This window comes from Taudactylus pleione, unplaced genomic scaffold (assembly GCF_031769625.1).
Source record: "Taudactylus pleione unplaced genomic scaffold, aTauple2 ptg000086l, whole genome shotgun sequence".
NCBI lineage: Eukaryota > Metazoa > Chordata > Amphibia > Anura > Myobatrachidae > Taudactylus > Taudactylus pleione.
The window spans coordinates 1,876,051-2,007,438 of NW_028284488.1; the positions used below are offsets into that span (position 1 = coordinate 1,876,051).

Below are 131,388 nucleotides of genomic sequence, written 5' to 3' on the forward strand. Positions count from 1 at the left end.
CACTTCCCCTTCCTTTTGGCTTTTTATGTTGATATGGCTTTTTCAGTGTATTTTAGGTGGATCCGGCTTTTTCAACGTTGCTTTCCCTATATTATAGATTCTTTGAGAATTTTTAAACTGGTTTATAAAACAATTGATGTCCCTCCCCTGGTGTAGCTTCGCCCACCTCTGCCCCATTACCCCCGGGGGTCCTGCCTAATTTGACAGTGCCAGGCCCCACACTTTCTGATAGAAGCCCTGCATGCGCACAGCATCTGTTCACAGTGCAGAAAGAGCCTGGGGGCAGCCCAGCATCTCTGGGAGTGTTGGGCAAGCCCCAGAATGTTGAAAATGGGTGCATGCCGCAAAGCCATGCCTGCTTTTTCACGGGGCCACACCTTTTTTCGGGAGGTATGCAAGGATGTGGCCAATACCTGAGAAGGGTATTGGCCACATCCCTTACAGGCTTTATAACAGTCACACATATACAGATGTGTCCTCAAACATCTAGCCCCTTGCACGTTAAACAGCCCTTCTAGTCGCGCCATGCTGTGGTGTGACTCCGTAGCGCAGAGCGTCTTTTTGTTTTTTTACTTTTTACCTTCAAATGCATATTATTCACACAGTTGTGTGAATAGAACGCACAAGCAGCTTCTGCTGATTAAAATGATATGTTCTGTGTGCAACTGCAAGTGTATCTGCATGCAAAATGCTACTTTAGAGTGTCACTGCTGCTGACACTGTAACATAGCATTTTGCATGCAGATACACCCGCAGTCGCACACAGGACATAGGCATGCAGCATATCATTCTAATCAGCAGAAGCTGATTGTGCACTCTGGGCCTGATTCAAACCCGCTCGCGAGCGCTGAGCGCTCGCAAGCGGGTCGATGTTGGCCCAGTGCGCATGCGCACGACGGAGGCGGCTCCGTCGTTCGCATGCGCAAGACCCGGATAGCGACAGCCAAGCCGTCGCTCGTCTTTTCGAAAAAGAAACATTTGAAGGTAAAAAGTTGCACATAAAGGCGCTCTGCGCTACCAAGTCACACAGCACTCACTCGTTATGTGTAACGCGACTTGTAGCACACAGAGGATAGATGTATGTGGACACATCTGTAGATACAGGTATAAACATATGCAGCAACAGTTCTTGTTGAATAATTTGGGCGCCAGACCCTCTCTTATAAAAATATACCTCTTTATTTACAGTATTTCCTCCTGCACATGACTTTAAAGGACACGAATATGGTTACAGCAAGCTTCTCCTCTCCATCCTGTTCAAATACTTGGCATGTCAGATGGTATATGACAATTTTATGGATATGGTTGCATTACCCCACATTCTTCTTCGTCTTAAAGCACAGTTACAAATTACAATAGATGCTTTGTACCTTACACATGTAGGCCCATCTGGCCCTTCACTGGCTGGTGCCTGTATTTCTCCCACCTCATACTTGCAGGTCCACCTGACCCTTCGCTGGCTGGTGCTTGTAGTTCTACAGCTTTGCACACATCTCTCCAGCAGCTCTCATTTCTGCTGCCTTAATGAAGGACACATCCTACACAAATGCATTATTCATCCCTTGTGTGCTGCTACACTCTGCCTCTCTTTGCTTCTGTTCAGACAATGTACAAAATGCCTCACACCCAGTCTGCCTCTCTCTGCTCCCTAAGGGCCTGCAAAATACATTGAGGCCTGGCAACAGGGGGGTGCAAAGGGGACACTTGTACCGGGTCTCGAGATTCTGAGCCCAGTTCACGTGTCCCCCTTGCCTTTGCCACCTGCTGTGTCAGCAGGGCTAGAGCCGCTAGAACAGCTCTTCCCGAGTCCCGGCAGTGACAGGGAGGCCGGGCCGGCGCAGCGCGCGCAACATCATGGCGTTCCGCTAAATCAGAGAGGAGCCGCCGGGTCTGCCGTCCGCCAGGGAAGACTGAGGAACACAGGCAGTGCAGCAGGTAAGTTTTGGCTGGGGCCTGGCTGGGGGCTAAAGAGTCACGGGGTGAGTGGCGGGGAGCTGCAGATGAAGAGGGTGGCAGGGACGGGCTGGAGAAGAGATGAGTGTGACAGACCGGCTGGGGAAGAGGGGGAGAGTGAGAGTGTGCCATACACGGGATGGGGAAGAGGGGGGGTGACAGACACAGGGGCTGGGGAAGAGGAGGGGTGACAGACACGGGCTGAAGAAGAGGAAGAGAGTGTGACAGACATGGGCTGGGGAAGAGGGGTGTGTGACAGATAGGGGCTGGGGAAGAGGGGGAGAGTGTGACAGACACGGGCTGGGAAAGAGGGGGAGAGTGTGACAGACACGGGCTGTGGAAGAGGGGGAGAGTGTGACAGACACGGGCTGGGGAAGAGGGGGAGAGTCTGACAGACACGGGCTGGTGAAGAGGGGGAGAGTGTGACAGACACGGGCTGGGGAAGAGGGGGAGAGTGTGACAGACAGAGGGGCTGGGGAAGAGGGGTGTGTGTGTGTGATGGGCTAGGATAAGGGCCAGAAGAAGGAAAAGGGGACCCCAAAAATATGAGTGTACCAGGCCCCAAGATTTCTGTTGCCGGCCCTGTATGCAGATGGTAACACATACAGGACCTCATTCAGAGTCGGTCGAAGCGGCTGCACGGTCGTACGGGAAAAGGGGCCGGATATTCAAATGATTCCCTCGCAAGTTGCGTCCCTAAGTTCGGATCGGTAGCTGGCCGACCAAGGGGAGGAAGCGGCCGGAATTCAAAAAAATATGCCCCCTTCTCGTACGAATTGCACGTCATCTCCGGGCATATAAGGATTAATCGAGACCATCGGGAACCATCGGAACTGGTCGTAGAGCTTAAGGTTGACCATACCCTCTCTTAAGCTCTACGATCATGTCAGTGTAAAAACCTCCCATGTCACATGTGCCATGACGCTACTTTGTTAATTATGCACTCCCATAAACCGTATGCACTCCCATAAAACGCTGTTCGCATAATTAGGCACGCCTGCGTTCGGATCTCCACTCCCCCGTTTTCAAGCACCTTCCCCTGTTACCACCCACAAACGCCTCAATCTGTCACTCAAACTACCGACCTGGCTGTGTTCAAGGAGAGAGAAATTTCTGATCGTAGCGGCTAGTTTGCGCACGCGCATTGCGAACTTTACGCATGTGCAGTATAGCGAACATCGGTGGCGTACGACCGTGCGGCCGCTTCGACTGACTCTGAATGAGGTCCACAGTATCTACAGACTTCTCCAATGCAGCTATGACATGCAAAACCATTTTTATGTCAACCTTCTGACCATGTAGACCATTTGTACATGTCGTCCTTCCATGTCGACCTTTACTGTGTCTACCCTTTGTCCCTGTCGACCTATTGACTGTCTAACATCTGGTGTCTATCTAGACACTGTCCACCTTTCTACTGTCTATCTAAAGTCCGGATATCTCTCCGTCGGTTTCCCATGAGGCCTAGTACCTCATCTCTCTTGCAGAATTTTCCTGCAACAGCAGTCACAACCAGAGGGCATGGCCTAATGCCAGAGGGTGTGGCTTATGCAAAATGCTGCAGAGGGGGCCTTACATCTTGTTCTGTTTAAGTAGTTTCCCTGCTGTGAGCACCAAATGCTTGTAACGACAAATTCATGTCAAAAGTGTTTGCAAAGATACATTTTAATTTGCACACTTTAGTGTTAAAAACACTAATGCAATGACATTAGGGGCCTGATTCAGACCCGAACGCTATTTGCGGACGGTCGTTCCAAAAAAGGGGCCGGCTATTTAAATTGAGCGCTCGCTCTTTGTGGTTTGTTGACACCTCTATGTCTGAAAAATGCGCTTGCTATTTTGTAAAGACGCCCCTTTTCCGTTCGCATCACACGTTATCTACGATATTTATTAGATTAATCGGGTACATCGAAAGGCATCTGAACTGCTCGCAGTGCTTGCGGTAGCTCTTTCTTACCGCTATCACTGCGAGCAGTTCAGGCTAAGACAACCAAGTGACGTGGTCGATGACGCTCCTTTACTAATTATACACTCCTATTAAACGCCCTTTTTAACGTTAGGCACGCCTGCTTTCAGATCTCCACTCCCCCGTTTTCAAGCACCTTCCCCTGTTACCACCCACAAACAGTACATTCTGTCAATCAAATTATCAGCCCCTCACTGTTTTGCGAGCGCACAATTTCCGACCGCAATGACTGGTTTGTGCATGCGCATTACGACCCATACGCATGCGCAGTTGTGCGAACATCGCTCAGAGTGAACGACCGGCCGCTTACGAGCGGCTCTTAATCAGGCCCTAAGTACCTGGCCTTTAGAAATTAAGAAATTATGCTCAGTATTTATATACAGCGGTGTAGCATGCCTCCAGAGCACCCTGTGCCATCTTGATGTCATTGGAAACGGGAAGAGCAGCACTGCCTGGAGCATTCTGATAAGGCACCGAGTGGCTGCAGGGTGCCTGCCTGGAGCATCCAGAGGACCCTCCGGGCAACGCTGCAGGGGGCCGGAAGTCCTCATCACCTGACTGTTGATCACTGGAAATATCACTGGGGATGCCGAACCTGCCAGACCAGGTAAGTCACCACTAGATCACCAGGGATGTTTTGTCGACGTTCGGATGTCGACATTTCACCATTGTTGACATTATGAATTTTGTCCTGGTTAATGTCGACATGCTGCCTGTTGACATGAGCATGTTGACATTCTCATGTTGACATTATGAATGTGGACAAAATACAGCACACCCACATGTTTATTTCTTGCTCTATTCTCCATTTATATATGTACTGTACATTATTTGCCCTTTTTATCGGATTGGAATGGAATTCCACTCTTTATACTGTACATTACCAAATATGAATAGAAATATAAATGACAAAGAACATAGGGCTTGATTCAGAGATGGATACAATGCTGATTTTTTCGCAGTGGAGTGTTATCCGTGATCTGCACAAGCATCTGAGTCGCACTGCGCAAGAGTCAAGTTTCATTACCGTTGTTGGTTGTGGGCGGCAACAGGGAGGTGCAGGGTCAAACGCAGGATTTTTACAGGGGGGTTGCTATATACGTATAAACGTGTGTGTATATTATATATATATATATATATGCACACGCGAGCACACACATATATATGTATATTATATACTGTACATAAACATGCATATAGATATACACACACATATATCACACATACATTACACACAAACACCTGACAGCAGCTGTGGGTTGTAGATGGGGGCGGGACTCTTGGCACTGCCATTAGGCCCCTCCCTTAGAGACAAAATGTGATTCGCAGGTCAATCGGGAGGGGGCAGGGCCGAATTACGTGATTCTAATGGAATTGCATCATATTGGCTCTGCCTCCGATTGACCAGCGAATCGTAGCACTTTTCCACAAGGGGGGTGGGGCTTAATAATATGGTGCTCACTCTCGTCTGTCAGGGGGGAGTTATGGGTACTCAGAAACCCCCCTGCGTTCGCTACTGGGGTGGCGGTATAGAGGCTAATTGAATCTGGGCCAAAATGTGCCTCCAGACTCTTATATATGAATAATACACAATGAAGAGACTGCCTAGAGTTGAAAAGCACGTGCTCATAATTTCCAATTTTTTTTTATATGCTGTATAATTGGAAAAATACAATGTAATATTAGATTAGTTATTTTTATTCAAATGTTTTATTGAAGTATTTTAAGAATAATACAGGAATTCATAATAAAGCACAGGGTAGTAAAGAACACCATTACAATAAAACAGTGACATCAACTAAATACAAACACTGGCCTTGAGTCTAACTACAGGATATGCCCAACGGCAAACTCCAAATGATTGAAAAGCTTAAAGTTAAGAACCCTATATAACTCTTTATTGCTCCGCATAAGATCGGTAATAGAGTAATGTAATTGGATAAAATGCCATTACGAAGGACTAAAACTCCTTTACCATACACAGGGATGCCAGAGGCGGGGGGGAATGGGTACTAATTACCCGGGCTTGTTGGAGGGGCCCAGCGGGGGCCCGGGTCCAACGCTGCCCCCCTTTCCTCTTAGCTTTCAGCAGCCCAGTACACGTTGCTGAGTGCTGGGCTGCAGTGGGTGTCTGCTCGCTGCAGCAGCAGCAGTCTCCACGACTCTCCCTGTGTGGAGTAGCGATCACACTGTGCTGGGCTGAGGGGCTCACAGCTTTGCAGCAGTGCAAATAGGGTTTTCTTTTTTTTTCTAAGGGGGCGTGGCCACGCCTCCCGTGATTAGGCCACGTCCCCTCCCCAGGCTCTCTACGGCCCTGCCCATTCATTAGGGCATATAGACACTTTTACAGTAGCATATATGGGGCACTTTATCCCTCTTGTGATTGTTTTAGCTATTTTTAAATGTTCCCATTGTACTGACAATAAGGGGTGGAAGCTGAGGATTACCTACACTATCGTGGAACATGATAGTGGAACATGTGTTAGATTGATTATTACAGAAGCCAGAAAGAGAATAAAAAGGAAAATTATAGCGGTTCCTTAGTGATCATGTCTGTATGCCATCACCACTAAGGGGTATGTATTTATCCTTCTAAAGAGGACAAGTGGAGAAGTTACCCATAGCAGCCATTCAGCTTTTAGCTATCATTTATTTAGCACATACCATAAAATAAAGTAGAATCTGATTGGTTGTTATGGGCAAAGGAGGGGAAATCATTTTATATATAATTATGTATATTTAGGGGTGGTGTTCCACATTATAAAGGAACCCCTTACCTGGAAACCTAAACATACGTGTGTTTTATTTCATAATGAATTTAAGTAAAATTGCAAACGCAAAGTAGATATTTGATCATCTATGCAAGATAGAACAATCCTTCTATATAAAGAGAGCCAGTAAAGATAAAGTATGATATATTCCCTTAATAGTTGCAGAAAAAGACACTCACTGTTATGTGAACATGGACAATTCTAACTTATATTGTACTAGGATCTAGAAATGTTGCAGCACATAGCATAAATACTTTAAAAAGGCAACTTTGTACAAAGCACATGAAACGCTGCATATCAGCATCTGATATTGGTAGTCTGATAAACCATTATTATTGCATGTATATACAACCAGATGACCTTACCTAGATATTGATGATAGTCCCATAATAATATGTAGTCACAATATAATAGCAGGTAGCCGATAAGTTATATTTGGCCAAAAGACTATCCCTTTACATGCAGGCATTAGTAAATGGAATCTCACGTAGTGTGCAGGCACAATTATATAGTATAGCTGAAGAAGCATAAAGAAAATATTTCCCACCAAATGCTGTCTGGTATTCCTTACAACTTGCCAGGATCCTGTGTCACCGCTATTAAGGCAGTTGAAAATGAATTATGGTGGCCATCTCACAAGGCCTTTCTTTCTCTACAGACTGCTGGTGACAGGTACATTCACCATTACCATTGGGAATTTAACAGCTAAGGCCAGTGCTATCTTTATGAGAACCAGTTGTCCAGTCGCCTAGGGGGACACCTAAAACATAGCATAATGTCACTAGTGTTCTAATTAGAGATGTGCAGGTCCAGATTTCCGAAATCTGAATTTAGGGGTTCTGAGTAGAACCGGATCAAGGTTCGGATTCACTTTTGTGATCCTATTCAAACTGAATCCTGGTTTGTTCTGTTGCTGGTTCGGAACTCGGATTTAAAACACGAACTCGGGATTTGGATTCTGACATTTCAGCTGTTTATATTGCTTTTTATAATTTTTTTATAGATTATTATTGAGTTTTAATAGATTCGTAACGACATATTGCCTACATCACTCAGTGTGTACGCATGATTGCGCACTCCCGTGTTCGCCAGGTTTGATGTCCTGCACATCAAACCTAGCGATATCGCTGTCAGCCAGTGCAGTGTTCATGACTGACGTAACTGTGATCGTTACGTCGTTCATTAAAGTCGTCCAGTGTGGACGTACAATCACTGTCGGAACGAATTCCAGTCGCTCTAGTGTGTACTTAGCTTAACTAAAACCACTTGAGGGTGGTTTTGCATAACCAAAACATGAAGATTAATCCAGATCCAAAACCAAAACACGAGGGTCCGCGCACATCTCTAGTTCTAATTGTCCCCACATGTAACTGACATGTATAAAAAAAACAGCCAGCTGCTTCTCCTCCATGTCTGTGATAGGCTGAGAGTGTGGCGACATACTGTGATGTCAAAGTCACCCGCCATACTCCTAATGAGGAGTAGAGGCTGCCTCCTCCGCCTGAAGGACAGGACAGTTGTGAGGTATGCATTTAGGGTCTGATTCTGAGTCGCACGCAGCTCTGTATGTGGCGGCATCTAGCAAATTTTATGCACAGTAGCAAATGAATGCATATTTGTGTATCTCCATGTGATTCTGAGTATTATGGATCTCATCCATATCTCTCAATAAGTGAAATGGGCATTTCTGGGTGGCAACTGGGCGACTACTTTGCAGATACATGCAAGAAAACTTTAGCCCCGCCCATTTCCTATGGAACCACGATTCCCAATATTATTTTTTCGTCCTGCCCCCTTCACTAGGAAGGAGATCTGCCCACTCTTCCGAGACTGTGGGGGACTACCCAACAAATTGTAAGTCTCCTGCACATTCCAGGAGATTAGGTAAGTATGGTGTATGGCGAAGGGATGCTTGTTTCAGACCAATGTCTTGTACCCAGAATGGGGTAGGTGTAAGTGCTGATACATATGGTGATGCTTGAACTGCAGATGGAAAAACAGTGGACGGTGCGGCTATACTCATCAAGCCATGCAGATATCCACATTAGCAAATGGTACTAAATATGGGTGCCGCAGCCATCCGGACTTGTGGCCACTTTGTATGTAGCTCGGAATAAGTCCCTTACTGAGTATTGCAATCTAGTTAGTGTGGTTTGCTAACAGGGCTTCTCAGTGACGCCTTCCACAGCCAGGACAGCGCGGCTGTTGATCTTGGCCCTAGTTCTTGCTGTCTTTTGTTTAATTTTTACTGATGCTACTACTGTAGGTTGTTCTGCCAAATCATTAGTGCCCTCAGTCATGTCTAAGCAGACAACAGTTACAATGCTGTACATACTGCAGCTCTACTGTATACTTTTTGCATCATTTGGAAATAGAGTCTTCTATGATTGCCATCTAGTGTTTGGTATTTGTTTTGATTTTGATTAAATTTTTTACATCATGGATGGGCAGGGTTTTATTATTAATGAAAGACCAAATGCTTGAAAGTGTCTAAATAAATGTTATATGGTTAACCCTAAAATTATTTAATGTTACAGTATGTGTCTGTACTAATTGAGAGTAAAAAAAAGTGATCACTGATCCCTGTGTATTAATAAGTATGTATGTACACACTGATTGTATTCAGGAAGAATGATGGATCATGGATGCAATAAACTGTTTCTATTCCCCGTTTGTATTCCAGTTATCATGTGTAAGAGAAACACGATGGGACAAATTGGATGGAGCTTATGTAACGCAGGAGAATCACACAAGCATTGGCTTTGCAAGGGTGTTATCCAAAATATGTTAGTTAGTTCTAATTTCTTTACTTTGTGAAGAGAATTGCAGTGGAAAACACTAACAAATATGCTTTATCTAAAATTGACAGATTTAGTATTTAGTGTTATTTTTGCACTGAGTAAAATCATACAAGTCATTTTAAGAAGACTTCGTAAAAAAAATTTGACTTAGGACTCTTAATTTAAAACAGAAGGAAAAAAAGTTCTGAAGTACACAAATACATATTCAACAATAAACATTTACCATAAAAATTCCCAGAGACATATATTTGTTGTTATAGCCTCTGGGACCTTAAACAAAAAAAAAAAAAAAGGGACACTTTTCTCTATAAACAACAGAATTACCTGTGTGAATAGTCTATCATTAATTAAAAAATTGCAGATGTAAATAACTTGGGTACAAAAGTATTTAACGTATTACTACTGTAACACAATTTTAAGGTGATAGTGTAGTGCTGGATAAAAATTAAATACACATCCATTGTAAAATAAAGGTGCCTTTGGTTATATGGGACAAGAGACTATTACATAGCAGATACTGGGCCTGATTCAGAGTCGCATGCAAAACGGCCGCAATGCACGCTTGACTATAGATGCAGATTTCCCCCTGCATACACACCCATGGGAACCATGCTTGCTGACATTCTGGCTGCCCCTTCCGGGACGGATATGCCAGATCGGCATATCAGGGGGGCGTGGCCAGCATAGGGGGCGCTCCAGACATCTTACCCGGCATTTGTGGGCGGAGCGTGGCAAAACGATCGCGTAATTTTAGCTCCGCCCCTGCTAAACAATGCAGAGATTACCGGCATTGTGAAGCAGGGGGCGGGGCCAAAATTATGTGATTCAGCTAGAACCTACCCCGCTGTGGGGGTTTCTCTTGGAACCGTGGGGTGGGGAGGGCGGAGGGGTTGGCGGGAGACTTGCCTGTCTTTCTGGAGGACCGGGAGCGGAACACGATTTTCAGGAGGCTCCCAGCCGAATCAGGAGGGTAGGTAAGTATGGTGTGAATGGTATGCAGTCGGGAAGCCGGCGGACCTAATCCCGACAGCCGGCTTCCCGACTGCTTAATCCCGGCGAGGGTTAAATGACAGGCATCTAAATCTAGATGCCTGTCATTTTACCGGCGCCGGGAGACCGGCGCCCGGCATCCCGATCGAAGTGATGCCGGGCGCCGCTGCGGACAGCCGTGTGGGGGGGGGGCTAGGTTTAGGGCTCCCGGGGGGAGTTAGGGTTAGGCACCCCCCCCGGGAGGTTAGGGTTAGGCTCCCCCTGGGGGGACTTAGGTTTAGGCGGCGGGGAAGGGGGGTTAGGTTTAGGCACTTAGAGGGGGGATTAGGGTTAGGCAACCCAAAGGGAGGGTTAGGGTTAGGGGATTAGAAATGGGTTAGTGAATACTTACCTTCGACGATCGGGATTTCCTCCTCTGCCGGGATGCCGCTGTCAGGATTCCAACCACCGGGCAGGGGTCCGTCGGTAAATCGTACCGATTCCAGTGTGAACGCCTTATGCTGCCCAGTTACATCTATTGATACACAAGAGAATGTCCGTCTGACTTCCATACAATTCCAAATAACCTGAAAATCCGCTTAGATGCATATGTCCACCACACCATACTGTAAAACCAAATTGTAAAGCAAAATAATGAAAATACACCAACCAACTGTTCCACATTTGTAATCAAACTCACTTGACAATCTTTTTACAAATCGCTGCTTAGCCTGCTTGCATGGTAAAATTCATCGATAAGCCCTTAAAATTGTCTATCTACTCCTTAATTCAATATAACAGCATTCATGTGTTTATTTATGTAACTGTTGGTTCTTTTGTTTTATTTTTTGCTATGTTTTGGAGGCTGTGGCCTATATTATTTTTCTTACTCAAATGATTGCCACATGCTTTATCTCTAATCAACATTTTATTCTTAGAAAGTTTGAGTCCCTCTTGGACTACAGATATGTCCCCACTAAATTTTGCTAAATTTGTGTTAAAAAACCCCCTATGTCTAGCGCCACAGTATTGGACATAGTGGTACTACATGTCAGTATAAACCGCTCGTAAAGTGCGAGTTCTCTCAAAACATGCCTGTTCATCGATATGAAATATGCAAGAAAATAGCATTTTCGATTGCGCAAAATTTGCACGAATATTTATGTAAAAGCAGCATAATATTAAGGGAAAAGTAGCATCATATTAGCGAAAAAGAAGAGATTTAAGACTAACCACCATTGCTGTCAATTCAGAAGACTGACAATGGGGCTAAATGTGGGAAATCATGTTGTCATACTGTACATTGTTGTTTGTCATATATGTCATAGATCACTGAATTATATTCCTGACATGATTTTTCCAATTAGTCACAGTATCAGTCTTCTGTATCTCTGTGTCTCTCTGCTACTTTTCCTCTAATATTATGTTACTTTTTGTTAATATTATGCTACTATTCTGCAGCTTTGTGTGAATTTTGTGTAATTTAAAGTACAACTGTATGTTTTGTTTAGTACAATAATGATGGCAGTGCAAACATACTGTACACTTGTGAAACCTTAGTGCGAGATCTGGCACCACTGTAGTGAATCTGTCATTCTGAGAGCAAAGCTCAGTAACGACCCCACTGTATATGAAAATATTGCATAATAAGCCATAAAGCAATACTTGCCATCACCCCATAAAGGTACAGCTGATCAGATTACATTATTTATAGTTTAGGACAGTGTTTCCCAAACTCCCTTCTCTAGGTACCCTAATGGTCCAGGTTTTAAGGATATCAATGCTCGAGAACAGAAGGTTAAATCAAAATGACTCAGTCACCTGTGCTCAAGTATGCATATCCTTATTATTATGATTAACATTATTATTATGATCTTATTTACTTAAACAACAGAATTCTACATCAGTACATGGGATAACATAATGATACAACCAAAGGCAGATTACAGTCTGGATAAATGGAATGAAGGGTATGGTAGGGTTGAGTGACTCACTACGGCTAGTAAAAGCAATGCCATACTAAACTCCCTCTTTGCCCGTTAATCTTCTTGCTAAGTCCCACCTTCCCCTCCACCACCTCATCCCAAACCTCTCCCTACCTCCCTGCTCCAGCAACCCTAACAATCTTATTCACATTTCTCTCCTTCGCTTTGTCTCTTTCTCCTTCACGCTCTGGAATGATACGTATGTTATTAACAAAATGAACCTTACTTCTCATCGGACAGCATTTGTTCCGTTGGCCTCTCCTCTGGTGGCAGTGGCGTAACTAGGGTGGGGCAAGCAGGGCAAGTGCCCTAGGTGACGTGGCAGACACAGCAAAGGGGGGCACCACCGGCAAGGGCAGCATACCCTGCCGCCTGCCACAGACTCGCCATTGCGCTGCAGAGCAAGGCCCATGGTGCTCGGCGGCATGACTGCACCTCCCACTTTGCTGCCGGGAGTGAGACACCAGTGTCACGTGATGTCACGTTCCTTGTCCTGCTGGGAAGACGAGCCCCAGCCCCTGCCTGTCCTCACCGTCTGCAGCTCATCCAGACAGAAGGCAGAAGTGAGAGTGGCTGGCAGTTACCGGGGGAGGGAAGGAAAAGATAGAGAAAGAGAAGGGAGGGGGGACATTGAGAGACACAGAATGAAGGGTGGGGCACAGAGAAAGACAGAATGAAGAGGGGGCACATAAAGACAGAATGAGGGGGGCACAGAGTCACAGAATGAGGGGGGGCACAGAGAGACACAGAATGAGAGGGGGGCACAGAGACACAAAATGAAGGGGGGGCTGTTTGACACAGAGTGAAAGGAGGGGGAGACAGAGATACAGAGTGAAGGGGAGGCTGATACAGAGTGAAGGAGGATGATGAGAGACGTAGGCAGAACATGATAGTGTGACAGAGAGATGCAGGGGGGAGATGATGGTGTGCTGAGAGACAAAGCATGGGTTAACAACTTTCCTCCTGGCTTTCCCACTTTCTCTCTTTTGACCTTCCATCCATCATCTTAGGTGGCTTCAATATCCCTATTAATATCCCCACTGGCCCCTCAGCCTTTTAAACTCCTTTCACTCTCATCATCATATATCACTTTCTTATCACTTTTCACTCTGTCTCCTAACACTGCTTAGTAAATTGACCCCTTGGTCTTTCTCAATCGATGTCCTCTGACTTCCTTCTCATCAGTTTTTATCCGGTACTCCCTTCTTTCCACTTCCCCCTTTGATTTTATTACCTCCCACCTCCACTCCCTGTCTCCCACTGCCTGTTTCCCAGGCAGGCGCATATCTTAAACTTTTCTCTATTATCGGACACTGGCCCTGATTCAGACCCTCTTGCTGCCGGAGGCAGCTCGCAAGTCTGAAGGGCATTTTTTTTTTTTTTGGTGTCCGGCCTTCTGGCCGCTCACTAAGCTGTGGGTGACCACCCACAGCCTTCGCGAGCGGCCAGGTGATGGTCGCGACCATCAGGCTTGCGACGAGACCCTTGTGGTCTAATAGAGCCGGAAGCTCACTACTGACATCACGTGTAATGTCAGTAGGGCCGCCCTCAGACGGCAGGCGTTCCTTCAGGAACGGCTCCGTTTGGCCAGCCACCCCCCCTCCTCGCCTACAAAACAGGGCGAGCTGTCAATCAACATCGACAGACGTCCCATTTTGTTGCGAGCCCCGGAGTGAGTGATTTCTTACTCGCTCCGGGGCTCACGCGGCGCATGTGCACTGCCCGGCCATCAACCCGCTTGCAAGCAGGTCTGAATCAGGCCCACTGTTCCCTCTGCATTGTCTCATGTCTCACATTCTTAAAAACCCACCCTTGACCCTGACACAATTTCTAATTACCACCTCATCTTTCTTCTCCTCATTGCCTCCAATATCCTAAAGTGAATATTCTACAAATGCCTTATCACCTTTCTTTACTCACAAAATATGTTTAATCCACTTTATTCTGTCTTTCATCCTTAACACTCTACAGAAACTGTCATTGATGACTTTATTGCTGCCATATTCAATTGCCAGTATTATCTGTTCATTCTCCTTTTCTTCTCCACCATTTTTGACACCATCAACCAGCCTCTCCCCTTTCAAATCCTCACTGCCTTGGTCTGCATGACACTGCCCTCTCCTGACTTTCATCCTACCTCTTCTCTTTGGTTGCTCTTTCCCAGTTTCTTCTCTTCTCCATCTCTTCCACTACTAGTAAGTGTCCCCCAAGGTTCTGTTCTTGGTCCTATTCTATTTTCCTTTTATGCTTCCTACTGTTCTTAGGTGCGCTTATCAGCTCTTTTGGAATCTAATATAATCGCATGCTGATGATACTCAGATCAGCCTCTCCTTCCCTAACCTCTCTCTCTCTACTCCTTCCCTAACCTCTCTCCCTACTGTCTCTCTGCTCTTTCCTCCTGGATATCCCAAGGCTTTCTTACACTTAAAATGTCTAAGACTGAGCTGATCATCTTCTCACCCTCCTAACTTCCACCTCCCTCGATTTAAGTATCCATTGACAACCTCACCACTTCTTCTATCCTGAATATCTGCTGCCTTAGAGTTATCCCTGACTCCGCTCTCACCTACAAATCTCACATTCAGTCCCTCTCCCAGTCTTGCCACTTCCACCTTCAAAATATCTCGGGGATCACACCCTTTCTCATCCTGGATGCAAAAAGATGCTCATCCACTAACTGGTGATCTCTAGACTGGACTACTGTAACCACCTCTTATCTGGGCTCCCTAACTCCCATAGTAATAAATAACCTACAGCGTATACATCCTAAAACCTAAAACGTATACATCATTGACTGACAAACATAGGACCGAATCAACTCATAAGAAGTCCCAACAACGATATCAGAGCATTAAATTATGCTATGGATTATTGATTATTGTCAACAGAAGAAGGCAACAGTATAAGGTGTATTATGTTTTTAAACACATGATGCCCAGGATATCTTTTCGTTTTATATCGAACAGTAACCTTGGAAGGGGGATTTGTTATATATATTTAGCATGTCTGCATCACAGCTGTTCCATCTATCTATGCTTACACCATCTGTTATTATGTCATTATTTCTTCACGTTTTTAATACCATTTTTAGTATGTTTAAGCATTCATTCACTTTTCATTGTTTCACTTTGTCCCCCAGCGCTTCCCTCCGTGTGCAGCGTGAGCCGCTCACATTGTGGCACTGTATTTGTCAGTTTCCATGGAGACAGCTTTGGCACTGCCTCCCTTTCTTCTCTACACGACGCCGCTTGATGACGTCACATAACAAGCGACTCCTGCCGCACGGAGGCGCGCTGCTGGACCAGAGACCTCATTTGGTGATCACTAGATTTAAGCTAAGCACGCACTTATCTCTTGTTATTCACACCTTGATAAAAAGGCCGTTGGGGCCTTGAAACGTCGGTTCATGTTGGATTAAAACCACTCATTTGTTTTACCAAGTCCGGACTAGTGCCGCCTATTTTTGTTCCACGGAGCAGGAGACATGCCATATATCAATCTTTAGGCAGGCACCCCGGCGATTCACCTATATATTGAGTGCCCGTCTACATGCTACTATATATATATATATATATATATATTGTAATGAAGGTTTGAAATGGCACATATAATGACCTCGTACATATCCCCCAAAAAGAGTGGAGTGTGTATAGAGGATAAAGCCTATTTCTGCAGGAAAAACATGGTACTGTCACAAGCCGTGGCAGCGGCTTGTTTCCCACCAGCTCGGGACCTACACTGACTCAGAATCTGGTTCCGCTGATTACCAAGCACCGGGGATGCTGCAGAGAGTGACTCATACTCCATATGCTGCTGATTGGCTGCTCCTCCTATTTGTAGCTTCCAGATTCATTCCCCCTCGCCGGTTATAGAGTTTCCTCCTACAGCTCGGTCTGGTTGTTCCAGCTATCCTCCGTGATTGTCTATACTTCAGCCGCTGCTTCTATTTACCACTCTCCATCTCCCTCCACGCTGCCTTCCAGGCTTTAGCAGGTAGCTCAATTATTCAAGACTGTTGTTCCACTCTGCTCTGAATGCTGTTAGCTTGCTGTCTGTTTTCACCATCCACAGGCTGTGCTCAGTGTATGCAGGCCCAAGCCTTTGGGTCTGTGCTTTCTCTGTATAATCAGCAGCTACAGCTTTCTCAGCCCTACTGTGTGTAATCACACTGTACATTTACACCTGAACTATTCACCATCCATATGCTGTGCTCAGTGTATGCAGGCACAAGCCTTTGGGTCCGTGCTTTCTCTGTATAATCAGCAACTACAGTTTTCTCAGCCCTACTGTGTGTAATCAAACTGTACATTTACACCTGAACTAGTTTCAGCCTGTGTTATCCTGCCCTCCTGGCAGGCAACTCATCTAGCCAAGAAATCCTGCCCTCCTGGCAGGCAACTCATCTAGTCAAGAAATCCTGCCCTCCTGGCAGGCAACTCATCTAGTCAAGAAATCCTGCCCTCCTGGCAGGCAACTCATCTAGCCAAGAAATCCTGCCCTCCTGGCAGGCAACTCATCTAGCCAAGAAATCCTGCCCTCCCGGCAGGCAACTCATCTAGCCAAGAAATACTGCCCTCCTGGCAGGCAACTCACCTAGCCAAGAAATCCTGCCCTCCTGGCAGGCAACTCATCTAGCACAGAAATCCTGCCCTTCGGCCAACTTTGTATTTAAGTCTGTGAGTTCCGTGTCCTTCATTATGGAGCAGGCTCAAAACCCTGCACAAATCCTTGCCGCACAGATCCAACTGCTTACCCAAAAAGTTCAGGAGCTCTCTATAAGATTTGAGGATGTTCAGGCATCCACTTCTGGAGCCGTTCCCAAGGAACCTAAAATGAATTTCCCTGATAGGTTTTCTGGAGACCGTACTCAATTCCTGAACTTCCGTGAGAGTTGTAAACTCTATTTTCATCTCCGACCTTTATCTTCTTGATCCGAGACTCAGCGGGTAGGATTAGTGATCTCGCTCTTACAAGGAGATCCACAGACTTGGGTATTTGGTCTTGCTTCAACACATTCTGCGTTTTTATCAGTAGATGCCTTTATTAATGCTCTTGGATTATTATATGCAGATCCTGACCGTAGTTCTTTTGCCGAATCCAAGCTGCGTGCTCTTCGACAAGGAAAGAATCCCGCAGAGGATTATTACTCAGAGTTTCGGAGATGGGCAGTGGATTCAGGATGGAACGACCCGGCATTGCGTAGCCAATTCCGCTTGGTTCTTTCGGATGCCATCAAGGACATTTTGGTCCAACATCCATCACCTGAGTCCCTTGACGACTTAATCTCTTCAGCCATCCATATTGACCGTCGCCTCCGAGAACGCAAACGAGAACGCAGTCTTTCTGTACAGTCGCCTCAGTCACCTTCCTGGCTGCTGGCGGAGGACTCTGAGGAACCCATGCAACTGGGAGCTTTCCGGCTATCGCCCAGGGAGAGACAAAGACGACAATCTCAAGGCCTCTGCCTATATTGTGGAGCTAGAGGTCATCCGCTGAAATCTTGCCCACATAGGCCAGTAAAAGATAGGGTCTGAATGTAAAAGAGGAGTTACATTTAGGCCTGGCATCTGTGTCCTCAAAAGATTTGTTGCTAGTTCCTGCGGTGGTACATCTGTCGCAATCCGTCCATTCCGTATCGGCGTTTGTGGACAGCGGTGCTGCTGGGAACTTCATGGACTTATCATTTTTTCATTCCTTAGGTTTAGCTGCAGTTCCTTTACCTCAAGAGGTTCCTATTTGTGGGTTAGATGGTGGTCTGGTGGCTAATGGTCTTATCAAATTCAAGACACCACCTCTTCGTCTCTCAGTTGGAATTTTGCATTTGGAGATGATTTCTTTTTTACTACTCCAGTGTTCTTTTGCTCCCATCATTTTGGGGTTTCCATGGTTAATGACCCATAATCCCATCATTGATTGGATTACGAGGGATATTGTCAAATGGAGTCCAGCATGTCATAATTGCAGTTTATCTACACCCATCCGGACGGATATCTCTGCTGTCTCAGAGTCTCTTGTAGGACTTCCTGCTCAATACCATCTTTTTGCAGATGTTTTTTCTAAATCAAAGGCCAATTCTCTACTACCTCATCGTCCGTATGATTGCGCCATACAGCTGTTACCAGGAGCCAAGTTATCCAAGGATCGTCTCTATTCTCTTTCTATACCTGAGAATAAGACCATGGAGGAGTATATTGCGGATGCCTTGGCTAAAGGATTCATCCGTCCTTCTAAATCTCCGGTTGGGGCTGGTTTCTTCTTCGTCCAGAAGAAGGATGGGTCATTACGTCCTTGCATTGACTTTAGGGCATTGAACGAAATCACCATCAAAAACTCTCAGTAGAGCTTATAATTTGATCTGGATCAAGACCGGAGATGAATGGAAAATGGCGTTCAATACGTATATGGGACACAATTTGTTTCACGGTTTTGGAGATGTTTCTGCACTGCACTGGGTATCAGTCTCAGCTTGTCTTCAGGATGTCACCCACAGTCTAATGGGCAGACAGAACGTGCTAATCAAACCCTGGAGCAATATTTACGGTGTTACGTCTCAAAATTCCAGAATGATTGGGTGTCTCATCTTCCCATGGCTGAATTTGCTTTTAACAATTCCTGTCACACTGCATCTTCAGTTTCACCCTTCTATTATGTGATGGGCCAACATCCTCGGGCCAATTCATTTGATTTATCATTCTCCAGATCCTCTGATGCAGGGACTGTTTCCAGACTCTGTGGTATTTGGGCCAAGGTGCATCATAATCTCCTCAAGGCATTTCTCCATTCTAAGAAATTGGCAGATAGACATCGGAGGCCTTGTACGTTCAAAAGGGGGGACTTAGGGCTTCATTCAGAGGCAGCCGTACGGTCTACGACCACACGGCCACCTCGTTGTTTGTCCAGTGCGCATGCGGACGAGGGAGCCGGCTCCTTCGTGCGCATGCGTGAGACCCGCTACGACCGACAGAGCCGGTCGTAGCGGGTCTCTTTCCAAAGGGGGCGAGCTGTCGATGTTGATTGACAGCTCGCCCCGTTTGGAAGGCGGGCTGGGGGGGTGGCAGCCCAAATGGAGGCATTCCCATGGGAATGCCTGCCGTTTGGGGGAGGCCCCACTGACATCACTAGTGATGTCAGTGGAGAGCTTCCGCTCTGACAGAGCCAGAAGCTCTCCGGGGCTTACGACAAGTGAGACCCTACCCTAGGGTCTCGTCGTAACCCCTGATGGTCGCGATGGTCTGTGACCATCGCGACCATCACCCTAGCGGTCGTTAGAGCTGTGGGTGTAAACCCACAGCCTAACGACCGCAATAGAGGCGGGCGGTCAGGATGCAAGTGGCCGCCCAGTTTCTGAGCGACCGCTTGCATCCTCCGACAGCCTCTGAATGAGGCCCTTAGTGTGGCTGTCCACTAGAAATATCAAACTCCGGCAACCCTCTCACAAATTGGGTCCTCGGTTTATTGGTCCTTTCCGGATCATTTCTCAAGTTAACCCAGTTGCTTTCAAACTCCAACTACCAAATTCATTAAAGATTAACAACACTTTTCATGCCTCTTTATTAAAGCCAGTCCATAAGTCAGATAGATTTGGGAACTGGAGTTCTTTCAGGCCTGCTCCGGTGGTGGTCCACGATCAACAGGAGTTTTGTGGTTGAGAAAGTGCTGGATTCTAGAGTATCTAGAGGTCGGTTGCAGTTTCTGGTCCATTGGAAGGGCTATGGTCCGGAAGAACGTTCCTGGATTCCAGAAGATGCCATACATGCTCCCAGGTTGAAGAGGATGTTTTTTCAGGAATTTCCCTTTAAACCAGGCTCTGGGGGTTCTTCAACCCCGCGTCAAGGGGGGGGCACTGTCACAAGCCGTGGCAGCGGCTTGTTTCCCACCGGCTCGGGACCTACACTGACTCCGGTTCCGCTGATTACCAAGCACCGGGGATGCTGCAGAGATTGACTCATACTCCATATGCTGCTGATTGGCTGCTCCTCCTATTTGTAGCTTCCAGATTCATTCCTCCTCGCCGGTTATACATTCCTCCTACAGCTCGGTCTGGTTGTTCCAGCTATCCTCCGTGATTGTCTACACTTCAGCCGCTGCTTCTATTTACCACTCTCCGTCTCCCTCCACGCTGCCTTCCAGGCTTCAGCAGGTAGCTCAATTATTCAAGACTGTTGTTCCACTCTGCTCTGAATGCTGTTAGCTTGCTGTCTGTTTTCACCATCCACATGCTGTGCTCAGTGTATGCAGGCCCAAGCCTTTGGGTCCATGCTTCCTCTGTATAATCAGCAGCTACAGCTTTCTCAGCCCTACTGTGTGTAATCAAACTGTGCATTTACATCTGAACTATTCACCATCCACATGCTGTGCTCAGTGTATGCAGGCCCAAGCCTTTGGTTCCGTGCTTTCTCTGTATAATCAGCAGCTACAGTTTTCTCAGCCCTGCTGAGTGTAATCAAACTGTACATTTACACCTGAACTATTTTCAGCCTGTGTTATCCTGCCCTCCTGGCAGGCAACTCATCTAGCCAAGAAATCCTGCCCTCCTGGCAGGCAACTCATCTAGCCAAGAAATCCTGCCCTCCTGGCAGGCAACTCATCTAGCCAAGAAATCCTGCCCTCCTGGCAGGCAACTCATCTAGCCAAAAAATCCTGCCCTACTGGCAGGCAACTCATCTAGCCAAGAAATCCTGCCCTCCTGGCAGGCAACTCATCTAACCAAGTTATCCTGCCCTCCTCGCAGGCTACTCTACAAACCAAGTTTTCCTGCCTTATCTGGTGAGACACTTTTCCATAACAGGTACATGGCTTGTGATATGTGATATACTGGTTATTCTGCGTTATTTATGAGTGCGATTATAAGAAATACTGCCATTATTTATTTTCTTACGAAATTTCACTATATAAGTACTTATTCTTTTTTATATACAGTATATTGGAATTCTTATTGTTTATGTGTAGGTTTTATTTATGTTGTTTAACATCTTACACTGCATGGTGGTGAGTCTGACGTGTGTTCAACCTCTGTATACACTTCACTTGTGGTTACGTATGAGGTCATTTATATTAATTATAAATATTAATATATATTTTTTAGTTTTTCTCTTTCATGACCATATTTATTTCAGAAGTTTGTTAATTGATATACATATTACCAGTATATTAGGATTCTCTGTATTTTTGTGTTTCTCTTCTCCCTAACTGCTGTCTCACTCTACTCCAACCTGTCGTCAATACTGCTGCTCAGCTCCTGTTCCTCTCCAAATGAACTTCTTCCTCCCCTCTCCACCAGTCCCTATTGCCATTTCCTTTCATAATTCAATTTGAACTCCTCACACTCCCCTATAAAACCCTTACTCGGTCCTCACATCCCCTCCCTCCTACATCTCTCTTCAAAAGAAAATAAGGGAAGAGAACCCTGCACATGAGAGTTTATGGTCTAAGAGGGAGGGGTATGAGCAGGAAGGTGAATTGGGGTAGGGAATAGGTGGGTGGAAGCATTGACTGAGTAATGAGTTTAGTAGAGGGCTTACAAACTTTTATGAAAAGGTTTTATCCTTGATTATAACTTTAGTATGTTCTCAGGAAGAAACATTACATTTCATCTTTTTTTTCTTGTTTTAATCTCATCAATTTTCCTCATTGGACTGGCAATGTTATCAGTTACACAATGCACAACAGGTGCTTATTCCCAAAGTAAAGTATATATTAATTATCTGACACACATTGCTAATACAGACATCACTCACAGAAACCCAGGGGTAATGAACAGAGTGGTACAGTAAGAGTGTTTATGTTATTTACCATTGCAGTGTGCGTGGAATAGAGTTAGTCTTGCAGCAGATTAGTAACACACATGTATAGAGACATATTGGCTGATATTAATTATGTAGAGGGTGCTCCTCATTGCTGTCTGATAAGTAACATTGGCTTGAATGGATGCAAGAAGGTGGTCACCAATTCCTGCTATATTCCACACAACAATAATAGCTGTGAAACACTGACGGGGGACAGTACAAGGCAAAAAGGATTTAACATTCAATAGAGTCTTCTAGCAACTGCATAAGTGAACCCGGAGTGATGATCTCGCTGCTCATTGGTGGATGAGGAACATTCATTTCCCCATCATGTTCCACCACTTCTTCATTCACTTCCACAACAATAGGCAACCTGGAGAGTGGAGGGGGTTCAGGCCACAACCCTGAGCTATCTGGCAATTCTGTTACCTCACTGCTGGTATCACAGGATGGATCAGTAGCAGGTTGAAGACCACAGCTGTTGCTTTCCACTGGTGGAGGCTTCAATTGACTATTGTCCAGTACTTCCTTGGCCACCATGGCCTGGGTGATCCCCACTTTTTTTGATTGGAGTTCCATGGGTGCTGCCTTTTCCTGGTGGGTACATTGCATTCTATTCAAAGGCTCAGCTACAGGAAAGGAGAGGGTGGGGATTTATAGGGTACATATAATTACAAATAATGCTACATCCTCAGACTATCCTTCATTAGTTAAATTAATGTATTCCTTTCACTGCAGGTGAATATAGCAATGCATATTGCACTGACCTGAAGCACGCCTGTTTATTAGGGAACATTGGGACAGAGAAATTGTCCTTCCAACATAATATATTGTAGCAATGACGGATGGAAATAATGATACATTAAATACAGAACTAAAAGACCTAATACACATGGGAGCTAAAATCAGGCCTTGTTCAAATATCCTTTAAGTGTTCATTGTGCTTTAAGTTCATTTCAATATTGCTTAAGCGATCACATTTGGAACAATATAATGTATAACAATATAATGTATTTCTATGGGAACTCATAAAGTTCATGGGATACTATACTTTAAGGGAGGCTTTAGAACTTTCTGTCAATGCTCAGTAAAAAGCAAAGTCAAAGTATAAGATCCTTTGTTTGCTTTTAACTGCTGTTGTTTTTCAATGACTATGTACCAGCCCTCACATTGTTACTTTTTTATTAGTAGAAGCTAAAAACAATAATAATAAATAGGTCCATATTCAATTAGAAGCGAAAAGCCGAGATCCACAAAAAAGTTTCACCGTTTGGCGACTTTTCGCCAGGCGGAAACTAATCACCGTATTCAATTCCATCTGCTTTTCGCATACGCGGAAACGCAATGCAATGTAATGGGCGAAAAAGATTTGCCTCTGAATAGCAGGAGAAAAGAAGTACAACATTTTTATCTTGGGGTGAAAAGGTGGGGAAACCACTCAGAACCTTTGGAACAGGCCCCAAAGGACAACTACGTCAAAAAATCCCTAAAAAAAAGTTAGGAACACCCCTAAAACGTAGTTTAAATTTTGGGGCAAAAAAGTACAAAGTGGGAGTACAAACATAAAAAGTAGCTAAATAGACTTTTTGGGGGTCTACAAGTATGGGTGAGGTGGTTTTTTGATCACAGGTGTTTGCTTAAGGTGCGTTTTTTATAACTTCACTTTAGCGACTTTTAAATATGCTAGCACCCATTTTCAAGTACCCCAAATTTGACAGGACTACTTATTTCTCCAAAAAATACTGCTCAATGCTATTCTTCACCACTTGTGCAAAGACACTAATTAGAAGTAATTGTACCAACTTAAGTACCCCAAACAGTTTTATTAGGGCTAATCGTGCACTACTACATTGATCCCCAAAATTTCTGCATCTTTTTGGGGGTTCAGGCTGATTTCCCCGATTCTGACACCACTTTTCACCTGTTCTGACTTCGCATGTCTCCGTTTTCCCGTCTTTTGTTATTGAATAGGGCGAATTGCGGGTACGTGCACGACAAGTTTCTGCGGCTAAAATACGCGATATAGGGGAAAAGTCCAGCAGGCGAAACTGTATCACGTATGCAAAACTAATTGAATACGGCCCATAGTCTGATGCTCTGCTAATCAGGTACAGGGCTTACCTGACATTTCTTGTATATTTCTGCATGGAGAGTTTCCTATACACTGGTTCCCCGGTGAGATAACTGCTACTGCTGGCATCTTTTTCTGCTGCTTCCCTGATTGTCCATCCATCTTGCTTGATTCCCTGGTTTTGCTTTGCCTGTTGGCTGACAACCCCTTATCTTCCTCGAGGTAAGTGCTCTCTTCACCAGGACTCTCAATGTAAGCTGCATTTTGGTAACCTTGCTCCTCTGGCTGTGGTGACGATTTGCTTGGATTAACCTGTCAAGATTGACATGGTAATCAGACATTTCATTTTATTTTCATACATATGATAAAGACTTGTAATAAAACTCACAGAATTATGACCATTTATAAATGCTAATTTAGCAGTTGAAGTAATTTATTAATGTGACTAAAAACTCAGTGTCCAGTACCGCCTTTTTGGAGGCTCAGATGCTGCCCTTTTATAGCACAGTGCATAAAGGGGTTTTCGACTCATTACATATTTTAATGATCAAGTTGAGAAGATGATTCCACATTTAGTGGGTTTCTTTGGTTTGCAATTGTAATCTGCATGATTTCAAAAATGCAAATGTCATTATATTATATCTGATTCACATACTTTATTTATTTTGATGGGGTTTTTTTTAACATCTAGATATTTCTTCAATGACTCTAGACAGTAATGCAACATCCAGAATGATTTTTGTTTTAATTTACACTTGTTTGAGTGGCTCTTCTTCTTGCACGTCCTCAACAAAAATGCATCTCATTGAAAGCAGTGGTTTCTGCCACCTCAAAAATGCTGTAAAATTCTAGTTATTGTTAGCAACTATACCGCCATGCTCCATTGTGCTGCTAGGGTGTACTGGTTCTCACTACCAATGGCATATTCACCCATTTACCCATGAGGAGGTTCAATTCATTTGTAGATAGATTGGGATTTCCTTTGTTACCAAGGGCTCTATTTACTACAATCCACATTGGTAATGCAGATTGTAGTGTGATATTACCGAGTGAATTCGCATTGCGAATTCAGGCAATATCACAGGGATTTACTACAAATCCCTTGCAGGGACAGAGCTTGCGATAAAGCTCTGTCCCTGCGAATCCCCTTCGGAGCCTTATCACGGTATTTTCGCAAAAAAAAATGTGATTAAGTGCCCGCGCATGCGCCGACTGGTCGCCACTGCTAACCCCCTCCGGCGCTAAGCCCCGCCCCCCGGTGCTAAGCCCCGCCCCCACGATCACGAACCCCCTGCGACCCCCCCTCCCCCCCGTGACCCCCCTCTCCCTTACTTACACTTACCTGCATGCTCCAGGCCTCCGGTGATGTTCTCCATTCCTCCGGTCTGGTGATCTCCCATACTGCACTGGGGCCCGATCACCTGATGACCGGGCCGCAGTGCACTGTGGAAGACCAGCTGACTGGAGGGGAGTCATCACCGGAGGCCAGATCACCGGTCCCTGGAGTCAGGTAAGTAATTTTTTTTTTACTATTTTTTTTTTTCTTTTGTTTACAGTAATCAGCTTGCGGTCTGTTTAGACCACACAGCTGATTACTGGGATCGACTCCCGGCGCTGCTCTCCCAATTAGAGCAGGGCAGGAGGCCGGTACCCGGGGAGACCCTGGATAACGCCACCTCCAGGTGGCGTTATTATCACAGGGCTTTCCCAGATATTTTTTTCACATTTATTTTAGTAACTCTGGTCGGATCACATTTCCCATTACAGTTATGGGAAATGCGATCTCCTTTACTAAAAATAAGTGATACTTAGGGGTTGGAGTAGAATTTTATGAATTCTACTCCAATTGCCCTATATTAACTATAGGTGATACTAAAATAATGTGAAAAGGGTGTGAAAGCACCCTTTTTCACTTTATTTTAGTAAAAATAATGTTAATGAATAGAGCCCCAATAGATTAATAATAACTATTAAAACTATTTAGTACTAATAAAAGGCATAAAGAAAAAGGAAAAATATATATGTATTCACTGATCAGCCATAACATAAAACCACTGACAAGTGAAGTTTATAGCATTGATTATCTAATTACATTGGCACCTGTCATGGGGTGGGATATATACGCAGCAAGTGAGCACTCAGCTCTTGAAGTTGTTGTGTTGGAAGCAGAAAAATGGGTAAGCCTAACAATCTGAGCAACTTTGAGGGTCAGAGCATCTCCAAAACGGCAGGTCTTGTGGGGTGTTCTCGGTATGCAGTGGTCAGTACCTACCAAAAGTGGTCCAAGGAAGGTCAACCAGTGAACCGGCGACATGGTCATGGGTGCTGAAGGCTCATGATGCAAGGGGAGTGAAGGCTAGCTAGTCTGGTCCTACCCCACAGAATAGCTACTGTAGCACAAATTGCTGAAAAGGTTAATGATTTCTATGATAGAATGGTGTCAGAACACCACAGATGTCAGGACACCACAGTTTGCTGTGTATGGGGCTGCATCCCTCTGAAAAAAACCGCCGGCCTTGTGGGCAGAGAAACGCATGAGGTGGTCAGGTGTCAGTGACACGCAGGTGGAATGCGGAAACAGGAAGCCAACACAGCAAACTTCCGGTGGATAGCAGCACGAGGTAGCGGTGGATTATACCCGTATCACCCACATCCAAAGCCTGTGGAGGGGCCGTGTAACGAGAGCGGAGGTCCCTTTGCGCTGGAACTCGGCGCCACTAGTAGCCGGGTGAGCAGCCGGAAGCTGTACCAGCATTATACAATCAGGTACAAACTTATAAATAGCACGGACTTGGGTTCCTGAGTGCCATGAGATCATTATATCGGCACAATTAAAACAGACGAGACACGGACTGTTTGGAGACATCCTCCCTCAATACAGGTAGAGGAATATATTAAGTGCATGCATAATCTTTGTCTCCACTAATTGCTGATTTATTAATCCTTCGGTTTATGAAAAAAAACTGCTGAACTGTACCTTTTGAAATTAACCTACATAATTAATAATTCCATTGCTGCTACCACTAATTCATTGATTGCTGGTCTATTAACCCTTTGGCTTACTAACAAACTGCTGAACTGCACCGTCTGAAATTAACTTGCGCAATTAACTTCATTGCTGCTACTACTAATTCTGAATGAACTGGATTAATTTTACTGTTCTAACAAAGTCTGTAAATGTAATGACTAGACATCAATGTTATTTTAGTAAGTGTATATTTTAATTGTTGTTATTATTGTTATCCAAAGTAACAATTTCCACCTGCTTCTTATATATTTTGTATATTTTATGATATTGATTGAAGTAAAACATATTTTTAAATCAGCAGCTAGTCACAGGCACCTTTATTATAATTTTTTCTGTAGTTTACCCATTTTTGTGGAGGATCCAGACGCACATTGTAGGGGCTGCCTAGACTAGCCCTTAATATATACACACATTATTATTGTGTTATTTGGAAGCGCTTACTTTTTTCTTTTTTGATTTTTACTTGCTGCGTAGCAGCAGACTGGTCAGAGTGTCCATGCTGACCATTGTTCACTGCCGACAGCGCCTACAATGGCTATGTGAGCATCAGAACTGGACCATGGAGCAATGGAAAAAGATGGCTTGGTCTAATGAATCACGTTTCTTTTACATCATGTGTGTGGTCGGGTCCGTGTGCATCGTTTACCTGGGGAAGAGGTGGCATATTGATGCACTGTGGGAAGTAGGCAATCCAGCGGAGGCAGCAAAATGCTCTGTGTAATGTTCTGCTGGGAAACCTTGGGTCCTGGCATTCATGTGGATGTTATTTTGAAGTGTACCACCTAAACATTGTTCTAGACCCCTTCACGGCAATGGTATTCCATGATGGCAGTGCTCCCTGCCACACTTCAAAAGTGTTCAGGAATGTTTTGAGGAACATGACAAAGAGTTCAAGGTGTTGACGTGGCCTTCAAATTCCCCAGATCTCAAGCTGATCGAGCATCTGTGGGATGTGCTGAATAAACAAGTCCGATCCATGGAGGCCCCACCTCGCAACTTACAGGACTTAAAGTATCTGCCGCTAACGTCTTGGTGCCAAATACCATAGGACACATTCAGGGGTCTTGTGGAGTCCATGCCTTGATAGGTCAGAGCTGTTTTGGATAGCCAATAAGAGAATTCTGAACTTGGCGATAAGATCCGAATACAACTGAACCCGCACATCTCTAATATATATAATATATACGGCGCCAGATATAAGTATATAAGTCCTCTAGCAAATGTATGAAATAAAGAAACTTTGAACCGAGATTATTAAATAACAACCTTCTTACAGTCCTCTTTAAAAAAGGGTGTCTGCTCTATCAACAATATGGTGTCATTTGGGTTCTGCCACCAAAGCAAATTTCATTAAGTGGAATTGATATAGAGCGCCTGAAAGTGCTAAGTGCTGTGTAACATTGGATATATAAATAAACAAATATATAGTACAAAGGTGCATACACAGGCAGCGATATTTTGGACGACTGAACGATAACAATATAGTTATCGTTAAGTCGTCCAAAAAATCTTTCAGTTTCTGCCCAAAACGATGAACGATAACTACCAATGCGAGCTCCCGTTTGTAGTTGGTAGTTATTGTTCTTCGCCCAAACCTCACGATAATGTCAGGTTGAACATGTTCGGGGATGAGGGAGGGTGGCCAGCACTGAACAAAATCGTTCTTGATTTTGTTCACTGTTTCTGCTCCGTGTCATTAACGATACTGAGCACACCCCTGCCGGGAACACACGGGACAATTTCGTTCATGGAGCGAATCATCCCGTGTGTATGCAGCTTTAGAATATATATTTAAAAAAAAATCACTCTTTAAATAAATAAAGTGCAGCTATGTAGAAAAAAATTTAAATTTCATTAAAATAAATATGCTGACAAGATCTGTATAAATTGTTTCTAGTGCAAATAAAGCGTTATCCGTTCAAATAAGCAAATATGTGTGTATATATAAAACCACCAATGTTCACTACATAAAAAATACGCAATTTATTTAGTAAGTAAGAAAGTGACTGTGCAATAATGGTTTGCACAGTAAAAAGCACATATACAATACATAAAGGAATATATAAAATATATATGAAAAAATGGATAGACATGTAAAATTCAAGCAGCAAAAAATGAGCTTATCTCAGTTTTGATTTTGGAAGGTCCAGGAAGGCAGAATAGCATAGTCCCAATGTGTTTCGTCTGGTATCTAGACTTCTTAAAGGGGATGTCTATTCATGTGCAATGTACCTGTATTTATACCCCTCTGCCACATCTACACTAAAACCGGGCGGGGTTTTGGTGTGATGTCACTTCCGGGTGGCCAATTTACTATATATGTACACTATGAGGTGAGGATGATTCCCCACATAACAGAGCGATCCATATGAAGAATAGATTCTCTACTCTCCAGAGATTGGACTCCAACAGTGATACAGATATTTTTTTAGCCCCAGCAGCAGACCCCACACCGCACAATTCAAAAATAATGTTTTTCAAGGAAACCGCAAAGATAGCGTCACCCATGAATAGAAGGATGGTATAAGAAGATGGGGGGGAGGGCAGTGAAAGAAGCTAAAAAAAAAAAAAGAAACCTCCTTTAATGGACCCAGCAGCACATGGCATCTTCAACCTATCCCAGCACCAACTCACTCAACCAGAAATTTAACTTCTGAGTGGACTGAATTCCGCACCTACTTGCAACATGAATAAGTTTGAAACATTCATCGATCTAAACAAGTTTGTCAGGAACCTAACACTAAAAAGACATTTCCTGAGAAAAGATAATGCTATCATCAACAACTATGAAGCAAGCCAGTCTAAATCCGCCCTCAAGGGAAAATCTAAATACTACCCTCTAGAATCTAAAGGTAGTCATATGAACATCTTCTATGAAACATTGAAGAAGGATCTATGTGATATGGAGATTGAACCACCTCAGAAGCAGAATCTAACAAATAAAGAAAAAGAGTCTCTTAAAAACTTACAGAAAAATAAAAAAAATTGTTTTAAAACAAGCTGGCAAAGGGGGGGGAGGACTAGTTATAATGGACTGGTCATACTACTTGAAAGAAGTGGATAGACTTCTAGGGGACATGAACTCATACGTACAATTACAACATGATCCCCTCGAAGAATTCATCAAGGATCTAAGAATGCTACTTGTGCACGGACTTTGCAATGGGATCCTGAACAAGGATGAATTCCAGTACTTGATGAAAACTAGTCCCACTGCACCCATATTCTACTTTCTCCTGAAGATCCAGAAATCCCTTATTGAACCACCAGGGAGAACCATCGTAGCCGGGATTGAATCACTTACATCTCACCTTTCTGAATTTGTGGATGTTTTACTAAGGAAATATGTAGAAAGTCTTCAATCATATTTAAAGGACACGACTAATGTACTACAAGCAATAGAAAATCTACAATAGAAAGAAACATACCTCTGGGTGACCATTGATGTGCAGTCATTATACACATGCTTCGAACATACAAAAAGAATCAACGCCTGCAGACTGTTTTTAGATAGGGATCAGTCTCTTAATAGATTTTAGGTTTTAGATACATTTTATAGACAGATATGAGGAACAGCAATTGGGACAACCTTTGCGTCCAGCTGTGATGAAAACTATGTATATAACCATAATCTATATAAAGAGCATATTATACTATATAGGAGGTACATTGACAATATTTTAATTATCTGGGAAGGCTCCAAGGAGATTTTTATATCCTTTTTATCTCACATCTCGGAAAATAACTAGAGATGAGCGGGTTCGGATTTACTCTGTTATTATCGCCACATTACCGCAAGTTCGGATTAGTTCTGATTTATTTTATTGGCTATCCAAAACACGTGATAGTCGATAGCCATAAAATGCCGTTTTGAGAACCGAGTAAATCCGAACCCGCTCATCTCTAAAAATAACATGAACTTGAAATTTACATCAACTATAAATGCCCAGTCAAGTGAATTTCTATATCTGATACTAATGGGAGAAAGTGGTAGCATTACAACAAAATAAATGTATTAAAAAGGTGGATACCAATAGCTACCTCCACTATAAATGTAACCACTTGAGAAGATGGAAGGACAACATACCATACTCCCAGTTCCATCGGATCAAATGCAACTGCAGTGATAAAGATGTGTGTGATCAACAAATTAAAGTAGATCAACAAAGATTCAGAGACAAAAATTACACAAATGATGTTTTGAAGAAAGCAACTCAGAAAACTTGGTGAGATCAGAACTGCTGACATACAAGGCAAAAGAAGAAAAAGGAAATAAGCTGGTTCCATTTATCACTACTTACAGTGCACAAGAACAAAGAATAAAGGGAGCGTTGAATAAACAATGGAAGATTTTACTTATGGACCCGGTGTTAAAAGATACACTTCCTTCTAAACTCCCCATCGTATTCAGAAAAACCAAGAATTTAAAGGATACCCAGCCCTCCGCATGCTAATCGTTGAAACAAAATGAGATGTTACCCAAATGTTTCGGATGTTATAAATGTGGCAGGTGTAATGTTTGCAAATATCTGAACCCACAAAAGAATGTTTTTAAAAATGTTAATAATACAAAGGAATACAAAATCAACATTTCATGAATTGTAATTCAACATCTGTAATTTATTTATTGGAATGCACATGCAGTATTAAATACGTGGGCAAAGCCAAGAGACCTTTGAAGCTCAGAGTGCAGGAGAACATTAGAAACATCAAAAATAAAGTTGAAAGCCGTATGGTCTCAAGACATTTTATTTCACATCATGGATCAAGCTCAGAAGAACTCTCATTTAAGGCTATCAACCATGTCACACTGGGAGAAAGGTGAGGGGACCTGACCAACAAGTTAACGAAACGGGAGATGTTTTGGATTTTTGAGTTACAAACCCTGACTCCAATGGGTTTCAATGACAATTATTAAATAGCTCCATTTATATAATTAAATAAGACTCAATAACCTCATTTTACTTAGTAACCCCTCCTTAAGTTGTACAAGATACAAAAATTCTGTTAACTATCTACAGTCATATCAATATGCAAATGCCCAATCTCTTCTGATCTTGAAAGCTAAGCATAATTGGGCCTGGCCAGTACTGAGATGGGAGACCTCCTAGGAATACTAGGTGCTGTAGTTAACAGATATATAATAAAATTGCCTTTCACAGTAATTGGGCCCTGAGTATTGTTTGGCTTTTATTGTTCCTTGCTAATTGTATAATCAGTTATAGGGCATTTTCACGAATGTGATGAGTTTTATATATACATAAAAAATATTTGCGGGATATATATCTCCTATATATGTGGTCCAATCTGGAGGTTTATGAAAATGTTATTGGTATATATATTCCCATGTGGTATGTGTTTTCTATGTACATGTTTTTCTAATTCATGTTTTGAACACCTGGGAATCATCTAGTAAGATCGTTAATGGTTAATAAAGAATCTTTGAAAAAATGGCCGCCAACACTACCAAGCCATAGTTTTCCCTAAAGACTCCTCTGTACATTACCCCAACATGAATAGAAGCTTCTACACATATGCTGATGTAACCATTTGGTCTGGAAATAGAAGATATACAGTATATACACAGTGTTATTGAGATACAACAAAATGGCCACCGCTAAGATCTACTTCCAAGTGAAGACAAGTGATCTGGGAATATGGCGGCCGCAACAGTACTATGGCCGCGCATGCGCAATGGACACAGCAAGATGAGCGGAAGTGGCGCTCAGCCCGCCCAAACAGACTATGGGTATAAGGATTCACCGCAAGTTACGAAGCACGAAGTGACATCCCTTCCACCGTACGAGTTTTTGCTACCGTTTACACTTATTCAAGCTTTGGTTATACCACCAATAGCATCTTTGGTTGTTAGCACCCTTGTAGAAATAGTATTATACTATTCATAGTCCAGTTATAAGGCTCATTTCAAATTCCATGTGCATATATAGTAAATTGGCCACCCGGAAGTGACGTCACACCAAAACCCCGCCCGGTTTTAGAGTAAATGTGGCAGAGGGGTATAAATACAGGTACATTGCACATGAATAGACATCCCCTTTAAGAAGTCTAGATATCAGACGAAACACATTGGGACTATGCTATTCTGCCTTCCTGGACCTTAGAAATAAACACTGAGATAGGCCCAATTTTTGCTGCTTCATTTTACTTGTCTATCCATTTTTCACATATATTTTATATATACCTTTATGTATTGTATATATGCTTTTTACTATGCAAAGCATTATTGCACAGTCACTTTCTTACTTACTAAATAAATTGTGTATTTTATATATAGTGAATATTGGTGGTTTTATATATACACACATATTTGCTTATTTGCATAGATAACACTTTATTTGCAGTAGAAACACTTTATACAGATATTGTCACCATATTTATTTTAATGAAATGTAAAATTTTTTCTGCATAGCTGCACTTTGTTTATTTAAAGAGTGATTTTTTAAATATATTATACTATATATTTGTTTATTTATATATCCAATATTACACGGCACTTAGCACTTTCAGGCGCTCTATATCAATTCCATTTACTGATTAATTATATATATATATATAATTATGCTTAGATGTCATTAGCAATGTAAACACACAATCTCCCACTAGGGGTCATCTTTGCTTTAGAAGACCCAGCAATGCCAGTCCATCCGCTCAAAATGCCCCTGCTCTTTTCAGCATACAAAGGAATGGCACAAAGTGAAGTACCATTTAGTCATTCTGTTTAGGTATAGACATGAATTGCCCGGGTGAATTTTGCTATGGGGCCCTGCAATTGCGTGATACTCCACTAGACACCTAATAGCTTTTAGCCTGTTCCCGTTGTAAGATTTATGGTGATGGCTAAATAAGTTTGGGTCAACCTTCTCATGAAGTCCTACAATGCTGGAAATGAAGTGTATAATGCAGATGTCATATTCTTCTCCACAATATCATAATTACAAATAAGGTTATGTGCACACCAAATACTGATACATTTAAGTGAATATGGACAAAATACATTACTATCAGTTCTGTATTATGTGTTCCCTCTCCCCCTGAGACTCACCGGTTGAAACCACTTTAAGCTCTTTTTTTGCAGCAGTAGGGGAAACAAAAATCATCAGTCAAATCATTAAAGTAATGAAACAGGTTACCGAGTCAGAACTAGGGGCCTGATTTATTACGGATCGCAACTGCGATTATGCACTCAGACGGCTGATTGTTGCGTACTGCGCATGCATCGCAGTGCGCAGGCACGAAGGGTCCACTGCGATGTCCATGCAGACCCATCGCAGAGTGATTGACAGGAAGTGACCGTTTGGGGGAGGTGACGGGGGGTTGTCAGCGAAACGCAGGCGTGTCAGTTCGTTTGAACGCCGTTACAAGGGCGTGCATAAATTAGTCACTGTGATGGCATACGCAGCTTGAGTTTTCACTGCGTGCGATGAGGTTAGCAAAATCTGAGTAAGGTCAGACCTGTTGTAATTGTACGTGAGGCTCCGATGGAACTCGATGTTAACGATGGTTACGCAAACTTGCAATGTATTACGGATGTGAGTAAGGGGAGGTGGGCGTCCTTATGTTAGGCTGCTACTGCATTGCGATTGCAAACATTAGCATATTTTTGCAGTGGGTCTGCGTGCGTAATCGCAGCTGCGATCGCAATTGCGATCCATAATGAATCACGCCCTAGGTACAGTACTTGGACGATTATATTAAAGTCTTTGATGTTAGTTTTACATATTTTAAACTTTATCTGTTGCTCCGAATTACACAAAGACAATTGCTTTAAGTGCACAATTTTATATCAACTTAGTGATTCAACCGCAATGAGCATAGAGCAGCATGGTGTTTCATTGGTTAGAATTTCTGACTCATAACTCTGAGGTCATGAGTTCAATTACTGTTGCTTCGACATGCTCCCTGCATTTGACCTCCTCAACTCTGATTTTGTCACAATCCCATGGTGGGTTTGTAATACTGCACTTCTAACCAATCAGAACGCTCCCATTCATTGGTAAATTATGATTGACTGCAACCTGTCATACGTCAAAGGACTATAGAAAAGAAATTGTGGAGAGGGTCCTGCACAAGTTATATGAATCTATTATAATAACCAATTATGATATAGCACATTTGCACAGTCACACTTTAGGGAAGGCAATCCTGACTGGCAGCTAAAAGTTACTTTTTTTTCTGTATAGTCAAAGTGGTGCTCCCCTAGAGTAGAATGTAATATTACGCACAAAAAGGAAAGAAAAGAAACTGTTGCGGGTGCACTTTTACTGAATAAAATGTAACTTTTAGTCCAAATTGTAAATCACAATAATGTCACCTGGAGAAAAACACAAATATAATCCCACAGTACCAACATAGGATCAAGATACTTTATATCTGGCGAGATATAAAGTATGTCCAACAAGTCCTCTAGCAGATGTTTCAATGGAGAAATGTAAATAAAGCTTAAATACTCAGACAGAAGCTAGTGTTTAGACCTATCCTGAAAGTTCCCAAAAACGTATCCGTAACCACTTGACTGGTGTGGTTGCATCGTTTGCGACTATGCCGGGCTGTGCATTACTTGACCGGTCAGTAACGCCCATCGGGCGGCTGCCAGAAGATAAACTTGGCAACCGCCAACGGCAGAGGGACCGGTTCTAAACATTGTGGAGCTCAGGGCGAAAGTTCCCAGTTGCCCCCCCCCCCCCCCAATAAAGAAATAACTTAGTATGTCTTACACAGTAATGCCCTTTATAACACATTATGCCACATGCAGTAATGCCCTTTATAACACATTATACCACACGCAGTAATGCCCTTTATAACACATTATGCCACATGCAGTAATGCCCTTTATAACACATTATGACACATGCAGTAATGCCCTGTATAACACATTATGCCACATGCAGTAATGCCCTTTATAACACATTATTCCATATGCAGTAATGCCCTGTAAAACACATTATGCTACACACAGTAATAACCTGTATAATACATTATGCCACATGCAGTAATTCCCTTTATAATACATTATCCCCAATTCAAATTACACCACACAGCATTCCCTTATTCACGTTATGACACACAGTGGTGCCCCTTTTACACAATGCCCAAATTAGTGCCCCTTATACACAAGCCCCACAGTAGTAGTGCGCCTTATACAATGCCCACAGCAGTGGTGCCCCTTACACAAATGCCCCAGTAGTGGTGCCCCCCATGCAGTGCCCTCAGTAGTTCCCACTGTAGTAATTCCCCCAGTAGTAGCGCCCTCATTGGTAATGTCCCCTATAGTAGTGCCCCCATTGGTAATGCCCACAGTAGTAATGCCCCATTAGAAGTGCCCCATTGGTAATGCCCACAGCAGTAATGCCCCCATTAGTAGTGCCCTGCCCACAGTATTAATGCCCCCTATAGTAGTGCCGACAGTTGTAATGCCCCCTATAGTAGTGCCCCCATTAATAATGCCCCCCTATAGTCATGCCCCCTATAGTAATGCCCCCTATATAGTCCTGCCCCCAGTGCTGGTGCTTCTGAAAAAAATACAATTAAAATATAAACACAATACTTACCTTAAGCCCCGCTCGTGCGTCCGCTGCTGTCCGGTCCGACCGCGGCTCCACGGATCTATGGGAGAGACGTCATGACGTCCCTCCCATAATGCTGTCTGCGGGAGCCGGAAGCCGGAGCTCAGCAGTGAGCTCTGGCTTTCGGCTGCTGCTGCAGGGAGGGAGCCAGGTGCGCGCTGGTAAGGGGGAACCGGCGCTAGGGGTTTTTTCCTGGGGACTCAGTGGCGCCCTCTAGGGGTCGGCGCTCCGGGCAACGGCCCTGTTAGCCCGCCCCTAGAACATCCACCGCTCCCGGCCCCTCTACATCTCTGCACCCTCCACCAGTGTCTGCCGTGCTGCTGATCAGGCAGCCAGCAGAGAGGAGCAGCTGCCAAGGAAATATAAATTAACCAGCACTCATCCCCCCCCAGTGTATACCTGGTGGCTGCAGAGAAGAGCAGCCACCGGGGAAATGTAAAGTCATGATGGTCCGATGTGTTCCGATATATTACCAGCCGATATTTAAAAAAATCAATATTAATGATTTGTGTTTGAAGCACTATGCCCTTTCCCCCCTAAGCTGCCTGGACTGGGATGTAGTGTATATCCTGGTGGACGAAATGCCGGCCGCCGATATATCGCCACTGGGCAAAATTCCGGCGCCGCACTATACTGACTGTCGGCATCTCGATCGTAAGACACCGGAGCCAGGTAAGTGTTAGCCGCGTGGTGGGGAGGTTAGGTTTATCCAACCCCTAGGGGGAATTAGGGCTAGGCACCCCCGGGGAGAGTTAGGGTAAGGGGGGTGTTTGATCTCATTAAGCCTTGTTTGTGCATATGTAACTCTGAAGGAGGACAGGGGAGAGGATTGTGAAGAGAGTTACTTTGGAATTTTCAAATGACAAGAATTAAATCTGTGATTTAAAAACATTTTTTGTGATACCACGTTAATTTTACTAAACATTAAAGTGTATTCTTACATTTTTGATACTTTAATTTGCTAAAAAAAACAATAGAATACACTTTATTTTTAGTAATGAATAGAAAAATTGTAGTTGACTTAAAAGTGTAACAGATAACGTGCATTACACTACATCTGCAAAATACTTACATTCTCAAAGAGCAATTTTGATGATTAAGGACAGCACTTTACATGAAGAATGGTTGTACAACTATATTTGAAAATGTATTTAAAATAAAGTATTACGATTCAAACATAACAAAAGTGTTTTGTTTTTTTTGCAGTGTAATAGCTTGTGGGCTGGTTTCCATAATCTTTGAATATGTAAGCCACTTATGTGAGCTAAAAGAACTTAAATGTCAGATTTATTCAGTGTTGTATCAAGGCAAGAACGATTGATGCATTCTTGCAAGTTAGCATGTACTAACATTCTATTACATACCGAGAATCTAATCTCAGCGTGCTCTCGCAGGAATCTCGCACATTTATTAAACTGGCATTCTATTACATCTACCCCAGAATGTGCTACAGATTATAGCATGTTATAGCAAAACTTAGGCAGCACAAGGAAGTGACTGAGCAATGTACAGACTGTGCATACCAATCAGTTGGATCAAGGAGTAAGTACAAGTTCTAAAAAAATACAATTTGGGATAAGGTAATGCCCAATAATAATAACCAATAATAACCAAAACCATAGTATGGGGAAGAAGAAGAAAACTCTCTTGTTGGGGGCACTCGAATGTAAAGGTTATAATAAGAATAATATATAAAAAATAACTTTTATTAGATATATTTTAAAATACCAAAAACAAGTCTGAGCCTGTTACTTATTGGCATTACTGTTGGAATAACAGCTATAAATTATCACAAGCAGAACACGAACATACATAGAACATAAGACAACATATAATACAATACTTATCACAATTATGTGAAGCTAAGTGAAATATTACAAATAGGTCTATAATTCTCTGTCTCATATTTATACTTTATTATATTTTTGCTTGACACCTATACTAGGGTTTGATATTTATAATTGTGGATTTTCATTATTCTTTTGACTAATTATATCCAATATATTATATTCTGTGCTCAAACTATATCCCCCTATTCCCCCCTTCCCTGGTCATTTATGAATAACCAAAACCAATCAGATTGATATACATTTTGCTATCGAACTGCAGGATTGATTCAGAGATTTACGGTGAATCAATATTCATGCAAATCTTCAATGTTTTCAGATCTGTGTATGCGCAGGAGCCGCACTGCCCACGCGCAGGTCTGGTTCTGCGACGCTGCAGTGCCTCAAAGCCGCAGCATGACTGACATGCTGCTGGCTTTTGGAGGGGGTGATGGGGAGCGTTACAAAAAACAGGGGCGTGTCTGCCCCATTTTTCTGGACATGCTGAATCCAGTGGCTGCGTCCTCGGATGCAGTTTTACTGGCTCTAGCAGCATAGTTTTGCCGGATATCCTGAGCAACCTGAGAGTTACTCAGATTTCCAATGGCCCAGCAATGTTCACGCAGTTGATCCGATGCTGCATCTTTGTACACAGGCATTGGATCACGTCTTTTACCAGGTGATGCCTCCGGCAACTATTGCATATTTTAACACAGCGGCAGTGCCTTTACCGTCCACCTTTGAATCAGCCCCTGTGTGTGCAGTAACATTCTGACCACACTTACAGAGCCAGGTGACACCAGGAAAAACCTGGCTGCTCAGGATAAACAATGAATAGCAGGATCTTTTCCAGTGTTGCAATATTTGTATAAGCCACTGGATTTTTCTGTGCATTTAGCAGAATTTATCAAGAAGGGCAATGTATTTGCACACTAAAATAGAAAAATATTGAAGTAAAATAGTAAGTTGGATCTCATTAGTTAGGATCAATTCATAAAAGACCCACAGTATTCTGTCAGATGCCATACCACACTAGGGTGCTTCTCTGTAACAAGTGATGTCTGGCTCATTTGCTGCTGCTGCTGTCGATGATTCTTCACTAGCCGTATTAAGAGGAACAGCAGGACCCCAAATAGTAATACAAGCGCCCCTAGTCCTCCTGCTATGATAGGAAGATCTGGCACTGTAAACACGGCTCTTGGTTCTGATGGATCCCTAGGGGCTAAGAAAACAAATAGTTGTTTAGACAAACAAAGCAGGTAATAAATGTTAAGCAGACATTTTGCAGCTGTTAGTTTGGACTTTATATTAACTTTATATCTCTGTGTATTTAAAGCAAATAAAGCAGCACCACAAGCTAGTTGGGGGGAGTTATCATTGCATATTCTAAAATAATCACAGAGATGACTCTGTGCCAAGACCTTCATATTGGTCTACGTTGGTACACCACCCCAGTGGCATAACTAAGGGGGGGTCGAGCAGGGCGTGTGCCCTGGGCGCCGTATGACCGACGGTGCAGGGTTTTGGGGGGGTTTTTTGCCGCAGGCCACGGTAGCGGCCCGCCCTAGTTAGGCAGTGTAGCGCCGACCGCAGTGTGTGAGGTCAGCGCTACACATTTACCCAGGACCGGCGCTAGGCTTCCTGCTTACAGCGCCGGTCCTGTGCTGCACAGCCGAGCCCCTTCCCCTGAGCGCTTACCCAATAGCGCCAGGAGGCGGGCTCAGGCTGTGCAGTTTAACACACTCATCACCGCCAGCGCGGTAGCGATGTGTATGTTAACCAGCAGCCAATGAGAGTCAGACAGACTCTCATTGGCTGCTGCTGCACACACATCACCACCGCGCGGCGACAATGTGTGTCCTAACCAGCAGCCAATGACAGTCAGACAGACTCCCATTGACTGATGCAGCGCCCACTGCAAGAGCCGGGTTGGAGCTCACTCATGAGCTCCGCCTTCCATCTCTTGCAGTGGGAAATGGGAGAGACGTCATGACGTCTATCCCATAATGCAGAGTGGTCCAGCGCGGGAGGACTGACGTGCGGCGGTGGGAGCAGTGGCCGGAGCGTGGATTAAGGTAAGTGTATTTTTTTATTTTTTTACTTGTGTGTCTGCACTACGGGGGAGGGGGCACCATCACTGGGGGGGACCTCTATTGGGGCACTACTGGGGACTACAACTGGGGGGGGGCTACTACTGGGGGCACTGCATCAGGAGGGGGAACCTCTACTGGGGACTACTACTGGGGGGGAGGAAACTACTACTGGGGGCACTGTATAAGGGGCTTATTGCTAGGGGCACAAGGGAAACTACTACTGGGACACTATAAAAGGGGCTTACTACTAGGGGACCACTACTGGGGGCACTAAATAGGGAGGACCACTACAGGGGGCACTGTATAAGGGCACTGGATAGGGGGGATCACTACTGAGGGCCTGCATAAGGGGGACCTCTACTGGGGGCACTGCATGGGAGGTACTACTGCTGGGGGAACTATATAAGGGGCTTACTACTAGGCACAAGGGGCACTGCACTGGGGGCACTAAATAGGGAGCACCACTACAGGGGGCACTGTATAAGGGGCACTGGATAGGGGGAACCACTGCTGGGGGCCTGCATGGGGGGGGACTACTGCTGGGGGCACTATATAAAGGGCACTGCATAGGGGGTACCACTACTGGGGGCACTGCATGGGGGGACTACTACTGGGGGCACTATATAAAGGGCACTGCATAAGGGGGTACCACTACTGGGGGCCCTGCATTCGGGGGACCACTACATGGGGCACTGCATAAGGGAGACCACTACTGGGGGAACTGAATAAGGGGAACTAATGAGGGGCTGCATAAGGGGGACCACTACTGGGGGTACTGTATAAGGGGAACTAATAAGGGGCTGCGTAAGGGGGACCACTACTGGGGGTACTGTATAAGGGGAACTAATAGGGGCCTGCATAAGGGGGACCACTACTGGGGGTACTGTCTAAGGGGAACTACTATGGGCCTGCATAAGAGGGACCACAACTGGGGACATTGCATACTGGGGGTACTGTATAAGGGGCACTACTGGGGTTAAGGTGCATATGGAAAGGAATGTTCAGAGTGGCGATAAAGGGGTGTGTGTCATGTTGACACGCCCCATTTTTAAGTGACCACGCCCATTTTTCACCGCACACACATGGGGGGGGCCTCCATATTTACATTTGCCCTGGGCTCCAAATACCCTAGTTACGCCACTGCACCACCCCCTTCAGTTTCATACAGCTCAGGCTTTCAACTGGACAGTAAAGCCCCATGAAAAATGGCTGTGCAAAACAATGCCATGGCCCCAGTGAGAGGAGCAGTAGATAGGGTCCTTTTTTCACCTTTACTTGGAAAGGAATGCAGCTTTATTCCCTCTAAAGCAAGGACCAAGTGATCTGGATTATACAATAAATTGTAGCCAAAATGTTTGTTGAAATGGCACAAAATTTCCATAAGTAACTCTGGATTGAATAAAGTCTGATAATAATAATAATTTTGATAAGAATAACAATAACAAAACCATTTCAATCATACAGGTCAATCCAAATAGGTGCGATGTGCGAGTTGCTATTTTCTCTTCGAATTCGCATAGAGAATTCATTTTGCAATCCAATTTGCAACTCGCACTGAACCAGTCAGACTGAATTCGCATTTTTTCACTCGCACCTCCCTGAGGGTGAGAGATAGAAAGGAAAATTTTTATTTTAAGGTTAAAATGTCAGGACACTGTGCTGAACCCCTTAGACCCCCCCCCCCCCCTTCAATTGGAAGTTTCCAATTAGCTTAATTAGTCCAATAATGAAAAAAAATTGTCCTCAAATTACCCCAGATTAAACAACAAAAGTTTGCTTTTTATAATTTTTTTTGCATTTTTTCAAAAAAAGCACAAATCATCCATTTGACACCATTTAAAAGTTTATAAGGATTTTTTTGTCCATCATTGTTCTTAGGAGCTCAATCAGACCCTCTCGCTATGATGCGAACACTCGTAGCTGTCCGATAGTTGCGATCTGCGCACGCATCGCATAGCGCATGTGTGAACCACAGTGAGAGATTGGGAAGCGTGCGCTCGCCCAGCATAGACAGCCCAGCTGAATGAGTGACAGTTCAAGCCATTTGTGGGTGGTGACAGGGGCAGGCCACTAGAAACGGGGGAGTGGAGGTGTGAACGCAGGCATGCCTGAGTGCAGGGCCGTAACTATGGGGGTGCGACCTGTGCCATGGCACAGGCACCGCAGGGCAGGGGGCGTTGTTTGGGCCTGTCAATTTTCCTGTTTATTATCATTCTCACTTGTAGCTTCCTCTTCTTTTATCCCCAGCATCTCCTGGCCATGGCCCTTTTTCAGGTGCACTATCTTATGTCCCTATTTAAAAAAAATGGGGAGGGGGGGCACCAATGCTCTCTCTGGCACAGGGCACCAAAAAGTCTAGTTATGGCTCTGCCTGAATGTCCCAATGCCATTACAGAGGCGTGCATAATTAACAGGCAGCATCATTGTACACGTCACCTGGTTGAAATACACACTGAAGTGATCGCAGTGCTTGCGGCATGGTATTGTCAACCTTAAGCGCTGTGATCGCATCCGATGTTGCTCGATGTAACAATGGTTTCAAGCACTTCCAGGAGATGACGTGCGCAAGTGGGCGTCTTATGAATGGCCGGTGGGTGTCTGCATGCACTAAGTGATCGCACGCCAAGGCATTGCTGGGCGTGTGCTGGATTTGCTTACGCTGGCAGCAATCGAACACATCTAGCGAGAGGGTCTGAATGAGCTCCTAAGTACCCAGCGTGTGCGCCTGCATTCTATGTCCCCGGCATTGTACTCAGTGGCGTAACTAGGGTATTTGGAGCCCAGGGCAAATTTGAAAAGGGAGCCCCCCCCCATGTGCGTGGTCACTTAAAAATGGGGCGTGGCAACATGACACGCCCCTTTATTTTCAAACTGAACATTTCTATCCATATGCACCTTAACCCCAGTATGCAGTTGTGGTCCCTCTCATGCAGGCCCATAGTAGTGCCCCTTATACAGTATCCCCAGTAGTGGTCCCTCTTATACAGCCCCCAATTAGTTGCCCTTACTCAGTACCCCCAGTAGTGGCCCCCCCAAATGCAGTGCCCCACATAGTGTTCCCCCTTATGCAGTGCCCCCAGTAGCAGTCCCCACAATGCAGTGCGCCCAGTAGCGGTATCCCCTTATGCAGTGCCCTTTTATATAGTGCCCCCAACAGTAGTCCCCCCCATGCAGTTTTCCCAGTAGTGGTCCCCTTATGCAGGCACCCTGTAGTGATCCCCCCTATCTAGTGCCCCCTGTAGTGGTCCCCGCAGTGCCCCTAGCAGTAAGCCCCTTATATAGTGCCCCCAGCAGTAGTGTCCCCCCCCTCCCATGCAGTGCCCCCAGTAGTGGTCCCCCTGATGCAGGCTCCCAGTAGTGACCCCCCCCCTATCCAGTGGTCCCTGTAGTGGCCCTTCCTATTATTGCCCCCATTAGTGGTCCCCCGAGTGCAGTGCCTCTAGTAATACTAGGCCCCTTTTAGAATGCCCCCAGTGGTAGTCCCCCCCCAAGTAGTAGTCCCCAGTAGAGTAGCCCCCCCCCAGTAGAGGTCCTCCCAATGGCACCCCCAGTAGATGTCCCCCCCAGTAGATGTCCCCCCCAGTAGTAGCCAACCCCTCCCCCGTTGTGCAGATAGGTTTAAAAATAAATAAATATATATGAAAATTAGGGGTGTGCACCGGCCACTTTTCGTGTTTTGTGTTTTGGTTTTGGATCTGGATCTTTGTTCGTGTTTTGGATCTGGATTGGTTTTGCCAAAACCACCCTTCCGTGTTTTGGGTTCTGGGTTTTGTGTTTTGGATCTGTATTTTTTTTAAAAAAAGCATAAAAACAGCTAAAATCACAGAATTTGTAGGTTTTTCTGCTCCTATGCTATTATTAACCTCAATAACCTTAATTTCCACTCATTTCCAGTCTATTCTGAACACATCACACCTCACAATAGTGTTTTTATGTCCAAAAGGTTGCACCGAGGTAGCTGGATGACTATGCTAAGCTAAGTGGGCGGCACAAACACGTGACCCATCTAGGAGTGACACTGCAGTGGCAGACAGGATGGCAGTTAGAAAAACTAGGCCCCAAACTGTACATAATGCAAAGAAAAAAAAGAAGTGCAAGATGGAATTGTCCTTGGGCCCTCCCACCCACCCTTATGTTGTATAAACAGGACATGCACACTTTAACAAATCAATCATTTCAGCGCCAGGGTCTGCCACACAACTGTGGCTGAAATGATTGGTTCGTTTGGGCCCCCACAAAACAAGCTGGCAATTAATGTGTCCCTGCACAAACTGGCTCTACGGAGGCAAGATATCATCCTCATCCTCCTCATCCACCGATTCCTCACCCTCTTCAGTGTGTACATCCTCATCCTCACAAAGTATTAACTCGTCCCCACTTGAATCCACCACCACAGGTCCCTCTGTACCTTCTGGAGGCTGGTCTCCCTGGAAGAGCTGATAATTCATTTTGATGAACATCATCTTCTCCACATTCTGTGGAAGCAACCTCCTACGCCTTTCGCTGACAAGGTTCCCGGCTGCACTAAACACTCTTTCGGAGTACACACTGGAGGGGGGGCAACTCAGGTAAAATAGAGCTAGTTTGTACAGGGGCCTCCAAATTGCCTCTTTTTCCTGCCAGTACAGGTATGGACTGTCTGACATGCCTACTTGGATGCTGTCACCGATGTAATCCTCCACCATTCTGTCAATGGTGACAGTATCATATGCAGTGACAGTAGACATGTCAGAAATTGTTGCCAGGTCCTTCAGTCCGGACCAGATGTCCAAACTTGGTCCTGCCTGCCCTGCATCACCGCCAGCGGGTTGCTTAGGATACCTAAGTTTTTTCCTGGCAGCCCCAGTTGCGGGAGAAAATGAAGAAGGAGCCGTTGACGTGTCACGTTCCGCTTCAGCTGACAGTGTGTTCACCAGCAGGTCTTTGCACCTCTGCAGACTTGTGTCAGCCGGAAAGAGAGACACCACATAGGCTTTAAACCTAGGATCAAGCACGGTGGCCAAAATGTAGTGGTCTGATTTAAACAGATTGACCACCCTGGAATCCTGGCAAAGCGAATGAAGGGCTTCATCCACAAGTCCCACATGCCGAGCGGAATCGCTCCGTCTTAGCTCCTCCTTCACTTTCTCCAGCTGCTTCTGCAAAAGCCTGATGAGGGGAATGACCTGACTCAAGCTGGCAGTGTCTGAACTGACTTCACGTGTGGCAAGTTCGAAGGGCTGGAGAACCTTGCACAACACGGAAATCATTCTCCACTGCGCTTGAGTCAGGTGCATACCCCCTCCTTTGCCTATGTCATAGGTGGATGTATAGGCTTGTATGGCCTTTTGCTGCTCCTCCATCCTCTGAAGCATATAGAGGGTTGAGTTCCACCGCGTCACAACCTCTTTCTTCAGGTGATGGCGGGGCAGGTTCAAGAGTGTTTGCTGGCGCTCCAGTCTTCGGCACGCAGTCGCTGAATGGCGAAAGTGGCCAGAAATTTTTCGGGCCACCCAAAGCGTCTCCTGCACGCCCCTGTTGCTTTTCAGAAAATTCTGCACCACCAAGTTTATTGTGTGAGCAAAACATGGGATGTGCTGGAATTTGCCCAGATGTAATGCCCGCACAATATTGGTGGCGTTGTCAGATATCACAAATCCCCAGGAGAGTCTAAGTGGGGTAAGCCACTGGGCGATGATTTCCCTCAGTTTCTCTAAGAGGTTGTCGGCGGTGTGCCTCTTACTGAAACCGGTGATACACAGCATAGCCTGCCTTGTAACGAGCTGGCGTTTCTGAGATGCTGCTACTGGTGACGCTGCTGCTGTTGCTGCATAAGGTGATACATCTACCCAGTGGGCTGTCACAGTCATATAGTCCTTAGTCTGCCCTGTTCCACTTGTCCACATGTCCGTGGTTAAGTGGACATTGTGTACAACGGCATTTTTCAGGACACTGAGGACACTTTTTCTGACGTTTCTGTACAGTCTCGGTATCGCCTGCCTAGTGAAGTGGAATCTAGACGGGATTTGGAACCGGGGACACACTACCTCCATCAATTGTCTAAATCCCACTGCACTAATGGCGGATACCGGATGCACGTCTAACACCAACATAGCAGTCAAGGCCTCAGTTATACGTTTTGCTTCAGGATGACTGCTGTCGTACTTCATCCTCCTCGCTAAGGACTGTTGGAGGGTCAATTGTTTAGTAAAAGTAGTGGTGTTCCTACTTCCTCTCTGGGATGATGAACGACTCCCAGCAGCAGCAGCGGCAGCAGTAGGCGTAGCAATGCAGGATCCTCCGGAGGAATCCCGGATAGGAGAGTCAGTCATGCCAGTGACATGGCCTGCAGGACTACTTCCGATCCTGACTAAGGAGGAAATTGACGAGGAGGGAGTTGACGGTGTGGTTTGCAGGCGCTTGGATACAACAGGACAACGGGATTTAGGTGTCCCTGGACTGCTTACGGTCTTAGCCAAAGTTTCTGGACTTGACAGTAACTTTTTATGAACGTGCTGCAGGTGCCGTATAAGGGAGGATGTTCCTAGGTGGTTGACGTCCCTACCCCTACTTATTTCACCTTTACATATGGTGCATATGGCAAGACAGTTGTTGTCCGGATTTGGATAGAAATATTTCCAGACCAAAGAGGTGGAATGTTTGGTCTTCTGCCCAGGCATGACCGTGATGGGCTTTTTCATCCCACGGACAACAACTGTCTCCCCCGGAGCCTGATTTAAACAAACCACATCACCATCAGAATCCTCCTCGCCAACTTCCTTCTCAGCGCCAGCTACACCAGTATCCTCATCCTGTTGTACTTCAACAGTGACATCTTCAATTTGCATATCAGCAAGTGGACTGTGGGTGCTCCTTTCAGCACTTGCAGGGGGCGTGCAAATGGTGGAAAGAGCCACCTCTTCCCGTCCAGTGCTGGGAAGGTCAGGCATCGCAACCACCACCACACTTGGACTCTCCTTGGGGATTTGTGATATCTTCTTAGAAAGCACAGTTCTTCACTGTACTTTTGCCAGCTTAACTCTTTTGATTTTTTTTAGTGGGAGGAGGGCTTCCATCGTCATGTGAAGCTGAACCACTAGTCATGAACATACTAGGGATCGACCTTAGCCGTTCCTTGCCACTCCGTGTCGTAAATGGCATATTGGCAAGTTTACGTTTCTCTTCAGCTGATTTAAATGTCTTTTTCAAGGTCATTTTCCTGAACTTTGCCATTTGGGATTGTATGTGCCCTCTACTATGACATTGGGCATCGGCCTTGGCAGATGACGTTGATGGCATGTTATCGTCTATGTCATGACTAGTGGCAGCAGCTTCAGCACTAGGAGGAAGTGGTTCTTGATCTTTCTCTATTTTATTTTTATCGGAGAAAGTTTGGTCCTCCATTTATGTTATATCGATTTGATATATACGTGCGGCTAAACACAGAAAATAATTTTTTTTTTGGTTTGGACTGGAGTGTACTTTGGGGGTTACAGCACCCTTTAACGGTCAAGCCAGCCAGCCCTTTACTTATGACACAGGCGCACGCTTGGCACTACTTTGTTGATGCAGGTGCGGCTACTGCGCACACAATTCACAAACACAGAAAATAATTTTTTTTTTGGTTTGGACTGGAGTGTACTTTCGGGGGTTACAGCACCCTTAACGGTCAAGCCAGCCGGCCCTTTACTTATGACACAGGCGCACGCTTTGCACTACTTTGTTGATGCACGTGCGGCTACTGCGCACACAATTCACAAACACAGAAAATAATTTTTTTTTAGGTTTGGACTGGAGTGTACTTTGGGGGTTACAGCACCCTTTAACGGTCAAGCCAGCCGGCCCTTTACTTATGACACAGGCGCACGCTTGGCACTACTTTGTTGATGCACGTGCGGCTACTGCGCACACAATTCACAAACACAGAAAATAATTTTTTTTTTGGTTTGGACTGGAGTGTACTTTCGGGGGTTACAGCACCCTTTAACGGTCAAGCCAGCCGGCCCTTTACTTATGACACAGGCGCACGCTTGGCACTACTTTGTTGATGCACGTGCGGTTACTGCGCACACAATTCACAAACACAGAAAATAATTTTTTTTTTGGTTTGGACTGGAGTGTACTTTCGGGGGTTACAGCACCCTTAACGGTCAAGCCAGCCGGCCCTTTACTTATGACACAGGCGCACGCTTGGCACTACTTTGTTGATGCACGTGCGGCTACTGCGCACACAATTCACAAACACAGAAAATAATTTTTTTTTTGGTTTGGACTGGAGTGTACTTTCGGGGGTTACAGCACCCTTTAACGGTCAAGCCAGCCGGCCCTTTACTTATGACACAGGCGCACGCTTGGCACTACTTTGTTGATGCACGTGCGGCTACTGCGCACACAATTCACAAACACAGAAAATTATTTTTTTTTTGGTTTGGACTGGAGTGTACTTTGGGGGTTACAGCACCCTTTAACGGTCAAGCCAGCCGGCCCTTTACTTATGACACAGGCGCACGCTTGGCACTACTTTGTTGATGCACGTGCGGCTACTGCGCACACAATTCACAAACAAAGAAAATATATTATTTTTTTAGCACTTGGGGGGAGCACCCCTGATGGACAGAGCACCCCCTGGACAACACTACAGCACCCCTTTAGGACTGGGACACTGCACAGGACTTTGGAGTGGACACAGCCCCTATGGAGAACTGACTGCACAACACAGTCCAGCCAGCCCCTATGGACTTTGAAGTAGTGGACACAGCCCCTATTAACAACAGCAGCACAGCACAACACAGCCAGCCCCTATGGACTTTGAAGTAGTGGACAACAGCAGCACTACACTACACTACACTACACAGCCCTAACTCCCACCCTCCCTCTTCACTGTCCACAGCCGAGTGAGAAAATGGCGCCGACGCGGGTACCTTATATAGGATCCAAAACCCGCGAGACTCGGAAGGCGGGATGATGACGTTTTGCCTCGATTTCAGATCCGAGTCAGGCGGGAAAAGTCGAGCCTGACTCGGATCGGACACGGATCGGGGGGGCTCGGGGGGGTTCGGATTTCAGAAATCCGAACCCGCTCACCCCTAATGAAAATATACTTACCTGATTCCACGCTGCTCCTGTCCGCGATGCCGATGCCGCTCCCGCCCTCCAGTCCGCCCGGGCTGGCGCGCTCAGCATTATGGGACTGACGTCATGATGTCATGACGTCAGTCCCATTACCCACTGCAGGAGCCGGACGGAAGTCCCCCCGCACTGCTGGTCTAACGGCGCCCAGGGCACGAACCCCGCTCGCCCTGCCCTAGTTACGCCACTGATTGTACTACACTTCTCAGCATGGCAGCGCCTCCTATTATGTTTAAAATTAGGGTGTGCAGTCCAAGCCCCCCTCCAGCACCCCACCCCCTTACCATTTAAAAATCTTCAGTACTTTCCTAATGCCCACAAACAGCGTTTTATACGGTCCTGCTAATAAAATTATCCGTTTTGGGGGGCCAAGATGGTCTCCCCACTTTTTTATGCACTTCTCTCACTTTGCATTTGGCAGTCAATTTGCAAACTTCCGCTGCAAGTACCACGAATAGCCATTTTAATTGGATTGGAGAATTCTCGGGTGCGCAGATTCGTGCAAAGTCTGCGAGTTTCATGAAACAAACTCGCTACTCACAATTCGCACCTAATTGGATTGACCCCTTATAGAAGATAAAATCTTTATAAACTAAAATACATTATGATCAGAAATGTGCACTTTTGCAGCCTGAACTTGTAAAAATATTTAGTAGGAAGGATATATGTGGGTGTCAGAGCTTTGGACCGTACATAACCCAGTTTGAAGCTGGCCACTATACTGTACACCCAGCAGGAACTATCAGAATAAACTATGTTGGGTAGTTGGAATATTTTAGCTGCTAAATGTGTTTTTTCAGATCTGTTTTTCCATCCAGTACCCAGAAAGCATACAGCTCATCAATTCAGAGAGTTTTCAGTAAAGCAATGAACACGTTGGAAATTGATTATTGCGAATGACCCAGCTAGGATATATTTCTTACCTGCCTGCCCGTGTGCCAAGACCTTCACAGTGACTGTGCAGTTATCAGTTTCTCCAGACTCTTCATCTCTTGCAGAGACCTATAATCAGTAAATCAGGAATTGCAGATTTATGACATCTATCAAATATCCACTTCTCAATTGGTGATCATAGTGACTTTTTAAAAAAAAATACTAAATAATGATATGCAACCACCAATATATTATACAATATGGCTAGTGAAGAGCAAAGCAAATAATTGTTCTATCTCAAGTGTTTGCATCTCATAGGACGGAATGCATGACGCATCTCACTCGGGACCTGATGCATCCCGCCATTCTTTGCATGCATGTTGGTGTTAATTACGCCGGTATGCATGATGGAAAACATAAAGGAAAGCTTTCTTGGTAAGAGCTGTCCTTTGCGTGTGAGGGACTTCCAGGTCTATAACCCAGAAGTCCCTCTGGCGTCCTTCTATGCATGCACAGAAGGATGCGCAACACAGGGGGTGCTGGGCAAGATCTCATTGGATCCCTCCCAGGGGGAGTCGTGGCTTCTATTGGGCAATGCCATCTGAAGACTAGCGTGAACACACCCTTTTTCACATTATTTTAGTAAAAAAAAGATTGATAAATAGAGCCCTTTGTCTCTGCTTGTATGTCAAGATCTAATGTTATAGCACTACAGCAAATGTCAGCTGCATATAAATGAATAATAAAAAGAAGAAAGTGTTGCCTTCTAAAAACTAACATGTAGATGCCACAAATATCTGTTTATGAAAAAGAGATTTATTTACCTACAGTAGTGGCGGCTTGCAAAAGCCACCGCCTCACAGCGTGTTTAAGTCCGAAATTCAAAAAGGTAGATTAGCTATCACCCCCAGTAGCTCCACCCACAGTTCCTGGACCTACAGTATATTTCCTGAAAAATAGCCCTGCATTTATCTAACTGTACCACAGAAATATTAGCTTGCTTTGCATACTGTATAACCCACTACTATAGCTTTGGTACTTACCTTCAGATTATATGTTTCCGTTGCCTGTAGTTGGTTGGCGCTGGCTATAAGCAAGCCACTCTGTGTGATCTGAAATAGTTGGCTGTGCTTAGGTAGAGAAGACAGACTAAGGTGGATCTGGGGATTGGTTCCCTAAAATGTGAAAGATGAGTAAGATAAAAGGACTTTAAAAGAGCAATGTTCAGAGTCTAAGACAAGAGCAATCAATCTAATGTTCTAATTATGACTGAGAGTACAAAGATAAGTAAACCTGAGTCATATTAAGTAGTGTATTTTAGTTTGACACCTCAATGTGAAGTGCTATGTAAAATTTGGAGCAGGAAACAAAGAAGAGGTAACTGCATGAGTGTGTAACTTACATTAGGGAAATCTCCATCAGATGGTGTGACTGAGAGCACACGGCCATTGTATGTGCTGACCAGAGCTGCAGGGTTGTTATCCTCCTGCACGAATGCCTGGTACTGAGAAGCTGCAAAGCGGGGTGCATGCTTGTTGGCTGCTAGCACTCGCACTTTTACCTCTGCCAAGGAGTACTTTCTGGAGTCACCGACTTGGGAGGCCTGTAGTGAATTAATGCCAATAACAAACTGCTATATAACTAAGTATATGCAAAGTAACATCATAAACATATAATAAAAGACCTCAGACTAGACTAATTATGCAATGCTTTATGTACTGAAGAATAATGTAAATTGCATTATTGTTTTGCAATAGTAGTAGCATAACACATTGTTTCATATGTTGTGAACCAGTGCTGGGCAACTTAATATACTTGGATCATTGGATGGCTGCATGTTTGGCTCCAAACTTCACATATGTTGCATATTAACATGGATTTTAAAAATATAAAAATATCCCCCAAACAGCATCACCTTTTGCAATGCACTCATCCCACTATACCCCCACATGCCATCACTTGCTGCAAAATTACGGCACATGCCACTCAGGCATCCTATTTGCACAGAAAGACCCCTATGTGGCCCCAGACCCCCAATCTTGACACAAAAATGTCACCATATGCACTTAGACACCACTTTACATAACATGTCCGCATGTGCGCCCAGACATCTGCAAGCCTTCAGATCCTAATGCTATATGTGCTCCTAAACTACCCCACATGCTACTCATGCCAACCTAGATGCCACTCACTAATACCCCTTTTACACCGGAGCTAAAACCCGGGTTATTGCAGGGTTAACTCGGGCAGCTCCCTGGTGTAAAAGGGGTGAGGGTTGGATCGCCGGGTCGAGTGACCCGGCAATCCAACCCAGGTAACTAGCAGGGTTTAACATGGGCGTAGTCCGTGAAATCCTGCTGTGAGAACAGCGCACTCCGGGTCATGATGACCTGGAGTGCGCTGCTAGCCGGCCGATTGGTCTGGCTTCAGTAGCGCTTGGAGATGACGTCATCTCCAAGCGTCCACTTTCACGCCGGGAAAGCCGGGTCTATGCAGACCCGACTCCAGTGTGAGCGGCGCCGACTCGGGAATATCCCGAGTCGACGCAGGCTAAATTCCGGGTCTGATCCGGATAGGAACTCTGTTCCAACTCCGGGTCAGACCCGGAATTTTGGTGGAAAAGGGGTATTACACTCCCAAAATGCTCTCACTCACTGACATATTTTGTGTGGCTATAACTCTATGTAGACCCTATATGTGCTCAGTCACTGAGACTACACATGCCCACCACTCACTGACAGGTTACCTTGCTGCCACAGCCCCTCGGGGGAAGGAGGGAGAGCACAAAGTGCAGAATACACTCTGATTGTGTGTGCTGCGTTTCCTCCCTGCAGTGCTGTCACATAATGTGGAAGCCAGCTGCTCTCATACAATCTTATAGCAAAGCAAAAAATAAGTAGGATTGGAAGCAGTTAGCTAGTGGCTGTAAGTGAAGGCTATCCAGGTAATGAAACTCACTCACAGTATTAGAGAATTCTTGTAATGTACCTAAAATAACAATCCAGAAATTAGAGAACTATTATTTGATAATTTGCCAAAGTGTATTCATTGGGCGGGATGTGCTAAGCATTGCATCCGTGATGCGGTACATCCTGCCTTTTATCAGGTACAAACCGGCGTAAATTACCGCGGCATGTACATAGAAATGCGATTAAAATCACAAAGGACCGCTCTCCCGATAAGAGCTGTCCTTTGCAATAGCCTCGGATAGAGGGTCTTCCAGGTTTAACACCCAGAAGTCCCTCTGGTGTACATCTGCGCAGAAGGATGCGCTCGCCGTGGGAGGAGCTGGGAGGGATCCAATTAGATCCCTCTCAGGGAGTGTCCCGAAAAGAAGCCAATAGGATTATATTGGGCAACGCCATCTAAAGATGTGTTACCCACCGGGAAGAAGCACCGGAATGCATTGCATGCAGTTGCTTAGTACATTTGCGAAATGTGGTAAAATCCCCGAAAACAGCATTTTTGGGGTGTTTTACCACAATTCTGCCCTTAGTACATCCCGCCCATAATCTGAATGAATAAATCACAAGACTGTAGGGAGTATATTTACTAAAGTGAGAGTTTTAGAAATGGAGATGTTGCCCATAGCAACCAATCAGATTCTACTTAACATTTAACTAGCACCTTCTAGAAGATAATAGCTAGAATCTGGTTGCTATGGGCAACATCTCCACTTCTAAAAACTCTCACTTTAGTAAATATACCCCTAGGTGCCAGTTTCTACCACTGTATACTGTACATACAGAAAAAAACATACATGCACCCCCAATATCTAATTCTGTCAGATAGTGAAATTGGAACAGATGAAGGGATATGGCTATAATTAGACAACCTTCAATATATTTATTTACATAATGTGTTCAAGAAGCATGACAGGCGTCCCAACTTATTCTATGTATTTCTATACTTATTGCTAGTTGACAGCTTGACTCTTACTCAGTCGTTCACACTACATTTTCAGACATGAAAATAAACTCCCTCAGAAAATAAATAAATCTCCATAATCAAATATCTGTATTAAATGCATAAATTAAATAAAGAGGATAATACTCACCATGACCCTCAGGTTAATGACAGTAGGGCTAAATTTTCTGTCCAGAGAGTGTATCAAGGCGACAGAGCCAGTCACGTTATCAATCTGGAACAAGTCACTGTCAGGACCTGAATAGATAAGAATGGAAAGTGACTTTATATAGAACTAATAACATTGCCCTCTGTAGCAAAACACATATACAATATATGGAACGTATGGACTATGCAGGTTCAGACAGCAAGTTACAAATAGAAATAGTAGGTACAGGGTTAATTTACAAAAACATGCTATATTTAAATCATCAAGCTTCCCAAACTATTATGCTATTGTGAACTTTGTGATCTCATGAAGTTTGAGGTTCAAAGATTTGGCTTTTAGCGCTAAGAGATAAATTTACTAAGATGCACTTTTTAAAGCCACCACGTCTTCGGTGGTTTTGGACACTAGATTACATGGGAATTTGTATTCAATTCAAAACCCTCTGACTTTCTATTTAAAATTGTCGCCTTTTAAATCCAGCAGCCAAAACTGCTGAAGACGTTACTTTGAAAACCACTGCTTAGTAAATTTATTCCTAATTGTTGTGTGAAATGGAGGCCAGAAATCAAACACTACTGTATGCTGATTGAAAAAAAACAGTAATCCAGTGACTAAAGTGCACATTCATGTGGCCTCACCTCTCTACTGCGCCATATTCCCAGTTACTTCTCTACTGCGCAAATATACAGGAAAATTGACTCAGACCCATATAGGTCATTGGTACGGCCTCATCTAGAATACTGTGTTCAGGTCTGGAGGCCACATCTCCAGAAGGATACATTATAGACTGTACAAAGAAGGGCAACTAAAATAGTGCATGGCCTACATCACAAAACTTACTAGGAAAGACTAAAAGATCAAAAGATCTTAATATGTATAGTTTGAAGTAGGGATGTGCGCCGGACCATTTTTGCCGGATTTGGATTTGGTTCTAATTCGTCGTCCGGCTTTGGAGGAATTGGATTTGGATTTGCCAAACTGCGGTGATTGGCTTTGGATTTGGATTTGGATTTGGATTTTTTTCTCAAAAATTGACAAAAAAAGCTAAAATCACATAAATTGGTCTTTTTTTTCTTCCTAGAGTATTATTAACCTCAATAACATTAATTTCCAGTCAATTTAGACCCTATCACAGCTTATAATATTGTTTTCAACATTATTGGCCAAAGGTTGCAGTGAGCTGACTGGTTACTAAGCGACAAAGCAGCGGCACAACGACACAGACACCACAGATTAAAGCACATCTATGACACATTGCCACACGTCAGTGGCAGAAATGAAAAGTAGTGCACCCACCCAGTGGAGTACGGCCAGCAGAATCACAGTACTTGTTTACATAGTGGGCTACGGCCCAAGGAGTCACAGTGCACATTCTTATTCACATTACACCGCACATAGGGCCTGATTCACATTACACCATAAAGTAGTGTCTCTTATTTATGTTACGACACACAGTAGTGCCCCTTTTACACAATGCCCACAGTAGTGACCCTTTTACACAATGCCCACAGTAGTGACCCTTTTACACAATGCCCACAGTAGCGGTGTCCCTTACACAATGCCCCCAGCAGTGGTGCCCCCTATGCAGTCCCCTTAGTAGTAGGGTCCCCTATGCAGTGCCCCCAGTAGAATGCCCCCCGGTAGTATGCCCCCCATTAGCAGGCCCCCCCAGTAGTATGCCCCCCATTAGCATGCCACCCAGTAGTATGCCCCCCATTAGCAGGCCCCCCCAGTAGTATGCCCCCCATTAGCAGTCCCCCCAGTAGTATGGCCCCCCCAGTAGTATGGCCCCCCCAGTAGTAGGCTGCCCCAGTAGCAGGGCCCCCCCAGTAGTAGCCCCCTGTAGTATGGTCCCCCCAGTAGTGTGCCCCCCCAGTAGTAGTAAGCCCCCCCAGTAGTATGCCCCCTCAGTAGTATGGCCCCCCAGTAGCAGGCCCCTCAGTAGTATGGCCCCCCCAGTAGCAGACCCCCCCAGTAGTATAGCCCCCCCCATTAGCAGGCCCCTCAGTAGTATGGACCCCCAGTAGCAGACCCCCCCAGTAGCATAGCCCCCCCCAGTAGTATAGCACCCCCAGTAGCAGACCCCCCCAGTAGTATAGCCCCCCCAGTAGTATGGCCCCCCCGCACCCCCAGTAGCAGACCCCCCCAGTAGCAGACCCCCCCCAGTAGCGTCCCCGGCCCTTGCACAAGTAAAAAAATAAAACATAAAAACGTACCTGTATCCCCGCTTCCGCGCCGTCCGCTCTGCTGTCACACGCTGAGGAGGGAGCCGGAAGATGGAGCTCATGTGTGAGCTCCAGCCGGCTCCCTCCGTGCAGCAGCCAATGAGAGTCTGTGTGACTCTCATTGGCTGCTGTAACAAACACACAGCTGCCGCTGGCGGCTGTGTGTTTGTGTCTGTGTAGGGCAGAGCGCTATGACAGCGCTCTGCCCTACACAATAGGAGCCCTGATGTCGGATTCTCTAGTGAGAATCCGACATCAGGCGGCCGCCGTTCGGCCCCGAACGGGGATCCGAGTCAGGCGGTGAACACCCGAACAGGGTTCGGGTGGACTCGGATCCCCAATGTTCGGAGCGGTTCGGATTCCACAGAATCCGAACCGCTCATCTCTAGTTTGAAGTAGAGAAGGGAAAGGGGGGACATGATAGAAACTTTCAAATATTTCATGGGATTTAACAAGGTGTAGGAGGGAGACATTCTTCAAAAGAAGAGATGTACTAAAAAACAAGTACATGCACTGACACTGGAGGGTGGTAGGTTCAATGCAAATTTGAGAAAAAATTACTTCACAGAAAGGGTAGTGGATAAGTGGAATAGCCTCCCATCAGAGGTGGTAGAGGCTAAACAGTAGAGTAAACATGCTTGAGATAAACATAAGAATATTTTTACAAAGAACTGAGGATCACATAGGGTTAGGGTTACCAAAAGGTAAAAAGGGCAGACTAGATGGGCCAAGTGGTTCTCATCTGCCGTGAAATTCTACGTTTCTATGTTGAAGTTTAGCTTGACTTTATTTCAACGTCATGCTGCACATTGGTAAAACTTAACATGTAATGATGTTAGAGTTAAATATAACTACTTATTATTTTGTTTGAAATTGCACTAATTGTTTTATTTACCCTCTGTATTTGTTTCATGAAAAAATAAGTGGAAAACTATATGGAAATAACACTGGTATCTGACTCAATTGAGTTTCTGTGGTGGAGCTAGTAATACCACATATAGGAGTCTACTGTATTAATTATTCCTTTGTTTCTTCAAAAGTAGGTTAAAATTAATGTTTTCACCTACTTTTGTAGAAATTAAGGATTGGGGCTACTTATTACAAAGACAATGCAGGAGATATCACGGATATCTCCTGCTTACCTTTCAGTCCCAATCTGGCCCGGCGTCCCCATACAATAGTATGGGGACCTAAATCATACTTGCCTACTTTTGAAAAAGCATTTCAGGGAGATTGTGAAAGCAGCACCTACAGTATGAGCGCGTGTTACAGTGGGCGTGTACTGATAAATCTAAGAGGCGTGTCCTAAACTTGACTTACATCCAAATGTAAACCAGCCCAAAAGCAGTTAGTAAGATCTGTTTGTTGATGAAAACACACTAATACTTTTCAGAAATTCATAGGGATCATTGGGCCTTATAATAATCAATGCAAGGAAATGATACTAATGATCCCATTTGAATGTATATATCTCTGTTTTTTAATATAACAGCTTCATAATGGGGGTAAGGATGAAATGAGGGAGATTGCTAGACTCTTCAGGGAGACAGGGAGATTGCTACTATTTCAGGGAGTCTCCCTGACAATGAGGGAGAGTTGGCAAGTATGACCTAAATTCATCAAGATCTGAAAATACTACATTTTCAGAAATTGACAGCAGGATTCCACACCTCCTTCAGATGGCATTGGTTCCCAGGCCCCCACGCCTTTCTGTGGGAAGGAAGACCTAACTTAGAAAAAGGATCCGTTCATATCCCTCCTTCCACTGAGTGGGGGTGCTTAATAAATAGAGCCCATAGAGCTGTGTAATCAAGCGAATGCCATTAATTGTCTTATATGAGCTTGCTTGCACATTGAGATAACAATACTACAGTATATATTACCCACTATGCTAGTTACAATGAAGCACATTATATTTGCATATTTTGCTTTATTTTCCTCTGGGTGATTTAAAGGCAGAATAAAACCTCCTATAGTAAACAAGGGCAATTACAATATGCCACCATGGAAGAGATATTTTGGTTCTCACCAATCCTTCTTCCTGTAACAAACTTGTATGGGACACTCTAAGCAGCGCTCTCACCCCTTGGAAATGGCACGCACCTCCAGTTAGGCATTACATCTGTCCTCCACTGCTTCTTCTCTACATAGGTGGGAGGTGTGTGTGGAACGGGATGCAATCGGGAAGCCGGCTAACGTAAGCCCGACAGCCGGCTTCCCGACTACTTTATCCCGGCGAGGGTTAAATGACAGGCGTCTAGATCTAGGCATCATAGTGAAACGCCACATCCCCAGCCCATTACAGACATGGAGGAGCAGCAGCTGGTAGTTTGATAAGTCAGAGGATGAATGACATTATGTCATTACGTTTTTTTAGGTGCCCCCTAACCATTGCCGCTATAGGTAACTGCCTTTGTACTACTAATGGTAGCGCTAGCCATGGCAACTGCTGTACTGGCTAAAAAATAATGTTGACATACAATAAAATAATATGTTATGGGCTCACATATACGTGCAAATTATTACATCAATGGTAGCACCACACATATGTGAGAGAATAGCTGTAATACTTTATTCATTGTCTTATTTTAGCAAGCTAGCTACAGCATATTAGCATACAAAGTTTTGGGGGCCCATAGGAGGTTCCAATGGTAACTAAACAGATAGCATAAACCACTTTGGATAAATGTAGTTTATATAAGGTTAAAAAAAAAAAGGAGAGTGTTGTATATTTTACCTGACAGGAAAGAGTATGAGATTGGAGCCATTATTCCTTTGTCACCATCTTCAGCAAATATAGGTCCAGGAGAGAATACAAGTGGCCCTGTCTGGCAATGCAAACAAAAAGAGAATTGTTAAACGGAATCAGTATGAAATACAGACGGCTGAATAGCCGCCAGTTCTCATACCGATGCCGGAAGCCTGACAGGGGCACTTAAGTACACTAACCTTCCCCTCCCCCCCCTCTAACCCTAACCATCCCTTAGGGGTGCCTAACCCTAACCTCCCTGGGGGGTGCCTAACCATAATTGTCCCCCTGGTGGTGCCTAACCCTAACTCTCCCTCCCCGCACCCTAAACCTAACCCTCCCCGGGGGGGGTTCCTAACCCTAACCTCCCCCCGGGGTGCCTAATCCTATCCCCCCCTTACCTTAGCCTAACCCTCCCTGGGGGTGCCTAACCCTAACTCCCCCCGGGGGTGCCTAAACCTAAAACGGCTACAACCTAAACCGTCCTCTGCTCACCTCGTTTGGGATGCCGGGCATCGGGATTTCGGCATGGGGTTAAAGATAGGCGTCAGCATTTCGACGCCTATCTTTCGTCCCAAGTTGGCCATCCGCCATTGGGATTCCAATGGCCGGCAGTCCGGGCGGTGGTAACTTAACCTCATCCCTTGTCAAACGTATACCTGCTCTTCAACTAATGTATCGGGTCCACAATGCTAGGACTCATTTAGAATTAGGAGTAAACAAGTTAAAGAGTACAACTCTGCACCCTGGTTTTAAAAAAAAAAAAAACATGTTGCCTTCTGGAAGATGGGGGATCCTTAGCTCAACTCTATATCAGATAAAGGCCAGTGTATCTGTACATATAAAAGTATTTACATCTTCTATATTGCAACATAGTTTGTCTAGGTACAAATTTGCTCCTGTTAACTGGATTAGCTCCCATCTGTAAATGAGGCCACCTATCGTTACAGATAAATAGGTGAGAATTCACCGAGTACATGAAGGGTCCACAACACTCACTTGCTCTTCTCCTTCTGTTATGTTCACCAAGTATATAGGGCTGACACAGACACTGAGGCCATCATGTGACATGAAGCGACAAGGGAGGAACTGAGGGTACTGGTCATCTCCATCAAGCACAATGACCCGCACTCTGGCAGTGGTCCGCTGTCGCTCTCTGGTTGTCATTTCCTGTAAAAATACAAAGTAGATCAATCTATGTACTTTCTATACTACCCCTGACATCTTTCCTCATGGTTTAAAATATAATAAAACTGAAAGAATAGATTGAAGAAAACAGGTGTGGTATGAAAAGTCGACATTCAGAAGGTCAGCATTCAGAATGTCAACAGTCAGAATGTCGACATGGACTTTAGGTCGACAATCAATATATTAACATTGAGAAAAGTCAACATGATTATAATGTCGAGATGTTCATAATGTTGACATTTAACAACTCAACACCTGAATGTCAACATATATTTTTTTGTTTATTTTGGCCTAACCCTAACATAAAATAAGGACAAAAACATATATTGGCATTCTGGTGTCAACATTATGAACATATCAACATTTTAACATGTTCATGTTCACAATCTTTTCATGTCAACCCAAAGTCCATATTGACATTCAGAACCTGACAGCATTCTGGTGTCGACATTTGGAATGTCAACCATCTGACTGGATACCATGGAAACAAGGTAGATGAAACACAGTATATCCTTACTTATTCCTATAGTGTGATTTAGGGAGCCCATACATCAGCAATCAATTGGGGCAATTCCCTGTTTTGCAGATGATTGCGTAAAAATAACTGCAATGTATGGGGTCAACTGATTGCCAATTCCATGCAAAAAGTGATTTAAATCGGTAACTCAGGTTGTCCAATTCACCACCAATCGGGCTGTAGATTGCTGGTGTACGGTCAGCCGACCATTGCTAGTAAGATTATGAGACTTTCACCATTGGCAGGTCTGTAATTTGCTGAAAATTAGCTCCAAATCACTGACTCCTATCTGTAATGTATGGGTGCATACTAGTGGATTTGAGAATCATGAAATCAGGGGAAAAACGTAGAATCTTTTTTTCTGATTGCTGATGTATGGGCCCCATTAGTCAGTTTAATTGGGGTTGATGTATATTGACCTAGCATTCCTGTTTAAATAAGGAGTTCATTTAAAGTAGATATATAAGAGTTATGCAAGTTATTTCTATTTTTATTCAGATTACTCTTAATTTGGTTGGGTTGATTATGTAGTAATTATTATTATTATTATTATTATTAATAATAATAATAATAATAATAATAACAACAGGTACTTATATAGCGCAGCATATTCTGTCTCTCTCTACAATTGGGAACAAACAGTAATAAAAGAAGACTGGTTAATAATAACAGACAGACATCAAGGTAAGACGGCCCTGCTCAAAAGCTTACACCCTATAGGGAACTAGACAATGATATAGAAGGATAGATGCTACCTATTGTATAATGGTACAGCTAGATTGCAGAGGTTCTTGATGGGCAATATGACCCAGTCACACAGGAATGTTGGCTAAGGGTCAGGAGGATGTGAAAATATGTAAAGTATTTTCTCTTTCTTCTGGACTGTATAGAGAGGAGGTAATTAGGTAAGAAAGCTTATGGACGATATGTGGGTGGTTCTGGAATTTGATGAGCTTGTCTAAGAGATGAGTTTTCAGGGAAGGTTTGGAGACTAGAGGAAAGGCTTAGGGATATATTTACTAAAGTGAGAGTTTTTAGAAGTGGAGATGTTGCCCATAGCAAAAAATCAGATTCTAGCTATTATCTTCTAGAAGGTGCTAGTTAAATGTTAAGTAGAATCTGATTGGTTTCTATAGGCAACATCTCCATTTCTAAAAACTCTCACTTTAGTAAATATACCCCTTAGTGTGCGTGGGAGGGCATTCCACAGAGTTTGTGCAGCCTGAATAAAGTCCTGTAACGGTGATGCATGTGGATAAGGGACACAGATCTTGTGCAGACCGGAGAGGTCGGGTTGGGAGATATTTTGAGATACGTGAATAGATGTATGTTGGTGTAGTTTGGTTAATAGTCTTATGTTTATATTTTATATTGGGAATCAGTATGTATACCGGCTGTCGGGATGCCTCCTGTCAAAATACCGGTATCCTGACAGGGGTCAGGTAAGTATACTTACCCTCCCCCTTCTCCCCCTAACCCTAACCCTCTCTTCTTGTCCACACACACCGTAACCTTAACCCTCCCTGTTAGTACCTAAACCTAAGTCTCCCCCCCTTCGTGCCTAAACCTAACCCTCCCCCCTTAGTGCCTAATGCTACCCCCCCAATGGTGCCTAACCCTAACCCCCCTAGGGGTGCCTAACCCTAACCTCCATCCCTCCCCAAAACATAATGCTATCCCCGCTATGGTACCTAAATTTAACCCCCCCGTCAGTGGCTTACAGCTAAGACACCCTGGTCTTACCTGGTTCGGGCTGGTGTCTGAATGTGGGCCTGATTCAGACCCGCTCGCGAGCGCTGAGCGCTCACAAGCGGGTCGATGTTGCCCAAATGCGCACGACAGAGGCGGCTCCGTCATGCGCATGTGCGAGACCCGAATAACGACGGCCAAGCCGTCATTATGGGTCTCGCACCAAAGGGGGCATGCTGTCGATGGTGATTGACAGCATGCCCCCTTTGGTGGGCGTGCCGGGGGCCTGGCTGCCCAGACGGAGGCGTTCCCATGGGAACGCCTATCATCTGGGGCCAGCCCCACTGACATCACTAGTGATGTCAGTGGGAGTGCTTTTGGCTCTGATAGAGCCAAAAGCACTCCAGGGCTTGTGGCAGCGAGACCCTACCGCAAGGGTCTCGTCGCAAGCCCGATGGTCGCGATGGTCTTGACCATCGTGACCATCATTTTGGCCGCTCGCTATAGCTGTGGGTGGTCACCCACAGCTATGCGAGCGGCCAGGAGGCCGCTCCTAAAAGTAAGAGGGACGGCCCTGATTCAGAGCGAGCGCTCTGCCAGAGCATCCGGCTCTGAATCAGGGCCAGTGTTCTGGCGTCAGGATTAAGATAGGTGTCAGTATTTTGACGCCTATCTTAAATTCCGTGTCAGACTTCCAGCATCGGGATTCAGACTTCTAACTACATCCCTTATAATGAATTTGGTAGAATACAGGTAACTATTGGAGGGACTGACAAAGTGTAGCAGCCGTCAATAAATGTTTTACAAAAAAGATCAGCCTCACAGCTGCATTCAAAATAGATTGTAGTGGTGAGAGTCTGTTTTGGGGAAGAACAGTAAGGAGACTATTGCAATAGTTGATGCAGGAGATAATGAGTAAATGAATTAGACTTATTGTAGTGTCTTGTGTAAGATACAGGCAAATGCTGTATATGTTTTTACATGTATGTAACAGGATTTGGAGACAGATTGAATGTGGGGAACAAAGAAAAGTTCAGAGTCAAGTATGACACAAAGAATATAATATTAAGGCATACATGCCTACTCTCCCGGGAATTGTGGGAGGCTCCCAATTTTTTGGGTAACCCCCCCGCACCCCCAGAAGAGTAGGCATATCTCCCGCATCCCACCCACTTCCTAGTGAAGTGGGCAGGATGGGGAGATTTAACCTGGAATTTTCAGGTCCGTAGGGAATCGCGTCATTTAGGCCTCACGGACCCGTGAATCGCTGGGTTTTTTGTAAAGGGGTGGGGCCTAATGTCATCTATCGACTGGCCCCGCCCATCCCCCCGAAGAGGAGAGCAGCAGGTCCTCTCTTGCTGCTCCCGGAATGTCGGCAAGTATATCTTAAAGTCCTTGGCTAGACCTTGACCTTCATTATATCATTGTCTTTCTCTGACTCTTATATGTAAACCTTACCACTCTGTTTAGTTCTATTATGGCAAAAGACAGTTTCTAAATGTTAACCATGATTTGTCACCTCCAATAGATGTAAATGCCCTCTGCATATTTTGTACTGTTGTGGCAATTTGTACTATATAGTGTAGGGAGTGAACAATAAAGCACCCCTGATCTGGACTCCGATCTGCTGCAAGTGTAAAAACAATGGGTGCTTGTCCAGCTATAGTTTAACATTAGCTAAAAGAGAAAAGGTTTAGACTGCGCTGGTGTGAAGTCAAAATTAAATTATTATACATTTAATTGAATATATCTGATATATGATATAGATATTCCAAAAGATAAATGAAATGGCTTTTTCTTTGTTCCCAAAAAACAAACAATATTTAGTAAAACTACTATGGTGGCAGCCATTTTGCACAACCATAGGATTACTCAGAAGGCAGATAATTAACTAATCTGCGACCGATGCGGCTTCTTTATACACAATCGCTTGGATTTGCGAAACCACCGGTGGGTGTCTAATCACAAATCCAGACGGCTGTGACATTTGCATATTTTCACACAACTGCTGCGTACAAATTCGGAGCTGCGGTGGCATTAGCGTATATCTCTGAATCAGGCCCCCAGAGCTGCAACCATCGGGACGCATGCACAGTGTGACTCAGACATCCACCGCTGGCATCCGACATCAACACTGCATTCACTTCTGAATAAGGCCCATTACCTGTGACCAGAGCCGTAATTAGACTTTTTGGTGCCCTGTGTCAGAGAGAGCATTGACGCCCCCCTCCTCCCCCATTTTTAAATGGGGACATAAGATAGTGCAGATGAAAAAGGACCATGGCCTCATGGGGAAGGGTCAGGAAAGAGGTAGGGGAGGCCAGGAGATGCTGGGGATAAAAGAAACTGCAAGTGAGAATGATAATAAACAGGAAAACTGACAGGCCCACACAGCGCCCCCTGCACTGCGGTGCCCTGTGCCATGGCACTGGTCGCACTACCCTAGTTACGGCCCTGCCTGTGACTAAAATTATTGTTACAATGTGACTTGTGCTGAGAGACTGCAGAACTGAGAGAAGGAAACCAGCAGCAGGCTCATTTGCACTCCAGTCACCCTGCTTTTCTATGCTTTCTTCTGTGTGTGTGTGGGGGGGGGGGGGCATAGAAAACTTCTTTGTATTGTTACATATTCTTAGTGAAAAATATACTGTAAACAAATAAATAAAAATGTAGTCACAAATGGCAGGGTTTCTTTAGCTAAGGGAGATGGGAATAGAGTACCTGTCCCTAATATTGTGTAATCAAGCCCCATCCAGACGGAGTATGGGCGCACCTCACAATTGGCCACACCACCTTAAAGTAACAGGCCTAGATTTTTTCACGCTGGTCATTGACATTAATATTTAACCGAGGTTGTGTATTGCTGAGCTGAATAATATGCATGAAATAGCTGGATTTTCTACACTTAACTACTGTAAATGTCCCTCATACTCTATATCCCGGGTTGGGTAAGAGTTCACAGCGGTCGGGATGCCGCTGGTCAGAATACCAACAGCGGCATTCCAACAGTGAAAATCCCAACAGCAGTAGGCAAGTATATCTAACCTAACCCCTAACTCTACCCTAACGCTAACCCACCCTCTCCGGTGCCTAAACCTAACCTCCCCCTCCCCACAACATAAACCTAACCCTCCCCCCTTAGTACCGGGAAGCAATCGGGAAGCCGACTGCCTAAATACCGGCAGCCGGCTTCCCGACTGTCATATCCCGGCAAGGGTGAAATGCCGGGCGTCTAGATGTAGACGCCCGGGGCACTTAGGTTTAGGCAGCGGGGAAGGGGGTGGTTAGGGTTAGGCACTTAAAGGGGGGATTAGGGTTAGGCACTTGGGGGGGAAGTTAGGGTTAGGCACCCCTAAGGAGGGTTAGGGTTAGGGGGGTTAGGTTAGTAGATACTCACCTATCCATGATCGGGATTTCCAACGCTGTCGGCCTTCCGCTGCTCGTAACTCTGCTGATGTCGGGCTGCCGCTGACGGGAATCGAACCGCCGGCCGGCGGTATTTCATACCCATTCCTTAGTACCTAACCCTCCCCCTAGTGCCTAACCACTAAACCTAACCCTCCCCTGCTACTTACCTTCGAGATGCCGGCGGTCAGGATACTGGAGCCGGGATCCCAAAGCTGTCGGGATTCCGGTGCCGATATTTAGACCATCGGCATCCCGCACGCCAGGATGCTGACTACATCCCCTCTATCCCTTCTATGTAGACAATGACAGCTATAAGGGTCATTCCATGTCAAATCACCCAGAAAAGTTTTTGAGATATAGGGGGTCAAAGTTTAAAAAAATTACTCGGAAATGTCACTATCGATGTATTGTTTTTAGTGCAGAAGCTCATTCTGACCTTGCTCACGGTCAGTCACCTGACCGCTGTGCTGCCCGATTGGAGCTGCGCTCCGATCGCGGCGGGGGATGGGGCAGCGGCCGGCGGGGGGGATAGGGGGGAAGCTGCGATTACGGCAGCGGTGGGTGAGGGGGCAGTAGCAGAGCCCTGGAATGCCCCCTAGGCATTCCAGTCGCCCTAGGCATGTGCTTATAATGCCTATGTCTATGGACGGCTCTGATTGCCTATATGAGTATTTTAATGTTTCATTAGAATTATTTCTATAAAAACAAAAATTACCATTAGGCATAATTTTGCCCACCAGGTGTACCCCTTTTGTAATTTTAAACTCAACCATAAAATTCCCCATACAAATAATCCCTGTAAGGCCCCACTTGCCCCTCTAGATTGCTTTTCTGTAATTTCTACAACAACATTATTTGTCGGCATTCTCAAAAGGTGATGTCACCCAAGGCAGTTTGCTATTGTACAATTTAGACAGGTAGTTCCATCAGTAAAGTAAAATCTGCCTCTACGATATCACTGATGGGGACGTTAGTGACTCAGTCACAGAATAATTGCTTAGACCACCGCTCCCTGAGCCCACAGCCAGACACGGATGGGGACAGGTAAGTGCAGCTCCCTGCTTGCAGAGAGACGCATGCTCGCGGCTTCACACTGCCGGTGTGGAGGCCATCGTTGGTGTTGGTAGTGTTGGCTCCGGTGGTCCCCGGGGGAACAGGACACTGCTAACTGCGGTGATGACCATGGCCCTGGAGTGCACACCAGAGGGAGAGGCAGGCTCTTCCTGTAAGCCCCTCGCCCACCACTGGGCGCGGTCACTCATAGCAGACAGTCTGCCCCAGGGTGATTCCTCTCTCTCTTTCCTCCTATAGAGAAATGCTGGGCAGCCATTTTACAAAATACATGCCTCAGCATGTCTCCAGAGAGTAGGGGCTCCTGTCTTCCTGTATACCTCATTATAGCTGGTCTGGTTATACATTTATCTCCTTCCTGCTCTGTAGCTGGTTTGTTTAGCACTATTGCCCATTTGTTCTGTGCTTGAATGTTATGTGTGCATGTTAAGTGAAGTACAATGCAATACTATATTTTATATCATAATAATATATATTTAATATCTGACTACTTGCTGTTCTTTGCACACCTACCAGAGGGACAGACATTTTTTTCAGGGCATCCTCAGTGTGTTTCTTCCTCCAGGTGGCTCCATCGTACCTCTCCTTGGTTCTTTGGGATCTCCAGTTTCAGCCCTTGGATATCATGGACTTTCCTTGGTTTACTTGGAAAAGCTGTCCTTCTGTATGTCTTGTCGTTCCCCCTTTCTGGACTTTCACTTGGATCATGTCATTCTGCGGACTCGCTTGGGTTGCCTACCCAAGGTTGTGTCTTATTTCCACACCAGCTAGGTGGTTGTGGCGCCGGCTCTCCGTGTTCTGGACTCTTCGCCGGGATAAGCATCTATGGATGTGGTGAGGGCTCTCCGGATTTTCCATAGGCAGTGCCGGAAATCTGTTACTCTACTGTTTTGTATGGTTTTTGCAAGTGGGGCTGGCCAGCTTCTAATCAGATTATCCTAGTGGCTACACTTGACTATCCACATCTTCCTGCCCCTGCCGTGGTGTCTGCTCATTACTCCCACACTGGGCAGCTTAGTGTGGTGCTTCTGCGGAGCAGTTGTCATGTGGTCCTCTGCCCACATTTAGTTTTTTTCCTATACATATGACACCTTTGGGTGAAGGGGTTATCAGTGCAGCTCAAGAACGTCCCCTCCCATAAGGGGACAGCTTTACGACATCTTAGAGTGATCCCAGTGCTCCCTAGTGGGGGAAGAAGAAAAGAGGATTTATGGTCTTACCTTGTTAAATCCTTTTCTTTGACTCCTTAGGGGGCATAGCGTGCGCCCACCCTGAAGCACCTGGCTTGCGGGGTTTATTTCTTCTGATGCCAGTTCTTGGCGCACCATTCTCCTACATGTGTTCTGAGTGAGTGCCGGTCTTCTTTATCCCTCTTCTCCTCACTCCTGCCATGGGCTTGCTAACTTAACTAGCTGGCCTGGGGGTGAGGATAGGGGAGAGGGAGCCTGGGGCTGCTGGGAAAAAAATAAGTAAATATTTGGTGCCCAGACTATCCTCTCCAGGCTATACCATAAATAATATATATATATATATATTTATATTGATATATATATGGGATGTAGTCAGGAAGCCGACGGTCGAAATGCCGACCGCCGGCTTCCCGACTGTCAAATCCCGGCAGGGTACTAATGACAGGTGTCGAAATCCCGATGCCTGTCATTATACCTACGCCGGGAGCCCGACGCCCGGCATACCGAACGAAGGTAAGCCGGGTGGTGGGGGCGGACAGCTGCAGGGTGGGGAGGGTTAGGTTAGGGGCTCTCGGGGGGGACTTAGGGTTAGGCACCCCCCCGGGAGGGTTAGGGGAAGGGGAGGTTAGGGTAAGGCACCCCCTGGGGGAGATTAGGGTTAGGCCCCCCCCGGGAGACTTGGGTTTAGGCTGCAGGGATGGGGGTTAGGTTTAGGCATTTTGGGGGGGTTAGGGTTAGGCACTAGATGGGAGTTAAGGGTAGGCACCCCTAAGGTTAGGGTTAGGGGGGGTAGGTTATGCTTACCTAAGTCCCTGTAGGGATTTTCACTGCTGTTGGTCTGCCGGTGGTCATTCATACTGATCATATATATATATATATATATATACACATATATATATATATATATATGTGTGTGTGTATATATATATATATATATATATATATATAAAACCCCCAGGAATATCCAAGCCTGGGAAGGACTGATGTTACCGCCTGTCTCTAGTGCATACCCCCAGACTGAAAAGGGGATAACACAGCCCTTTTACTCTCTCAGGAATACCAAGGGTTAATGTGGCTTCCAGGCAATACAATGTTGCCAGCTGCCTTGCTTTTGCATGCAGCTGATTGCGTGCCCTTAGGGCGGGAAGCCCAGATATAGAATGTTACCCTGGATCTGCAGAAGGGGTGAGACAGCTCATGCATAGACTGGGAAGGGAGCAGATAGACTGGGAAGGGAGCAGATCCAGCATGCATAGACTGGGAAGGGAGCAGATCCAGCATGGACTGGGAAGGGAGCAGATCCAGCATGCATAGACTGGGAAGGGAGCAGATCCAGCATGGAGTGTATCAGCGAGGAGTGCTGGGAAGGAGAGCATGCGTGAGGCATTTGCCTGTGTGTGCAGCCACAGCAGCAGCTCAGCGTGAAGCCTGTACTTTCTACATCAGCAGTGAGTGACGTGTATACAGCCGAACCAAAGGCTCGGGAGACAGAGTGTCAGCTGCTTGCACCCGGAACAACAGCTCAGCAGCACTTTCCCTGTGGCGGGAGACCTGCAGAAGTGGCCGAAGCAGCCCTGAGACCCACTGGGTAGCGGTGGTCCAGGCATCCGGCTGTCCCGCAAAGCTGCGATAAGGAGCCATATTGCGACTGTCGGTGGACTCGGGTAAGACAATCACCCCTCTGCTTGTGATCACCCCCGTTGCCAAGGGACATTCCCCATAGTTGCCATAGTGACATAAGCAGGGACACAGGTCATCTGAATAACACCCTGAATCGCCATAAAGCTCAGCAATTCCTTTGCAAATCATGAACTCACACTCTCTCAGGACCAAATTCCCTTACTCAATCCTACTGCCGTTAAAGGAAATTATTGGCAACCACGGCAAGCGCGCAGAACTTAAACACTCATATATATGCATATATATATACGTCTCATCATTCCAATTGGTGAGTGGTTTAATGTGTTGGGTATTGACTTTACTACTGCATTGATTGGTGTGTTATGATAGTCATTAAGAGCACCAGAGTTAGATTGTGTATCTTGTGTCCATTCCCTCTTTATTGTCTATTTGATTATTAGATTACGTCAGGCGTATCAAATTCCCAAGTGAAAAATACTGTTACAGTGTACCTGAAATACAAAACTACAGATTTACACAGTGGTCTGTTGCCTCATTCCTTGAAACTGCTAGTTATTTAAATGTGTTGTGGTGAATTAACCAGCCTTTGACCTAGAGAGTGTTCATCATCAGAAGTTCTGAAACAAGACTCTTCCACCTCTCAAAGAACTCAACTACAACTGTCCATTCACACGTGAATTCCCGGTTAGTACCAACTTGCACTACAACCTACCCGGGGAGTTACAATTATATACAGTATATATAAATCAAAATTTTTATGATCATACAAGAATAAATTGATCAAAATTCTATTTTTTTTGGCTTATGCATTTATGAAAATTAATTCTTGAAAGTCCTTAATTTAGTATAAATTATCCCAGATTATGGGCCGTATCCAATAACGATAAGTATCATTTTACGCTGCTATCACGTATGCGGGTTTTCAGGCAATCGTATTACAAAAGACGTGTTGCAGCATTCGCCCGAAACACATACGGCCAAATGTGCGCCTGAAAATGGGGAAATGTGCCTGTACCCCAAAAACAACTAATACCCCTTTTACACCGAAGCTAAAACACGGGTTATTGCAGGGTTAACCCGGGCAGCTCCTTGGTGTAAAAGGGGTGGGGGTTGGATCGCCGGGTCAAGTGACCCGGCAATCCAACCCACGTAAATAGCAGGGTTTAACACGGGCGTAGCCCGTGAAACCCTTCTGTGTGTACGGCGCACTCCGGGTCTTGATGACCTGCAGGTGTGAGCGGCGCCTACTCGAGAATATCCCGAGCTAAATTCCGGGTCTGATACGGATAGGAACCCTGGTCCAACTCCAGGTCAGACCCAGAATTTTGGTGGAAAAGGGGTACTAACTAACATTGGGTAATAGTTTAGATGGGTATTATTGGGCAAAATCAAAGGTTTGGGGTGTTTTAAATTGTATCAAACGACTGTTACATGCATTTTTCTTTAACTGTGGAAAAATGATAGATATCACATTTTTGGGGCAAAATAAATGCTGCAGTTAAATTCTGGGTACATAAAAATTGGTGCAAGTATATTTTTGTGTCATTTTAGGGTACTTTTAAAATAAATAAAAAACACACCTGCTGCAGCCACCTGCAATCCCAAAAACACCATCCATACAGCCCACCAAATTACCTACCACACTACAATTTTCCAACACTTTTTAAATTTTGACACCAAAAATGACCAAGTGGTTCTGAATCAAGTCTACACATATTTAGCACAAAAGAGGGGTTTTGCACATTTTTTCACCTGCTCTGAGACGGTGAAAACTATTCACCGCTTTTAGCTGCGCAAAATTCGCATGTGTGAAAAGCCGCGACTAATTGGATAGCATGATAGGCATTTTTGGTGAAAAGTTTACACCGCGGTTTTTCACAGTTCATTGGATACGGCCCTATGTGTAATAAGAAGTCTGCACATGTATAGAAATATACAAATTAAAATATTCCCCTGGTGGGCAAAATTATTCTTAATGGTAATTTTCATTTTTAAAGAGAGAATTTTAAATAAACATTGAAATACTCATATAGGCAATCAAAATCCCATTATTTTTATTTCATAGCCTTCTAAAGTATACTTTAAGGTTCAATTTAAACAAAAATGGAACATGATAACTCATCGCCCTTAGGTTGATAATGCTTATTGAACCCACTGAAGTAAAGGAATGTATAATGACTCTCGGGTATATTTATCAAAGTTCGATTTTACTTTCATTTTGATGTTCAATTTAGCTCACCTCAAATCGAAAGTACAAATCCCTCTTCAAATCCCACATTTACTAAAATTCGATTTTAGAAGCATTTTCTAAATCGAAAATCGATTTGGTTTGTTTTTGAACAGTGATTTGCTGTTTGATTTTGCATGCTCATGTACAAATCGAACAGCAAATCCCACTTCAAAATGAACTTCAAAGCCTCGACTAAATATCAGTGAGATGCATGTATGTATCTTACTGTAAAAAGCTTAGTAATAGTTAAATTTAAAAAAAAAATTATGTGGGGTCCCCCCCTAAAACAGAACTAGTCCCAGACTTTTTATAACCAGTCCTGGTTGTGTAAGTACAGAGGAAAAATAGCATAGGGTTCCCCCTGTACTTAGCACAACCAGCACTGGGCTCTGATACTGTCCTGGTTCTGGAATTACAGGGGAAAAAATGCGTAGGATTCCCCTGTAATCTCCAGAACCAGCACTGGACCCTTTCTAGCGGGAGTCTGATGCCACAGCCAGGGGAGCCCTTTCACCAGGCCCCCCAGCCAAAGCATCAGCCCTGACCACTAGTCAGCCAAGGCCAGGGATCCCTGGAGAGTTGGGGGAATAAAGGGGTCCCCCTCTCCAGGGCACCCCAGGCCTAGACTGATAACCCGGGGCTATCCCCACCACCCCTGGGCGGTGGGTGACAGGTTGATAGTGTAGGTGTAGTGTGGTAGTGGTCGGAGAAACGCAGGCGTGCCTTTCCACTTGAACGCCATTGCATGGCGTGCATAAACTAGCCACTGCGACGTCATACACAGCTTCAGTGCTCACTGCGCGTGAAGAGGTTAGTAAATTCTGAGTAAGGTCAGACCTGTTGTAATTGTATGTGAGGGGCCGATGTTACTCGATGTTCCCGATGTATATGCAGGATTACAAGGTATTACGGATGTGCGAAAGCGGTAGTGGGCGTCTCTATGATGGCTTTGGGCATCTCTGTAATGGCTTTGCGATTGCAGTCATTAGCATATTTTCGCAGCAGACATGTGATCACAGCTGTGATCGCAATTGCTATCCGTAATGAATCAGGCCCTGAGATGGGAATTTATTTTCCACATACACCTCACTAAAAACGAAGCATCAGGAATGGCATTTCCAAGCAATTTTTCAAAAATTTGACCCCCTATATCTCAAAAACTATGAGGCCTAGAGAAGAAAAAATGTATATTGGTTTGTAGCTATGTGGTAGTATCAAGTGTATAGTGTAAGTATAAGTGTAACGTTTCAGAAACATTTGAGTTGGTGGGTGTCATGGCCTGAGTGAACTGACATGGAATGACCCATAATTTCTTTTCACAAATACACTGGCAATTCACATTAGAATAGAGGGGTTACATTATTTTTTAATAGAGTTGTTATGGAATGTCACATGAAAACAGCAATGTACAGATATGCCCAGCTAGTATGTTGCCGATGTTGCAGCAAATCGTGCCATGCATAGCACAAGACGCACTCCCCCGATCGGAGATGCACATTGCATCTGCAAGCGTGCCTTCTTAGGAATGAATGGGGCGATCGCAGTGCACACCACAGCGTAACGTGGCACATGGAATCGCATTGCGCGATGCACGGGCACGTTTGTGGTGTGATCAGCTACAATGAACCTGGACGCATCTTGTATTCTATTGTCAGGGTTCACATTCTGTACTTGTATAACTGGCACTAAGGGCTAGTGCAAGATTTCTGGGTACTCTAGGCAAAGCTAAACAACAACTACTCCCCTCCAGGTACAGGTCATTGGTAGCCTGTCATGTTGTTGGAAGAAAGTTGTGATAATTTGTTACAGAACATCTGCCCGTGCTGACATGGTGTATACACCTAATGCTGCCTTCTTTAGATAGGGGTACCTACTCTAAACGGATAATGCAGCAAAAAAATTGGTGCACAAGAAAAAGGCACCCCCTGGGCCCCTCACACAATCACCACATATGACAGATATTCCCAAGGCTATACAGCACACAAAGTGACCACGATAAAATACGGATAGCTTATTGACCGCTAAACAGCACATTCAGCATCCCAATGGACGTTATACTGCACAGACATCAACTCAGAGACCACCTTAACACAAAGAAAGCATCTCAGTGTCAGCCGTATTGCACAGACAGTATTTTGGTGAATACCATACTACATAGACAGCTAGCCAGTACACACACATATACAGTATGTATAATAACCAACTCATGACATGTCAGTGGCTCTCAAACTGCAGTGGCACTACAAATCCCAGCATATCTGTGGTACCCCAGAGTGAGCACAGCTGAGAAGGCAGCTCAATCCATTCTTCCTTTTTTCTGGCAACAACTCCACAAGTTTATCCACCTCAGGCTGTAGCAGAGAGGCTAGCCTTAGACACACAGTAAAATTACATAACGTGACAACATTGATAAATAGAATAATCTAGTAGTTTTATTGAAGGGGGTACAATAGGATGTGAGCTGAGGGACAGTCACAATGAAGAAAATATTAATCACCATACAAATGACAGTCAACTCGGCACATATGAAATATGACAAATGTAAGTAGATAATAGGCAAAAAACTCTTTTCAGTATTTGAAAAGGTTTCTTTAACATAATGGCTGAAGAACCTCTTTGACTATAACTAGGGAAACGCAGTTTCTCAATTGCTTCAATACATTAGTTTCTCAACACACAATAACATTTACAAAACACATATAATGACAAAACGGATTATTACTCAGCAGACTAGCAAAACCACAGGTTGATCAGCCATTTACTTTTAAGTGAACACAAAGTTATTTTATTGGAATAACCTCTTGCTAGGTGGTCACTGTCCTATAACATGCTTGTACTTGTAATCAACAATAAGCAAAAGTAATAGGATTAGCATCTAATGCTGGTCTTTCTTGATTCCAGAGAACAGCTTTACTCTCCAGTGATAAAGCACAATAAACACAGCTCCACTTTTAGTAGCAGTGCCCTCTAAACATCTTGTAATACTCTCAAAAAATGTCTTCCTCTCTTTACACTCATTGTCACTGGTTCAATAATAACTATAACTGGACATATTACACTGTCAGCATATTCAAATTTCTACCTCACTCTTTTGCAAATATTCTAGTTACTCAATACTTTGAATATACTTTTCAATATGGTTTCACTAAGCAAATCTGCCTTTATCAGTTTTAACTCACATGGCCTTCACAGATCTCTGCTGTTGCTCCCAGCACTGTCACACTGTCTCTGGATCTCAGACTCACTCTGCGGGCTCTTCTGCTGCTGTCTCAAGCACACCATCAGAATGTATTCAGTGGCCCTTGGCACCACTGCAGTGTCGTTGCTTGTCCAAATCTGGCTCAAGGACCTTCAGCACCTCACTCCAGTTTCATGCCCTACTCCTCAGTGTCTCTCAGTCTCCACTGCGCATGGGCAACCAATGAATTTTTATTTTTTGCTGGCTAGTCCTTAGTTGCAGCCTTGTACGTTACACTGGCCATTGGCTCCTATAGAGCCAGGGGTGTCACACATCTAGCTGACAAGATGTGCTGGGACTCATAGTGCCTCTACTGCTGGACAAGCACAAGTAGTTAACACCCCAGACTTGCAGATCCCCAGCCTGTTCACCTCTGGGTGTTGATTTCAGAGAGAAGTACTCTGCTCACATACCTGCGTTCTGCAGGCTGTATGGAGCCCCGCAGGGGAGGACGCCTGATGTTGAACTGGAGGTGATGGAATCCGCACGCTAGTGCCATTGCAGCTATTTTGAAAATATGCTAATGACACACCTGACATACAGTGCTTAGAGACGCCCACTGAAAGCATCTCACATCCATCGGTCACGCACAAAACCGGAAACATTGGAGACATCAAACGTAGATCAGGCGGCCAACAGCCTTCTGAGTAAGTCTAAGATGTTGCAGACACAGCAGGTCTCCAAACACACAGAGAGCTCTCCTGCTGCAAGCAAGGACGCAGTGGCAAATGTATGCATGCCCTGAAAACAGTGTTTAGACGGTCTGACACTCCTGCATTTTTCTAATCACCCCCCATTACCTCCCCCAAATCCTGACCTCATGTCACTGACTCTGCGAGTGAATCCTCTATGCAAGCACAATCGCAAAACAATAACTGTCCAGGGAAGGTTGGTAGGTGCAGGAGAAAAATCCATTTAAAGCTGCAGTTCTGTATGTAAAGTTATCATAGATGTCCTATTCTCAGCTACCAAAGTCGCCCTGAGTATTATAGCTGTTCTATTTTTGTTTCACATACAGAAGGACAAAATATAAGTAGTAATACTGTACAGTGGTTTCCCTCTGCCACTATACATTATCTTCCACATCTCTGAAAGGATAGAGCTCATATATGGTAAGATCAGGATGTTAAGCTGGGAGCTCTAGGGTGATAGAAGGAGAGTCCCATCCTGACCCAGCCAAAACCTGTGACTAACTCAAGACAGTCATTGTGGTGTCAAATGGTTTATGGTAAATACTATTACAGGAGATTATAGTTAAATGTGATTACTGTCAGTGTGAGGGACAAATAAGGATTATTTTTTATTTAACAGCAGTGTTTAGTGCCCAGGAAGATACTGTAGTTTAAGAATAATTCACACACTAGGAGCCTGTATGCTATTCCGAAGTTTTTGCAGTTGAGAGATTATTGTCTGAGTCACACTGCGCATGCGTTTGAGTCACACTGCGCATGCCTCTGAGTCACACTGCCGATGTGTATGAGTCACGCTGCGCATGCATCTGAGTCACACTGTGCATGCGTCTGAGTCAGGGCCGTAGCTAGGGTAGTGCGGCCGGTGCCATCGCACAGGGCACCACAGGTCAGGGGGCGCTGTTTGGGCCTGTCAAATTTCTGTTTATTATCATTCTCACTTGTAGCTTCCTCTTATTTCATCCCCAGCATCTCCTGGCCTCCCCTATCTCTTCCCCAACCCTTCCCCATGAAGCCATGGGTCTTTTTTGGGTGCATTATGTCCCTTTGAAAAATGAGGGGGGTGCCAATGCTCTTTCTGGCACAGGGCACCAAAAAGTCTAGTTACAGCTCTGGTCTGAGTTATACTGCGCATGCATCTGAGTCACACTGCGTATGCGTCTGAGTCACACTGCGCATGCGTCTGAGTCACACTACCCATGCGTCTGCACTGCGCATGCATCTGAGTCACACTGCCCATGTGTCTGAGTCACACTGCGCGTACGTCTGACTCACACTGCCCATGCATCTGAGTCACACTGCCCATGCGTCTGAGTCACACTGCCCATACATCTGAGACACACTGCGCATGCGTCTACACTGCGCATGCATCTGAGTCACACTGCTCATGCGTCTGAGTCACACTGCGCATGCATCTGAGTCACACTGCCCATGCATCTGAGTCACACTGCTCATGCATCTGAGACACACTGCTCATGCATCTGAGACACACTGCTCATGCATCTGAGACACACTGCCCATGCGTCTGCACTGCGCATGCATCTGAGTCACACTGCCCATGTGTCTGAGTCACACTGCGCATACGTCTGAGTCACACTGCGCATACGTCTGAGTCACACTGCCCATGCATTTGAGTCACACTGCCCATGCGTCTGAGTCACACTGCTCATGTGTCAACGTACATTACTGTTGTTGCTCGCAGAGAGTATTTATTTGCAGTGTGATTGACAGTTAGGGAGCATTTTGGGGTGATAACGGGGAGTGTTGGCTAAAAACGCAGGCATGTTGCAACCTTTTTGGGGCGTGTCACATGCTGAGATTATTGTCTGAGTCAACTGCTCATGCGTCTGAGTCACACTGCACATGCCTCTGAGTCACACTGCCGATGCCTCTGAGTCACACTGCGCATGCCTCTGAGTCACACTGCGCATGCATCTGAGTCACACTGCTCATGCATCTGTCACACTGCTCATGCATCTGAGACACACTGCTCATGCATCTGAGACACACTGCCCATGCGTCTGCACTGCGCATGCATCTGAGTCACACTGCGCATACGTCTGACTCACACTGCCCATGCATCTGAGTCACACTGCCCATGCATCTGAGTCACACTGCCCATGCGTCTGAGTCACACTGCGCATGTGTCAACGTACATTACTGTTGTTGCTCGCAGAGAGTATTTATTTGCAGTGTGATTGAAGTCAGGGAGCATTTTGGGGTGATAACGGGGAGTGTTGGCTAAAAACGCAGGCATGTTGCAACCTTTTCGGGGCGTGTCACATGCTGAGATTATTGTCTGAGTCACACTGCTCATGCGTCTGAGTCACACTGCACATGCCTCTGAGTCACACTGCCAATGCGTCTGAGTCACACTGCACATGCCTCTGAGTCACACTGCCGATGAGTATGAGTCACGCTGCGCATGCGTTTGAGTCACACTGCCCATGCGTCTGAGTCACACTGCGCATGCATCTGAATCACACTGCTCATGCCTCTGAGTCACACTGCCCATGCGTCTGAGTCACACTGCACATGCCTCTGAGTCACACTGCCCATGCGTCTGAATCACACTGCTCATGCCTCTGAGTCACACTGCCCATGCGTCTGAGTCACACTGCACATGCCTCTGAGTCACACTGCCCATGCGTCTGAGTCACACTGCCCATGCGTCTGAGTCACACTGCCCATGCGTCTGAGTCACACTGCTCATGCGTCTGAGTCACACTGCACATGCGTCTGAGTCACACTGCCAATGCGTCTGAGTCACACTGCACATGCCTCTGAGTCACACTGCCAATGCGTCTGAGTCACACTGCACATGCCTCTGAGTCACACTGCCGATGTGTATGAGTCACGCTGCGCATGCGTCTGAGTCACGCTGCGCATGCGTCTACACTGAGCATGCATCTGAGTCACACTGCTCATGCTTCTGAGTCCACTTCTCATGCATCTGAGTCACACTGCGCATGCATCTGAGTCACACTGCGCATGCGTCTGAGTCACACTGCGCATGCGTCTGAATCACACTGCTCATGCCTCTGAGTCACATGAGTCACACTGCCCATGCGTCTGAGTCACACTGCCCATGCGTCTTAGTCACACTGCGCATACGTCTGAGTCACACTGCGCATACATCTGAGTCACACTGCCCATGCATCTGAGTAACACTGCCCATGCATCTGAGTCACACTGTCCATGCGTCTGAGTCACACTGCCCATGCATCTGAGTCACACTGCCCATGCATCTGAGTCACACTGCCCATGCGTCTGAGTCACACTGCGAATGCGTCAACGTACATTACTGTAGTTGCTCGCAGAGTATTTATTTGCAGTGTGATTGACAATCAGGGAGCGTTTTGGGGTGATAACGGGGAGTGTCGGCTAAAAACGCAGGCATGTTGCGACCTTTTCGGGGCGTGTCACATGCTGCACCTGCGATCCTATACGCAGCCAATCTGTGCGACCATAGACTCACTAAGGACTGCTAACACTGAATGATCTGCGACTGATACTGCATCTTTGAATGGGGCGTGGTATAAGAGATAGAGAGTACTTAGATAGGCAACGTCTAGACAGACACCAGATGTTAGACAGTCAATAGTTAGACAGGGACAAAAGTCAGACACACTAAAGTTAGACATGTAAAAAGGTTGACAGTGTGAAAAGTTCAACATGAAAATGGTAGATACAAAAATGGTCGACAATTTTTTTAAAACATTTTTTAGCCATAATCTTTACCCTAACACTAACCCTCCCCTTGGTGCCTAACCCTAAACCTAACCCTAAGATTAAAAAAATAAAAATTGTCGACCATTTTTGTGTCGACCATTTTCATGTCGAACTTTTCAACCTGTCGACCTTTTTACATGTCTAACTTTAGTGTGTCTGACTTTTGTCCCTTTCGACCTTTTGTCCCTGTCTTAACTATTGACTGTCTAACATCTGGTGTCTATCTACACATTGTCTATCTAATTACTGTCTATCTATAGTCTGGAACCCCTTTGAATGTAGATGCTTGGATTTGCAAAGACGCCAGTGGGTGTTTCAATACATATGCCGGCGGCTGCAAAATTTGCATATTTTCACATAGCAGCTGTGTACGGGATCACAGCTGCAGTGACAGTAGCACACAACTCTGAATCAGACTCTACATTCAGAAGATCAGGAGATAGTTTCAGTATAATTTTAAAATTGAAACAATGTGAGATTTACAGGTGGATGCAGGACTGAGAAGTGTAATGGTGCATACACACGGTCAGATTTTCTGTCAGATCTGAACGATAACGATTTTAAAAATCATTCAATTGTTCATATCTGAAAGAAAATCTGACATGTGAGCCTGCAACGATGAACAATGGGCCTGATTCAGAGCCGGACGCAATTAGCGCTCGCTCGTCCTGAAAATAGGGGTGGCTATTCAAATGAACCGTTCGCTGTTTGCGGTCTGTTCACGCCTCTAGGTCTGAACGAGCGTACAAAACTTGCGGTCGTTTTTTGGGAAACTACGCCCTCTGGCCGCTCGCATCCTACGTCATGTCCGCTATTTATTAGATTAATCGAGTACATCGACCAGGGTATGAACTGCTCGCTATTCTTGTGGTTGGTTTTTGCTACCACAATTTTGCGAGCAGTTCTGGCTTAAAAAAAACCAAGTGATGTGTTCAATGACACTGCTGTTTTAAATATGCACACCCATAAAACGCCCGTTTTGACCTTTAAGCACGCCTGCAATCGGATCTCCACTCCCCGTTTTCAAGCACCTTCCCCCGTTAGCACCCACAAACGCCTCATTCTGTCACTCAAATTATCAGGCATTCGCTATTTCGCGAGCACATGAATTTCGGCCGCACTGACTGGTTCGCGCATGCGTATAACGATCTGTACGCATGCGCAGTTGGGCAAACATCGCTCGGAGCGAACGAGCGGCCGCTTACGAGTGACTCTGAATCAGGCCCAATGTGCAGAATGATATCTGACATCTGGTGTGTTTGTAGTCAGATTTGGACGATTCCATTCATTTTAATACAGTCTAAAATCGTTCAAATCATTAAAAGTGTGTATGCACCATAAGCCATGTTATGAGAATCTAGCTAATTACATGAGTGATTACAAATGTGAGAGTTTAGCAGTAGCCCTTTAAATTGATCGAGTTTTATCTTTAAAATGGGAAAACATCTGGATGAGAGTTTAAATCGCGAGAGTTTTTTTAATCTAAAATTATGCAAGTTTGTTCTCGGACTCTATTACATTGGGCGAGTTTAAAAAGTGTGAGAATTTACTGCTAAACTCTCCCATTTTCTAACCTCTCTCCCTATCACATTTGGCCCCTGGTGTGTCAGCACACAGATACTGTATACTGTGCCTAATGATAATATGGCATGAGTTACATGAAGTTACTAACTAAATTGAACAACCATGCTGAATAGCAATATTGTTATCCTAGAAATAAGGGTTGGGTATAGGATGCTGCGTTCAGGATGCCGGCGTTCGGGATCACGGCGGTCAGAATCCTGACGCTGGCAGCCCAACTAGGTTAGCATCCCGAAGGCTGAAGGTAAGTATATTTAACCCTACCCTAACCCTATAGCTCCCTAAACCTAACGTCCCCCCCTAGTGCCTAAACCTAACCCTCCTTCCCGGTGCCTAAACCTAACCCTCCCCCCTTAGTGTCAAACCCTCCACCCAACCTCACTACTTCACTTCAGGACTCCTGCGGTCTGGATGCCGGCCCTGGTATTCCGATAAGTGTCGGGATTCCGGCGTCGGCATTGTGACTGCCGGAATCCCTGCTGTGGGGATATTAAACATATACCACAATAACTCTGGACCTCATTCAGACCCGGTCGCAAGCGTTGCGCGCTTGCAGCCGGGTTGATGTTTTGGTCCTGCGCACGCGCAACGGCCGCACTGCGCGTGCACAAGCCTCGAATCGAGAGAGAAACTCTCGCTCCGGAGCTCACTACAAAAGGGCCGGCTGTCGATGTTGATCGACAGCTCGGCCCTTTTTGTAGGCGGGGCGGGTGGGGTGGCTACACACACACAGGCGTTCCTGATGGAACACTTGCCGTTTTGAGGGCGGCCGCACTGACATCAGCAGTGATGTCAGTGGGGAGCTTCCTGCTCGATCAGAGCAGGAAGCTCCCTGGGGCTTGCGATTGCCGAGACCCAACCTTAGGGTCTCATCGCAAGCCCCGATGGTTGCGATGGTCTTGACCATCGCGACCATCACCCTGGTCGGTCGCTAACCTGTTGGTGGTAACCCACAGCTTAGCTAGCGACCAGGAGGCCGCACTAAAAAAAAGAAGCGGCCGCCCTCATCCAGAGAGAGCGATCGCTTCTTGCGACCGCCTCTGAATGAGGGCCTCTGTGTGCTGGTAATAACAAAACAATTGCTGGATTACGTGCTATTATTATTATTATTATTATTATTATTATTATGAAATAAAAGAGATTGGTAATTGTGTAACACATATTTTGCTAAATAAACAAAATTAGGCTACTAAAATGACACTATCTATGCAGCACAATAACATACATGGAAAGTGGAAATATGCTTATATGTCATACATTTGATATATTTAGATACATGTCCTAATAGTGGTGGTCCCTCTTCTGGGCCCCCATCCTTTGTGTGCTGCAGAGACCCGCGACTGAAAGATATTTGTATGCAGCCATTAATAATGTACCATAGAATAGATTAGTAGTGTGTGGACACAGGTGCTTCCAGTGGGTGGAGGTGTAACATGCAGAGAATTCTGTAGGAAACGTTGGAATGCATGTGGGATATGAATGGCCCTTTTGAAGGTTGGGGGACAGCTGATGCAGACTGTGACTATATCTGGCATAGAGCAAAGAAAATCTGGGAGGACATGTAATTTTCAAGGTGAATATTTTCAGAATATATTAACTTTCTGTACAAGAATACACATATCGAACTGATGAGTGGAAAATGTAAAAGCAATCCTTGAAACTATACAGTAGCTGTGATAAAGGAGTACTGGAAGGTTGGTATAAAGGAAAGCTAAAATGTGTACATGGGATACTCATTAATATGGCGTTTCTGTGGGTAAGAATTTGAAAAATTCACTACACAATGGATTACATTTATCCAAACTGAAATATAAAATAATTCTGAGATCCAAAAACATAATAAAAAAACAAGGGGTTCAGCAACAAAATCACTTGCCACGACATGGATGACGACTTCCAGTTCCTGTATGCTTTCATAATCCAAAGGCCGGGAAAGCAGTACTTTACCATTGTTTGGGAGATCCATGTGGAAGTACTTGTAGTCACCCTAGAAACAAATCAGAAAAACAACCCCACTAATTTAGATACAAGATACACACATATTTGTGAATTTTATATATATATATATATATATATATAATATATAATATATACTAGTTAGCAGTAGTTGCACTGATGTTATTATTTACCAAGCTGTCTTGACAAAGATCCTTTAGGGATCGTAATGTTGACTTTGGATATGTGAGTTTGTTAGTAATAAATACCTGCTGGCGTTTTTATAAAGAATGGTGAGTACCCATTTATTCAGTATGCTTTATGATTGGACTCCCTGGTCTATGGTGGACTCACAGATTCATCAATGCCCAGCCCAAACCCCTGGATCTAGAATCATGAAAATCGGGGAGTATATGCCTTTAATGGCGTAGGCACCCACTAAGTAGGGATTGTTTGAAATTTGACTCCTAAGGGGGTGAAAAATACAACAATGTTTCCTCCCCCTGTGCAGTGTCCTGACAGACTGACTCATCATGGCTGTAGCACAGTTTCCATATTCAAGCACAAACTGTCATCCCAAGTGCTGCCAAACATCACTGGCAGTTGGTGTGGCTCCCCTATTTGAATAGTGAGGGAAGGGAATGTGTTACTACAGAGGTGGGAGAGAAAACAGTGTACACAAGCAGTGATAGTGAAATGCGTTACTACACAGATGATGGAGGGGAATATGTTACTATAGAGGTGAGGGAAGGGAATGTGTCACTACAGAGGTGAGGGAGGGGAATGTCAAATGTGTTACTATGGGGTAAGGGAAGGTAATGTGTTACAACACAGGCGAGGGAGGAGAATGTGTTAATACAGGGGTGAGCTGGGCTAATGTATTACTCCAGAGGTGAGGGAGGGGAATCACACTACAGGTGTGAGTGAGGGTAATGTGTTACTACAGAGGTGAGAGAGGGATTGTATTTCTACACAGGTGAGGGAGGAGAATGTCAAATGTGTTACAACACGGGTGAGGGAGGGAAATGTGTTATTACAAAAGTGAGGGAGTAGAATGTGTTAGTACACAGGTGAGGGAGAGTAATGTCTTACTATAGAAGTGAGGGAGGGAATGCATTACTATAGAGGCAGTGTCAGACTGGGGTATAAAGGGCCCACTAGGGAAACCAATGGCTGGGGTTTAACATGTAGCGATACAATGCGGCATTGGAGGACTGTAAAAAAAATTATCTACCTGCAGCTGCGATTGCATTATCATCCATCTCTATATCAGGCCCTTAAGGCTGGTACACATTAGACTATGTTTAGTGTGTACTGACCTTGTTCGCGACGGACCCAGCAGGGGTGTTCTGCCATTGGCAAGTGCATATGTGATACTCAAGTAAGCAGGATCGTTACACGCAGAAAATATTACAATATCTAACAACCTTCACCACAATAATGTTTTATACAATTTATTTAACTGGAAACTTGTCTGGGTAGACTTGTTTTGCTTTGTAATATCACACTTATGCGGTTGTATTATCCCTATAATAAAACACTTCTATAGCAAAACAAACTTCTTATACTTACAACCAATGTAAAGCATTACTCAATAACAGATCATAGTTTCATCAATATTTTACATAGAAAAAGGCAGTTAATATATTAACTTTAACCTTGGGGCCCCATAAAGTGAGATAAATCAGTTCAGTATGATGGAGCTCGGTGGTGCACTTGCCAAAATATATTGCCTCCTTCTAGACTCTTTATCAGAGTTATGGAGCCTGCGATTTATATATGTTACACAGCACATACTGTGTTTGCTAAACTGTGCTGAATTAAGGACTAAAGTGTCTTCGTTTTGCATAGAAATAGTTGCAACACACTGATATGATCTCAGTTGTTACTTTGTAAGCATCCCAGCATTAGACACAAAGTTTCATTAGTACTGTGCTCCAGGAAGTCTCTGAGAATATTATTACTGGAAAGTTTGCTGGCTGAAAAGATGTTAATAAGATTCTGGCGCTGTTCCTTGGTCAGGGCTGACCACTATACCCTCTCTGTACTGACTGACTGGGTACTTTCATTACACTGCCCAGTCCTGGCTCCTCCTATAAGGCGGAGCTATTAGCTCTGTGCGATCAGCTGACTGACTCTCTATAGTCTTTTCTGGCACTCCCAGAGGAACTCTCTGTTACATCATGGCAGTAACTCCTCACTCTGTGGTATTAACAACACTGTTATGAGAAGCGGCAAATAGTTGGGACTATGCTTTATTCAGCTAAAGGGTTATACTGTCTCTGGCATTGTCCCTCTTTAATATGGACTAGGGCTGTGTGCGGATAGTAATGCAGGGCTACCGACCTGTACCATACACTAATGCTGGCTCCAGCTGATAACTGAGGGCTGACAAGATGTCCTCTTTATCTGTAGCCATTGCTCTCCCCAACTGATTGGATACCTTCTTCTGCAGCCCACCGACTGCCTGTCACAGGAGAAGCCCTCCGGTCACTGGGAAATACCACTGGGAATCCAGTGAAACAGACAACATGCAGCTTTGCTCCCACTGACAGTTACTTCACCACAGCGCAGCCACCAACTGCCGTTTTTCCCTAGTTCAAATCCTTGAGCCTGCCACAGTACTCACTGGTCCCCTAACATCCACCACCGCCGAAGGGGCAGTGCAAAAAGTCCCTGAACCTTAATGAAACCAGTTAAATCATGCCCTATATTAGACAATGGCAGGAGTCACATTAATACTTTACATTTTCATAGGGGCACATCAGCATGGGTAGGAAAACAGGCTATTGGTGGGGTGCCACACATACAGACTTGCAGATGCCGGCAGCGACTGAACAACGGCGGTCGGGGCCATGCTGCATTCGGCAGGATTGCATCGCTAGCAACATCCTCAGATCTTCTGCATGTACAAAAGATCTGAGGATGTGACGAACGAATCAAGGGAGCGAGTATTAGAGTCGCGATCGTGGGTACACACTGGACGATTTGAACGATTTGCCATTCCTATGCATCCCAATCTGCCAAATCGTTCAAAATATTGTCTCGTGTGTATCCAGCATTAGCGTACAGTCAGTAAAACTCTAAAGGTCAAAAGCATAAAATAATAAGTCACACTATAAAGGCAACATAGGTTCCAAAAGTTAATATAACACAAACACATGGAATCATGAACTGAAGTACAGTATGCTGCACAATTCATTTTCAGCTGCACTGGGAGCCTTGTATAGAGAGACTGGAGAGACTTATGTGACCTTGTAGCGATGAGCCTCTTTTGTCTCCTCCATTATGGAACTGACAATCATAGGGAAGTCTGCAGGACTTATTACAGTGATTACTGCCTCTCACTGCAGCTACTACCAGAGATTTTTTGAATCTATGGGACCCCTGTGACTGCAGTAAAAGCATAGGAAAGAGGAAATACACTGTAAAATTATTATTTTTATCCTACTTTGCCCTCCATGCCATACATAAATGAGTCTACAGACATATCACTTTCACCACCACTGTTCTCTTCGGGTGAATAATCCCCCCCCCCCCCTCTGGTTTGTAGCTCCGCCCACATCCACAACAACCCTGCTGGCCAGGAAGCAGCTGCACACAGGTACGCCGACAGCCACGCTGGGCCTGGGTGAAGGAGGCATGGCCTGATCGCCAGAGGTGTGACCATGCCCCTTAGGGAAAAACATACAAACATTGTTTATTATTGTGTCTGTCTGTTCCAAGTTGACACAAAAATTACTGAATTTTCACTCCTAGAAATAACCTGCACGTTGTATCATCTCGATCCGTCAAGTTAAAGCTGAGCAATTACAAAAACAACATTTATTGGGGGTTCAATTCAGCGCGATGGTGAATAGACACGGGAGGGAGCTCCCGCAGCTATTCAATTCAATGCGCTGTGTGCCTTGTCGGGAAGCAGGTAAGTCAGAGAATGCCGGGTCTCACAACTTAACCTGGGTGTTAAGGCGCGGTAACCGGCATTCTCTGCCTAAAGTGCCCCAAACAGCGCGTTGAATTGAATAGCTGCGGGAGCTCCCTCCCGCGGCTATTCACCATCGCACTGAATTGATTTCCCCCCATTGACTTCACCAATACAAGAAATAGGTGTGGGGGGAGATATATATATGTGTGTGTCTGTATATATATATATATATATGTCAGAAATCCACTGCACTCGCCACTCCCAGATATGGGGTGAAAGCCTGCACTCGCCATTCCCAGGACTTGGGTGCAAGTGGCTTGTTACCACATTGCTTAAATAAATAAAACAGAAAACTCAGCACCCCTGTGCAAGCTCATTTATATTAACCTGTGTCAGCTGCCTTTTTGGTAGTATAAGAGAAGCTATGTTTGGTTACTGTCTTGCCTTTAAAAGCCAAGTTAGTTGGCAGGTAAGCTTTAAACCAGTTAACATGTTTCAGTTTAAACTCTGTGATAGAAGATACCAGGTTTCCATAAGTATGACGGATAGTGTAGGACCTGCAGAGAAATAGGGTCCCGTGATCAGGGGCGTATCTACCCAGTGGCCAGGATGGCACTCGACAGGGGCGCCGGCCGAGGTGGTGGGCGCCGTCCGGCAGTGCCTCCCATGGTCAGGGGTAGCATAAAGACAGGACTGCCGGGGAGTCCCAGGTACATCATACTGTAGTATATATTTATCCTGCTCCTGTCCATCCAGGGCCTGGCAGCCGCTGGTGGGTGAGAGGGAGTCACCCACCCCCTACTTCCCGGCACCTCCTCACCCACCCCAGCACCTCCCCACCCGTCCTCCCCCAGCCTCCTTGCTCCCACATGCCGCCGGGCAATGGGGAGTTGATGTGAGAGGCAGTGGCGTCACTAGGGGGGTGCGGACCGCACCGAGTGTCACCCTGCGAGGGGGTGACACCAAAAGCGCCTGCACACCCCTCCCGCTCCCACAGTCCACAGTATACTGCCCGCACCACCAATCCAATCCACCCCTCTCTGCGGCCCCCGGTATAAAAAGTACCTTCACCCTTGTCTTCCCAGAATGCTGGGCGCACCGCGTGACATCATCACGCCCGTCGAGCGCCGCCCAGCATTCTGGAAGTAGCGCTGATGAGGGAGCGGAGCTGTGCTCCAGTGACAGCTCTGTCAGTCAGTGCCGCCGGGCCGGTTCACGCAGAGCCGGTCACTACAGTGGCCGGCGGCCACCCTCCACTCACCTACAGCCGCTGCCGGGCAGCACTACAGAACAAATTAAATTTGCTATGGGGAGCTGCTGCACATGACAGCCCCAGCCACAGCCCCTTGTGGGGAGCCTGTCAGTCACCACTGACGATGGCTCCGCCTCCAGCCCCTCAGCGTCTCGGCCCTGCCGCCAGCGCCAAGACAGGCTCAGCAACAAGCAGCCTGCCCTGCATGATGGGAACGCTGGCCACGCCACAGACAAGCAGCAGGTAGCCAAACAGAGGAGCAGCAGCATTAGGTAAATGTTAATGGGTACATGGACAGACACTGGGGCTGAGGGGTGGTTCCTTGGGACTACTTATGCTGTGGGCTGGGACTGGTGGCTGGGGCTTGTTTCTGAGCTCTGGGGAGTGGGGACTGATGCTGGGGCTGAGGACTGGGGCTGTTGGCTTGGGACTCATGCTGTGGGCTGGGGTTTGAGTCTGTGAACTGGGGAGTGGGTATTAATGCTGAGGACTGGGGCTGAGAGATACACACTTGGTCCAGGGGGATTGGGGCAGAGAGATGCGCATTGGGGCAGAGGGGGGGGAATGAGTCTGGGAGACACACTGGGTCCTGGGGTAATGGGTCTGAGAGAAGCACACTGGGTCCTGGGGTAATGGGGCTGAGAGACGCACACTGGGTCCTGGGGTAATGGGGCTGAGAGACGCACACTGGGGCCGAGGTAATGGGGCTGAGAGACGCACACTGGGGCCGAGGGAATGGGGCTGAGAGACGCACACTGGGGCCAGGAGAATGGGGCTAAGACACACTGGGGTTGGGAGAATTAGGCTCAGTGCCACATGTGGGGATGGAGAGATGAAGGGGGTCATGGAGATGGAGATGCAGAGACACAGGGAGCCTGGAGATCTACAGGGGTCCTGGAAAGCCACTGGGGGACCTGGGGATGGAGAGATGTAGGGGGTCTGGAGTGACACAGAAATTGTTTGATCAGGGAAATTCACATTTTGCCCTGCACAAAACATTCTGTTACTATATATTAACTGGTTATGATGATGACATTGGTTATGTTTCTACGTAAACAGACATCTTCCAGTCAATGTGATCTCCTACAAGGCTCAAACTCCTCAGAGGTTCCCCTTTGCAGAGAAACCACCATATAGGTAAGAAAAGACTTTCAAACTGACTGGCCTGTACCTAGTGCAGAGGGATGGGGTGCCCCAAAAAGAGTGCATCATTGACCAAGATTTATGTTGCCGACCCTGCAACCCTCAGTGGCTTGCAAAAGCCACTCCAGGCCCTAAGAGGAGGGAGTATTCTGCCCTCCTCCACAGACCCCGCCCTCTCAATATACCCACCTCCATTAGGGCTGTGCGCTTTGTGGAGAGGAGTCTGTGGCTATGCCTGCTCTGTGGATGTTTCTTGTAGAAGTGAGTATTATGCTACCGTCTATCAGATATTGCATGCATAAGCACAGTGACACCAAATAACTTTATTTTTATCTGACTCATTTTTTTATTCAGCATATCTATGATAGTTGCCCTAATTAGGGCAGTTCCCCTTTTTTAACCTGTGTGCACCATCTTATATAAGTAGAATAACAGAAGAAGTGGGGTCCCGCAGTCCCAGTATAATGGCCGTGGTGACTCCTCTTGGACACTGAGACACTGTCACTGCGAATCCTGACATAATACACAAAGCCGCATGGCCAGAATGCAATTGCATCCGCTGAGCTGCCAGGCGCCCCCACGGAGGTGGCTAGCTTCTTTCACTGCCTCTCTCCCACTATCCAGCCCTCCTGGTGACTACATCACTGTGGTGACAGAGCTTAAGCCTGGCCGGGTCCTACAGCTGGTGGTCAGCGCCAGTCAATGATGCCCCTATGGGGTGGCGCCCACTAGCAGTCACATTGCTCGAATGGCCCTGACACGTGTAATTTAATAAATTACAATTATTTTATTGCCTAATCTGCTAAAATGTAATCCACAAGTATTTTGTACACTAACAAAAGGGACAGTATCTGCGCCAGGTCTTGCTACAAATTGCCTTTTTTCTATTTTTCATAGCGCAGGGAAGCTCTATAAGGCCCCTGCTTAGTCTGATAGTTTCACCTAAATCCGTATCGCGAATTTAGAAATTATCATGAGTGTGTCAACATTCTCAAGCAGGGGTAGAGCTGTCGAGAAAGTTCTGTGCCTGTAAAAACATCACAGCACAAATCTAACTGAATATTTTGCAAAAAACCCCAGTGAGAATGACTGCGTGCATGCACCGACGCTGGTTTGGATTAACTCCCACCCCCACTGCAAATTAAAGGGCTTGGAGTAGTTTTTATCAAAAATCTGTTTTCACATTATTTTAGTTAAAAAAAAAAAACCTGATATATAGAGTTAGGGTACTTACCTGCCCCAGTCGGGATCTTCATTCGTCGGGCGTATGCTGTCGGGATTTGAACCGGCGGCTAAACAGCCACCGGTATTTCAATCCCTTTCCTTGGAGGAGTGATGGACGACCCCATGGGAGCGTGCAGTAAATGATATCATACCCACACATGGAACAATGTCGCTGCGATATTATTCCAATCCATCGGATCGGCTGCTATATCGCTCCGTGTGTGGGGACCTTAAGAGACCAAAAAGGTAACATTTACATATATCCCAGGGCCTGTATGAAACACATTACTTAGGATTCTGTATGGCGTTATACGAGAGGAGGTCCATGGGGGGGGGTGACACCATGAGTTGCCACACCGGGTGACACCAACCCTAGTGACGCCTCTGGTGAGAGGGTACCTGCCGGCTGCTCTTGCGCGGGCTGACAGTGGGACAGCCGGACCCGCGGCTGACTCTCCGTCGCACATGCCGCTGGGCACCGGGGAGCAGAGGATGTGGGAGGATACCTGCCGGCTGCTCCTGCTCCTGTGCGGGCTGACAGCAGGACACCCGGGCCGGGACCCCAGAGGTATGTGACAAGCTGAGTGTGAGTATGTGACAAGGTGTAGTGTGTGTGTGTGACAGGCTGAGTGTGTGTATGTGACAAGGTGTAGTGTGTGTGTGTGTGACAGGCTGAGTGTGAGTATGTGACAAGGTGTAGTGTGTGTGTGACAGGCTGAGTGTGAGTATGTGACAGGGTGAGAGGAGGGGGCCCGTGACGGGGGATGCACACGGGTTTCCACCTCTCTAAAGACGCCCCTGCCTATACAGTATACTTGCGCATGTTGTCCGTAGCTCCTCTTATATAAGCCTGTGTATTAAGAATACTAGTCATTCAAATATCTATAATTGACAACTTATAATATACAGTACAGTATATATGTATTATGTCAAGTAAATTGACATAGTGGCTGTGGGAGGCCAAAGAGCATCTCATACTCACCCTAGAACGGTCAATGACATACATTAAGGTGTCTCCATCGCGGTCCATGGCCTTTGCAGTAAATACCACAGACTCCACTTCTGCCAGCTGAGGGAGGAGTCACAGTGTGAATAATATGATCAAATCTAAAGCGTCACATAAAAATAATAATAATGCGGCATTGGCAGATTGCTAGAAAGATCATTTTTATTTTAGTCAATAGAAGTAAGGAAAAGGCGAGAGCACTCATTTGTTAGGTTGATGGCTACACAAGATCGTCATTTAGTTTTCTATGTAGGATGTAGGATGGGTAAGGGAAGCACATAGGAAATTAGATTGACATGGTGCATGGACTATGGCCAAGTCAGGACCAGATACTGTATGTATGTGATAAAACCATATAGACTCAAGCCAAGGGTTTCAGGCTTTCAGAATAGGAGGTTAGCATCCTACCACACTTATGTTTTATGTTTTCTTCTCAGATAAAAAACTATTGCTGGGAGAATACATTTATTTCTTTTTATTACAGATAGGACATGTGGAGCTGGTTGCCGCTGTGTAGGTGAGGATCGGTAAGCAGTAGAGGCAAAAGATAAAGTATGTGCCTTGGCAGAGGGAAAAATAAATAGGAGATTACAGTAAATATAATAAAGAAGGGAAGTGACACATACTGTGCGTGATCATGTCATTGGGCAGTTTTATCAATATTTTTTTTTACTAAAATAGAAGTTTTCACCCTCTTTTTGCACTTTTTTAGTTTCACCTAAATGTATCATAGGGCTTTTGGAGGAGCCCTAATCCATCTAATCCAAATCCTGATTGCATTTCCCATACCAGTAACGGTAAATACGATCAGGGGGGAGCCTCAATAAACTAGCAGTGGCTTCCTTCTATTCTGAAGCTGGGAGAGGGATCTTTGCAGATCCCTTTCCCAGGGCCACCATCAGGGGGGGGGGGGGACTGCCAGGACTAGTGTGGCAGAATGGGAGGGGACCCGCTCCGGCTCTTACCACCGCTGCACAGCCCACACTATCCCCCTCATGGACCAATTCCCCATCCCCTCTTCAGGCTCCAATCGCAATGGGGTGCCGCCAATGCGGCAAGCCCTGCCCCCATACAACCGCCTAATGAATGGTGCCCGTCCCCATTATCCACCTGCTGTTGAATCAGCTGTCTAAGTAATAAGTATGGACTGTATGTGTTTTAGCATGTGTACGTAAGTGCTAGTGTGTATGTATGTGTTAGAGTGTGTATATGTGTATGTATGTGTTAGTGTGGATATACGTGTATGTATGTTAGTGTGGATATATGTCTATGTATATGTTAATGTGTTCATATGTGTTAATATGTGTGTTATATATAATATATACATGTTGGATTTATACTGTATATATTGTTTATATATTAGAACACACAGCCCCCCCCCCAGAAAATCCTGCCTTTGCTCCTGCCCTTGTTCAATAAAATATTTTTTTTTCCTTTGTAGTCGGCACGTGTGACTTTATGACACGCCGTTGGGAGGAAGAGGTCAGAGGACCCACGGCACGTGAGGAGCAGCGCCAACTAGACCTGGAGGAGAAGAAGGCAGAAGAAAGGAGCATTCTTCAAGGTATACGGTAAGTCATGACTCATGAGACTTAGCGGTAGTCGGAATCCCTGTGATCTGTATTATGACAACATCCCGGGATAGGGTTGGTGGTGCCTCCAGGTGCCATGTCCGCTTGCTGTACAAATGGATGTAATATTACAGCGTGTGTGGACAGCTTAAGGTTTCATTAACAATTTGGTGCACAGTAGGAAAATGCACATATTGATCACCTCACTGATGTTCTGTACTGACACCGAATGCTCCAAAAAACTTGGCATATTGTCGTTTTCATTCAGGACCTGGACTATTATCCTATACTGGACCTAGAAATAGGACACAGAAGACAGAGTATTAATTAGAAGAGATGTGATGAAAATGAGGGGGTGAAGGAAGTATATGTGAATCCCAGTGTTAAATTATGTCTTTTACTCCATTTGACACTGTAAAATATAAATGTTTTGGCTAATGCAGTGTACTAATTTTCCAGCCAGGTGGCATCAAGAGGTAGCCATGTGAGGGCCTTTGCAATAATGAAATGTTGAAATCTTGACCTTATATTGATTTAAACTCAAGTTTAACATTTTGATATATTAATTATTCTCATCTTAGAGGCCCAACTATCTGCAGCTTTTTCATAATCAAAGTCTGTAGGAACTGGTTCCGCTAGCGAAATCAGCATCAGATTATTTATGTGCTATGCTTCATGCGATTTCCTAAACAGGTTTTAATTAGTTTTAGAGTAGCAAATTCTCTTTTACATTCAGCTGTGCTTACATGTATAGTGCTCTTTTCCATATACCTCGGCTACCTCCGCTGCTCTGTGTCTCCAGACATCCCTGCCAAGCATCTCCAGCCCTCAATGCTGCAACTTGGCTGTAGGGCCACATCACTGCCAAGTATCTACAGCCCTCAAGGCTGCAACTTGGTCACAAGGCCACGTCCCTGCCAAGCATCTCCAGCCCTCAAGGTTGCAACTTGGCCGCAAGGCCACATCCCTGCCAAGCATCTCCAGCCCTCAAGACTGCAACTGGACAATCTCTTCTGTTGACCCCATCGCTTCATATAATCCTCAGCACTATTGCCCTCATCAAAAGTGAGTCTTATCCGGGATTCATAACATAAAGTACCTAAATCTTCAACCCAATGAGATTTACGGCTGCACAAGCCTTCCGCCTCATGAGACGCTAGCAGAGAAGAGTAAGCCAGGGAAATAGATTTCCGGTCAGGAAGAGTACAGACTAGGAGTCGAACCAGAGATTCAGTAAAGACTGAGGCAACCCCCTTCCACTGTGCACAGAGAGCATGTCAAAGCTTTAGATATCTATAAATGAATGGGACGGAATACCATATGTGGAGGATATATATGTAAATGAGTGGAGAATTCCATTGTGATGCAATTGACCATTGGAGACCACCCCATATGACACCCACAATGAGCTACCATCAAGCCCACAAACCTCCTTAAAAACTGTGTTATTTCAGACTGGAGAGCAGAGATCAATCTCAGAGTTCCCTAACACTCCAAACTCTATACGCTTGTTGGAGCAAAGAAGGGCTGCGGGAGAGCGAGGTTTGGGCCAATAAGAATTGCAAAGGGGTATAAGTCACACCAGCCTTCTCGAGGAGAGCCAGAGGGAGGTTTTCATTATCCAATGGAGTAAGCCACTCTCTCAATTGAGCCAATAGAGTTGCAAGATAAAAGAGAAGCAGGTCAGGCAGGGCCAGACCTCCCTCTCCTGAAGCCGGCAAAGTGTCGTTTGGGCTAAACAAGCCCTTTTATTCCTCCAAATAAAAGAGGTAATGCATCTAGTCATAATGGCAAACTGAGATAGGGGAATATAAACAGGCAGAATATATAAAAATGTGGGCTGAATTATAATTTTTACAAGGTTAACATGACCTGTAACAGAGAGCTTGAGATTTGGCTTTGAAATATTCAGTTGGGGGGGGGGGTAAGGTTTAAAGAGATGTATTTAGCCGTAGAGTGGGAGATCTGTATATCAAAATATTTAAATTGAATGCACCACTTAAGGGCAAAAATAAGGGGAATGGGGAGTGGTTGGAAGGAGAGGGAAGATCCCAATTAATGTGAATGCCCGAGTACAACCCATAACTATTCACCAGTTCAAGGAGAGCAGGCAAAGAGTTCCCCATATGCGATAGAAACAAAATCATGTTATCAATGTATAAGCCAATTTTCTCCTCCTTACCCGCATTTCTTAAATCAGAAATATCTGAGGACTGTCTAACTGCACAGGCCAAAGGCTATAGCCATGACAAATAGCAGAGGAGACAGTGGGCATCCCTGTCTAGTCCCCCTCCCTAGTAAAAAAGGTATCAGTCATAAAGCCATTTACACTAATCCTGGCAGCTGGGCAGGAAAACAATAATGTAATCCAAGTTATGAATCTGGGCCCCACACCAAAGCTAGACAGCACCTCCCACAGAAAAGGCCACTCTACAGAATCAAATGTGTGAGCCGCGTCAAGAGAGACGACTACAGCATCCACCATCTCATCACAAGCCACCTGTAGATATGTGAACAATCTTTTTAGATTAATGGCGGTAGATCTCCCTGGCATAAACCTGTTTGGTCAGGATGGATGATTTCCAGAGTGGGTCCTTGTCCGGCTTTGGGATTACTACAATCAGGGCCTCAGCCATGGAAGGAGGAAGAGAGCCAACCTCTAGCAAATCCTCAAAAGTCTCCAACAGCTTGGGTACAAAGAAGCCTAATTGGGTCTTGTATAGTTCAATGGGAAGGACATCAATACCAGGGGCCTTACTCTTGGGAAAGCATTTAAATATTGTTGTAAGAGGGAGACAAAGTGGGCAAAGTAAATTGATCTAAATAAGAGGACAATTCAGAGTGGGAATAATGAGCTCTAGTCCTATATACATCAAGATAGTGGGTGCGAAATACAGAAGCAATATAAGGGGTGTCCCTGTGAATTACTCCAGCAGCCGATGCAATGTTCTCCCCACAGTCCCGTGTATCACCCCTTTCAATTCCAGGATGTTTTCACATGTGCGAAAAGTCCATAGGCAATAATACGTGGAAAAGTTTCTCCACCCAGAGGCAGAAGTAAAGTTGTGCAAAATCTCTATTTTGGGCTAAAAATGTGGGGACTTGGGCCTGATTCAGAGCCGGACGCAATTAGCGCTCGCTCGTCCAAAAAATAGGGGTGGCTATTCAAATGAACCGTTCGCTCTTTGTTGTCTGTTCACGCCTCTAGGTCTGAATGAGCAAACAAAACTTGCGGTCGTTTTTTGGATAAATACGCCCCCTGGCCGCTCATATCCTACGTCATGTCCGCTATTTATTAGATTAATCGAGTACATCGACCAGCGTATGAACTGCTCGCTATTCTTGTGGTTGGTTTTTGCTACCACAATCTTGCGAGCAGTTCTGGCTATAAAATAACCCAGTGACATGGTCAATGACGCTGCTGTTTTAATTATGCACACCCATAAAACGCCCGTTTTGACCTTTAAGCACGCCTGCGATCAGATCTCCACTCCCCGTTTTCAAGCACCTTCCCCTGTTACCACCCACATACGCCTCTTTCTGTCACTCAAAATAGCAGGCATTCGCTATTTAGCGAACAAACGATTTTCGGCCGCACTGACTGGTTCGCGCATGCGTATTACGATCCATACGCATGCGCAGTTGGGCAAACATCGCTCGGAACGAGCGTACTGCCACTTACGAGTGGCTCTGAATCAGGCCCTTGGTTCAGAACCCTTTGGACAACCCCCTAATGACTAATTAGGCCAAAAAAAAAAAATCTTAATTCTCCCTAAAAAAAAGTCATGCCATTTTCGTGGTGAAAATGTAAAGCATTTGAAAATGGGTATAAAGTATTGGGTCTGGTATTTTGAGTGCTGCATGGATGGGGCAAGTGTTTTAGGATTGCCAGAGGCTGCAACAGGTGGGTTTTTTTTAAGTTTTTTAAAAGGCACTTTAGAGACCCAAAAATATACTAGTACACATTTAAATGTACTCCCAATTTAAATATAGCAATTATTTTTTACAAAATAAATTGCTTTAGATCATTTTTCCACACTTATGCAAATATGCATACAACAGCCATTTGTCTCACTTTAAGGACCTTAAATACTTTTATTAGGGCTACTAAAACACTTCTATATTGATTTCCAGGGTCAGTTAGGCTTTTTATGGGTTACAAACTGATTTACCCAAAATACAGAAAAATATATATGGATAACAGGCGCTAGTGACACTAATAATCCTCACACAATGTATATTTAATGCTATCGTGAACTGCAGCTACCTAATGATGAAGAGCTGGGACTTCATCCAAAAAATATAGAATTCAACAAAATAGAAAGTGCTGTCCCAAAATAGCAATTTAAAATTTATTCAAATAACAATTAATCACTAATTCATTCAATAAGTATTCAATAAAAAGAAAGCTGTTTCAACATGATAAAAAAAACACACACACACACACACACACACACACACACACACACACACACACACACATAAAAAAAAACCATCAAAACATATTAGCATAAGACGTCTATAGATATCAATATTTAATTCGTATAGCATAAACTTGTAGATCAAGTGCACATTGGAGACATTGAGTTGTAATCGATTGTATCAATCGCTATCCTTCCTATTTAATGCTCATAGACCACACATGAAGTCTCTCAGGGAAGGGTCATATAATAATCTCCCAATCAAGTAGCTGCATACACACGTAAAGATTTTCTGTTCAACCATCCAATTAGGTGATTGGTTGGAATGAAAATATGGTAAGTTATGAAAACAAATGACAATCAGCAATTTGTTCCCAAACGCTGGAAAATGGACAAAAACTGTTGTTTGAACAAATTGTTAAGATCAAACATTTAACTAAATACAAATTATGTTTCACCCTTGGCGCTACCATCCTGAACCCTTGGTGTCTCTCTATCTAACATCTACCATCGGTACCCCTATCTGCTTTTCCTATGTGATGTATCATATTGGCGATACTATATGCTGATTTTTATTTTTATTAATGTGAGTGTTCTGTGTCAATAAAAAAGATTGGGAATACTACATGCTGTTTGTTCACTTTAGAAATGTGAGTGTCCCTTTGTTATAACCAATACATGTGTTTTCACAATCAGTATTGCACTATGGCCCTCATTCAGAGGCGGTAGCAAGAAGCGATCGCTCTCTCTGAATGAGAGCAACCGCTTCTTTTTTTAGTGCGGCCTCCTGGTCGCTAGCTAAGCTGTGGGTTACCAACCACAGCTTAGCAACTGACCAGGGTGATGGTCGCGATGGTCAAGACCATCGCGACCATCGGGGCTTGCTACAAGACCCTAAGGTTGGGTCTCGGCAACTGCAAGCCCCAGGGAGCTTCCTGCTCTGATCGAGCAGGAAACTCCCCACTGACATCACTGCTGATGTCAGTGCAGCCGCCCACAAAATGGTAGGCGTTCCTTAAGGAACGCCTCTGTTTGTGAAACCACACCCCCGCCCCGCCTACAAAACGGGCCGAGCTGTCGATCACATCGACAGCTGGCCCTTTTGTAGTGAGCTCCAGAGCGAGAGAGTTTCTCTCTCGTTCCAGGGCTTGCGCACGCGCAGTGCGGCCGCTGTGCGTGCGCAGGACCAAAACATCGACCCGGTTGCGAGCGCTCAGCGCTTGCGACTAGGTCTGAATGAGGTCCTATGTTTGGTATCTTTCCTTTTTTGAGGTAATCGACACAAAGGAATTGGAGTTGGAATTTAATATATTAAATTGGAATTGGAGAATAAAGGCCCCCATACATCAGAGATTGACTGCAGCAATCGTGCAATTTGCAATCGATTGTGTATAAAAATCTTTCCCTTTTTCAATCGATTGCAGATTGCAGAATTGCCACAATCGATTGAAAAAGGGAAAGATTTTTATACACAATCGATTGCAAATTGCATGATTGCTGCAATCAATCTCTGATGTATGGGGGCCTTAAGTAAAGGAAGATTTCCATGTGGAGGACTTCATTGTGATTTGTGGTCTCTATGGAGACATAAAAGTGTAAGAGACATTTCAATCTGATGGTTGCGCCAAGGGTGAAACGTAATTTGTATTTGGTTGTATGTATTTAGTGGGTTAGTGAGGAACCTCTTAAGTTTTTACCTGGCTGCAGTCATCATTAGCGCATATTTGTAACATTATATTATTATAGATCAAACATTTAACAAACTTGTCTGAACGACCATTTTCATCTGTTGTCTGGCATTTAGGAGCAAATTGCTGATCATCAGTTAAGGCCCCCATACATCAGAGATGGATTGCAGCAATCGTGCAATTTGCAATCGATTGTGTATAAAAATCTGCAATGTATGGGCTTCACAGATCGCAGATTGCAACCAAAAAGTGATTGGAATTGTTTAATCAGATTGTCCAACATGTTGGATTTCACAGATGGATTGGGGCTGTAGATTGCTAGTGTATGGACATGATCAGCAGATTTGCAGACCGTTTCTAGCAAAATGATGGGCCTTTCAAGATTGCCAGATCTGTGTTTGCTGCAATCGATCTGCAAATCACTGAAAAAGATCTGTAGTGTATGGGCGCAGATTGCTCGATTGGGAAATCCTAAGATCGGGCAATAAATCTTCAAATTGTTCAATTGTGGTTTTCAGATTGCTGATGTATGGGGGCCTTTAGTTGATTAGTATAGTACCCGGTTTCCTGGATATTTAGAAAGAATGTGAAACAAAAGAACAAGTCTGTCAGTATGCTGATAATTAGTATCCAATTGTTAGTAAATCACTCTCCTCCAGTAAAGTTAAGGCCCCCATACATCAGAGATTGATTGCAGCAATCGTGCCATTTGCCATCGATTGTGTTTAAAAATCTTTCCCTTTTTCAATCGATTGCAGATTGCAGAATTGCCACAATCGATTGAAAAAGGGAAAGATTTTAGTCCCCCATACATCAGAGATTGATTGCAGCAATCGTGCAATTTGCCATCGATTGTGTTTAAAAATCTTTCCCTTTTTCAATCGCATGCAGATTTCAGAATTGCCACAATCGATTGAAAAAGGGAAAGATTTTTATATACAATCGATTGCAAATTGCACGATTGCTGCAATCAATCTCTGATGTATGGGGGCCTTTATATACACAATCGATTGCAAATTGCACGATTGCTGCAATCAATCTCTGATGTATGGGGGCTTTTAGTTATACAGACATTAATCAAAGATAAAAAGCAGCCAAATATATTGAGACTGATACGTACAATAAAAAAAAACATGAGCTGTGTACGGCTATGTGTAAATAAAGTACTTAGCTTGCAGGTTACTTTTAGTAAAAGACGTTCCGTAAATGATGTAGGGGGCAAAGCAAAAGGAGCCGATAGTGTTGCTTCTTCTTCCCCTGTCTGTCATACTGCTTTTATACTTAAACTCTGGGTCTGACCCAGAGGTTGGAACAGGGTTCCAAACCGGATCAGAACTGGAATTTAACTGACGCCAATCCAAGAAATTCCCGAGTTGGCGCCGTTCACACCGAAGCCGGGTCTGCTCTGACCCGCCTCTTCCGGCGTGGAAGTGTACGCTTGGAGATGACATCATCTCCAAGCGCCATTGAAGCAGGCCAATCGGCTGGGATGCGGCACGCTCCAGGTCATCGTGACCCAGATCGTGCCAGTTTACACTGCAGGGTTTCACAGGTTATTCCCGTGTTAAACCCTGCAAGTTACCCGGAAATCCAACCCTGTCCCCTTTTACACCAGGGAGCTACCTGGGTTAACCCAGGGCCGCAACTAGGGGAGGCTAGAGGTGCATGTGAACCGGGTGGGGATTGCGGGGGGGGGGGGTGAAAAATCTGACTCTGCCATCCGAAAATGGCCGCTTCCAAAGAGGAGACAAATGCTAGAGGTCTTTACTGGACCTCTAGTGTCTGTCTCCTCCTTGGCGGCGGACATTTTTGGATGGCCGTTTTCAGCAGATTCCATGCGGACTAGCCGTCCACATGGACTCTGCTGAAAATGGCCATCCAAAAATGGCCGCCACCAAGGAAGAGACAGATGCTAGAGGTCCTACTGGACCTCTAGTGTCTGTTAGCAGAGCGCAATGCACACAGCGTTACCGCAAGTGCCGGGAACGCTGGTGCTGCAGGGAGAGGATGCTAAGAGCTGCATCTTCTCCCTTCAAACCCCCCTGGAAACGAGCATAAACCCCATGGCAACAAGCATGTAACTCCTGGCAATGAGCATGAAACCCCTGGCAACGAGCATGGAACCCCTGGTAACAAGCATGAAACCCCATGACAATAAGCATGGAACCCCCTGGCAACGAGCATAAACCCCATGGCAACGGGCATAAACCCCATGGCAACAAGCATGTAACTCCTGGCAACGAGCATGAAACCCCTGGAAACGAGCATGGAACCGCTGGTAACAAGCATAAATCCCCTGACAACAAGCATGAAACCCCCTGGCAACGAGCATAAACCCCATGGCAACGAGCGTAAACCCCATGGCAACGAGCATGTAACTCCTGGCAACGAGCATGAAAAACCTGGCAACGAGCATGTAACCCCTGGTAACAAGCATAAATCCCCTGACAACAAGCATGAAACCCCCTGGCAACGAGCATGTAACCCCTGGCAACGAGCATGAAACCCCATGGCAACGAGCATGAAACCCTATGGCAACGAGCATAATCCCCCTGGCAACGAGCAGGTAATTTTAAAGTAATTAGAAGCATTACTGTGGGGCATAAAATGGTGTCGTGCAAATATGTAAGTGGCACTTTGGTAATAGGCATTACAGTGTGTGGCATAATGTGTAATGGGCATTATGGTGTGTGGAATAATGTAAGTCACTATACCAGGGACGTCTGATTAGTGCACTGCCTTATTGAGGAGCAAGGACAAACTCCAGGTACAGGAAGGGAGGGGGCGCAAAATTGCTGCCTTGCACCGGGTGACAGATATCCTAGTTTCGGCCCTGGTTAACCCTGCAATAACCCAGGTTTTAGCTCTGGTGTAAAAGGGGTATCAGAGATGACTGGTGCTGGTTATGCTCTCATCGGCAGGAGTCTGCTTGTAAAGGCAATGTGACCGCGTACCTCCCAATGGTACACTGAATGCTAGGACTCTGCTGCTTCCACTAGCAATGGCAGGTCAGCCCGTGGTGTAAGAGTCCTGTAGTCAGAGCAGGGTTACTGGAGAGAGTAATCCTTAGTTGGGACATCACTAGCAATGGGTGGAGCTTGACGCGTTTCTCAGCAGAGAATAGGATCTGTTTCATCAGAAGTAACACCCTCTAGATGTTCCATTCTTTTAAGCCATAGTGCACCAATCAGAAGAGAATAGTTCTAGATCAGGTTCATTAACCCTTTCGTTACCCTCTCATTAAATCTTTATGTTCTCTATTCTCTATAAGACTACCAATATACTTATGCATATTCGTTATAAATAAATACATAATAAAAGCATGCAACTGCACAGAGGGAAAATCCCTTATTAAAAACTCATGTATTTAGAGTAAACTTTTATGTGTGTGGTAAGAATAATCACCATGACAGGTTAGATAATCAATATACATTTAGTCCAGATAAAAATATGAACCAGTAAAGAAGATACATTTGTAAAGACTAATTGAGTGTCAATACTACCTTATGTTTTATCCCAAAAAAGAAACACTGGAAATAAAGAAAAAATTCCCAAAAACTCATATTAATGATACAATAAAAAACTGTATACCTATCCCAAATATGATTTCCCCCAAATAAGCTGCCCTTTTTTGCTAGTTTCACCATTCGCAGCATTCACACATGCGTTTTCACCTTTTTTGGAATTAAATAGGGCAAAAAGCGGGTACGCGCATTGTGAAAGTACGCGATAAGTTCACGTACAAACAGGCAAATGAGGCAAAAAGATTGCAGTGTCGAATGCATTTTCGCCAGCCGCGACTTTTTGCCTCTAATTGAATTCGGCCCTTAAATATTTACTCATTATTGGTAATAGCTGGATTAACACAGGTATAATTTTTAAGAGTGGCCCAGATACTGCACACTTGCTGTCTGGACCAGTGGTGTAACTAGGGCAGGGCGAGCGGGGTGCTTGCCCTGGGCGCCGTTGGACCGGCGGCACGGGGGAGTGCCGCTGGCCACGGTACCGGCCCGCCCGCCCTAGTTAGCCAGTGTAGCGCCGACCGCAATGAGTGCGGTCAGCGCTACACATTTACACAGGACCGGCACTAGGCTTCCAGCGCCGGTCCTGTGCTGCACGCCTGAGCCCGTTCCCTCCCCCTGAGCGCTTGCCCAATAGCGCCAGGAGGCGGGCTCAGGCTGTGCATAACACACGCATCGCCGCCAGCGCTGGCGGCGATGCGTGTGTTAAACAGCAGCCAATGAGAGTCAGATAGACTCTCATTGACTGCTGCAGCACCCACTGCAAGAGCCGGACCTCCGTCCTGCTCCTGCAGTGGGTAATGGGACTGACGTCATGACGTCTGTCCCATAATGCTGAGCGCGCCAGCCCGGGCAGGAGCGGCGTCGCGAGCAGGACCCGGACGAGGAGCAGAGATTCAGGTAAGTATATTTACATATATATATATATATATAATTATATATATATATTTTTTTTTTTATTATTTTTTTTTTAAACCTATCTGCACAACGGGGGAGGGGGGTGGCTACTACTGGGGGGACCTCTACTGAGGGAGGGGTGGCTACTACTGGGGGGACCTCTACTGGGTGAGGGATGACTACTACTGGGGGGACCTCTACTTGGGGAGGGGTGGCTACTACTGGGGGGACCTCTACTGGGGGAGGGGTGGCTACTACTGGGGGGACCTCTACTGGGGGAGGGGTGGCTACTACTGGGTCGCCATTGGGAGGACCTACTCTACTGGGGACTACTACTTGGGGGGGAACTACCACTGGGGGCATTATAAAAGGGGCCTACTACAAGAGGCACTGCACTCGGGGGACCACTACTGGGGGCAATAATAGGAAGGGCCACTACAGGGGGCACTGGATAGGGGGGATCACTACAGGGTGCCTGCATAAGGGGACCACTACTGGGAAAACTGCATGGGGGGGGGACTACTACTGAGGGCACTATATAAAGGGCACTGCATAGGGGGGGGGACTACTTCTGGGGGCACCATATAAAGGGCACTGCATAAGGGGATACCGCTACTGGGCACACTGCATTGTGGGGACTGCTACTGGGGGCACTGCATAAGGGGGAACACTACGTGGGGCACTGCATTTGGGGGGCCACTACTGGGGGTACTGAGTAAGGGGAACTAATTGGGGGCTGTATAAGGGGGGCCACTACTGGGGATACTGTATAAGGTGCACTACTATGGGCCTGCATAAGAGGGACTACAACTGCATACTGGGGGTACTGTATAAGGGGTACTACTGGGGTTAAGGTGCATATGGATAGGAATGTTCAGCGTGAAAATAAAGGGGTGTGTCATGTTGACACGCCCCATTTTTAAGTGACCACGCCCATTTTTTTCCACGCGCGCCTTCGGCGTGCGCACAGCACGGGATATTGGGGGGGGCTCCCTTTTCAAATTTGTCCTGGGCTCTAAATACCCTAGTTACGCCACTGGGCTGGACACAGATGGCAGCGCTGCCCACATACTGCCCTCTTGCTATCTGGACACAGATATCCAGCCCCACTTGCAGTTGGCAGTGCTGCCCAGATACACCCCACCTGCTGGCTACACAGAAGGGCTAATAACAAACACAAAACTCAGAGAATGGACGCAGGCAGTCCACTCTCTTCACTGTTCACTGGTGTCTGTTCTGATCTCTTCCTTCCTTTAGTACTGGGGAAAGGATCTGCTCTGCCCTCCAGCAGGGTGCTGCCCGGCAGTCTGACACAGCCAAAAGCTGAGCTGCACTGAACATAGTAGCGGATGGCAGGGGAATTTTGCCCGGTGGAATGTCTGAGAAATAAAGCATGTGGAGAACACTGCCCTGGTTAAAATGACTTTTCATCCAGGTAGCAGTGGGGAGGAAGAGCTCTGGTGAACATGTACTAAGTAAACGCTTGGCTTCAGTGTGAAGAGGCACTTTCCTCCGCATGTTGAGAGTGTGCCTAGATATATATTCATATACTTTCACAATTATTCACAAGTAATGTGTCATTTTGAGTATTACCTGTTGCTAAATAAATAGGCATATTAAACAAAACTATGTTAGTAAACAGTTTAACATGTCATACTGTATGTCTGCATCCGTGCAAGCACATAATGTCTGCACAAGCGTATAGCGATTTGACCTGGAAGGAAACCAACAAACGCATCTCAGGCTTTGCTGGTCCCAATTTCTGGTTACAGCTAAGCAACTCAGGCTTCCATTGAGATCTATAAGGATGGCTGAAAGTGAGCTGCAGCGGAGCAGAAATAAGTGATTTCTCTGCAATTTACCACTTGGAGGAGCTGAGATAAGCTCTTTCTTCTGCAACAAATGCCAGTGAAAAAGTTTATCACCGCTTTACAAACAGGCCCTTCAGAGAGTGGTGTAGTATGGAAAGTCAACATTCAGAAGGTCACCATTCAAAATGTCGACTGGTTCTAAATGTGGACAGTAGGAATGTCAACATGGACTTTAGGTCGACATTCAAAAATGTCAACTTGCTCATAATGTTAACATTTAATATGTTGACACCAGAATGTTGGCCTGCAGTTTTGCTTATTTTAGCCTAACCCTACTCACTAACTCTGGGGCTAATTCAGCAAAGGACGCTAATGCATTTGCAACTGCAATCTCTTATGGATCGCTGTTGCTAAAATATGCTAATGCCTTCCAGCCTTCCGAGCATGGGGACGCCTAATGCTGCCTTCTCATATCCGTCCAACGATGTGCAACAGCGTAAACATCAGTAACATCGACGCACATCGGACAGTCACTCAGCATACAAGTCTAACCTGCTGCAAACACTGCAGCTCTTCTGACAGGCAGAGATCTAGCATACTCCGAAGGTGATGATAATGGCTAATTTATGCACGCCCATGAAACAGCGTTTAAATGGTCAGACACGCCTGTGTTTTTCTAAACACCCCATTAGCACCATCAAACGCTGACTACCTATCACTCGCTTTGCGAGTGATTCCTATGTATGAGAGTAGTCGTAAAGCAATCGCTGCACATGTGCAATAGCAAACAATCGCTTGTTCTGCGCCCCCATTTTCCCAGTGATTTTTTTTGTTGCTCTGCAGCACCAGTCCGGCGTTGCGGAGCAGCACATTGGAATCTGTGGAGAGGTAAGTGTTTATTAACTATGGGTGCAGGGTGTGTGGTGTGCGTTGTGGGCCCCCCTGGACCCAGCGTCCCGTGGCACCTTACACCGATTATAAGAAGCCTATGGTCCATATCTACATTCTGGTGTCGGCAGTCTAACCAGATCCCTTAGAGAGAAAAACAGATAACTATTCCACACATGTATAACACACATATTTTTTGAATATATCTTTAATAAATAATTTTTATTAGTTATAACTTATAACTGGTAAATATTACCATGCTATGAAAACTGACAAAACAGTGAATGTATAGGCTGGTTTTATAACTTGCACCATGCTAAAAGTAGGATTTCTCTAGCATGATGAAAATGCTACAGAATAGTGCACAGGTTTTCAAACTCGGTCTTCAGGACCCCAAACAATGCATGTTTTCCAGGTCTCCTCACAGAATCACAAGTGAAATAATTAACACCACCTGTGGATCTTTTAAAATGTGTCAGTGACTAATGAATACACCTGTGTACCTGCTGGGTGACCTGGAAAATTTGAACTGTGTGAGGTCCTGAGGACCGAGTTTGAGAACCACTGGATTAGTGGATTACCTAAACCCAGGGGCGGATTGGCCATTAGATTCACCGGGTAGTTTATATGCCTATGGGGACGCCTGTCAAGTGACTCCTTTTTTTTTTAAGACTGATCTTCTATTACGATAGCAGCCCGAGTGTGTGGCTGTAATGGGTGCTGTGGGGGCAGACACAGGCGGCCAGCTAAAGTGTGTACAGTGTAGGCAGGTATTACTGTCAGTCAGCAGCGCCGGCGGGGCTGACCGACGAAGCTGGCGGTGGGCGGAGCTAAGAGAGACGCGGACAGTGTGGAAGTGAGTTGGCCGGCTGGGCTAGGAGAGACCACACACCAGACTGACAAGGCAGCAGGCGGCACTGTGGTAGGTAACAGGTGGAGCTGAGTGGAGTAAGGGGGTATAGGAAGTACCAGTGCATGGTCCCAAACTGACAGGGTCCCGCTGGTGCTAATGATCGCAGATGTCTGCCTGGCTGTGAGTAAGACGCAGTTGCTAGGATCATCAGCCCAAGCGGGACCCTCTGTCACCCTCTGGGAGCATTGGTTTGTGTGCTGTGCTCCCCTCCCCCACTCTCGCAGGGGGCTTCAGTCTCCGGACCAACAGCAGCAGCACAGCTTCATCTCCTGACTCTTTTACATGCTGCTCCATCCCCAGGTCTCCTACAGCTCCTCCCTTCTCCCTCTCCCTGCTTCCACTGACTGTGCTCACTGTGTTCTAGGCACAGACAGCACTGACTCAGATCATGTACCTCTAACCTCCCTCCACTATGTGTGCCTCTGCCACCTACATAGGTCCTACCCACCCCATGTGTGCCTGCCTCTAACCCCCTCCCTCCACCATGTGTGCCTCAGCCACCTATATAGGTCCTACCCACCCCATGTGTTCCTGCCTGTAACCTCCCTCCACCATGTGTGCCTCCACCACCAATATAGCTCCTACCCACCCATGTGTTACTGCTTCTAACCCCCCCTCCACCATGTGTGCCTCTGCCACCTATATAGCTCCTACCTACCCATGTGTTACTGCTTCTAACCTCCACTCCACCATGTGTGCCTCTGCCACCTATATAGCTCCTACCCACCCCATGTGTTCCTGCCTGTAACCTCCCTCCACCATGTGTGCCTTTGTCACCTATGTAGCTCCTACCCACCCCATGTGTTCCTGCCTGTAACCTCCCTCCACCATGTGTGCCTCTGCCACCTATATAGCTCCTACCTACCCATGTGTTATTGCTTCTAACCCCCCCTCCACCATGTGAGCCTCTGCCACCTATATATGTCCTACCCACCCATGTGTTACTGCTTCTAACTCCCCCTCCACCATGTGTGCCTCTGCCACCTATATAGCTCCTACCCACCCATGTGTTACTACTTCTAACCCCCACTCCACCATGTGTGCCTCTGCCACCTATATAGCTCCTACCCACCCCATGTGTTCCTGCCTGTAACCTCCCTCCACTATGTGTGCCTCTGCCACCTATGTAGCTCCTACCCACCCCATGTGTTCCTGCCTGTAACCTCCCTCCACCATGTGTGCCTCTGCCACCTATATAGCTCCTACCTACCCATGTGTTATTGCTTCTAACCCCCCCTCCACCATGTGAGCCTCTGCCACCTATATATGTCCTACCCACCCATGTGTTACTGCTTCTAACCCCCCCTCCACCATGTGTGTCTCTGCCACCTATATAGCTCCTACCCACCCCATGTGTTCCTGCCTGTAACCTCCCTCCACCATGTGTGCCTCTGCCACCTCTATAGCTCCTACCCACCCATGTGTTATTACTTCTAACCCCCCCTCCACCATGTGAGCCTCTGCCACCTATATAGGTCCTACCCACCCCATGTGTTCCTGCCTGTAACCTCCCTCCACCATGTGTGCCTCTACCACCTATATAGCTCCTACCTACCCATGTGTTACTGCTTCTAACCCCCCCTCCACCATGTGTGCCTCTGCCACCTATATAGCTCCTGCCCACCCAGGTGTTCCTGCTTCTAACCCCCCCCCTCCACCATATGGCACATGTCACACCTAAAGTGCACAGCTAACACCCTAGCTCCCACTGCACGCGCCGTGCACATTAGGTGTGCCAGGCAAGTGTTCCCTGCAGCAACAAGAATGGAGAGGACGGAGAACGAGGGGGTAAGTATAATGGGATGGGAGTGGTCTGGAACAGGAGAAATGGACCGGCTGAGATTACCCGCAGATGCCGGGTCCATGTATTTACTAGCGTGTATTTGTATTTGTTGGGGGTATCTGGTGAGATCTTAGGAGCATCTGGTGTATGTTGGCACTATAGGGGTGCACCATAGCATGCATTCGCTCTGGGTTCCAGGGCCCCATGGAACACTTCTGCATCCACTGGATAGGCAGGGGTTGAGGTGGTTGTGGGGGGGCGCAGCCTGTTTTATTTGCGCTGGGCTTTTCATGTCTTATGGCAGTCCTGGGTTCAAGGTATGCCATTGCTATGGGGCTCAAACTGTCACTCGGGCCACTCATCCTCTGCACCCCTGTCATACCACTAAACAGGAAAAATTAGAGAGAGAACATTACAGTCAGTGATTGCACTTAAATGCAATAGCATGGAGGTAAGGGACTTATCACTAGAAATTGAGCGGGTCCCTCAGAACGTGCTCTATAATAAGAAATGTCTCATTGGGAGACTGTAATGCTGCCTCTCGGTTCCGGGACTACTGCGTCCCGGAAGCTTGTCTAATACTGGTTGACTGGTGGAGAGTCAGTGCAGTGCTGAGGCTATTGGGGCAAACATCCTCTCGGGGGAAATGATTGCAGTGGTCAAGGTATAGTGATATACTAATCCCGGCTACTTTGCTGTTTGCTCTGCCTACAGTTGATTTGGTGCCGCCCACGTGAGGCCACTTCCAGAAATTTTTCCAGGGACACTTTTAGTTCCCAATTCGCCCCTGCCTAAACCTAACCTCCCCCCCTAGTGCCTAAACCTAACCTCCCCCTCCCCGCACCCTAATCCTAACACTCCCTCCTCTGTACCTAACCCTAACCTCCCCCTTACCTTCAGGATGCCGATGGTCGGAATGCTGGTGCCGGGATCCCAACCTGTTGGGATTTCAGCGCCGGTATTTAGACCGTCGGCATCTCACACTCTGGGTTGCCGACTACATCCCTATAAAAACACATGAATAGCTGGTGGAATATAAAAAAATCGATGCATATAAACATAATATGTTAGCACCAACAGACAATATTGCACATAGCCATTAATAATATATGACACTAACATGGAATGATAAGTCGGCAAGCAGTGATTAGGCAGCAAAAGCACAGATGCTGCTTAAGAAGATGGTAAGTCAGCAAGCAGAAGATCAAACAGCAAGAGCAAAGATATATGGTTCAGAAATTCGTCAGTTAAGGTGCCTACACACTAGGCAATATTTTACAATCTGCCCGATTCCGACGCATCTGAACAAGAGATTGTGTAAAATATGTCCTAATCGTGAGTGTCCACTCAAGATCACGCTGCCGATGTGCGTACCCGCTGGTCGTACATCACATCTTCAGATCTTGCCTGCTGCAGGTAAGATCTGACAATCTCAGTCACAATGCACTGGAAATAGTAGGATGTACGATAGATTGTCGGACAATTTTTAACACCAAATCATGCCCATGACTGCCAGAGAGCTGCTGGGGAGAGTTGAAGGGGAAATCAGACACGATATTGCATCGTGACCACATTGCCTAGTGTGTAGGCACCTTTAGTCTCTTAAAATAGCACATGCATGAATGAAGCGTATGTTAATGGACCAGCTGGTATTGAAATTAAATAATATGATACTGTACACCATGCATTTAGAACCAGTCCACAGTGTGATGGCAAAGCTTAGATCTACAATAGCACATGCAGTATAGTCAATTCCTCTACCTTTAATCCAGGGAGGATGATGAAACCAATGTGGGATACTCCGTACCTCTACCCTTGTGTGGGGGAGGAAAACAAAGTGACTTCCTATCATGGACAAACCGTGCTAATAGTCTCTCTCTCTTAGCTGCTCACCCGGAAACTGGTGGCGCCGAGTCCCAGTGCAGAGGGACCTCCACTGCCACTACACAGCCCCTCCAATGGGCCTGGGCGAGGGCAAGACGGTGGATGTCTGCTGCTGTGTGTGTGCTTGCGGCCACCGGAGTTCAGCTCACAGGTTCCGGTATCGGTTTTCCATTGACAACGGACCACCAGATGCGTTTCTCCGCCCACAAATACGGCGGTTTCATCAGGTTGCGAGCCCTGAGCAGGAGCAAGCGCCATCTGCAGATGGTGAATGCTCCTCCAGGCAAGCTCCGAAAATATTGTATTTTCGGAGCTTGATGAATTCTGTTCCCATGCCAGTGTATGGGGACAGCGGGCCATTCTGGGAGAGAAAGGTTAGCAGGAGATATCTGTGATATCTCCTGCATTACCTTCTTGATGAATGGCCCGATAACATCATTTCTACAAAATCAGGTGAAAATTTTAAGTGATGATAAATATACCACATATACTGTAATATATAAGTGACATGAACAGATTAAAAACACAGTTTTATAGCATCACAGAAATGTAAGTTACCGTTGCAAATCCTTCCTCAGAGCAGGTTAGTGTCACTAGGAGAACCGAGGAGTCCAGAGCCTGCAAAGACAGCACAGGATACTCACTAGTGTACAATCCCAGTAAAATGACTTTCTGAAGCAGATGTGCCATTTTTTTGGTTGAGAATATCCAGGGCTCTTTTTAAATCAAATAGATTGAGCAGTTGGAGCCTTGACAATTGCAGGTCATTGATTCTCCACTCCATTACCTCTCTATCCAGTGTTTTCCCAGAAGACACATTGAGCCAGACGTTCTTCCCATCCAAATAGAACCAGTCAGCATCTGTACCACTCAGGCAGAGTTTTACTGTGCTGGTCACTGGGTCTCCGAACATGCTCAGGTTAGCCACAAAAGTCCCATTAGGGCTGTTTTCTAGTATCTCTGTAAAGATATTGCTGCCTCCAGAGCATTGTTCACCTAAGCATCAGAAAACATACAGAAATGTTGTTTCAGATAATTAAATGTAGTTATGCCTAAATAAAATCTGCTCTCTTTGCGATAATCAAGACAGTGATCCGAAAGTATTTGTAGATGTGAAACAAACCACACTATTAAAACAATCACAGAACAATCCTTTGACCATTGATCCCTATAGATCTTAATTCTTAGTTCCCATTAGAAGCAATCTGCCCATGTTACTTACTACCTATTATCTTACATCTCGCCTGTTCCAAGTACTTTTAGTTAATTTGTAAAGTGCCATCTCCCTTGAGTTTCATTACATAATTGTATGTAATCTGTCTGTAACATAATCTTCTTATCCAGGGCCATTCTGGGACTAAAATGCAGTCCGACACTCAAAGCATGCCTTCATAACTCATCGTACTGTACATGCCTTGAATGAAACAAGTTGGATGTATGAGTATGAACATTCATAAAGTGATACATTTGTCACCAGTAGTCCCATGTAGTTATAGCTAAATCGAATAGCTGAGTATAGAAAAAGGGATAGCCGTGGTCTGGGCAGGTAGTGAGAATTATAGGGGGAAATGTATGAAGGTTTGTTACCTGTATTTTCAGTCACAGCAAACACTATGTACTACAGTTACTGCTTCCCTGCCTATATGAATTCAGGGAAGTGTTCAGACTGATATACAGAAGGGCGCCGATCTGATATTAAAGTCAAAGCTGGCCTTAAGCATAGGCTTTATAGACAAATGCCTAGGGTATCTGGAATGCCTAGGGGCATCCCGATTTCCAAGCTTAGAGCCAGTGGCGGTATTGGACGGCAGCGGCTACCGGTTACCATGATTGGTGCTCAGTTCTGATCGAGCAGCGGTCAGAATGTGTCTACAAGTAAAATGGCAGCTGAACGGCTGCTGCACATGCCCAGCCACAGCCACTCCTCCCATGGGACTTTGCAGTCACACCTCCTAGCTCTGCTTCTAGCAGGTGCCCACCAAGTCCAGCAAGGAGCTGGGAAAAACAAGCAGGGGCGACAGTCTTAAGTAAGTCAGCTAAGAGAGGATTGCTGCATTTGGGGTGCTGTGATGGGAAAGTGGTGCTGGATAAGGCCATGGGTGCTGTGCTGGGAAAAGGGTGCTGGTTGAGGCCAAGGGTGCTGTGCTGGATAAGTGGTGCTGTGCTGGGAAAGGAGTGCTGGATGAGGCCAGGGTTGCTGTGCTGGGAAAGGGGTTTTGGATGAGGCCAGGGTTGCTGTGCTGGGAGAGGGGTGCTGTGCTGGGAAAGGGGTCTTGGATGAGGCCAGGGGTGCTGTGCTGGGAGAGGGGTGCTGTGCTGGGAGGGGTCTTGGATGAGCCCAAGGATGCTGTGCTGGGAGAGGGGTGCTAGATGAGAGGGGTGCTGTGAGGGGGCAGTATGTGGTGCTGTGAGGAGGGTCAGTGAGAGATACAATATATATGTTAAAGTGGGGACAAATAAATCACAATTTTGTGTCCTCTGCCAGACTCCAAAAGGAAGAAAGGAGAGGAAGAAAGAAAAAGTAAGAGGTAAGTGACATTGAGTATCATATTTGAAGAGGTGGGGGAGAGTGTCTGTAGAGTGTAGTGTGGTGGGACTATTTTCTAGGGGGCACCAGCCAAAATCTTGTCTATAGCACTGAATTGGTTAGTGCCGGCTCTGATGAAAGTGCTGAACAGTCAGTGGCACTGACTATTCCCACAACTGCTGCTTCTCTGCCAAGTACACACAGGCTCCATCTTCAGCCCCTGGCTGTCAGAATATGCAGTCAGTGTTTGTGTTTACTATAAATAAAGCTGTTGTTTTTTCTTTGTGCTGCTGGGAAGTTTTGGCTGGCACATGCGCAGACTCCCTGCAAGCGCCGGTCAGGGCAGCCAAAAGAGGGCGAGTGTGATTCCTCGGCAACTGCATTTTTAATACATTTGTGCTGTAAATAGCTTTTCTTCAACTCGATAATGGGTGAAGCAGGGCCTGACATTTAAGACATTTTACACTAAATAATACATCTTCCTCTTTGTGTATTATTGCATTGTCTCAACATACACCTCAAAACACACAGACCGCCCGTACACACTTGTCAATGGACAGATATATCTGCAGATATATCTCTCCATCGGCTGTGCAGCATAGCCGACGCGATATGTCTATGAACAACATCATTCACAGACATATCGCTGGCACACACTGGCCGACAGGCACCAGATATATTGGCTGATCAATTGATCGGCCAATATGTCTGTCAATGTGTACCCAGCTTTAGCCACCAGAAATTGCGGTTGGCATTGTATAGTAGATCTCTGTCTTTATCGCCCATTGTGCACCTTAGAATCCATGTATTGTATATTAGACCACATTGTTCTCCATAGTAAGTAAAGTAAGATATTTAAATAAAATCACAACTTAAGGCCATAAATGGAGAAGCACATAGTTGAATATTGGACTTTGGCAATAGATGTGATATGTTAATAGCCAAATATAAATGATATATTTAACCAGAATAATGCATAGTTATCTTGTCGTGGCCCGTGCTCTTTGTGAAATATCAACGTGCAATGTTTGAATAAATTTCTATCCATAGATTTCTGCTCACCACCATACAAACAACAAACAGTACAGTACCTGAGGACACCTGGAATGTCAGGCTGAGAGTTAGTAGGAGTATCTCAGAAGGAGGAGGCATGACTTGTTATAAGATCCAGTGCAAAGCTGAGATCCTGTAGGGATTATGGGGAGAAGACATATCAGTAAGTTCATGTATGGAATTTAACTATATGAAGAACTGGAATGATTTCATAGTAAGAGACTCCTCATCCATGTCTGTATTCTAAATGCTATTTAGAAAGTTCCTATCCTGCCTTAACACTGCATATTTGGGGCCTGTTATCTGCAAACCCATTATCTAGAGATTTTAAAAAATAGAAAGGAAAAGTAAATAATTGTTGCTGCATAGTGAAAATGGTCACATACACTACACAGCCAATCAGCAATGATTTCATCTACAGTCACTGTGAGGTGCATTGCTACAGTACATTATTTAATGATGAGAGTAGAGAAAGAGGGCTTTCTATAATTTTAATATAATTTACCATATTTTAGACATGGTCCTCCAAATTACTACATGTCCTCTCATACAGAAAACCCTACATTTTGAGCATTCCAGAAAACAGATCTTGTGATGTAGGAACTGGGAGGACATACTAGGCCATATTTCTGGTTCTGTGCGTAAAACTACTTTTTACAATGTAAAATAGCTGAGGGGAGGAATAGAACTATGTGAAGGTCTTCGTGAAGTACTTTTGAACAGATTTAATCTTGTTGCAAGATTATTGGTGGGTTCACTTTTGTGATGAGCCCCCATCCCAGCCACTTCACTAGTGCAATGGGAGGGATCCAGGAAGGTGCACTTCTCTTCAGTGAGTCCAGGAGACCTCCCAGGAAATTTAGTAATCTCCCAGACATCCGGGGAGAGCAGACAAGTATGAGCTAAGGGGCCCACCAACTTTTAAAGGTAAGTAACACAGCCATTAATTATAAAGGTAAAGTAGGAGATATCATCACTGATAGCAAGCTTAATTTCATTCCCGATCCAGTCGGCCATCCCCATACTGTAGTATGGCCCTGATGTAGAGTGAGGACTGGCATAGCGTATACTTTGACATTGCACTGTACATGGCCAGAAAAATAAGACCCATACATATGTGTGTATGCCGATTTCTGTGACTCTGGCCATTACACCAGTCTACATAGGGAGAGGCAGAACAGGGGTGGTATGGTACAGTATAGAAAATGAAGGTTGCCTAAACATGAGTGAAATAAGAATCCTGGGGTTTTTGCTGATCGGCTGTCTTGACAGTCTTGTTACTAGGCAGATTAAGTGGGTTTTGGTGGTCAGGTGGTTTAGCTGACCAATGCTGTGATTTCTGGGTTTGCCCGTGACTAGAGGTATAACAGAGGCGGTGTGCATGTGATCTGCCTCTTTGCTGATTCTGGAGCCCACCCTTCCCGCCCAAAGCTTTGCTGTTTGTATTTTATTGTGTTCATTTTCCTTATTTAGGGCAGACGCAGCATGGCGGGAGAACGCTGCATCTCAGTGGCTTTATTGTGGCGCAAGAGAGTGTTGTACCTCGATGTAACATGACGAGTCTGTCCTTCTCGTACGAGGGGACCCGAACGCTTTTGTATGGAAGCGCTCAGAGTAGACTGGTCCAGGAGGGAGGCGGGACCTTCGCAACGTAAGTGCGTCTTTAGGGGGAGCGTTTCAGTCATTCCCCGTGTGTGTCACTTGAGAGCTAGAACTGAGTATGCAGCGTCTCCTGGCCACCTTGGTTAGGTGAATTAATTAATTCAGAAATAAAAGCTGTGACCTTTTATCCAAGTTGTTATGGTGTCCGTCTCTTTATTTAATAGGTAAGTTAAGTAAGGATGTTTAAGGTATTTGATTAGCAATAAGCCAATGGAGATCTTATGTTCTACTAACATAGGCCGAGTACACTAAGGGCATGTTCGTGCAACTGCGAACACATGCAGATTGATACACAGATGTATGTATGTCTGAGAAAGCCATATTATTTGCAGGTGGATAATAGATAATGATGATGGTCACCAGCACCAGTGAACTGCTTGTCACTGGCTGGTACTTTCTTTGTTGCTTGCACATAGATTATGCTGGTGTGTTTGTGTAACTGTAATTTGTTCTCATTTTTTATCTGAAGCGAAACATGGAGCTGCTTGTGCTGTATTAGCGAATGCATATTTTACAAAAAAACAAATGCTTACAAACATGGATATAAGTGTATGTGACACATGCCTGCATGAAACTATGCTGCAGGAGCCGACCTACTCGTATCTATATAGCTGCATATACACACAATTGCTGCTTTTTTGGTTATGATGTCAACAATGGGATTTTAAAAGCAAACCTAACCCTAAACCTAGCCTTAGTGTTCATTAAGTAATAGGAGCATTCATAGATCATGCATGTTGTATTTAGGGGTCTGTGAATCAGAATGCTGTCTAACGAAGAGCATACAGTAGGTGCACCGTATACTACATCTCTGTGATAATCTCAGGAAGGCTGCCCACAGATTGATGCTGTCACTAATGACTCGTTATCCTGGGGATTAGCATCTTTAGTGCTGTAGACCTGTCACTCCCCTCCTGTGTGTTGAACGAGCTTGACACATAGGAATCCTGCATGTGTGACAAGATCATCTCTAGGCCAGCATTACACATGTGATAAATGAATGGCAAACCAGGGTTAGTAGGGGGGCTTTCAACACTATCATATAGAAGCTAATTTGTGGTAGGTACACTGGTAACATGCTAGCCATAGAGCCATTGTGGGGTGTATTTACTATGGCAAAAGTAAACCGAAAATCTATTTTGTGTCCAGGGTCTCATTAGATAACATGTTTATTTTCCACTTTATTGCACATTTTTTCTTACACATAATCCAAACTTGCCGACTCTCCCTCATTGTCAAGGAGACTCCCTGAAATAACAGCAATCTCCCTGTCTCCCTGAAGAGTCTACCAATCTCCCTCATTTTACCATACCCCCTTATGACACTGTTATATAAAAGAAAAAACAGAGATATATACATTCAAATGGGATCATTAGTATAATTTCCCTGCTTTGGTTATAAGGCACAATGATCCCTATGGTTACATGTATTTTCTGAGAAGTATCAGTGTGTTTTCATCAACAAATAGATCTTACTAACTGCTTTGGGGCTCGTTTACATTTGTATGTAAGTCAGTTTTATGACACGCCCCTCACATGTAGCAGTACACGCCCACTTTACCGCCGCGCTCATAGGTGCTGCTTTCACAATCTCCCTGAAATGCTTTTTAAAAAGTAGGCAAGTATGACATAATCTTTTATATGTTAGTATTTTATTTTGTTGATGTTTAGTCTCTTGTGTAACACTGCTGATTGTTATAATCTAATAGATTGACTTTAACTTTAATTATATTCTATACACCTTATATGAAATATTGCACTGCATTTAGAATTACAGTATATGACAGTGATTAAAGTTCAAGCAATAGCAAATCCGTAGTAATATCACAGAGGGTTATTCCCTAGTGAATTATAGGGTCATAGGAGTTTTTGATTGACATTGGGCCTGATTCAAAGCTGGGAATAGAGTAAAGGCGGGTATCCAATTAAACAGAGCGATTGAACAATAGCGACATCATTATCGTTCATTCGCTTGTTAATCGGGCACCAATCGGGCAGTTTAATGTCGAAAACGACCAGCGATGCGCGCTCTTGCTGGTTGCTTTTGACTCATCACCCGAACATGCTGGTCAATCTGCTGATAACTACACATTGGCCATGATAGGGGATGAGGGAGGGTGCCTACACTGAACAACTGATCGTTCAGTGTAGGCTCAGCACAGACTGTGAAACGACTGCACAATTACAATGTCGTAATCGTCCAATCGTTTCAGTATGCTAGTGCACTTTTAGAAAGAGCACGTAACTGTGCATCTTGGTAAAACCATGCTGCACTGCAGGTGGGACAGATATAATATGTGCAGAGAGAGTTAGATTTGGGAGGAGTGTGTCCAAACTGACATCTAAATTGCAGTGTAAAAATAAAGCTGTCCAACATTTGTGGGCTACGTGCAAAAGCAGCCAGTATTTACCCTGCATGCAAAATAAAGTGCATGTATTTGCACCCCTTGCATTTGCAACATGGTTTGTCCAAGTACACAGTTACTCTATTCCCAAATCTGAATCTGGCCCAGCATTACTTGTGAAAATAGTATACTAGGGCTGTGATTCTTTCCTTATTAGGCTTTATTTTCCTCACCAGATTTTGATATAAACTGTCTAAGTTGTTATGGAGTTATATAAAGGGGTATATGTAACAAGCCTTGGAGAGAGATAAAGTATCAACCAATCAGTTTCTAACTATAATTTTTCAAACACAGCCTGTAACATGACAGTCAGAAACTGATTGGTTGGCACTTTATCTCTCTCCACTTTATCTCTATCCAAGCTTTGCTAAATCTCCCTCAAAGAAACTTAGTGATAGCACAATTCAGTGGAATTGCATATTATTCATCCAAAAGAAATAAACCAGTAACTAACAACCCATACATCACCAAATAATATCACAGAATCTCTCTCAGCTTTCAGTTTTTATGAAATCTGTGCCAGATCGTACATAACGGTACGTTGTAGTACCAGTACGTAGAGTTATTTCAATTTAAACTATGGTTTATGGCATTAGATGACCCTTCTGTGACCTTTGGCAGTGGTAAATTATTTCAACCTTACACGTGGCTAAATATTGTCTACTTCTTGGAAATATATTAATATCCATATAAGGATAGATAGTTTGCCAGATAACTTTCTGCTATAACAATGTGAGTAAGTGTAATGTAGTTCATGGTATGCTTCTTTGAAGCAGAACAATTCTAATGTACTAAGGATAACTAGAAACCACATACTCACATACATTTGTCAGGTGTATTAAGGAAACTGTCCTGTGTTCTGTAAGGTAAAACACACATTTGTATAAAAATTAAGATACTGTATGAAGTGAATTGTTCTGCAATGCAAGTAATGAAAATGGCATGAACATATTGTAATGGATCATGTCTACTGTACTGCACACTGCAAGGTTAGTCGTAGTTATTGTAAAGAGCATGTTAGATACTTACTGTTGTACTTTTCAATGACCAGGGTGAAGGTGGCAGTCTTTTGGTTTTCCTGGCATGGTCGGTTTGGTCACAATGTGGTTTTATCCATAACTATTTAGGAGGATCAGACAGGCCTTTGGACAGAGCTGTGAAAAGAAAGAAGCAGAAAGGAGATACAGAGCTCAGAGAGCTTAAAGTAATACCAACCTGGGGAGGGGAAAGCATCTGCTAAGGAGGAGGAAGAGGAGGGTGGAAGCCAGGGAGGAAGGTGCACAGTGAGCAAGAGGAAAGTAAGGAAAGTGAGTTGTGCACATTGCTGGTAGTCTACATGGAGACAAGAAAGAAGAACTATGCGCATTGCTGGTAGTGATCATGGAGACTAATGTGTAGCACTATGCACATTGCTGGTAGTGATCATGGACAGGGCCATCTTTTCCATTGGGCTTGTTGGGCAGTTGCCCAAGGGCCTGAAGCTTGTAGGGGTCCGCCAATCGGCCCCCCTGCAGCCGCGGCCAGCTGGTAAATTTGTGATATTTTTATAGGCTGGCCGCCGGTGCACTGTGTTCTGATCTAACCTACCCCCCGGTGACGAGTACTCACCGCAGTCCCAGTTTCACTTCATCCGCTGGTTTCAGACCAGTCAGACAGAGTCTCTCTGCATGTGTGGGAGGTCTGATGGGCATGCAGGAGGGTTTAATTTTATTGACCATTTACATTTTTTTCCCATGGATGGGTGGGTAGGGGCCCCAGTGCATTGCTTTGTCCAGGGCCCACACTGCTGTTAAGACAAACCTGATCATGGAGACTAATGTGTAGAAATATGCACATTGCTGGTAGTGATCATGGAGACTAATGTGTAGAAATATGCACATTGCTGGTAGTGATCATGGAGACTAATGTGTAGAAATATGCACATTGCTGGTAGTGATCATGGAGACTAATGTGTAGAAATATGCACATTGCTGGTTGTGAACATAGGGCCTGATTCAGGTTGGTTCACAAGGCTGTGTTCGAATGCACCCGCTCGCTGCGGAAATATGCTAATGAATGCAATCGCATGGCAACTGCTATATATGCTATACCAAGACACCCACCACTGTATTAATCCACCCACTTCCCATGACATGCATCCGCAAGTCAGCGAAAACATTGGAAACATCGAGTAACATCGAACCCATACGCTACGCACAGTTGTGGTTGACCATGACCTACCGTACAAACTGCTAAACTTCCTGTCGCCAACTAGATTTCTGGCTACGTATACAATCGCAGGCGCTTCATTATGCATGCCCCTGTAACGGGGTTCAAACGCACAGACACGCCTGCGTTCGGCCAACCACCCCCCTCTCCACCCCCAAACGGTTACTTCCTGTCAATCACTGTGTAAGGTGACTGCATGCTTACTGCAATCGATTCCCAATTGCAGCGGTCGGTACGCGCACTGCGATGCGTACGCATGCACAGGACGCAAACATCGTCTGGCTGCGGGGAAACGCAGCCTTGCGTACCAACCTGAATCAGTCCCATAGAGTCAAGGGGGGAGAACTATGGGCTAGATTAAGACTTGGGAATAGAGTAAAGCTAAGTACACACTATGAAATTTTTTTATCAAACCAATATTTGGGATGACCTTTTGGTAAAATCATGGTCCCGAGATCTGTGCTACACACCAGTGGCGGGCTGGGCCGGGGGGCAGGGTGCCATGTGCCCCCCGGGCCGCAGTCTCCGTCCAGCGTGTAGCGCTGACTGGACGGAGTTCGGTCAGCGCTACACAATTACAAACACAGAGCCGCCGGCTCCGGCAGCTGTGTTTGTTTTGAGTGGCAGCCAATGAGAGTCTATCAGACTCTCACTGACTGCTGCTGCGCCCACTGCAGGAGCCGCTCCATCTTCCGGCTCCTGCAGTGGGTAATGGGAGAGACGTCATGACGTTATATGACGTCTCTCTCATAATGCAGAGCGGCCCAGCCCGGGAGGACAGACGGAGGAGCAGATGGCGGGAGCGGGGATTCAGGTAAGTGTTTTTTTTATTATTTATTACGTGTGTGTTTACTGTGGGAGGGGGGGACCACTACTGGGGGCACTACAAGGGGGGACACTACTACTGGGGACACTACCAGGGGGGAGAACACTACTGGGGGCACTACAAGGGGGAGATCACTACTGGGGACACTACAAGGGGGGGACTACTACTGGGGGCACTACAAGGGGGAGAGCACTACTGGGGGCACTACAAGGGGGGGGCACAACAAGGGGGGGACTACTACTTGGGGCACTACAAGGGGGGGCTACTACTGGGGGCACTACAAGGGGGGGACTACTACTGGGGGCACTGCATAGGGGGTACCACTACTGGGGGCACTATATAAGGGGCTTACTACTGGGGGCACTGCCCAGGGGGGACCACTACTGGGGGCACTGTATAAGGGGCACTGCATAGGAGGATCACTACTGGTGGCCTGTATAAGGGGGTCCTCTCCTGGGGCACAGGGGGCACTGCATATGGGCACCACTACAGGGGGCTGCCCCATATCTTTATTTTTACTTTACATTAATTCCATATTGACCCGCCTCCTCCCTGGAACACTTGAAGGGGTGGGCGCCTAAGCACGCACGTGCCCCGGGCACCCTGGCTACACGCTACTACTCTGCCAGGGCCACCTGCATGCATTTGCCCCCCAGGCTAAAAGTTGCCAGCCAGCCCCTGCTACACACTATACAATTTAAATGAAATACCTGGTGAATTTCACAGTGAATTTGCATATGTATGCCCAGAAGGATGATGAGGTATCAGATGATGATGGAGGTTGTACACACTGCTCAATATCGGGAAGTTGAGGCCGAGATTTTCACTCTTGACCGACAGATCGAATAATCAAAGGAATACATTTGTGGGTGTTTTCTAACCGTTTTATAGGTGAAACGCTGAATGATCTTTCATACACACTATACAATAAATGAGGCCGATCACCCGATTATTGGCAAATTGGCCTAATAATTGTATAGTGTATAGCTAGCTTCAGAAAGAGCAAGTAATTGTGTGTCTTGGTAAAACCATGTTGCACTGCAGATGGGGCAGATGTAAAATGTGCAGAGAGATTTAGATTTGGGAAGGGTGTGTCCAAACTGAAATCTAATCTGATTCAGACCCGCTCGCTAGGATGCGAACGCTCGTAGTTGACCGATAGTTGCTATCTGCGCATGCATATGCATCACAATGCGCGTGCGCAAACCACTGTGAAAGATCAGCATGCGTTCGCTCGTTGCGCATAGACAGCCCAGCAGAGTGAGTGACAGGGGAAGCCATTTGTGGGTGGTGACAGGGGCAGTCCACTAGAAATGGGGTAGTGGAGGTGCGAACCCAGGCGTGCCTGAGTGTTTCAACGCCGTTACAGAGGCGTGCATAATTAAAAGGCAGCGTCATAGTACACGTCACTTGGTGGGATTTCACACTGAAGTGATCGCAGTGCTTGTGGCAGGGTATAGTCAACCTCAAGCGCTGCGAACGCATCTGATGGTGCTCGATGTACCAATGTTTTCATGCACTTCCAGGAGATGACGTGCACAGGTGGGCGTCTTATGAATGGCTGGTGGGTGTCTGCATACACTAAGTGAGCACATGCCAAGACATAGTGGGCGTGCTAATGCCTTGTCATGCGATCGCCTGCCTTGCGGGGCGTGCGCTGGATTTGCATACGCAGGCTGCGAACGAATGCATCTAGCGAGCAGGTCTGAATGAGCTGCTAAATGCAGTGTAAAAATAATGCTGTCCAGCATTTGTGGGCTGCATGCAGAAGCAGCCAGTATTTACCCCAAATGCATAAAAAAAGTTCTGTATGTATGTACTTGCACCCCTTTTATTGCCACATGGTTTGTCCATGTACATAGTTACTTGCTCTTTCTTAAGCTAGGAACACATTAGACATATGTCACCAGATCCGGTTTTTGAGGATCCTTTGACATAATCTGGCGGATTGCTAGTTGTGAAAATGGAGACAAAGGGGGAGAACTCTGCACATTCAGGCAATCGGTAGGAGCCTTAACATCAGCTTGATGATGATGATAACTGCTGTGTAAAAAATATGATTATTAAATAATAAAATAAAAAAGTGGCTTTGCCTACAATAAATAAACAGGACTGATGCTATAGTTTTCAGAGTCTGATTAAGGGATCCGGACGCCTAGGCTAATACACTCGTAGTGCCCCCCCCCCCCAGTTCACATACATGCATACACAGACTTTGGGCAGGATGTACTAAATGGTAAATGTGATAAAAACCCTGTTCTGGATTTTACAGCATTTTCAAAATGTACTATTGGGTGGCCACAGAGGCTCTGATGCAGAGGGTAACACCAGCTTTTACCTATGGGCTTCTACCACATCGTGCTGGTATGAGGGATCCGTTTGGATCAGTAAGAATGTGATGTCTGGCGGGATGTACCGCGCAATGTTAGTACATACCCCTCCTTATCTGCACAGACATGAAAATTTTTTTTAGTGGAGCATATATTTTGTTACATTTTAATTTTTTATTTCATCTCTGTGTGTCTCACTTTGGAACACTTTATTTTTCTTCCCCCACTAAGGACTAAGGGGTATGCGGTCTTTACTCCCAAATCGAGAGTATAAAGTGAAGCCATCTAGATACAATATCAAAAGAGTTGCTGGACTATCTATTTTTTTGGCAACAGTTGTAGTATATCCCAGCGATAAGTCGACTCCCAAGCGCTGATTGGCTAAGAGCTAGATGGTTTCTATGGCAGCATCCTCTCTAAGCCAATCAGTGGATGCTTCCATACGAACCGTTCAGCTCTTTCTCTCATTTAGCGCTTCCTCATACAATTCAATGACACTGTCCTTTAAGTGACATCATTTTGCGTGGACACTGTACAGTGGGAGTCCGTGGGAAAGGGTTTTCTCATTATTTTCTGAAGACGAGTGGGCTACTACTTGGAATGAAGTGGACTGAGCACATCCAAGGAATTGGTAACTATGAAGTGTGTGTATATGTGCGTTGTTTTATTTTTAATAAACACATTTGGTGTCTGTGTACTATGTTTATTGTAATACTTTATTTATAGGCGGACTACAGGTGCCAGCGTGCCATTAATGAAACACAGACAGGACAGGCAGACACATAGGACATACTTGCCAACTTTATTGATTTCCTCTCCACGGGGGAAAGAGACGGACTATTCATGTCATTAGGTCCCATGAATTGTGCATATTTAAATAGGGGATAGGGCCAAATGATGCGATTATTATAGAATCTCATCATTAGACCCTGCCCCTTTCCCCACTGACCGCTGATTCCCTGTAAGATTCTCCCCATTCTGCCCACTTCACTAGGGATGTGGGGGACTACCCAAAAAATCAGTAGGCTCCCGCAGGTTCCGGAAAAGTAGGCAAGAATGACTTAGGATATGGAACACAGACAGGACGGACAGACACAGGATTTGGGACACAGAAAGGACAGGCAGACACTTAGGATAGGAAATACAGACAGGACAGGGAGACACAGGATATGGAACACAGACAGAACAGGCAGATACTTAAGATATGAAACTCAGGCATGATAGGCAGACACAGCATATGGAACAAAGGCGATGAAGTCAGTAAGCCGACAGTCGAATGCCGACTGGCTTCACGACCGTCAAATCCCGGCAACGTACTAATGAAAGGCGTCGAAATACCGACGCCTGTCATTAGACCTACGCCAGGAGCCTGACGACCGGCATACCGAACGAAGGTAAGCCAGGCGCCAACAGCTTTGAGGGGGTGGGCTAGGTTTTAGGGCTCCCAGGGGGACTTAGGGTTAGGCACCCCCAGGGGGGGTTAGGTTTAGGCTAGGGGAAGGGTTAGGCACCCCCGGGAGACTTAGGTTTAGGCTGCGGGGAAGGTGGGGTTAGATTTAGGTACTTAGAGGGGGGTTAGGGTTAGGCACTAGGGAGGGAGGTTAGGGTTAGGCACCCCTAAAGGAGGGTTAGGGGGGGTAGGTTAGTTAATACTTACCTTTATAGCTGTAGGGATCTTCGCTGGTGCCGGTCTTCTGGCACTGGGATTTGAACCGCCGGACATAGATGCTGACGCCTTTCATTAAACCTATGCCGGGAGACTTTCATTAGACCTATGCTGACACCCAGCTTACCGATCGAAGGTAAGCCAGGCACTGGGCACGGATAGCTGCGGGGGGGGGAAGGTTAGGGGCTCCTGGGGGGGGACTTAGGGTTAGGCACCCCGGAGGGAGGTTAGGGTTAGGCTAGGGGAAGGGGGGGTTAGGGTTAGGCACCCCCGGAGGGAGGTTAGGGTCAAGCACCACCCTGGGAGACTTAGGGTTAGGCTGTGGGGATGGGGGGTTAGGGTTAGGCATTTGGGGGGAGGTTAGGGTTAGGCACCCTTAAGGGAGGGTTAGGGGGGGTGGTTAGGTTGGAAAATAGAAAAAATACTTACCTGTCGGGAACTTCACTGCTGGGCTTCCGCTGTCGGGATTTGAACCGCCGGCTGTAAATCATACTGATTCCGAATACACAGAGGGTGCGAGTTAGTGCAGAAACACTTTATGACAGCCTAAACTCTCTCCAAACTGCAAAAATGAATGAATTTAGTGTTGAGGAGAGCGCTTTGTGCTGTCTCCTCCGCTGCAGGGTCCCCAGGACTGCACCCCATAGCAACAGAGGTCCGCTGATGTCACAGCAACTTCCATTCCACTGCACTACTGTGAGTTGTACGTGTGTCTTTCTACTCCATACTCCATGAGAGACAAGGATGTGCCCCTGAGTGTCTCCTAGGGGAAGACTGTGCAGATATAGGGCCTGATTCAGACCCGCTCGCTAGATGCGATCGCTCGCTGGCAAAAAGGGGCCGGATATTTAAATGATCTGCTCGCACTGTGTCACGTAAGGACGCCCACTAAGTTTTAACGAGCTATGGCAAAGTGCTTTCGCAAGTGTCTAAGACGCCCCCTTGCCTCACGCAACAGACGTCATCTCCGGGAAATGAAAGATTAATCGGGACCTTCGAGAGCCATCGGAGCAGCTCGCAGCCCTTGGGGTTGCCTTAGCCTGCTGCAAGCACTGCGATCAGTGCTGGCTGAAATACATTCAGGTGACGTGTACCATGACGCTACTGTTAATTATGCACGCCCTTTAAACGGTGTTTGGGATGCCTGACACGCCTGCGTTTGCACATTCACTCCACTTTTCACAAGCACCTTCCCCTGTTACCACCCACAAACTGCACTATCTGTCACTCAAAGCAGCGACCTGATAGTGGCTTACGAGCTACAAAAATCAGATTGCCACAAATGACTTGCGCACGCGCACTGCGAATTATACACATTCGCAGATGGGCAAAAATCGCACCCATCGAGCGTGCCTTAGCGAGCGGGTCTGAATCAGGCCCATAGAGCCTGCTATTACCCAGCATACATTCCATTTAGTGTATGTGCAGGTGTGTGCTCCTGGAATCAGTATGAATCGGCCGACAACAGCAGAGTTCCCGGCAGCGGAAGCCTGACAGTGCTGGAAATCCCGATCGTGGATAGGTAAGTACTAACTAACCTAACCCTAACCTCCCCCCCACCTCCACTTAGGGGTGCCTAACCCTAACCTCCCCCCCAAGTGCCTAATGCTAATCCCCTCTTTAAGTGCCTAACCCCCCCCTTCCCCGCTGCCTAAACCTAAGTCCCCCGGAGGGGTGCCTAACCCTAAGTTCCCCCCGGGGGTGCCTAACACTAACCCTCCCTCCCCCTAGCCTAACCCTCCTGGGGTGTGCCTAACCCTAAGTCTCCCCCGGGTGCCCTAAACCTAACCCTCCCCCCCTGTGGCTGTCCGCTCGCGTCGCCCGGCATCCCTTCGATCAGGATGCCGGGCGCCGGTCTCCCGGCGTCGGGGAAATGTCAGGCGTCTACATCTAGACGCCCGGCATTTCATCCCTCGCCGGGATATGACAATCGGGAAGCCGACTGCCGCTCTTAAGGCAGCCGGCTTCCCGATTGTATACCGTGCTCCTGATGCTGCACACCACCTGTGTCAACCCGTTCCTGGCTAGACCTATTCCACTATATTATTAACCCTTTAGTTAATTTAGGAATATTTTCTATTAATACATAGATACATAGGGCCTGATTCAGAGCCGAACGCTCTGACCAGAGCGCTCGCTCTGAATCAGGGCCCTCCTCCATGAAAATGGAGCGGCCTCCTGGCCGCTCGTATAGCTGTGGGTGACCACCCACAGCATATGCGAGCGGCCAAAAAGATGGTCGCGATGTTCTTGACCATCGCGACCATCGGACTTGCGACGGAGACCCTGCGGTAGGGTCTCCCTGCCACAAGCCCTGGAGTGATTTTGGCTCTATCTGAGCCAAAATCACTCCCACTGACATCACTAGTGATGTCAGTGGGGCCGGCTTCAGACGGTAGGCGTTCCCATGGGAACGCCTCCGTCTGGCCGCCACGCCCCCAGCATGCCCACCAAAGGGGGCGTGCTGTCAATCAACATCGACAGCATACCCCCTTTGGTGCGAGACCCGGAGCGATGGAAAGCCCGTCGCTCCCCGGGTCTCGCGCATGCGCACGACGGAGCTCCCTCCATCGTGCGCATGCGCAGTGGGGAACATCGACCCACTTGCGAGTGTACTGCAGCTCGCGAGTGGGTCTGAATGACCCCCATAGTCTTTAATATACATTAATATCCAGTACATTCACATCACTGTGAAGTAAAAGGATGATATCCTGATGGTTTGATAACTCCCTGATAATTCACTCATCCAATTTGCAATGCTGGTCTCTGAGCCTGACCAAGCAGCTATTATTTGAGCAATAAATTCTCTGACATCTGCAGGTAGACTAAGCAAAGAGCCTAATTCAGAGATCTGTTTGGAGATCTGCGCACGTGCAGGAGCAGCGATGCGCATTTGCAGATCTGTCTTCTGCGATGTCACTCGCAGTGCTCAAAAGTATCAGCATGATTAATATACTGCTGGTGTTTCTGCATAATTTCGCACAGCGCAATTCCTTTAGCGTCCACCTCTGAATTAGACCCAAAAGTCTGATCAATACAACATGCACATTGTTTGGAAGAAAGCCAAGTACAGTGGTACCATATCAAAAGCGGTCAACCCAAACATGCTGGACATACAACTCCACAGACAGTGGTTAAGATCATACATATCTTCTTTTTTCATGTCCTCTCCGGTAGGAGGGGCGGGGCCAGACTCTGACGTCATTAGGGGCTAAATGACCGACCAGCGATTCCCGAGTTTTTTATCTCTCCCATTCTGCCCACTAGGAAGTGGGTGGGATGCAGGAGATCCAGCCACTCTTCCAGGATGTGCAGGAGCCTACCCGAAAAAATCAGGAACCTCTCGCAACTTCCAGGAGAGTAGACAAGATGAGCAACAATCATGCCATATTTGGAAAAAAGAGGATAGGTCAAATAGATTACGTTAGTTTCTGCATAAGATATAGCTATTGAAAAACATTGTAAGCCATTTCCTGATGATTGCTAGCTAGCAGAAAATTAGCAATGAACGTAAACGTGTTGAGAATGTCAAATGACAATAGGTCAGGAAAACAAGACTGCCACCTGCTGATGCCAAAAATATCTGCTTCAGGGTCAATTTCTGATTGAATTTTGTGATATATGTTTAATATAGAATAGGAACAATGGAGTATCTGAGGATCAGAGGGTCAAAGGATGGGACTGTATAAACAAAGTGAACACTCAAATGCATGTAAATGACTGGCCCCTCCCCACGGTTACTGCTGTGTGTGTACGGGCGGTCTGCAGACATACAGTATCTGTCTATCGGCTGTGCAGCACAGCCAATGCGATACTGTATGTCTGTGAGCAACACGGTTTACAGACATATCGTCTGTACACACTGACCCATGGCCAGCAGATATATCTATATATCAGCCAGTGTGTACCCAGCATAAGTTGGACCAATCTGGAAAAAAGTAGCCCCAACTCCTGCAAGCCTAATGCTGGCCATACCTCAAACCAACTTTCCTCTAACCATCCAACCGTCCAACTTGTCTGTCCAATTAAAACACTAATCTACACATCTAACCAACTTTTCATCAGACCAGCCAACTACTCTCCAACTTGTGATGTCACAGAAGTAGGCGGACAGCATCTGCCTACTTCTGCATATGTTGAATAAATATTTCCTAAAAATGTGACCGTCTGTATGTGTAGTTATTTATTACATTTTAAATGAATGTAAGAAGTCTGATGTGAACTTAGCATAATGTTGATCTGAATAAGGCTTTGCAGATACATATAAAACTGTGAAAACAATCAAAACCAACCAATTACATATAAGACAAATTAAAAACATGTTTCTCAGTTAACTATGTTTAATAATAATATATGAGTTGAAATAACTGATTTACAAATTTGTAATATAGATTCTACAAACATTCTATAAATGACATGCACTTATTAATGGTTAAATAGTGATGCCTAGCATATATAGCCTATGAGTGAATATATGATTTAATGCTGCTAATTTATTTATTAGTAATATTGGTAAGAAATATCTATTTGAAATCCTTTTCAAACAATTACCAATAAATGACATATAGTTCTGCTACTGTTTATTTGATTATTTGATTAATACAATGTAACTTATAGCTGCACATATGTAATTGTATCAAGTATAGTGTTAGTTTCAAAATGTTGTTTATGCAATACTATACCCAAAAGTAGCAGAATTTTTGGCGTTTTACAACGTGTGGGAGCAGACAAATGATTATAGCTGATTAAAGCTAAACTACTTAACAAATGGCTCCAGTATGAAAGTAGGAGAAACAAATCATTTCTGCAATAAA

General features: G+C 45.4%; 1 protein-coding gene and 1 pseudogene across 1 annotated transcript; one reads left to right on the forward strand and one right to left on the reverse strand.

The window, feature by feature from the left end:
- Positions 1-22,067: 22,067 nt before the first annotated feature.
- On the reverse strand, positions 22,068-120,623 carry LOC148529099 (cadherin-related family member 5-like). Its single transcript, XM_088468865.1, has 18 exons — positions 120,574-120,623; positions 120,369-120,403; positions 115,517-115,611; positions 112,686-112,894; positions 112,457-112,516; positions 94,295-94,387; positions 92,498-92,584; positions 83,913-84,023; positions 60,862-61,032; positions 59,851-59,941; positions 54,871-54,977; positions 52,216-52,416; positions 51,857-51,988; positions 50,864-50,942; positions 39,768-39,961; positions 34,393-34,413; positions 24,352-24,613; positions 22,068-22,859 (listed from the first exon to the last, which is right to left on the reverse strand). The coding sequence occupies exons 3-18, from the start codon at positions 115,575-115,577 to the stop codon at positions 22,465-22,467; spliced, it is 2,274 nt and encodes a 757-aa protein (XP_088324991.1). The 5' UTR covers positions 115,578-115,611; positions 120,369-120,403; positions 120,574-120,623; the 3' UTR covers positions 22,068-22,464.
- Positions 32,343-32,461, forward strand: LOC148529100 (5S ribosomal RNA; annotated as a pseudogene).
- Positions 120,624-131,388: the final 10,765 nt, after the last annotated feature.

Bases quoted from the DNA above. Each gene is read 5' to 3' on its own strand.
- LOC148529099 (XM_088468865.1), bottom strand. From the start codon at position 115,577: ATGCCTCCTCCTTCTGAGATACTCCTACTAACTCTCAGCCTGACATTC. The intron at 52,417-54,870 runs GTGAGTATTATC...AATTCACTACAG, and splicing joins TCATTAACCTGAGGGTCATG to GCCTCCCAAGTCGGTGACTC. The intron at 24,614-34,392 runs GTGAGTCTCAGG...CAATCTTGACAG, and splicing joins GCTTAAAGTGGTTTCAACCG to GTTAATCCAAGCAAATCGTC.